Source organism: Lissotriton vulgaris, chromosome 1_1 (genome assembly GCF_964263255.1).
Source record: "Lissotriton vulgaris chromosome 1_1, aLisVul1.2, whole genome shotgun sequence".
In the NCBI taxonomy this organism is placed as follows: domain Eukaryota; kingdom Metazoa; phylum Chordata; class Amphibia; order Caudata; family Salamandridae; genus Lissotriton; species Lissotriton vulgaris.
The window spans coordinates 230,266,452-230,391,001 of record NC_141685.1 but is presented as its reverse complement, the minus strand read 5'-3'; the positions used below and the strand labels follow the sequence as shown (position 1 = coordinate 230,391,001).

Below are 124,550 nucleotides of genomic sequence, written 5' to 3'. Positions count from 1 at the left end.
CCACCACGGGTCACTACTAACCAAAAGCAGTCATTCTCCTTGTAAATCGTGCCAATCGAGTGGAACAGCAGCCTAGGATTCACGACTGCTTCATCTCATTTTCCAACAGATTGTAGACGTAAATTGGTTTTGATGGTACGCCTGTGCATGCTGAAATATTCAGATCATATTCTGAATTTCAGTTAACACATCAGTAAGCATTTTGGCCATCAGTGAATTCAACCTTTTTTCTCAATCGGAATAGGCAAGGATAATGACAGATATATTTTACAATGTTAGAAAGTACATCATTTTATTTAATTGTGTGAATAAAAGGAATTGCCTCCCCGTCGGGGAATTGAACCCCGGTCTCTGGCGTGACAGGCGGGGATACTGACCACTATACTAACGAGGACTTATTGGCTTCAGTTAAACAGTGCTCACCTCCCTGGGGTTAAGGCATGCCCTCGATCAATTCTCAGTATTGTAATAGGCAGAATTGCTGCTTTTGGTTAGGACAAGTAATCTTTTTTCCTAAATTATTACAATACAGAAATTCCTAGCCAAAAACAATCAGTTTTATGAAGAAATTATATTCATTGAAATAAATATCTATCGATCTTTCTATCTAGCTATCTTTCTATTCATCAATATATATATTTATATATATATATATATTCACTGAAAAAACCATAGGTTTCACATCAGTTATAGTTAGCTGGAAATTTTACTGATATAAAACCATTGAAATTCCCACGTTATAGTTAGATGGACTCACTATAACTTGCGCGTGCAATGCACTGCTGATGACATCACATATTACATCACTCATGACATGGTCAGTGACATCACTCATGACATCACTGATGACACCATCCAGTGAATGTGTGTCTTTCTGAAAAATAAATATATTTTATATATGTATATGTAAAAGTTGATGGAAGAATAAATGTTTACTTAAGTGTCTAAATGGATGGTTTTTAAAAATTGATTGGTTAACTGGCTTAATAAGACATCATCAGCAGTGCATTGCACGCGCAAGTTATAGTGAGTCCATCTAACTATAACGTGGGAATTTCAATGGTTTTATATCAGTAAAATTTCCAGCTAACTATAACTGATGTGAAACCTATGGTTTTTTCAGTGAATTTAATAGGTTTTTTAAATGCTAATTCCTAACTATAACTGGTGTGAAACCTATGGTTTTTTCAGTGAATTTCATAGGTTTTTTAAATGCTAATTCCTAACTATAACTGGTGTGAAACCTATGGTTTTTTCAGTGAATTTCATAGTTTTTTTAAATGCTAATTCCTTTGTATATCGAGTTTCTAACATTTTTTTTTTTTTACAATTTGCTGTTTTTTTTTAAGTATTCATTTTTTTTATATAATTTTTTTCTTTTGCGCTCTGGGTGCGCGCTCCGGGAAGCTTTCAGCTAAGCTCTCCGGTAAGCTTTTCCGAGAGCTCATCTGAAAGCGCACCCAGAGCGCAACTGTCGTTCGTGAAAAAAAATATGAATGAAAAGTTAATAATAATGCAAAACATTTCGTACCATACAAATAAAATTTGTTTTTTTTAATAAGGAAAATGATTATGCATTTCTATAAAAGATTGATGACGTCACTTTGGCGCGCAACGTAAGTGCCCTCGGAAGCGCCTACGTGCGCGGCGCATAAACGCACGCAAAAGCGCCTACGATCGCGCCACGTTTGCGCCCCGGAAGCGCCTACGATCGCGCTGCGTAAACGCACCGGAAGTGCTCCGGAGCGCGCAGCGTAAACGCGTCGGGTCATGTGACCCTAAAATAACACTTTTCATTGGTTGCTAACAGTTTTTTTTTACAATGAATGAAATCCCCACCCATTTCCTTCACTTCTTCTTTCACTTTTGTGACTGAAAGACCTGCCTTTTTTGCTGCTCCATATTCCTGGATTCATCATGGCTGCCAGACCATCCAGCAGTGAAGATGACTCCAATGATTTCATTGATGAAGAGCCTCCTCAGCCGAAGGTCAAAGAACATTTCATCTGGAAATTTTTTAAGTTTCCAGCAGACCAGAAGAAGGTGAATGCACCAAAAGTAGAGTGCAGGATCTGCAAACAGGTCCTGTCACGGGGTAACCCCCAAAAAAAATACTCTTTTGGCAACTTCACCATGATTCGCCATGTGGAGAGGAGGCACCCCCAGAATTTTGCCCGGGAAAGTGTCAGGGCTCTGGCACAAGAGGTTCCCAGAGATGGGGCCTCTACATCAACAGGAGGAGCAACTTCTTCTGGAAGAGAACAATCACAGGGGCAGGTAGCAAACATTCAACCTGCATTTAACCATGGGGTCGTCAGATGCAGATACTGCAATCAACTCCTCACCTATGGGGAGCAAAGTGTCCTGCTCATGGTTCGGGCATTGGAGAACCATCACTGCCCTTCCCACCCCTAATTTTTTTCTTTTCTTTTTGCTCCTGTTGAGCAGTTTCTATTCCCTGTTTTTGTTCCTGTTCAGTTAAAAGAAGAAAACCAAAAGTTCTTTTCAGAACTACCTCCAATTCTCATCAAAGAGCTATAATCTTAAAAAATGAAGAGTAAGTGAAATATAGTGCATTGATAATTGAAAGGAGAATGAGTAAGAAAGAACAGAAAGGTATGAGAGGTGAAAGGAAGTGAAGTAGGAGGAATGAAAGAAGGTGAGTGTTAGAAAAGAAAGTTATGACACAGTGAATAAACTGGAGGCCTCATTTCTGAAAAGTGACGCATCGCTACGTGAAAACAGCGATGCGTCACTTTTCTGGACGCACTCCTTATGACATTCCAGATATGTCATATTTAATATATGACTAATCAATTCGCAAGGAGTTACAGATATGTCAGTATTTCTGACATATCTGTAAACACAAAAGTAACGCATTGCAGGAGTGCGTCACAAAAGTGACGCAACTCCAGTAATGTGTCCTTTCACATGGAAAAAGCACCATGTGAAAGGTTTGCTGTGAAGCAGGCGCAAGATTTTGGCGCAACAGCATCCTAAAAGTGACGCACTGCGTCATTATTACCAAGCTTTTTGCAAGGAACACCCCCTCTGCATGCATTATACCTGACACTATTTTTTAAAAAGTGACGCATCTAGGTACATGGGTCACTTTTTAAAACTCTGCGCCATATTGTATCTGCATCAGGTATAATGTATGCAGAGGGGGCAATCCCTCGCAAAAAGCTTGGTAATAACGACGTACTGAAATCTATGAGATTTCTCTGCGTCACTTTTAGGATGCTGTTGCGTCAAAATCTTGCGCCGGCCTCGCATCACTTTTATGTTTACAGATATGTCAGAAATACTGACGTATCTGTAACTCCTTGCAACATGATTCGTCATACATTAAATATGACACATCTGGAATGTCATAAGGACTGTGGACAGAAAAGTGACGCATCACACCAGCAGTGTAATAAAATGTGCCTCGTTGCACTATGTTTAAAGGATGCAACAGCATCCTAAAAGTGACGCAGTGAAATCTCAAACATTTCACTGCGTCGCTATTACAAAGCTTTTTGCGGGGGAACACCCCCTCTGCATGCATTATACCTCACGCAGATATAATGTGGCGCTTGATTTTAAAAAGTGACCCATCTACCTAGATACATCACTTTTTAAATATAACGCAACGAGGCACATTTTTTTACACCACTGGTGCGATGCGTCACTTTTCTGTGCGCACTCCTTATGACATTCCAAGTAACGCATTGCTGGAGTGCGTCACAAAAGTGACGCAACTCCAGTAATGTGTCCTTTCAAATGGGGAAAGCAGCATGTGAAAGGTCTTGCCTCAGTCTAACACCTGCTGTAAAGCAGGCACAAGATTTTGACGCAACAGCATCCGAAAACTGACGCAGAGAAATCTCAAAGATTTCACTGCGTCGCTATTACAAAGCTTTTTGCGGGAAAACACCGCCTCTGCATGCATTATACCTGACGCTATTTTTAAAAAGTGACGCATCTAGGTACATGGGTCACTTTTTAAAACTCTGCGCCACATTATTTCTGCGTCAGGTATAATGTATGCAAAGGGGGCATTCCCCCGCAAAAAGCTTGGTAATAACGACGTACTGAAATCTATAAGATTTCTCTGCGTCACTTTTAGGATGCTGTTGCGTCAAAATCTTGCACCTGCCTCGCATCACTTTTATGTTTACAGATATGTCAGAAATACTGACGTATCTGTAACTCCTTGCAACATGATTCGTCATACATTAAATATGACACATCTAGAATGTCATAAGGAGTGCGCACAGAAAAGTGACGCATAACACCAGCAGTGTAATAAAATGTACCTCGTTGCACTATATTTAAAAAGTGACGCATCTTGATAGATGCGTCACTTTTTAAATATTGCATAACAATGCGCATTTTTTTACACCGCTGGTGCGTCACAAAAATTGACGCACAGGAGGCGCAAAACTAACAGCGCAAGGCCTTCATAAATATGGTCCTGGATTTTCCCCGTGCTTCGCCGGTGCGCGTACCATGCGCTTCCCCCACGCAAAACGAAAAAAATTTTTTAATGCCCTGCAGGACCCTATTTTAGTCCCTACATCAAACCTAGGGGGTCAGAGGGGGTCTACTCTTCCCCCTTATGGTCATTTGCCCCTTTTTTTTTCAAACCCCTTGTGTCTCGATTTTACCGAGACACAAGATGGCGGCCGCTCCAGACTGTTTAGAATGTTTACAGACACCCAAGAGCCAATCAGCTTTCTGCGCGCAAGTCGCGTGTCGCGCCGGGAGCGCACTCAAGTGCGCGCACCGGAGAGCGCCTATAGATATATATATTTTTTTGAACCTTAATTACTCAAAATCCACTGGAGCACATATCTTGAGACATAGCAAAGGCACATCGGGCTACCAGTCCCTACAATTTTGCCAAGTTTGGTGTAAATCCATTCAGCCGTTCGGGCTAAAAGTGAAATTGACCGCCCTATGGAAATTAACATGGGGAAAATGCGTTTTGGGACCCCCCTTTTATCTCGGCCCCCGCATGACGTATCCCCCCCAAACTTTCAGGGAAGGACCGGAGCTCCGCGAGGCCATTTTCAGGAAATTTTCAGGCAGATTCGTCAACCGGTGCCAAAGTTATTCCAAATAGAATTTTGAGATTTAACATTGAAAAAAATCCTAACTATAACTACCTACTGGCGACCGCCAGTAGGTAATATATATAATCAGCTCACTTTACCATTTGCAGCTTATAACTATTAGCCACCAGGGGTCACTACTAACCAAAAGTAGTCATTCTACTTGTAAATCGTGCCAATCGAGTGGAACAGCAGCCTAGGATTCACCACTGCTTCATCTCATTTTCCAACAGATTGTAGACGTAAATTGGTTGTGATGGTACGCCTGTGCATGCTGAAATATTCAGAGCATATTCTGAATTTCAGTTAACACATCAGTAAGCATTTTGGCCATCAGTGAATTCAACCTTTTTTCTCAATCGGAATAGGCAAGGATAATGACAGATATATTTTACAATGTTAGAAAGTACATCATTTTATTTAATTGTGTGAATAAAAGGAATCGCCTCCCCGTCGGGGAATTGAACCCCGGTCTCTGGCGTGACAGGCGGGGATACTGACCACTATACTAACGAGGACTTATTGGCTTCAGTTAAACAGTGCTCACCTCCCTGGGGTTAAGGCATGCTCTCGATCAATTCTCAGTATTGTAATAGGCAGAATTGCTGCTTTTGGTTAGGACAAGTAATCTTTTTTCCTAAATTATTACAATACAGAAATTCCTAGCCAAAAACAATCAGTTTTATGAAGAAATTATATTCATTGAAATAAATATCTATCGATCTTTCTATCTAGCTATCTTTCTATTCATCAATATATATATATTTATATATATATATATATATATATAATCAGCTCACTTTACCATTTACAGCTTAAAACTATTAGCCACCACGGGTCACTACTAACCAAAAGCAGTCATTCTCCTTGTAAATCGTGCCAATCGAGTGGAACAGCAGCCTAGGATTCACCACTGCTTCATCTCATTTTCCAACAGATTGTAGACGTAAATTGGTTTTGATGGTACGCCTGTGCATGCTGAAATATTCAGAGCATATTCTGAATTTCAGTTAACACATCAGTAAGCATTTTGGCCATCAGTGAATTCAACCTTTTTTCTCAATCGGAATAGGCAAGGATAATGACAGATATATTTTACAATGTTAGAAAGTACATCATTTTATTTAATTGTGTGAATAAAAGGAATCGCCTCCCCGTCGGGGAATTGAACCCCGGTCTCCCGCGTGACAGGCGGGGATACTGACCACTATACTAACGAGGACTTATTGGCTTCAGTTAAACAGTGCTCACCTCCCTGGGGTTAAGGCATGCCCTCGATCAATTCTCAGTATTGTACTAGGCAGAATTGCTGCTTTTGGTTAGGACAAGTAATCTTTTTTCCTAAATTATTACAATACAGAAATTCCTAGCCAAAAACAATCAGTTTTATGAAGAAATTATATTCATTGAAATAAATATCTATCGATCTTTCAATCTAGCTATCTTTCTATTCATCAATATATATATTTATATATATATATATATATAATCAGCTCACTTTACCATTTGCAGCTTATAACTATTAGCCACCAGGGGTCACTACTAACCAAAAGCAGTCATTCTACTTGTAAATCGTGCCAATCGAGTGGAACAGCAGCCTAGGATTCACCACTGCTTCATCTCATTTTCCAACAGATTGTAGACGTAAATTGGTTGTGATGGTACGCCTGTGCATGCTGAAATATTCAGAGCATATTCTGAATTTCAGTTAACACATCAGTTAGCATTTTGGCCATCAGTGAATTCAACCTTTTTTCTCAATCGGAATAGGCAAGGATAATGACAGATATATTTTACAATGTTAGAAAGTACATCATTTTATTTAATTGTGTGAATAAAAGGAATCGCCTCCCCGTCGGGGAATTGAACCCCGGTCTCTGGCGTGACAGGCGGGGATACTGACCACTATACTAACGAGGACTTATTGGCTTCAGTTAAACAGTGCTCACCTCCCTGGGGTTAAGGCATGCCCTCGATCAATTCTCAGTATTGTAATAGGCAGAATTGCTGCTTTTGGTTAGGACAAGTAATCTTTTTTCCTAAATTATTACAATACAGAAATTCCTAGCCAAAAACAATCAGTTTTATGAAGAAATTATATTCATTGAAATAAATATCTATCGATCTTTCTATCTAGCTATCTTTCTATTCATCAATATATATATTTATATATATATATATATATATAATCAGCTCACTTTACCATTTGCAGCTTATAACTATTAGCCACCAGGGGTCACTACTAACCAAAAGCAGTCATTCTACTTGTAAATCGTGCCAATCGAGTGGAACAGCAGCCTAGGATTCACCACTGCTTCATCTCATTTTCCAACAGATTGTAGACGTAAATTGGTTTTGATGGTACGCCTGTGCATGCTGAAATATTCAGAGCATATTCTGAATTTCAGTTAACACATCAGTAAGCATTTTGGCCATCAGTGAATTCAACCTTTTTTCTCAATCGTAATAGGCAAGGATAATGACAGATATATTTTACAATGTTAGAAAGTACATCATTTTATTTAATTGTGTGAATAAAAGGAATCGCCTCCCCGTCGGGGAATTGAACCCCGGTCTCCCGCGTGACAGGCGGGGATACTGACCACTATACTAACGAGGACTTATTGGCTTCAGTTAAACAGTGCTCACCTCCCTGGGGTTAAGGCATGCCCTCGATCAATTCTCAGTATTGTACTAGGCAGAATTGCTGCTTTTGGTTAGGACAAGTAATCTTTTTTCCTAAATTATTACAATACAGAAATTCCTAGCCAAAAACAATCAGTTTTATGAAGAAATTATATTCATTGAAATAAATATCTATCGATCTTTCAATCTAGCTATCTTTCTATTCATCAATATATATATTTATATATATATATATATATAATCAGCTCACTTTACCATTTGCAGCTTATAACTATTAGCCACCAGGGGTCACTACTAACCAAAAGCAGTCATTCTACTTGTAAATCGTGCCAATCGAGTGGAACAGCAGCCTAGGATTCACCACTGCTTCATCTCATTTTCCAACAGATTGTAGACGTAAATTGGTTGTGATGGTACGCCTGTGCATGCTGAAATATTCAGAGCATATTCTGAATTTCAGTTAACACATCAGTTAGCATCTTGGCCATCAGTGAATTCAACCTTTTTTCTCAATCGGAATAGGCAAGGATAATGACAGATATATTTTACAATGTTAGAAAGTACATCATTTTATTTAATTGTGTGAATAAAAGGAATCGCCTCCCCGTCGGGGAATTGAACCCCAGTCTCTGGCGTGACAGGCGGGGATACTGACCACTATACTAACGAGGACTTATTGGCTTCAGTTAAACAGTGCTCACCTCCCTGGGGTTAAGGCATGCCCTCGATCAATTCTCAGTATTGTAATAGGCAGAATTGCTGCTTTTGGTTAGGACAAGTAATCTTTTTTCCTAAATTATTACAATACAGAAATTCCTAGCCAAAAACAATCAGTTTTATGAAGAAATTATATTCATTGAAATAAATATCTATCGATCTTTCTATCTAGCTATCTTTCTATTCATCAATATATATATTTATATATATATATATATATAATCAGCTCACTTTACCATTTGCAGCTTATAACTATTAGCCACCAGGGGTCACTACTAACCAAAAGCAGTCATTATACTTGTAAATCGTGCCAATCGAGTGGAACAGCAGCCTAGGATTCACCACTGCTTCATCTCATTTTCCAACAGATTGTAGACGTAAATTGGTTTTGATGGTACGCCTGTGCATGCTGAAATATTCAGATCATATTCTGAATTTCAGTTAACACATCAGTAAGCATTTTGGCCATCAGTGAATTCAACCTTTTTTCTCAATCGGAATAGGCAAGGATAATGACAGATGTATTTTACAATGTTAGAAAGTACATCATTTTATTTAATTGTGTGAATAAAAGGAATCGCCTCCCCGTCGGGGAATTGAACCCCGGTCTCTGGCGTGACAGGCGGGGATACTGACCACTATACTAACGAGGACTTATTGGCTTCAGTTAAACAGTGCTCACCTTCCTGGGGTTAAGGCATGCCCTCGATCAATTCTCAGTATTGTAATAGGCAGAATTGCTGCTTTTGGTTAGGACAAGTAATCTTTTTTCCTAAATTATTACAATACAGAAATTCCTAGCCAAAAACAATCAGTTTTATGAAGAAATTATATTCATTGAAATAAATATCTATCGATCTTTCTATCTAGCTATCTTTCTATTCATCAATATATATATTTATATATATATATATATATATATAATCAGCTCACTTTACCATTTGCAGCTTATAACTATTAGCCACCAGGGGTCACTACTAACCAAAAGCAGTCATTCTACTTGTAAATCGTGCCAATCGAGTGGAACAGCAGCCTAGGATTCACCACTGCTTCATCTCATTTTCCAACAGATTGTAGACGTAAATTGGTTTTGATGGTACGCCTGTGCATGCTGAAATATTCAGAGCATATTCTGAATTTCAGTTAACACATCAGTAAGCATTTTGGCCATCAGTGACTTCAACCTTTTTTCTCAATCGGAATAGGCAAGGATAATGACAGATATATTTTACAATGTTAGAAAGTACATCATTTTATTTAATTGTGTGAATAAAAGGAATCGCCTCCCCGTCGGGGAATTGAACCCCGGTCTCTGGCGTGACAGGTGGGGATACTGACCACTATACTAACGAGGACTTATTGGCTTCAGTTAAACAGGGCTCACCTTCCTGGGGTTAAGGCATGCCCTCGATCAATTCTCAGTATTGTAATAGGCAGAATTGCTGCTTTTGGTTAGGACAAGTACATTTTTTTCCTAAATTATTACAATACAGAAATTCCTAGCCAAAAACAATCAGTTTTATGAAGAAATTATATTCATTGAAATAAATATCTATCGATCTTTCTATCTAGCTATCTTTCTATTCATCAATATATATATTTATATATATATATATGTATATATAATCAGCTCACTTTACCATTTACAGCTTAAAACTATTAGCCACCACGGGTCACTACTAACCAAAAGCAGTCATTCTCCTTGTAAATCGTGCCAATCGAGTGGAACAGCAGACTAGGATTCACGACTGCTTCATCTCATTTTCCAACAGATTGTAGACGTAAATTGGTTTTGATGGTACGCCTGTGCATGCTGAAATATTCAGATCATATTCTGAATTTCAGTTAACACATCAGTAAGCATTTTGGCCATCAGTGAATTCAACCTTTTTTCTTAATCGGAATAGGCAAGGATAATGACAGATATATTTTACAATGTTAGAAAGTACATCATTTTATTTAATTGTGTGAATAAAAGTAATCGCCTCCCCGTCGGGGAATTGAACCCCGGTCTCTGGCGTGACAGGCGGGGATACTGACCACTATACTAACGAGGACTTATTGGCTTCAGTTAAACAGTGCTCACCTCCCTGGGGTTAAGGCATGCCCTCGATCAATTCTCAGTATTGTAATAGGCACAATTGCTGCTTTTGGTTAGGACAAGTAATCTTTTTTCCTAAATTATTACAATACAGAAATTCCTAGCCAAAAACAATCAGTTTTATGAAGAAATTATTTCATTGAAATAAATATCTATCGATCTGTCTATCTAGCTATCTTTCTATTCATCAATATATATATATATATATATATATATATATATATATATAAACAGCTCACTTTACCATTTGCAGCTTATAACTTTTAGCCACCACGGGTCACTACTAACCAAAAGCACTCATTCTCCTTGTAAATCGTGCCAATCGAGTGGAACAGCAGCCTAGGATTCACGACTGCTTCATCTCATTTTCCAACAGATTGTAGACGTAAATTGGTTTTGATGGTACGCCTGTGCATGCTGAAATATTCAGATCATATTCTGAATTTCAGTTAACACATCAGTAAGCATTTTGGCCATCAGTGAATTCAACCTTTTTTCTCAATCGGAATAGGCAAGGATAATGACAGATATATTTTACAATGTTAGAAAGTACATCATTTTATTTAATTGTGTGAATAAAAGGAATCGCCTCCCCGTCGGGGAATTGAACCCCGGTCTCTGGCGTGACAGGCGGGGATATTGACCACTATACTAACGAGGACTTATTGGCTTAAGTTAAACAGTGCTCACCTCCCTGGGGTTAAGGCATGCCCTCGATCAATTCTCAGTATTGTAATAGGCAGAATTGCTGCTTTTGGTTAGGACAAGTAATCTTTTTTCCTAAATTATTACAATACAGAAATTCCTAGCCAAAAACAATCAGTTTTAGGAAGAAATTATATTCATTGAAATAAATATCTATCGATCTTTCTATCTAGCTATCTTTCTATTCATCAGTATATATATTTATATATATATATATATATATATATATATATATATATATATATATAATCAGCTCACTTTACCATTTACAGCTTAAAACTATTAGCCACCACGGGTCACTACTAACCAAAAGCAGTCATTCTCCTTGTAAATCGTGCCAATCGAGTGGAACAGCAGCCTAGGATTCACGACTGCTTCATCTCATTTTCCAACAGATTGTAGACGTAAATTGGTTTTGATGGTACGCCTGTGCATGCTGAAATATTCAGATCATATTCTGAATTTCAGTTAACACATCAGTAAGCATTTTGGCCATCAGTGAATTCAACCTTTTTTCTCAATCGGAATAGGCAAGGATAATGACAGATATATTTTACAATGTTAGAAAGTACATCATTTTATTTAATTGTGTGAATAAAAGGAATCGCCTCCCCGTCGGGGAATTGAACCCCGGTCTCCCGCGTGACAGGCGGGGATACTGACCACTATACTAACGAGGACTTATTGGCTTCAGTTAAACAGTGCTCACCTCCCTGGGGTTAAGGCATGCCCTCGATCAATTCTCAGTATTGTAATAGGCAGAATTGCTGCTTTTGGTTAGGACAAGTAAACTTTTTTCCTAAATTATTACAATACAGAAATTCCTAGCCAAAAACAATTAGTTTTATGAAGAAATTATTTCATTGAAATAAATATCTATCGATCTGTCTATCTAGCTATCTTTCTATTCATCAATATATATATTTATATATATATATATATAATCAGCTCACTTTACCATTTGCAGCTTATAACTATTAGCCACCAGGGGTCACTACTAACCAAAAGCAGTCATTCTACTTGTAAATCGTGCCAATTGAGTGGAACAGCAGCCTAGGATTCACCACTGCTTCATCTCATTTTCCAACAGATTGTAGACGTAAATTGGTTTTGATGGTACGCCTGTGCATGCTGAAATATTCAGAGCATATTCTGAATTTCAGTTAACACATCAGTAAGCATTTTGGCCATCAGTGAATTCAACCTTTTTTCTCAATCGGAATAGGCAAGGATAATGACAGATATATTTTACAATGTTAGAAAGTACATCATTTTATTTAATTGTGTGAATAAAAGGAATCGCCTCCCCGTCGGGGAATTGAACCCCGGTCTCTGGCGTGACAGGCGGGGATACTGACCACTATACTAACGAGGACTTATTGGCTTCAGTTAAACAGTGCTCACCTCCCTGGGGTTAAGGCATGCCCTCGATCAATTCTCAGTATTGTAATAGGCAGAATTGCTGCTTTTGGTTAGGACAAGTAATCTTTTTTCCTAAATTATTACAATACAGAAATTCCTAGCCAAAAACAATCAGTTTTATGAAGAAATTATATTCATTGAAATAAATATCTATCGATCTTTCTATCTAGCTATCTTTCTATTCATCAATATATATATTTATATATATATATATATATATATAATCAGCTCACTTTACCATTTGCAGCTTATAACTATTAGCCACCAGGGGTCACTACTAACCAAAAGCAGTCATTCTACTTGTAAATCGTGCCAATCGAGTGGAACAGCGGCCTAGGATTCACCACTGCTTCATCTCATTTTCCAACAGATTGTAGACGTAAATTGGTTTTGATGGTACGCCTGTGCATGCTGAAATATTCAGAGCATATTCTGAATTTCAGTTAACACATCAGTAAGCATTTTGGCCATCAGTGAATTCAACCTTTTTTCTCAATCGTAATAGGCAAGGATAATGACAGATATATTTTACAATGTTAGAAAGTACATCATTTTATTTAATTGTGTGAATAAAAGGAATCGCCTCCCCGTCGGGGAATTGAACCCCGGTCTCCCGCGTGACAGGCGGGGATACTGACCACTATACTAACGAGGACTTATTGGCTTCAGTTAAACAGTGCTCACCTCCCTGGGGTTAAGGCATGCCCTCGATCAATTCTCAGTATTGTACTAGGCAGAATTGCTGCTTTTGGTTAGGACAAGTAATCTTTTTTCCTAAATTATTACAATACAGAAATTCCTAGCCAAAAACAATCAGTTTTATGAAGAAATTATATTCATTGAAATAAATATCTATCGATCTTTCAATCTAGCTATCTTTCTATTCATCAATATATATATTTATATATATATATATATATAATCAGCTCACTTTACCATTTGCAGCTTATAACTATTAGCCACCAGGGGTCACTACTAACCAAAAGCAGTCATTCTACTTGTAAATCGTGCCAATCGAGTGGAACAGCAGCCTAGGATTCACCACTGCTTCATCTCATTTTCCAACAGATTGTAGACGTAAATTGGTTGTGATGGTACGCCTGTGCATGCTGAAATATTCAGAGCATATTCTGAATTTCAGTTAACACATCAGTTAGCATCTTGGCCATCAGTGAATTCAACCTTTTTTCTCAATCGGAATAGGCAAGGATAATGACAGATATATTTTACAATGTTAGAAAGTACATCATTTTATTTAATTGTGTGAATAAAAGGAATCGCCTCCCCGTCGGGGAATTGAACCCCAGTCTCTGGCGTGACAGGCGGGGATACTGACCACTATACTAACGAGGACTTATTGGCTTCAGTTAAACAGTGCTCACCTCCCTGGGGTTAAGGCATGCCCTCGATCAATTCTCAGTATTGTAATAGGCAGAATTGCTGCTTTTGGTTAGGACAAGTAATCTTTTTTCCTAAATTATTACAATACAGAAATTCCTAGCCAAAAACAATCAGTTTTATGAAGAAATTATATTCATTGAAATAAATATCTATCGATCTTTCTATCTAGCTATCTTTCTATTCATCAATATATATATTTATATATATATATATATATAATCAGCTCACTTTACCATTTGCAGCTTATAACTATTAGCCACCAGGGGTCACTACTAACCAAAAGCAGTCATTATACTTGTAAATCGTGCCAATCGAGTGGAACAGCAGCCTAGGATTCACCACTGCTTCATCTCATTTTCCAACAGATTGTAGACGTAAATTGGTTTTGATGGTACGCCTGTGCATGCTGAAATATTCAGATCATATTCTGAATTTCAGTTAACACATCAGTAAGCATTTTGGCCATCAGTGAATTCAACCTTTTTTCTCAATCGGAATAGGCAAGGATAATGACAGATGTATTTTACAATGTTAGAAAGTACATCATTTTATTTAATTGTGTGAATAAAAGGAATCGCCTCCCCGTCGGGGAATTGAACCCCGGTCTCTGGCGTGACAGGCGGGGATACTGACCACTATACTAACGAGGACTTATTGGCTTCAGTTAAACAGTGCTCACCTTCCTGGGGTTAAGGCATGCCCTCGATCAATTCTCAGTATTGTAATAGGCAGAATTGCTGCTTTTGGTTAGGACAAGTAATCTTTTTTCCTAAATTATTACAATACAGAAATTCCTAGCCAAAAACAATCAGTTTTATGAAGAAATTATATTCATTGAAATAAATATCTATCGATCTTTCTATCTAGCTATCTTTCTATTCATCAATATATATATTTATATATATATATATATATATATAATCAGCTCACTTTACCATTTGCAGCTTATAACTATTAGCCACCAGGGGTCACTACTAACCAAAAGCAGTCATTCTACTTGTAAATCGTGCCAATCGAGTGGAACAGCAGCCTAGGATTCACCACTGCTTCATCTCATTTTCCAACAGATTGTAGACGTAAATTGGTTTTGATGGTACGCCTGTGCATGCTGAAATATTCAGAGCATATTCTGAATTTCAGTTAACACATCAGTAAGCATTTTGGCCATCAGTGACTTCAACCTTTTTTCTCAATCGGAATAGGCAAGGATAATGACAGATATATTTTACAATGTTAGAAAGTACATCATTTTATTTAATTGTGTGAATAAAAGGAATCGCCTCCCCGTCGGGGAATTGAACCCCGGTCTCTGGCGTGACAGGTGGGGATACTGACCACTATACTAACGAGGACTTATTGGCTTCAGTTAAACAGGGCTCACCTTCCTGGGGTTAAGGCATGCCCTCGATCAATTCTCAGTATTGTAATAGGCAGAATTGCTGCTTTTGGTTAGGACAAGTACATTTTTTTCCTAAATTATTACAATACAGAAATTCCTAGCCAAAAACAATCAGTTTTATGAAGAAATTATATTCATTGAAATAAATATCTATCGATCTTTCTATCTAGCTATCTTTCTATTCATCAATATATATATTTATATATATATATATGTATATATAATCAGCTCACTTTACCATTTACAGCTTAAAACTATTAGCCACCACGGGTCACTACTAACCAAAAGCAGTCATTCTCCTTGTAAATCGTGCCAATCGAGTGGAACAGCAGACTAGGATTCACGACTGCTTCATCTCATTTTCCAACAGATTGTAGACGTAAATTGGTTTTGATGGTACGCCTGTGCATGCTGAAATATTCAGATCATATTCTGAATTTCAGTTAACACATCAGTAAGCATTTTGGCCATCAGTGAATTCAACCTTTTTTCTTAATCGGAATAGGCAAGGATAATGACAGATATATTTTACAATGTTAGAAAGTACATCATTTTATTTAATTGTGTGAATAAAAGTAATCGCCTCCCCGTCGGGGAATTGAACCCCGGTCTCTGGCGTGACAGGCGGGGATACTGACCACTATACTAACGAGGACTTATTGGCTTCAGTTAAACAGTGCTCACCTCCCTGGGGTTAAGGCATGCCCTCGATCAATTCTCAGTATTGTAATAGGCACAATTGCTGCTTTTGGTTAGGACAAGTAATCTTTTTTCCTAAATTATTACAATACAGAAATTCCTAGCCAAAAACAATCAGTTTTATGAAGAAATTATTTCATTGAAATAAATATCTATCGATCTGTCTATCTAGCTATCTTTCTATTCATCAATATATATATATATATATATATATATATATATATATATAAACAGCTCACTTTACCATTTGCAGCTTATAACTTTTAGCCACCACGGGTCACTACTAACCAAAAGCACTCATTCTCCTTGTAAATCGTGCCAATCGAGTGGAACAGCAGCCTAGGATTCACGACTGCTTCATCTCATTTTCCAACAGATTGTAGACGTAAATTGGTTTTGATGGTACGCCTGTGCATGCTGAAATATTCAGATCATATTCTGAATTTCAGTTAACACATCAGTAAGCATTTTGGCCATCAGTGAATTCAACCTTTTTTCTCAATCGGAATAGGCAAGGATAATGACAGATATATTTTACAATGTTAGAAAGTACATCATTTTATTTAATTGTGTGAATAAAAGGAATCGCCTCCCCGTCGGGGAATTGAACCCCGGTCTCTGGCGTGACAGGCGGGGATATTGACCACTATACTAACGAGGACTTATTGGCTTAAGTTAAACAGTGCTCACCTCCCTGGGGTTAAGGCATGCCCTCGATCAATTCTCAGTATTGTAATAGGCAGAATTGCTGCTTTTGGTTAGGACAAGTAATCTTTTTTCCTAAATTATTACAATACAGAAATTCCTAGCCAAAAACAATCAGTTTTAGGAAGAAATTATATTCATTGAAATAAATATCTATCGATCTTTCTATCTAGCTATCTTTCTATTCATCAGTATATATATTTATATATATATATATATATATATATATATATATATATATATATATAATCAGCTCACTTTACCATTTACAGCTTAAAACTATTAGCCACCACGGGTCACTACTAACCAAAAGCAGTCATTCTCCTTGTAAATCGTGCCAATCGAGTGGAACAGCAGCCTAGGATTCACGACTGCTTCATCTCATTTTCCAACAGATTGTAGACGTAAATTGGTTTTGATGGTACGCCTGTGCATGCTGAAATATTCAGATCATATTCTGAATTTCAGTTAACACATCAGTAAGCATTTTGGCCATCAGTGAATTCAACCTTTTTTCTCAATCGGAATAGGCAAGGATAATGACAGATATATTTTACAATGTTAGAAAGTACATCATTTTATTTAATTGTGTGAATAAAAGGAATCGCCTCCCCGTCGGGGAATTGAACCCCGGTCTCCCGCGTGACAGGCGGGGATACTGACCACTATACTAACGAGGACTTATTGGCTTCAGTTAAACAGTGCTCACCTCCCTGGGGTTAAGGCATGCCCTCGATCAATTCTCAGTATTGTAATAGGCAGAATTGCTGCTTTTGGTTAGGACAAGTAAACTTTTTTCCTAAATTATTACAATACAGAAATTCCTAGCCAAAAACAATTAGTTTTATGAAGAAATTATTTCATTGAAATAAATATCTATCGATCTGTCTATCTAGCTATCTTTCTATTCATCAATATATATATTTATATATATATATATATAATCAGCTCACTTTACCATTTGCAGCTTATAACTATTAGCCACCAGGGGTCACTACTAACCAAAAGCAGTCATTCTACTTGTAAATCGTGCCAATTGAGTGGAACAGCAGCCTAGGATTCACCACTGCTTCATCTCATTTTCCAACAGATTGTAGACGTAAATTGGTTTTGATGGTACGCCTGTGCATGCTGAAATATTCAGAGCATATTCTGAATTTCAGTTAACACATCAGTAAGCATTTTGGCCATCAGTGAATTCAACCTTTTTTCTCAATCGGAATAGGCAAGGATAATGACAGATATATTTTACAATGTTAGAAAGTACATCATTTTATTTAATTGTGTGAATAAAAGGAATCGCCTCCCCGTCGGGGAATTGAACCCCGGTCTCTGGCGTGACAGGCGGGGATACTGACCACTATACTAACGAGGACTTATTGGCTTCAGTTAAACAGTGCTCACCTCCCTGGGGTTAAGGCATGCCCTCGATCAATTCTCAGTATTGTAATAGGCAGAATTGCTGCTTTTGGTTAGGACAAGTAATCTTTTTTCCTAAATTATTACAATACAGAAATTCCTAGCCAAAAACAATCAGTTTTATGAAGAAATTATATTCATTGAAATAAATATCTATCGATCTTTCTATCTAGCTATCTTTCTATTCATCAATATATATATTTATATATATATATATATATATATATATAATCAGCTCACTTTACCATTTGCAGCTTATAACTATTAGCCACCAGGGGTCACTACTAACCAAAAGCAGTCATTCTACTTGTAAATCGTGCCAATCGAGTGGAACAGCAGCCTAGGATTCACCACTGCTTCATCTCATTTTCCAACAGATTGTAGACGTAAATTGGTTTTGATGGTACGCCTGTGCATGCTGAAATATTCAGATCATATTCTGAATTTCAGTTAACACATCAGTAAGCATTTTGGCCATCAGTGAATTCAACCTTTTTTCTCAATCGGAATAGGCAAGGATAATGACAGATATATTTTACAATGTTAGAAAGTACATCATTTTATTTAATTGTGTGAATAAAAGGAATCGCCTCCCCGTCGGGGAATTGAACCCCGGTCTCTGGCGTGACAGGCGGGGATACTGACCACTATACTAACGAGGACTTATTGGCTTCAGTTAAACAGTGCTCACCTCCCTGGGGTTAAGGCATGCCCTCAATCAATTCTCAGTATTGTAATAGGCAGAATTGCTGCTTTTGGTTAGGACAAGTAATCTTTTTTCCTAAATTATTACAATACAGAAATTCCTAGCCAAAAACAATCAGTTTTATGAAGAAATTATATTCATTGAAATAAATATCTATCGATCTTTCTATCTAGCTATCTTTCTATTCATCAATATATATATTATATATATATATATATATATATATATATATATATATATATATATATATATATATAATCAGCTCACTTTACCATTTACAGCTTAAAACTATTAGCCACCACGGGTCACTACTAACCAAAAGCAGTCATTCTCCTTGTAAATCGTGCCAATCGAGTGGAACAGCAGCCTAGGATTCACGACTGCTTCATCTCATTTTCCAACAGATTGTAGACGTAAATTGGTTTTGATGGTACGCCTGTGCATGCTGAAATATTCAGATCATATTCTGAATTTCAGTTAACACATCAGTAAGCATTTTGGCCATCAGTGAATTCAACCTTTTTTCTCAATCTGAATAGGCAAGGATAATGACAGATATATTTTACAATGTTAGAAAGTACATCATTTTATTTAATTGTGTGAATAAAAGGAATCGCCTCCCCGTCGGGGAATTGAACCCCGGTCTCTGGCGTGACAGGCGGGGATACTGACCACTATACTAACGAGGACTTATTGGCTTCACTTAAACAGTGCTCACCTCCCTGGGGTTAAGGCATGCCCTCGATCAATTCTCAGTATTGTAATAGGCAGAATTGCTGCTTTTGGTTAGGACAAGTAATCTTTTTTCCTAAATTATTACAATACAGAAATTCCTAGCCAAAAACAATCAGTTTTAGGAAGAAATTATATTCATTGAAATAAATATCTATCGATCTTTCTATCTAGCTATCTTTCTATTCATCAGTATATATATATATATATATATATATATATATATATATATATATAATCAGCTCACTTTACCATTTACAGCTTAAAACTATTAGCCACCACGGGTCACTACTAACCAAAAGCAGTCATTCTCCTTGTAAATCGTGCCAATCGAGTGGAACAGCAGCCTAGGATTCACGACTGCTTCATCTCATTTTCCAACAGATTGTAGACGTAAATTGGTTTTGATGGTACGCCTGTGCATGCTGAAATATTCAGATCATATTCTGAATTTCAGTTAACACATCAGTAAGCATTTTGGCCATCAGTGAATTCAACCTTTTTTCTCAATCGGAATAGGCAAGGATAATGACAGATATATTTTACAATGTTAGAAAGTACATCATTTTATTTAATTGTGTGAATAAAAGGAATCGCCTCCCCGTCGGGGAATTGAACCCCGGTCTCTGGCGTGACAGGCGGGGATACTGACCACTATACTAACGAGGACTTATTGGCTTCAGTTAAACAGTGCTCACCTCCCTGGGGTTAAGGCATGCCCTCGATCAATTCTCAGTATTGTAATAGGCAGAATTGCTGCTTTTGGTTAGGACAAGTAATCTTTTTTCCTAAATTATTACAATACAGAAATTCCTAGCCAAAAACAATCAGTTTTATGAAGAAATTATATTCATTGAAATAAATATCTATCGATCTTTCTATCTAGCTATCTTTCTATTCATCAATATATATATTTATATATATATATATATTCACTGAAAAAACCATAGGTTTCACATCAGTTATAGTTAGCTGGAAATTTTACTGATATAAAACCATTGAAATTCCCACGTTATAGTTAGATGGACTCACTATAACTTGCGCGTGCAATGCACTGCTGATGACATCACATATTACATCACTCATGACATGGTCAGTGACATCACTCATGACATCACTGATGACACCATCCAGTGAATGTGTGTCTTTCTGAAAAATAAATATATTTTATATATGTATATGTAAAAGTTGATGGAAGAATAAATGTTTACTTAAGTGTCTAAATGGATGGTTTTTAAAAATTGATTGGTTAACTGGCTTAATAAGACATCATCAGCAGTGCATTGCACGCGCAAGTTATAGTGAGTCCATCTAACTATAACGTGGGAATTTCAATGGTTTTATATCAGTAAAATTTCCAGCTAACTATAACTGATGTGAAACCTATGGTTTTTTCAGTGAATTTAATAGGTTTTTTAAATGCTAATTCCTAACTATAACTGGTGTGAAACCTATGGTTTTTTCAGTGAATTTCATAGGTTTTTTAAATGCTAATTCCTAACTATAACTGGTGTGAAACCTATGGTTTTTTCAGTGAATTTCATAGTTTTTTTAAATGCTAATTCCTTTGTATATCGAGTTTCTAACATTTTTTTTTTTTTACAATTTGCTGTTTTTTTTTAAGTATTCATTTTTTTTATATAATTTTTTTCTTTTGCGCTCTGGGTGCGCGCTCCGGGAAGCTTTCAGCTAAGCTCTCCGGTAAGCTTTTCCGAGAGCTCATCTGAAAGCGCACCCAGAGCGCAACTGTCGTTCGTGAAAAAAAATATGAATGAAAAGTTAATAATAATGCAAAACATTTCGTACCATACAAATAAAATTTGTTTTTTTTAATAAGGAAAATGATTATGCATTTCTATAAAAGATTGATGACGTCACTTTGGCGCGCAACGTAAGTGCCCTCGGAAGCGCCTACGTGCGCGGCGCATAAACGCACGCAAAAGCGCCTACGATCGCGCCACGTTTGCGCCCCGGAAGCGCCTACGATCGCGCTGCGTAAACGCACCGGAAGTGCTCCGGAGCGCGCAGCGTAAACGCGTCGGGTCATGTGACCCTAAAATAACACTTTTCATTGGTTGCTAACAGTTTTTTTTTACAATGAATGAAATCCCCACCCATTTCCTTCACTTCTTCTTTCACTTTTGTGACTGAAAGACCTGCCTTTTTTGCTGCTCCATATTCCTGGATTCATCATGGCTGCCAGACCATCCAGCAGTGAAGATGACTCCAATGATTTCATTGATGAAGAGCCTCCTCAGCCGAAGGTCAAAGAACATTTCATCTGGAAATTTTTTAAGTTTCCAGCAGACCAGAAGAAGGTGAATGCACCAAAAGTAGAGTGCAGGATCTGCAAACAGGTCCTGTCACGGGGTAACCCCCAAAAAAAATACTCTTTTGGCAACTTCACCATGATTCGCCATGTGGAGAGGAGGCACCCCCAGAATTTTGCCCGGGAAAGTGTCAGGGCTCTGGCACAAGAGGTTCCCAGAGATGGGGCCTCTACATCAACAGGAGGAGCAACTTCTTCTGGAAGAGAACAATCACAGGGGCAGGTAGCAAACATTCAACCTGCATTTAACCATGGGGTCGTCAGATGCAGATACTGCAATCAACTCCTCACCTATGGGGAGCAAAGTGTCCTGCTCATGGTTCGGGCATTGGAGAACCATCACTGCCCTTCCCACCCCTAATTTTTTTCTTTTCTTTTTGCTCCTGTTGAGCAGTTTCTATTCCCTGTTTTTGTTCCTGTTCAGTTAAAAGAAGAAAACCAAAAGTTCTTTTCAGAACTACCTCCAATTCTCATCAAAGAGCTATAATCTTAAAAAATGAATAGTAAGTGAAATATAGTGCATTGATAATTGAAAGGAGAATGAGTAAGAAAGAACAGAAAGGTATGAGAGGTGAAAGGAAGTGAAGTAGGAGGAATGAAAGAAGGTGAGTGTTAGAAAAGAAAGTTATGACACAGTGAATAAACTGGAGGCCTCATTTCTGAAAAGTGACGCATCGCTACGTGAAAACAGCGATGCGTCACTTTTCTGGACGCACTCCTTATGACATTCCAGATATGTCATATTTAATATATGACTAATCAATTCGCAAGGAGTTACAGATATGTCAGTATTTCTGACATATCTGTAAACACAAAAGTAACGCATTGCAGGAGTGCGTCACAAAAGTGACGCAACTCCAGTAATGTGTCCTTTCACATGGAAAAAGCACCATGTGAAAGGTTTGCTGTGAAGCAGGCGCAAGATTTTGGCGCAACAGCATCCTAAAAGTGACGCACTGCGTCATTATTACCAAGCTTTTTGCAAGGAACACCCCCTCTGCATGCATTATACCTGACACTATTTTTTAAAAAGTGACGCATCTAGGTACATGGGTCACTTTTTAAAACTCTGCGCCATATTGTATCTGCATCAGGTATAATGTATGCAGAGGGGGCAATCCCTCGCAAAAAGCTTGGTAATAACGACGTACTGAAATCTATGAGATTTCTCTGCGTCACTTTTAGGATGCTGTTGCGTCAAAATCTTGCGCCGGCCTCGCATCACTTTTATGTTTACAGATATGTCAGAAATACTGACGTATCTGTAACTCCTTGCAACATGATTCGTCATACATTAAATATGACACATCTGGAATGTCATAAGGACTGTGGACAGAAAAGTGACGCATCACACCAGCAGTGTAATAAAATGTGCCTCGTTGCACTATGTTTAAAGGATGCAACAGCATCCTAAAAGTGACGCAGTGAAATCTCAAACATTTCACTGCGTCGCTATTACAAAGCTTTTTGCGGGGGAACACCCCCTCTGCATGCATTATACCTCACGCAGATATAATGTGGCGCTTGATTTTAAAAAGTGACCCATCTACCTAGATACATCACTTTTTAAATATAACGCAACGAGGCACATTTTTTTACACCACTGGTGCGATGCGTCACTTTTCTGTGCGCACTCCTTATGACATTCCAAGTAACGCATTGCTGGAGTGCGTCACAAAAGTGACGCAACTCCAGTAATGTGTCCTTTCAAATGGGGAAAGCAGCATGTGAAAGGTCTTGCCTCAGTCTAACACCTGCTGTAAAGCAGGCACAAGATTTTGACGCAACAGCATCCGAAAACTGACGCAGAGAAATCTCAAAGATTTCACTGCGTCGCTATTACAAAGCTTTTTGCGGGAAAACACCGCCTCTGCATGCATTATACCTGACGCTATTTTTAAAAAGTGACGCATCTAGGTACATGGGTCACTTTTTAAAACTCTGCGCCACATTATTTCTGCGTCAGGTATAATGTATGCAAAGGGGGCATTCCCCCGCAAAAAGCTTGGTAATAACGACGTACTGAAATCTATAAGATTTCTCTGCGTCACTTTTAGGATGCTGTTGCGTCAAAATCTTGCACCTGCCTCGCATCACTTTTATGTTTACAGATATGTCAGAAATACTGACGTATCTGTAACTCCTTGCAACATGATTCGTCATACATTAAATATGACACATCTAGAATGTCATAAGGAGTGCGCACAGAAAAGTGACGCATAACACCAGCAGTGTAATAAAATGTACCTCGTTGCACTATATTTAAAAAGTGACGCATCTTGATAGATGCGTCACTTTTTAAATATTGCATAACAATGCGCATTTTTTTACACCGCTGGTGCGTCACAAAAATTGACGCACAGGAGGCGCAAAACTAACAGCGCAAGGCCTTCATAAATATGGTCCTGGATTTTCCCCGTGCTTCGCCGGTGCGCGTACCATGCGCTTCCCCCACGCAAAACGAAAAAAATTTTTTAATGCCCTGCAGGACCCTATTTTAGTCCCTACATCAAACCTAGGGGGTCAGAGGGGGTCTACTCTTCCCCCTTATGGTCATTTGCCCCTTTTTTTTTCAAACCCCTTGTGTCTCGATTTTACCGAGACACAAGATGGCGGCCGCTCCAGACTGTTTAGAATGTTTACAGACACCCAAGAGCCAATCAGCTTTCTGCGCGCAAGTCGCGTGTCGCGCCGGGAGCGCACTCAAGTGCGCGCACCGGAGAGCGCCTATAGATATATATATTTTTTTGAACCTTAATTACTCAAAATCCACTGGAGCACATATCTTGAGACATAGCAAAGGCACATCGGGCTACCAGTCCCTACAATTTTGCCAAGTTTGGTGTAAATCCATTCAGCCGTTCGGGCTAAAAGTGAAATTGACCGCCCTATGGAAATTAACATGGGGAAAATGCGTTTTGGGACCCCCCTTTTATCTCGGCCCCCGCATGACGTATCCCCCCCAAACTTTCAGGGAAGGACCGGAGCTCCGCGAGGCCATTTTCAGGAAATTTTCAGGCAGATTCGTCAACCGGTGCCAAAGTTATTCCAAATAGAATTTTGAGATTTAACATTGAAAAAAATCCTAACTATAACTACCTACTGGCGACCGCCAGTAGGTAATATATATAATCAGCTCACTTTACCATTTGCAGCTTATAACTATTAGCCACCAGGGGTCACTACTAACCAAAAGCAGTCATTCTACTTGTAAATCGTGCCAATCGAGTGGAACAGCAGCCTAGGATTCACCACTGCTTCATCTCATTTTCCAACAGATTGTAGACGTAAATTGGTTGTGATGGTACGCCTGTGCATGCTGAAATATTCAGAGCATATTCTGAATTTCAGTTAACACATCAGTAAGCATTTTGGCCATCAGTGAATTCAACCTTTTTTCTCAATCGGAATAGGCAAGGATAATGACAGATATATTTTACAATGTTAGAAAGTACATCATTTTATTTAATTGTGTGAATAAAAGGAATCGCCTCCCCGTCGGGGAATTGAACCCCGGTCTCTGGCGTGACAGGCGGGGATACTGACCACTATACTAACGAGGACTTATTGGCTTCAGTTAAACAGTGCTCACCTCCCTGGGGTTAAGGCATGCTCTCGATCAATTCTCAGTATTGTAATAGGCAGAATTGCTGCTTTTGGTTAGGACAAGTAATCTTTTTTCCTAAATTATTACAATACAGAAATTCCTAGCCAAAAACAATCAGTTTTATGAAGAAATTATATTCATTGAAATAAATATCTATCGATCTTTCTATCTAGCTATCTTTCTATTCATCAATATATATATTTATATATATATATATATATATATATATATATATATATATATATATATAATCAGCTCACTTTACCATTTACAGCTTAAAACTATTAGCCACCACGGGTCACTACTAACCAAAAGCAGTCATTCTCCTTGTAAATCGTGCCAATCGAGTGGAACAGCAGCCTAGGATTCACGACTGCTTCATCTCATTTTCCAACAGATTGTAGACGTAAATTGGTTTTGATGGTACGCCTGTGCATGCTGAAATATTCAGATCATATTCTGAATTTCAGTTAACACATCAGTAAGCATTTTGGCCATCAGTGAATTCAACCTTTTTTCTCAATCGGAATAGGCAAGGATAATGACAGATATATTTTACAATGTTAGAAAGTACATCATTTTATTTAATTGTGTGAATAAAAGGAATCGCCTCCCCGTCGGGGAATTGAACCCCGGTCTCTGGCGTGACAGGCGGGGATACTGACCACTATACTAACGAGGACTTATTGGCTTCAGTTAAACAGTGCTCACCTCCCTGGGGTTAAGGCATGCCCTCGATCAATTCTCAGTATTGTAATAGGCAGAATTGCTGCTTTTGGTTAGGACAAGTAATCTTTTTTCCTAAATTATTACAATACAGAAATTCCTAGCCAAAAACAATCAGTTTTATGAAGAAATTATATTCATTGAAATAAATATCTATCGATCTTTCTATCTAGCTATCTTTCTATTCATCAATATATATATTTATATATATATATATATATATAATCAGCTCACTTTACCATTTGCAGCTTATAACTATTAGCCACCAGGGGTCACTACTAACCAAAAGCAGTCATTCTACTTGTAAATCGTGCCAATCGAGTGGAACAGCAGCCTAGGATTCACCACTGCTTCATCTCATTTTCCAACAGATTGTAGACGTAAATTGGTTTTGATGGTACGCCTGTGCATGCTGAAATATTCAGAGCATATTCTGAATTTCAGTTAACACATCAGTAAGCATTTTGGCCATCAGTGAATTCAACCTTTTTTCTCAATCGGAATAGGCAAGGATAATGACAGATATATTTTACAATGTTAGAAAGTACATCATTTTATTTAATTGTGTGAATAAAAGGAATCGCCTCCCCGTCGGGGAATTGAACCCCGGTCTCTGGCGTGACAGGCGGGGATACTGACCACTATACTAACGAGGACTTATTGGCTTCAGTTAAACAGTGCTCACCTCCCTGGGGTTAAGGCATGCTCTCGATCAATTCTCAGTATTGTAATAGGCAGAATTGCTGCTTTTGGTTAGGACAAGTAATCTTTTTTCCTAAATTATTACAATACAGAAATTCCTAGCCAAAAACAATCAGTTTTATGAAGAAATTATATTCATTGAAATAAATATCTATCGATCTTTCTATCTAGCTATCTTTCTATTCATCAATATATATATATTTATATATATATATATATATATATAATCAGCTCACTTTACCATTTACAGCTTAAAACTATTAGCCACCACGGGTCACTACTAACCAAAAGCAGTCATTCTCCTTGTAAATCGTGCCAATCGAGTGGAACAGCAGCCTAGGATTCACCACTGCTTCATCTCATTTTCCAACAGATTGTAGACGTAAATTGGTTTTGATGGTACGCCTGTGCATGCTGAAATATTCAGAGCATATTCTGAATTTCAGTTAACACATCAGTAAGCATTTTGGCCATCAGTGAATTCAACCTTTTTTCTCAATCGGAATAGGCAAGGATAATGACAGATATATTTTACAATGTTAGAAAGTACATCATTTTATTTAATTGTGTGAATAAAAGGAATCGCCTCCCCGTCGGGGAATTGAACCCCGGTCTCCCGCGTGACAGGCGGGGATACTGACCACTATACTAACGAGGACTTATTGGCTTCAGTTAAACAGTGCTCACCTCCCTGGGGTTAAGGCATGCCCTCGATCAATTCTCAGTATTGTACTAGGCAGAATTGCTGCTTTTGGTTAGGACAAGTAATCTTTTTTCCTAAATTATTACAATACAGAAATTCCTAGCCAAAAACAATCAGTTTTATGAAGAAATTATATTCATTGAAATAAATATCTATCGATCTTTCAATCTAGCTATCTTTCTATTCATCAATATATATATTTATATATATATATATATATAATCAGCTCACTTTACCATTTGCAGCTTATAACTATTAGCCACCAGGGGTCACTACTAACCAAAAGCAGTCATTCTACTTGTAAATCGTGCCAATCGAGTGGAACAGCAGCCTAGGATTCACCACTGCTTCATCTCATTTTCCAACAGATTGTAGACGTAAATTGGTTGTGATGGTACGCCTGTGCATGCTGAAATATTCAGAGCATATTCTGAATTTCAGTTAACACATCAGTTAGCATTTTGGCCATCAGTGAATTCAACCTTTTTTCTCAATCGGAATAGGCAAGGATAATGACAGATATATTTTACAATGTTAGAAAGTACATCATTTTATTTAATTGTGTGAATAAAAGGAATCGCCTCCCCGTCGGGGAATTGAACCCCGGTCTCTGGCGTGACAGGCGGGGATACTGACCACTATACTAACGAGGACTTATTGGCTTCAGTTAAACAGTGCTCACCTCCCTGGGGTTAAGGCATGCCCTCGATCAATTCTCAGTATTGTAATAGGCAGAATTGCTGCTTTTGGTTAGGACAAGTAATCTTTTTTCCTAAATTATTACAATACAGAAATTCCTAGCCAAAAACAATCAGTTTTATGAAGAAATTATATTCATTGAAATAAATATCTATCGATCTTTCTATCTAGCTATCTTTCTATTCATCAATATATATATTTATATATATATATATATATATAATCAGCTCACTTTACCATTTGCAGCTTATAACTATTAGCCACCAGGGGTCACTACTAACCAAAAGCAGTCATTCTACTTGTAAATCGTGCCAATCGAGTGGAACAGCAGCCTAGGATTCACCACTGCTTCATCTCATTTTCCAACAGATTGTAGACGTAAATTGGTTTTGATGGTACGCCTGTGCATGCTGAAATATTCAGAGCATATTCTGAATTTCAGTTAACACATCAGTAAGCATTTTGGCCATCAGTGAATTCAACCGTTTTTCTCAATCGTAATAGGCAAGGATAATGACAGATATATTTTACAATGTTAGAAAGTACATCATTTTATTTAATTGTGTGAATAAAAGGAATCGCCTCCCCGTCGGGGAATTGAACCCCGGTCTCCCGCGTGACAGGCGGGGATACTGACCACTATACTAACGAGGACTTATTGGCTTCAGTTAAACAGTGCTCACCTCCCTGGGGTTAAGGCATGCCCTCGATCAATTCTCAGTATTGTACTAGGCAGAATTGCTGCTTTTGGTTAGGACAAGTAATCTTTTTTCCTAAATTATTACAATACAGAAATTCCTAGCCAAAAACAATCAGTTTTATGAAGAAATTATATTCATTGAAATAAATATCTATCGATCTTTCAATCTAGCTATCTTTCTATTCATCAATATATATATTTATATATATATATATATATAATCAGCTCACTTTACCATTTGCAGCTTATAACTATTAGCCACCAGGGGTCACTACTAACCAAAAGCAGTCATTCTACTTGTAAATCGTGCCAATCGAGTGGAACAGCAGCCTAGGATTCACCACTGCTTCATCTCATTTTCCAACAGATTGTAGACGTAAATTGGTTGTGATGGTACGCCTGTGCATGCTGAAATATTCAGAGCATATTCTGAATTTCAGTTAACACATCAGTTAGCATCTTGGCCATCAGTGAATTCAACCTTTTTTCTCAATCGGAATAGGCAAGGATAATGACAGATATATTTTACAATGTTAGAAAGTACATCATTTTATTTAATTGTGTGAATAAAAGGAATCGCCTCCCCGTCGGGGAATTGAACCCCAGTCTCTGGCGTGACAGGCGGGGATACTGACCACTATACTAACGAGGACTTATTGGCTTCAGTTAAACAGTGCTCACCTCCCTGGGGTTAAGGCATGCCCTCGATCAATTCTCAGTATTGTAATAGGCAGAATTGCTGCTTTTGGTTAGGACAAGTAATCTTTTTTCCTAAATTATTACAATACAGAAATTCCTAGCCAAAAACAATCAGTTTTATGAAGAAATTATATTCATTGAAATAAATATCTATCGATCTTTCTATCTAGCTATCTTTCTATTCATCAATATATATATTTATATATATATATATATATAATCAGCTCACTTTACCATTTGCAGCTTATAACTATTAGCCACCAGGGGTCACTACTAACCAAAAGCAGTCATTATACTTGTAAATCGTGCCAATCGAGTGGAACAGCAGCCTAGGATTCACCACTGCTTCATCTCATTTTCCAACAGATTGTAGACGTAAATTGGTTTTGATGGTACGCCTGTGCATGCTGAAATATTCAGATCATATTCTGAATTTCAGTTAACACATCAGTAAGCATTTTGGCCATCAGTGAATTCAACCTTTTTTCTCAATCGGAATAGGCAAGGATAATGACAGATGTATTTTACAATGTTAGAAAGTACATCATTTTATTTAATTGTGTGAATAAAAGGAATCGCCTCCCCGTCGGGGAATTGAACCCCGGTCTCTGGCGTGACAGGCGGGGATACTGACCACTATACTAACGAGGACTTATTGGCTTCAGTTAAACAGTGCTCACCTTCCTGGGGTTAAGGCATGCCCTCGATCAATTCTCAGTATTGTAATAGGCAGAATTGCTGCTTTTGGTTAGGACAAGTAATCTTTTTTCCTAAATTATTACAATACAGAAATTCCTAGCCAAAAACAATCAGTTTTATGAAGAAATTATATTCATTGAAATAAATATCTATCGATCTTTCTATCTAGCTATCTTTCTATTCATCAATATATATATTTATATATATATATATATATATATAATCAGCTCACTTTACCATTTGCAGCTTATAACTATTAGCCACCAGGGGTCACTACTAACCAAAAGCAGTCATTCTACTTGTAAATCGTGCCAATCGAGTGGAACAGCAGCCTAGGATTCACCACTGCTTCATCTCATTTTCCAACAGATTGTAGACGTAAATTGGTTTTGATGGTACGCCTGTGCATGCTGAAATATTCAGAGCATATTCTGAATTTCAGTTAACACATCAGTAAGCATTTTGGCCATCAGTGACTTCAACCTTTTTTCTCAATCGGAATAGGCAAGGATAATGACAGATATATTTTACAATGTTAGAAAGTACATCATTTTATTTAATTGTGTGAATAAAAGGAATCGCCTCCCCGTCGGGGAATTGAACCCCGGTCTCTGGCGTGACAGGTGGGGATACTGACCACTATACTAACGAGGACTTATTGGCTTCAGTTAAACAGGGCTCACCTTCCTGGGGTTAAGGCATGCCCTCGATCAATTCTCAGTATTGTAATAGGCAGAATTGCTGCTTTTGGTTAGGACAAGTACATTTTTTTCCTAAATTATTACAATACAGAAATTCCTAGCCAAAAACAATCAGTTTTATGAAGAAATTATATTCATTGAAATAAATATCTATCGATCTTTCTATCTAGCTATCTTTCTATTCATCAATATATATATTTATATATATATATATGTATATATAATCAGCTCACTTTACCATTTACAGCTTAAAACTATTAGCCACCACGGGTCACTACTAACCAAAAGCAGTCATTCTCCTTGTAAATCGTGCCAATCGAGTGGAACAGCAGACTAGGATTCACGACTGCTTCATCTCATTTTCCAACAGATTGTAGACGTAAATTGGTTTTGATGGTACGCCTGTGCATGCTGAAATATTCAGATCATATTCTGAATTTCAGTTAACACATCAGTAAGCATTTTGGCCATCAGTGAATTCAACCTTTTTTCTTAATCGGAATAGGCAAGGATAATGACAGATATATTTTACAATGTTAGAAAGTACATCATTTTATTTAATTGTGTGAATAAAAGTAATCGCCTCCCCGTCGGGGAATTGAACCCCGGTCTCTGGCGTGACAGGCGGGGATACTGACCACTATACTAACGAGGACTTATTGGCTTCAGTTAAACAGTGCTCACCTCCCTGGGGTTAAGGCATGCCCTCGATCAATTCTCAGTATTGTAATAGGCACAATTGCTGCTTTTGGTTAGGACAAGTAATCTTTTTTCCTAAATTATTACAATACAGAAATTCCTAGCCAAAAACAATCAGTTTTATGAAGAAATTATTTCATTGAAATAAATATCTATCGATCTGTCTATCTAGCTATCTTTCTATTCATCAATATATATATATATATATATATATATATATATATATATAAACAGCTCACTTTACCATTTGCAGCTTATAACTTTTAGCCACCACGGGTCACTACTAACCAAAAGCACTCATTCTCCTTGTAAATCGTGCCAATCGAGTGGAACAGCAGCCTAGGATTCACGACTGCTTCATCTCATTTTCCAACAGATTGTAGACGTAAATTGGTTTTGATGGTACGCCTGTGCATGCTGAAATATTCAGATCATATTCTGAATTTCAGTTAACACATCAGTAAGCATTTTGGCCATCAGTGAATTCAACCTTTTTTCTCAATCGGAATAGGCAAGGATAATGACAGATATATTTTACAATGTTAGAAAGTACATCATTTTATTTAATTGTGTGAATAAAAGGAATCGCCTCCCCGTCGGGGAATTGAACCCCGGTCTCTGGCGTGACAGGCGGGGATATTGACCACTATACTAACGAGGACTTATTGGCTTAAGTTAAACAGTGCTCACCTCCCTGGGGTTAAGGCATGCCCTCGATCAATTCTCAGTATTGTAATAGGCAGAATTGCTGCTTTTGGTTAGGACAAGTAATCTTTTTTCCTAAATTATTACAATACAGAAATTCCTAGCCAAAAACAATCAGTTTTAGGAAGAAATTATATTCATTGAAATAAATATCTATCGATCTTTCTATCTAGCTATCTTTCTATTCATCAGTATATATATTTATATATATATATATATATATATATATATATATATATATATATATAATCAGCTCACTTTACCATTTACAGCTTAAAACTATTAGCCACCACGGGTCACTACTAACCAAAAGCAGTCATTCTCCTTGTAAATCGTGCCAATCGAGTGGAACAGCAGCCTAGGATTCACGACTGCTTCATCTCATTTTCCAACAGATTGTAGACGTAAATTGGTTTTGATGGTACGCCTGTGCATGCTGAAATATTCAGATCATATTCTGAATTTCAGTTAACACATCAGTAAGCATTTTGGCCATCAGTGAATTCAACCTTTTTTCTCAATCGGAATAGGCAAGGATAATGACAGATATATTTTACAATGTTAGAAAGTACATCATTTTATTTAATTGTGTGAATAAAAGGAATCGCCTCCCCGTCGGGGAATTGAACCCCGGTCTCCCGCGTGACAGGCGGGGATACTGACCACTATACTAACGAGGACTTATTGGCTTCAGTTAAACAGTGCTCACCTCCCTGGGGTTAAGGCATGCCCTCGATCAATTCTCAGTATTGTAATAGGCAGAATTGCTGCTTTTGGTTAGGACAAGTAAACTTTTTTCCTAAATTATTACAATACAGAAATTCCTAGCCAAAAACAATTAGTTTTATGAAGAAATTATTTCATTGAAATAAATATCTATCGATCTGTCTATCTAGCTATCTTTCTATTCATCAATATATATATTTATATATATATATATATAATCAGCTCACTTTACCATTTGCAGCTTATAACTATTAGCCACCAGGGGTCACTACTAACCAAAAGCAGTCATTCTACTTGTAAATCGTGCCAATTGAGTGGAACAGCAGCCTAGGATTCACCACTGCTTCATCTCATTTTCCAACAGATTGTAGACGTAAATTGGTTTTGATGGTACGCCTGTGCATGCTGAAATATTCAGAGCATATTCTGAATTTCAGTTAACACATCAGTAAGCATTTTGGCCATCAGTGAATTCAACCTTTTTTCTCAATCGGAATAGGCAAGGATAATGACAGATATATTTTACAATGTTAGAAAGTACATCATTTTATTTAATTGTGTGAATAAAAGGAATCGCCTCCCCGTCGGGGAATTGAACCCCGGTCTCTGGCGTGACAGGCGGGGATACTGACCACTATACTAACGAGGACTTATTGGCTTCAGTTAAACAGTGCTCACCTCCCTGGGGTTAAGGCATGCCCTCGATCAATTCTCAGTATTGTAATAGGCAGAATTGCTGCTTTTGGTTAGGACAAGTAATCTTTTTTCCTAAATTATTACAATACAGAAATTCCTAGCCAAAAACAATCAGTTTTATGAAGAAATTATATTCATTGAAATAAATATCTATCGATCTTTCTATCTAGCTATCTTTCTATTCATCAATATATATATTTATATATATATATATATATATATATATAATCAGCTCACTTTACCATTTGCAGCTTATAACTATTAGCCACCAGGGGTCACTACTAACCAAAAGCAGTCATTCTACTTGTAAATCGTGCCAATCGAGTGGAACAGCAGCCTAGGATTCACCACTGCTTCATCTCATTTTCCAACAGATTGTAGACGTAAATTGGTTTTGATGGTACGCCTGTGCATGCTGAAATATTCAGATCATATTCTGAATTTCAGTTAACACATCAGTAAGCATTTTGGCCATCAGTGAATTCAACCTTTTTTCTCAATCGGAATAGGCAAGGATAATGACAGATATATTTTACAATGTTAGAAAGTACATCATTTTATTTAATTGTGTGAATAAAAGGAATCGCCTCCCCGTCGGGGAATTGAACCCCGGTCTCTGGCGTGACAGGCGGGGATACTGACCACTATACTAACGAGGACTTATTGGCTTCAGTTAAACAGTGCTCACCTCCCTGGGGTTAAGGCATGCCCTCAATCAATTCTCAGTATTGTAATAGGCAGAATTGCTGCTTTTGGTTAGGACAAGTAATCTTTTTTCCTAAATTATTACAATACAGAAATTCCTAGCCAAAAACAATCAGTTTTATGAAGAAATTATATTCATTGAAATAAATATCTATCGATCTTTCTATCTAGCTATCTTTCTATTCATCAATATATATATTATATATATATATATATATATATATATATATATATATATATATATATATATATATATATATAATCAGCTCACTTTACCATTTACAGCTTAAAACTATTAGCCACCACGGGTCACTACTAACCAAAAGCAGTCATTCTCCTTGTAAATCGTGCCAATCGAGTGGAACAGCAGCCTAGGATTCACGACTGCTTCATCTCATTTTCCAACAGATTGTAGACGTAAATTGGTTTTGATGGTACGCCTGTGCATGCTGAAATATTCAGATCATATTCTGAATTTCAGTTAACACATCAGTAAGCATTTTGGCCATCAGTGAATTCAACCTTTTTTCTCAATCTGAATAGGCAAGGATAATGACAGATATATTTTACAATGTTAGAAAGTACATCATTTTATTTAATTGTGTGAATAAAAGGAATCGCCTCCCCGTCGGGGAATTGAACCCCGGTCTCTGGCGTGACAGGCGGGGATACTGACCACTATACTAACGAGGACTTATTGGCTTCACTTAAACAGTGCTCACCTCCCTGGGGTTAAGGCATGCCCTCGATCAATTCTCAGTATTGTAATAGGCAGAATTGCTGCTTTTGGTTAGGACAAGTAATCTTTTTTCCTAAATTATTACAATACAGAAATTCCTAGCCAAAAACAATCAGTTTTAGGAAGAAATTATATTCATTGAAATAAATATCTATCGATCTTTCTATCTAGCTATCTTTCTATTCATCAGTATATATATATATATATATATATATATATATATATATATATATAATCAGCTCACTTTACCATTTACAGCTTAAAACTATTAGCCACCACGGGTCACTACTAACCAAAAGCAGTCATTCTCCTTGTAAATCGTGCCAATCGAGTGGAACAGCAGCCTAGGATTCACGACTGCTTCATCTCATTTTCCAACAGATTGTAGACGTAAATTGGTTTTGATGGTACGCCTGTGCATGCTGAAATATTCAGATCATATTCTGAATTTCAGTTAACACATCAGTAAGCATTTTGGCCATCAGTGAATTCAACCTTTTTTCTCAATCGGAATAGGCAAGGATAATGACAGATATATTTTACAATGTTAGAAAGTACATCATTTTATTTAATTGTGTGAATAAAAGGAATCGCCTCCCCGTCGGGGAATTGAACCCCGGTCTCTGGCGTGACAGGCGGGGATACTGACCACTATACTAACGAGGACTTATTGGCTTCAGTTAAACAGTGCTCACCTCCCTGGGGTTAAGGCATGCCCTCGATCAATTCTCAGTATTGTAATAGGCAGAATTGCTGCTTTTGGTTAGGACAAGTAATCTTTTTTCCTAAATTATTACAATACAGAAATTCCTAGCCAAAAACAATCAGTTTTATGAAGAAATTATATTCATTGAAATAAATATCTATCGATCTTTCTATCTAGCTATCTTTCTATTCATCAATATATATATTTATATATATATATATATTCACTGAAAAAACCATAGGTTTCACATCAGTTATAGTTAGCTGGAAATTTTACTGATATAAAACCATTGAAATTCCCACGTTATAGTTAGATGGACTCACTATAACTTGCGCGTGCAATGCACTGCTGATGACATCACATATTACATCACTCATGACATGGTCAGTGACATCACTCATGACATCACTGATGACACCATCCAGTGAATGTGTGTCTTTCTGAAAAATAAATATATTTTATATATGTATATGTAAAAGTTGATGGAAGAATAAATGTTTACTTAAGTGTCTAAATGGATGGTTTTTAAAAATTGATTGGTTAACTGGCTTAATAAGACATCATCAGCAGTGCATTGCACGCGCAAGTTATAGTGAGTCCATCTAACTATAACGTGGGAATTTCAATGGTTTTATATCAGTAAAATTTCCAGCTAACTATAACTGATGTGAAACCTATGGTTTTTTCAGTGAATTTAATAGGTTTTTTAAATGCTAATTCCTAACTATAACTGGTGTGAAACCTATGGTTTTTTCAGTGAATTTCATAGGTTTTTTAAATGCTAATTCCTAACTATAACTGGTGTGAAACCTATGGTTTTTTCAGTGAATTTCATAGTTTTTTTAAATGCTAATTCCTTTGTATATCGAGTTTCTAACATTTTTTTTTTTTTACAATTTGCTGTTTTTTTTTAAGTATTCATTTTTTTTATATAATTTTTTTCTTTTGCGCTCTGGGTGCGCGCTCCGGGAAGCTTTCAGCTAAGCTCTCCGGTAAGCTTTTCCGAGAGCTCATCTGAAAGCGCACCCAGAGCGCAACTGTCGTTCGTGAAAAAAAATATGAATGAAAAGTTAATAATAATGCAAAACATTTCGTACCATACAAATAAAATTTGTTTTTTTTAATAAGGAAAATGATTATGCATTTCTATAAAAGATTGATGACGTCACTTTGGCGCGCAACGTAAGTGCCCTCGGAAGCGCCTACGTGCGCGGCGCATAAACGCACGCAAAAGCGCCTACGATCGCGCCACGTTTGCGCCCCGGAAGCGCCTACGATCGCGCTGCGTAAACGCACCGGAAGTGCTCCGGAGCGCGCAGCGTAAACGCGTCGGGTCATGTGACCCTAAAATAACACTTTTCATTGGTTGCTAACAGTTTTTTTTTACAATGAATGAAATCCCCACCCATTTCCTTCACTTCTTCTTTCACTTTTGTGACTGAAAGACCTGCCTTTTTTGCTGCTCCATATTCCTGGATTCATCATGGCTGCCAGACCATCCAGCAGTGAAGATGACTCCAATGATTTCATTGATGAAGAGCCTCCTCAGCCGAAGGTCAAAGAACATTTCATCTGGAAATTTTTTAAGTTTCCAGCAGACCAGAAGAAGGTGAATGCACCAAAAGTAGAGTGCAGGATCTGCAAACAGGTCCTGTCACGGGGTAACCCCCAAAAAAAATACTCTTTTGGCAACTTCACCATGATTCGCCATGTGGAGAGGAGGCACCCCCAGAATTTTGCCCGGGAAAGTGTCAGGGCTCTGGCACAAGAGGTTCCCAGAGATGGGGCCTCTACATCAACAGGAGGAGCAACTTCTTCTGGAAGAGAACAATCACAGGGGCAGGTAGCAAACATTCAACCTGCATTTAACCATGGGGTCGTCAGATGCAGATACTGCAATCAACTCCTCACCTATGGGGAGCAAAGTGTCCTGCTCATGGTTCGGGCATTGGAGAACCATCACTGCCCTTCCCACCCCTAATTTTTTTCTTTTCTTTTTGCTCCTGTTGAGCAGTTTCTATTCCCTGTTTTTGTTCCTGTTCAGTTAAAAGAAGAAAACCAAAAGTTCTTTTCAGAACTACCTCCAATTCTCATCAAAGAGCTATAATCTTAAAAAATGAAGAGTAAGTGAAATATAGTGCATTGATAATTGAAAGGAGAATGAGTAAGAAAGAACAGAAAGGTATGAGAGGTGAAAGGAAGTGAAGTAGGAGGAATGAAAGAAGGTGAGTGTTAGAAAAGAAAGTTATGACACAGTGAATAAACTGGAGGCCTCATTTCTGAAAAGTGACGCATCGCTACGTGAAAACAGCGATGCGTCACTTTTCTGGACGCACTCCTTATGACATTCCAGATATGTCATATTTAATATATGACTAATCAATTCGCAAGGAGTTACAGATATGTCAGTATTTCTGACATATCTGTAAACACAAAAGTAACGCATTGCAGGAGTGCGTCACAAAAGTGACGCAACTCCAGTAATGTGTCCTTTCACATGGAAAAAGCACCATGTGAAAGGTTTGCTGTGAAGCAGGCGCAAGATTTTGGCGCAACAGCATCCTAAAAGTGACGCACTGCGTCATTATTACCAAGCTTTTTGCAAGGAACACCCCCTCTGCATGCATTATACCTGACACTATTTTTTAAAAAGTGACGCATCTAGGTACATGGGTCACTTTTTAAAACTCTGCGCCATATTGTATCTGCATCAGGTATAATGTATGCAGAGGGGGCAATCCCTCGCAAAAAGCTTGGTAATAACGACGTACTGAAATCTATGAGATTTCTCTGCGTCACTTTTAGGATGCTGTTGCGTCAAAATCTTGCGCCGGCCTCGCATCACTTTTATGTTTACAGATATGTCAGAAATACTGACGTATCTGTAACTCCTTGCAACATGATTCGTCATACATTAAATATGACACATCTGGAATGTCATAAGGACTGTGGACAGAAAAGTGACGCATCACACCAGCAGTGTAATAAAATGTGCCTCGTTGCACTATGTTTAAAGGATGCAACAGCATCCTAAAAGTGACGCAGTGAAATCTCAAACATTTCACTGCGTCGCTATTACAAAGCTTTTTGCGGGGGAACACCCCCTCTGCATGCATTATACCTCACGCAGATATAATGTGGCGCTTGATTTTAAAAAGTGACCCATCTACCTAGATACATCACTTTTTAAATATAACGCAACGAGGCACATTTTTTTACACCACTGGTGCGATGCGTCACTTTTCTGTGCGCACTCCTTATGACATTCCAAGTAACGCATTGCTGGAGTGCGTCACAAAAGTGACGCAACTCCAGTAATGTGTCCTTTCAAATGGGGAAAGCAGCATGTGAAAGGTCTTGCCTCAGTCTAACACCTGCTGTAAAGCAGGCACAAGATTTTGACGCAACAGCATCCGAAAACTGACGCAGAGAAATCTCAAAGATTTCACTGCGTCGCTATTACAAAGCTTTTTGCGGGAAAACACCGCCTCTGCATGCATTATACCTGACGCTATTTTTAAAAAGTGACGCATCTAGGTACATGGGTCACTTTTTAAAACTCTGCGCCACATTATTTCTGCGTCAGGTATAATGTATGCAAAGGGGGCATTCCCCCGCAAAAAGCTTGGTAATAACGACGTACTGAAATCTATAAGATTTCTCTGCGTCACTTTTAGGATGCTGTTGCGTCAAAATCTTGCACCTGCCTCGCATCACTTTTATGTTTACAGATATGTCAGAAATACTGACGTATCTGTAACTCCTTGCAACATGATTCGTCATACATTAAATATGACACATCTAGAATGTCATAAGGAGTGCGCACAGAAAAGTGACGCATAACACCAGCAGTGTAATAAAATGTACCTCGTTGCACTATATTTAAAAAGTGACGCATCTTGATAGATGCGTCACTTTTTAAATATTGCATAACAATGCGCATTTTTTTACACCGCTGGTGCGTCACAAAAATTGACGCACAGGAGGCGCAAAACTAACAGCGCAAGGCCTTCATAAATATGGTCCTGGATTTTCCCCGTGCTTCGCCGGTGCGCGTACCATGCGCTTCCCCCACGCAAAACGAAAAAAATTTTTTAATGCCCTGCAGGACCCTATTTTAGTCCCTACATCAAACCTAGGGGGTCAGAGGGGGTCTACTCTTCCCCCTTATGGTCATTTGCCCCTTTTTTTTTCAAACCCCTTGTGTCTCGATTTTACCGAGACACAAGATGGCGGCCGCTCCAGACTGTTTAGAATGTTTACAGACACCCAAGAGCCAATCAGCTTTCTGCGCGCAAGTCGCGTGTCGCGCCGGGAGCGCACTCAAGTGCGCGCACCGGAGAGCGCCTATAGATATATATATTTTTTTGAACCTTAATTACTCAAAATCCACTGGAGCACATATCTTGAGACATAGCAAAGGCACATCGGGCTACCAGTCCCTACAATTTTGCCAAGTTTGGTGTAAATCCATTCAGCCGTTCGGGCTAAAAGTGAAATTGACCGCCCTATGGAAATTAACATGGGGAAAATGCGTTTTGGGACCCCCCTTTTATCTCGGCCCCCGCATGACGTATCCCCCCCAAACTTTCAGGGAAGGACCGGAGCTCCGCGAGGCCATGTTCAGGAAATTTTCAGGCAGATTCGTCAACCGGTGCCAAAGTTATTCCAAATAGAATTTTGAGATTTAACATTGAAAAAAATCCTAACTATAACTACCTACTGGCGACCGCCAGTAGGTAATATATATAATCAGCTCACTTTACCATTTGCAGCTTATAACTATTAGCCACCAGGGGTCACTACTAACCAAAAGCAGTCATTCTACTTGTAAATCGTGCCAATCGAGTGGAACAGCAGCCTAGGATTCACCACTGCTTCATCTCATTTTCCAACAGATTGTAGACGTAAATTGGTTGTGATGGTACGCCTGTGCATGCTGAAATATTCAGAGCATATTCTGAATTTCAGTTAACACATCAGTAAGCATTTTGGCCATCAGTGAATTCAACCTTTTTTCTCAATCGGAATAGGCAAGGATAATGACAGATATATTTTACAATGTTAGAAAGTACATCATTTTATTTAATTGTGTGAATAAAAGGAATCGCCTCCCCGTCGGGGAATTGAACCCCGGTCTCTGGCGTGACAGGCGGGGATACTGACCACTATACTAACGAGGACTTATTGGCTTCAGTTAAACAGTGCTCACCTCCCTGGGGTTAAGGCATGCTCTCGATCAATTCTCAGTATTGTAATAGGCAGAATTGCTGCTTTTGGTTAGGACAAGTAATCTTTTTTCCTAAATTATTACAATACAGAAATTCCTAGCCAAAAACAATCAGTTTTATGAAGAAATTATATTCATTGAAATAAATATCTATCGATCTTTCTATCTAGCTATCTTTCTATTCATCAATATATATATTTATATATATATATATATATATATATATATATATATATATATATATATAATCAGCTCACTTTACCATTTACAGCTTAAAACTATTAGCCACCACGGGTCACTACTAACCAAAAGCAGTCATTCTCCTTGTAAATCGTGCCAATCGAGTGGAACAGCAGCCTAGGATTCACGACTGCTTCATCTCATTTTCCAACAGATTGTAGACGTAAATTGGTTTTGATGGTACGCCTGTGCATGCTGAAATATTCAGATCATATTCTGAATTTCAGTTAACACATCAGTAAGCATTTTGGCCATCAGTGAATTCAACCTTTTTTCTCAATCGGAATAGGCAAGGATAATGACAGATATATTTTACAATGTTAGAAAGTACATCATTTTATTTAATTGTGTGAATAAAAGGAATCGCCTCCCCGTCGGGGAATTGAACCCCGGTCTCTGGCGTGACAGGCGGGGATACTGACCACTATACTAACGAGGACTTATTGGCTTCAGTTAAACAGTGCTCACCTCCCTGGGGTTAAGGCATGCCCTCGATCAATTCTCAGTATTGTAATAGGCAGAATTGCTGCTTTTGGTTAGGACAAGTAATCTTTTTTCCTAAATTATTACAATACAGAAATTCCTAGCCAAAAACAATCAGTTTTATGAAGAAATTATATTCATTGAAATAAATATCTATCGATCTTTCTATCTAGCTATCTTTCTATTCATCAATATATATATTTATATATATATATATATATATAATCAGCTCACTTTACCATTTGCAGCTTATAACTATTAGCCACCAGGGGTCACTACTAACCAAAAGCAGTCATTCTACTTGTAAATCGTGCCAATCGAGTGGAACAGCAGCCTAGGATTCACCACTGCTTCATCTCATTTTCCAACAGATTGTAGACGTAAATTGGTTTTGATGGTACGCCTGTGCATGCTGAAATATTCAGAGCATATTCTGAATTTCAGTTAACACATCAGTAAGCATTTTGGCCATCAGTGAATTCAACCTTTTTTCTCAATCGGAATAGGCAAGGATAATGACAGATATATTTTACAATGTTAGAAAGTACATCATTTTATTTAATTGTGTGAATAAAAGGAATCGCCTCCCCGTCGGGGAATTGAACCCCGGTCTCTGGCGTGACAGGCGGGGATACTGACCACTATACTAACGAGGACTTATTGGCTTCAGTTAAACAGTGCTCACCTCCCTGGGGTTAAGGCATGCTCTCGATCAATTCTCAGTATTGTAATAGGCAGAATTGCTGCTTTTGGTTAGGACAAGTAATCTTTTTTCCTAAATTATTACAATACAGAAATTCCTAGCCAAAAACAATCAGTTTTATGAAGAAATTATATTCATTGAAATAAATATCTATCGATCTTTCTATCTAGCTATCTTTCTATTCATCAATATATATATATTTATATATATATATATATATATATAATCAGCTCACTTTACCATTTACAGCTTAAAACTATTAGCCACCACGGGTCACTACTAACCAAAAGCAGTCATTCTCCTTGTAAATCGTGCCAATCGAGTGGAACAGCAGCCTAGGATTCACCACTGCTTCATCTCATTTTCCAACAGATTGTAGACGTAAATTGGTTTTGATGGTACGCCTGTGCATGCTGAAATATTCAGAGCATATTCTGAATTTCAGTTAACACATCAGTAAGCATTTTGGCCATCAGTGAATTCAACCTTTTTTCTCAATCGGAATAGGCAAGGATAATGACAGATATATTTTACAATGTTAGAAAGTACATCATTTTATTTAATTGTGTGAATAAAAGGAATCGCCTCCCCGTCGGGGAATTGAACCCCGGTCTCCCGCGTGACAGGCGGGGATACTGACCACTATACTAACGAGGACTTATTGGCTTCAGTTAAACAGTGCTCACCTCCCTGGGGTTAAGGCATGCCCTCGATCAATTCTCAGTATTGTACTAGGCAGAATTGCTGCTTTTGGTTAGGACAAGTAATCTTTTTTCCTAAATTATTACAATACAGAAATTCCTAGCCAAAAACAATCAGTTTTATGAAGAAATTATATTCATTGAAATAAATATCTATCGATCTTTCAATCTAGCTATCTTTCTATTCATCAATATATATATTTATATATATATATATATATAATCAGCTCACTTTACCATTTGCAGCTTATAACTATTAGCCACCAGGGGTCACTACTAACCAAAAGCAGTCATTCTACTTGTAAATCGTGCCAATCGAGTGGAACAGCAGCCTAGGATTCACCACTGCTTCATCTCATTTTCCAACAGATTGTAGACGTAAATTGGTTGTGATGGTACGCCTGTGCATGCTGAAATATTCAGAGCATATTCTGAATTTCAGTTAACACATCAGTTAGCATTTTGGCCATCAGTGAATTCAACCTTTTTTCTCAATCGGAATAGGCAAGGATAATGACAGATATATTTTACAATGTTAGAAAGTACATCATTTTATTTAATTGTGTGAATAAAAGGAATCGCCTCCCCGTCGGGGAATTGAACCCCGGTCTCTGGCGTGACAGGCGGGGATACTGACCACTATACTAACGAGGACTTATTGGCTTCAGTTAAACAGTGCTCACCTCCCTGGGGTTAAGGCATGCCCTCGATCAATTCTCAGTATTGTAATAGGCAGAATTGCTGCTTTTGGTTAGGACAAGTAATCTTTTTTCCTAAATTATTACAATACAGAAATTCCTAGCCAAAAACAATCAGTTTTATGAAGAAATTATATTCATTGAAATAAATATCTATCGATCTTTCTATCTAGCTATCTTTCTATTCATCAATATATATATTTATATATATATATATATATATAATCAGCTCACTTTACCATTTGCAGCTTATAACTATTAGCCACCAGGGGTCACTACTAACCAAAAGCAGTCATTCTACTTGTAAATCGTGCCAATCGAGTGGAACAGCAGCCTAGGATTCACCACTGCTTCATCTCATTTTCCAACAGATTGTAGACGTAAATTGGTTTTGATGGTACGCCTGTGCATGCTGAAATATTCAGAGCATATTCTGAATTTCAGTTAACACATCAGTAAGCATTTTGGCCATCAGTGAATTCAACCTTTTTTCTCAATCGTAATAGGCAAGGATAATGACAGATATATTTTACAATGTTAGAAAGTACATCATTTTATTTAATTGTGTGAATAAAAGGAATCGCCTCCCCGTCGGGGAATTGAACCCCGGTCTCCCGCGTGACAGGCGGGGATACTGACCACTATACTAACGAGGACTTATTGGCTTCAGTTAAACAGTGCTCACCTCCCTGGGGTTAAGGCATGCCCTCGATCAATTCTCAGTATTGTACTAGGCAGAATTGCTGCTTTTGGTTAGGACAAGTAATCTTTTTTCCTAAATTATTACAATACAGAAATTCCTAGCCAAAAACAATCAGTTTTATGAAGAAATTATATTCATTGAAATAAATATCTATCGATCTTTCAATCTAGCTATCTTTCTATTCATCAATATATATATTTATATATATATATATATATAATCAGCTCACTTTACCATTTGCAGCTTATAACTATTAGCCACCAGGGGTCACTACTAACCAAAAGCAGTCATTCTACTTGTAAATCGTGCCAATCGAGTGGAACAGCAGCCTAGGATTCACCACTGCTTCATCTCATTTTCCAACAGATTGTAGACGTAAATTGGTTGTGATGGTACGCCTGTGCATGCTGAAATATTCAGAGCATATTCTGAATTTCAGTTAACACATCAGTTAGCATCTTGGCCATCAGTGAATTCAACCTTTTTTCTCAATCGGAATAGGCAAGGATAATGACAGATATATTTTACAATGTTAGAAAGTACATCATTTTATTTAATTGTGTGAATAAAAGGAATCGCCTCCCCGTCGGGGAATTGAACCCCAGTCTCTGGCGTGACAGGCGGGGATACTGACCACTATACTAACGAGGACTTATTGGCTTCAGTTAAACAGTGCTCACCTCCCTGGGGTTAAGGCATGCCCTCGATCAATTCTCAGTATTGTAATAGGCAGAATTGCTGCTTTTGGTTAGGACAAGTAATCTTTTTTCCTAAATTATTACAATACAGAAATTCCTAGCCAAAAACAATCAGTTTTATGAAGAAATTATATTCATTGAAATAAATATCTATCGATCTTTCTATCTAGCTATCTTTCTATTCATCAATATATATATTTATATATATATATATATTCACTGAAAAAACCATAGGTTTCACATCAGTTATAGTTAGCTGGAAATTTTACTGATATAAAACCATTGAAATTCCCACGTTATAGTTAGATGGACTCACTATAACTTGCGCGTGCAATGCACTGCTGATGACATCACATATTACATCACTCATGACATGGTCAGTGACATCACTCATGACATCACTGATGACACCATCCAGTGAATGTGTGTCTTTCTGAAAAATAAATATATTTTATATATGTATATGTAAAAGTTGATGGAAGAATAAATGTTTACTTAAGTGTCTAAATGGATGGTTTTTAAAAATTGATTGGTTAACTGGCTTAATAAGACATCATCAGCAGTGCATTGCACGCGCAAGTTATAGTGAGTCCATCTAACTATAACGTGGGAATTTCAATGGTTTTATATCAGTAAAATTTCCAGCTAACTATAACTGATGTGAAACCTATGGTTTTTTCAGTGAATTTAATAGGTTTTTTAAATGCTAATTCCTAACTATAACTGGTGTGAAACCTATGGTTTTTTCAGTGAATTTCATAGGTTTTTTAAATGCTAATTCCTAACTATAACTGGTGTGAAACCTATGGTTTTTTCAGTGAATTTCATAGTTTTTTTAAATGCTAATTCCTTTGTATATCGAGTTTCTAACATTTTTTTTTTTTTACAATTTGCTGTTTTTTTTTAAGTATTCATTTTTTTTATATAATTTTTTTCTTTTGCGCTCTGGGTGCGCGCTCCGGGAAGCTTTCAGCTAAGCTCTCCGGTAAGCTTTTCCGAGAGCTCATCTGAAAGCGCACCCAGAGCGCAACTGTCGTTCGTGAAAAAAAATATGAATGAAAAGTTAATAATAATGCAAAACATTTCGTACCATACAAATAAAATTTGTTTTTTTTAATAAGGAAAATGATTATGCATTTCTATAAAAGATTGATGACGTCACTTTGGCGCGCAACGTAAGTGCCCTCGGAAGCGCCTACGTGCGCGGCGCATAAACGCACGCAAAAGCGCCTACGATCGCGCCACGTTTGCGCCCCGGAAGCGCCTACGATCGCGCTGCGTAAACGCACCGGAAGTGCTCCGGAGCGCGCAGCGTAAACGCGTCGGGTCATGTGACCCTAAAATAACACTTTTCATTGGTTGCTAACAGTTTTTTTTTACAATGAATGAAATCCCCACCCATTTCCTTCACTTCTTCTTTCACTTTTGTGACTGAAAGACCTGCCTTTTTTGCTGCTCCATATTCCTGGATTCATCATGGCTGCCAGACCATCCAGCAGTGAAGATGACTCCAATGATTTCATTGATGAAGAGCCTCCTCAGCCGAAGGTCAAAGAACATTTCATCTGGAAATTTTTTAAGTTTCCAGCAGACCAGAAGAAGGTGAATGCACCAAAAGTAGAGTGCAGGATCTGCAAACAGGTCCTGTCACGGGGTAACCCCCAAAAAAAATACTCTTTTGGCAACTTCACCATGATTCGCCATGTGGAGAGGAGGCACCCCCAGAATTTTGCCCGGGAAAGTGTCAGGGCTCTGGCACAAGAGGTTCCCAGAGATGGGGCCTCTACATCAACAGGAGGAGCAACTTCTTCTGGAAGAGAACAATCACAGGGGCAGGTAGCAAACATTCAACCTGCATTTAACCATGGGGTCGTCAGATGCAGATACTGCAATCAACTCCTCACCTATGGGGAGCAAAGTGTCCTGCTCATGGTTCGGGCATTGGAGAACCATCACTGCCCTTCCCACCCCTAATTTTTTTCTTTTCTTTTTGCTCCTGTTGAGCAGTTTCTATTCCTTGTTTTTGTTCCTGTTCAGTTAAAAGAAGAAAACCAAAAGTTCTTTTCAGAACTACCTCCAATTCTCATCAAAGAGCTATAATCTTAAAAAATGAAGAGTAAGTGAAATATAGTGCATTGATAATTGAAAGGAGAATGAGTAAGAAAGAACAGAAAGGTATGAGAGGTGAAAGGAAGTGAAGTAGGAGGAATGAAAGAAGGTGAGTGTTAGAAAAGAAAGTTATGACACAGTGAATAAACTGGAGGCCTCATTTCTGAAAAGTGACGCATCGCTACGTGAAAACAGCGATGCGTCACTTTTCTGGACGCACTCCTTATGACATTCCAGATATGTCATATTTAATATATGACTAATCAATTCGCAAGGAGTTACAGATATGTCAGTATTTCTGACATATCTGTAAACACAAAAGTAACGCATTGCAGGAGTGCGTCACAAAAGTGACGCAACTCCAGTAATGTGTCCTTTCACATGGAAAAAGCACCATGTGAAAGGTTTGCTGTGAAGCAGGCGCAAGATTTTGGCGCAACAGCATCCTAAAAGTGACGCACTGCGTCATTATTACCAAGCTTTTTGCAAGGAACACCCCCTCTGCATGCATTATACCTGACACTATTTTTTAAAAAGTGACGCATCTAGGTACATGGGTCACTTTTTAAAACTCTGCGCCATATTGTATCTGCATCAGGTATAATGTATGCAGAGGGGGCAATCCCTCGCAAAAAGCTTGGTAATAACGACGTACTGAAATCTATGAGATTTCTCTGCGTCACTTTTAGGATGCTGTTGCGTCAAAATCTTGCGCCGGCCTCGCATCACTTTTATGTTTACAGATATGTCAGAAATACTGACGTATCTGTAACTCCTTGCAACATGATTCGTCATACATTAAATATGACACATCTGGAATGTCATAAGGACTGTGGACAGAAAAGTGACGCATCACACCAGCAGTGTAATAAAATGTGCCTCGTTGCACTATATTTAAAGGATGCAACAGCATCCTAAAAGTGACGCAGTGAAATCTCAAACATTTCACTGCGTCGCTATTACAAAGCTTTTTGCGGGGGAACACCCCCTCTGCATGCATTATACCTCACGCAGATATAATGTGGCGCTTGATTTTAAAAAGTGACCCATCTACCTAGATACATCACTTTTTAAATATAACGCAACGAGGCACATTTTTTTACACCACTGGTGCGATGCGTCACTTTTCTGTGCGCACTCCTTATGACATTCCAAGTAACGCATTGCTGGAGTGCGTCACAAAAGTGACGCAACTCCAGTAATGTGTCCTTTCAAATGGGGAAAGCAGCATGTGAAAGGTCTTGCCTCAGTCTAACACCTGCTGTAAAGCAGGCACAAGATTTTGACGCAACAGCATCCGAAAACTGACGCAGAGAAATCTCAAAGATTTCACTGCGTCGCTATTACAAAGCTTTTTGCGGGAAAACACCGCCTCTGCATGCATTATACCTGACGCTATTTTTAAAAAGTGACGCATCTAGGTACATGGGTCACTTTTTAAAACTCTGCGCCACATTATTTCTGCGTCAGGTATAATGTATGCAAAGGGGGCATTCCCCCGCAAAAAGCTTGGTAATAACGACGTACTGAAATCTATAAGATTTCTCTGCGTCACTTTTAGGATGCTGTTGCGTCAAAATCTTGCACCTGCCTCGCATCACTTTTATGTTTACAGATATGTCAGAAATACTGACGTATCTGTAACTCCTTGCAACATGATTCGTCATACATTAAATATGACACATCTAGAATGTCATAAGGAGTGCGCACAGAAAAGTGACGCATAACACCAGCAGTGTAATAAAATGTACCTCGTTGCACTATATTTAAAAAGTGACGCATCTTGATAGATGCGTCACTTTTTAAATATTGCATAACAATGCGCATTTTTTTACACCGCTGGTGCGTCACAAAAATTGACGCACAGGAGGCGCAAAACTAACAGCGCAAGGCCTTCATAAATATGGTCCTGGATTTTCCCCGTGCTTCGCCGGTGCGCGTACCATGCGCTTCCCCCACGCAAAACGAAAAAAAATTTTTAATGCCCTGCAGGACCCTATTTTAGTCCCTACATCAAACCTAGGGGGTCAGAGGGGGTCTACTCTTCCCCCTTATGGTCATTTGCCCCTTTTTTTTTCAAACCCCTTGTGTCTCGATTTTACCGAGACACAAGATGGCGGCCGCTCCAGACTGTTTAGAATGTTTACAGACACCCAAGAGCCAATCAGCTTTCTGCGCGCAAGTCGCGTGTCGCGCCGGGAGCGCACTCAAGTGCGCGCACCGGAGAGCGCCTATAGATATATATATTTTTTTGAACCTTAATTACTCAAAATCCACTGGAGCACATATCTTGAGACATAGCAAAGGCACATCGGGCTACCAGTCCCTACAATTTTGCCAAGTTTGGTGTAAATCCATTCAGCCGTTCGGGCTAAAAGTGAAATTGACCGCCCTATGGAAATTAACATGGGGAAAATGCGTTTTGGGACCCCCCTTTTATCTCGGCCCCCGCATGACGTATCCCCCCCAAACTTTCAGGGAAGGACCGGAGCTCCGCGAGGCCATTTTCAGGAAATTTTCAGGCAGATTCGTCAACCGGTGCCAAAGTTATTCCAAATAGAATTTTGAGATTTAACATTGAAAAAAATCCTAACTATAACTACCTACTGGCGACCGCCAGTAGGTAATATATATAATCAGCTCACTTTACCATTTGCAGCTTATAACTATTAGCCACCAGGGGTCACTACTAACCAAAAGCAGTCATTCTACTTGTAAATCGTGCCAATCGAGTGGAACAGCAGCCTAGGATTCACCACTGCTTCATCTCATTTTCCAACAGATTGTAGACGTAAATTGGTTGTGATGGTACGCCTGTGCATGCTGAAATATTCAGAGCATATTCTGAATTTCAGTTAACACATCAGTAAGCATTTTGGCCATCAGTGAATTCAACCTTTTTTCTCAATCGGAATAGGCAAGGATAATGACAGATATATTTTACAATGTTAGAAAGTACATCATTTTATTTAATTGTGTGAATAAAAGGAATCGCCTCCCCGTCGGGGAATTGAACCCCGGTCTCTGGCGTGACAGGCGGGGATACTGACCACTATACTAACGAGGACTTATTGGCTTCAGTTAAACAGTGCTCACCTCCCTGGGGTTAAGGCATGCTCTCGATCAATTCTCAGTATTGTAATAGGCAGAATTGCTGCTTTTGGTTAGGACAAGTAATCTTTTTTCCTAAATTATTACAATACAGAAATTCCTAGCCAAAAACAATCAGTTTTATGAAGAAATTATATTCATTGAAATAAATATCTATCGATCTTTCTATCTAGCTATCTTTCTATTCATCAATATATATATTATATATATATATATATATATATATATATATATATATATATATATATAATCAGCTCACTTTACCATTTACAGCTTAAAACTATTAGCCACCACGGGTCACTACTAACCAAAAGCAGTCATTCTCCTTGTAAATCGTGCCAATCGAGTGGAACAGCAGCCTAGGATTCACGACTGCTTCATCTCATTTTCCAACAGATTGTAGACGTAAATTGGTTTTGATGGTACGCCTGTGCATGCTGAAATATTCAGATCATATTCTGAATTTCAGTTAACACATCAGTAAGCATTTTGGCCATCAGTGAATTCAACCTTTTTTCTCAATCGGAATAGGCAAGGATAATGACAGATATATTTTACAATGTTAGAAAGTACATCATTTTATTTAATTGTGTGAATAAAAGGAATCGCCTCCCCGTCGGGGAATTGAACCCCGGTCTCTGGCGTGACAGGCGGGGATACTGACCACTATACTAACGAGGACTTATTGGCTTCAGTTAAACAGTGCTCACCTCCCTGGGGTTAAGGCATGCCCTCGATCAATTCTCAGTATTGTAATAGGCAGAATTGCTGCTTTTGGTTAGGACAAGTAATCTTTTTTCCTAAATTATTACAATACAGAAATTCCTAGCCAAAAACAATCAGTTTTATGAAGAAATTATATTCATTGAAATAAATATCTATCGATCTTTCTATCTAGCTATCTTTCTATTCATCAATATATATATTTATATATATATATATATATATAATCAGCTCACTTTACCATTTGCAGCTTATAACTATTAGCCACCAGGGGTCACTACTAACCAAAAGCAGTCATTCTACTTGTAAATCGTGCCAATCGAGTGGAACAGCAGCCTAGGATTCACGACTGCTTCATCTCATTTTCCAACAGATTGTAGACGTAAATTGGTTTTGATGGTACGCCTGTGCATGCTGAAATATTCAGATCATATTCTGAATTTCAGTTAACACATCAGTTAGCATTTTGGCCATCAGTGAATTCAACCTTTTTTCTCAATCGGAATAGGCAAGGATAATGACAGATATATTTTACAATGTTAGAAAGTACATCATTTTATTTAATTGTGTGAATAAAAGGAATCGCCTCCCCGTCGGGGAATTGAACCCCGGTCTCTGGCGTGACAGGCGGGGATACTGACCACTATACTAACGAGGACTTATTGGCTTCAGTTAAACAGTGCTCACCTCCCTGGGGTTAAGGCATGCCCTCGATCAATTCTCAGTATTGTAATAGGCAGAATTGCTGCTTTTGGTTAGGACAAGTAATCTTTTTTCCTAAATTATTACAATACAGAAATTCCTAGCCAAAAACAATCAGTTTTATGAAGAAATTATATTCATTGAAATAAATATCTATCGATCTTTCTATCTAGCTATCTTTCTATTCATCAATATATATATTTATATATATATATATATATATATATATAATCAGCTCACTTTACCATTTACAGCTTAAAACTATTAGCCACCACGGGTCACTACTAACCAAAAGCAGTCATTCTCCTTGTAAATCGTGCCAATCGAGTGGAACAGCAGCCTAGGATTCACGACTGCTTCATCTCATTTTCCAACAGATTGTAGACGTAAATTGGTTTTGATGGTACGCCTGTGCATGCTGAAATATTCAGATCATATTCTGAATTTCAGTTAACACATCAGTAAGCATTTTGGCCATCAGTGAATTCAACCTTTTTTCTCAATCGGAATAGGCAAGGATAATGACAGATATATTTTACAATGTTAGAAAGTACATCATTTTATTTAATTGTGTGAATAAAAGGAATCGCCTCCCCGTCGGGGAATTGAACCCCGGTCTCTGGCGTGACAGGCGGGGATACTGACCACTATACTAACGAGGACTTATTGGCTTCAGTTAAACAGTGCTCACCTCCCTGGGGTTAAGGCATGCCCTCGATCAATTCTCAGTATTGTAATAGGCAGAATTGCTGCTTTTGGTTAGGACAAGTAATCTTTTTTCCTAAATTATTACAATACAGAAATTCCTAGCCAAAAACAATCAGTTTTATGAAGAAATTATATTCATTGAAATAAATATCTATCGATCTTTCTATCTATCTATCTTTCTATTCATCAATATATAGATCAATTCTCAGTATTGTAATAGGCAGAATTGCTGCTTTTGGTTAGGACAAGTAATCTTTTTTCCTAAATTATTACAATACAGAAATTCCTAGCCAAAAACAATCAGTTTTATGAAGAAATTATATTCATTGAAATAAATATCTATCGATCTTTCTATCTAGCTATCTTTCTATTCATCAATATATAGATCAATTCTCAGTATTGTAATAGGCAGAATTGCTGCTTTTGGTTAGGACAAGTAATCTTTTTTCCTAAATTATTACAATACAGAAATTCCTAGCCAAAAACAATCAGTTTTATGAAGAAATTATATTCATTGAAATAAATATCTATCGATCTTTCTATCTAGCTATCTTTCTATTCATCAATATATATATATTTATATATATATATATATATATATAATCAGCTCACTTTACCATTTACAGCTTAAAACTATTAGCCACCACGGGTCACTACTAACCAAAAGCAGTCATTCTCCTTGTAAATCGTGCCAATCGAGTGGAACAGCAGCCTAGGATTCACCACTGCTTCATCTCATTTTCCAACAGATTGTAGACGTAAATTGGTTTTGATGGTACGCCTGTGCATGCTGAAATATTCAGAGCATATTCTGAATTTCAGTTAACACATCAGTAAGCATTTTGGCCATCAGTGAATTCAACCTTTTTTCTCAATCGGAATAGGCAAGGATAATGACAGATATATTTTACAATGTTAGAAAGTACATCATTTTATTTAATTGTGTGAATAAAAGGAATCGCCTCCCCGTCGGGGAATTGAACCCCGGTCTCCCGCGTGACAGGCGGGGATACTGACCACTATACTAACGAGGACTTATTGGCTTCAGTTAAACAGTGCTCACCTCCCTGGGGTTAAGGCATGCCCTCGATCAATTCTCAGTATTGTACTAGGCAGAATTGCTGCTTTTGGTTAGGACAAGTAATCTTTTTTCCTAAATTATTACAATACAGAAATTCCTAGCCAAAAACAATCAGTTTTATGAAGAAATTATATTCATTGAAATAAATATCTATCGATCTTTCAATCTAGCTATCTTTCTATTCATCAATATATATATTTATATATATATATATATATAATCAGCTCACTTTACCATTTGCAGCTTATAACTATTAGCCACCAGGGGTCACTACTAACCAAAAGCAGTCATTCTACTTGTAAATCGTGCCAATCGAGTGGAACAGCAGCCTAGGATTCACCACTGCTTCATCTCATTTTCCAACAGATTGTAGACGTAAATTGGTTGTGATGGTACGCCTGTGCATGCTGAAATATTCAGAGCATATTCTGAATTTCAGTTAACACATCAGTTAGCATTTTGGCCATCAGTGAATTCAACCTTTTTTCTCAATCGGAATAGGCAAGGATAATGACAGATATATTTTACAATGTTAGAAAGTACATCATTTTATTTAATTGTGTGAATAAAAGGAATCGCCTCCCCGTCGGGGAATTGAACCCCGGTCTCTGGCGTGACAGGCGGGGATACTGACCACTATACTAACGAGGACTTATTGGCTTCAGTTAAACAGTGCTCACCTCCCTGGGGTTAAGGCATGCCCTCGATCAATTCTCAGTATTGTAATAGGCAGAATTGCTGCTTTTGGTTAGGACAAGTAATCTTTTTTCCTAAATTATTACAATACAGAAATTCCTAGCCAAAAACAATCAGTTTTATGAAGAAATTATATTCATTGAAATAAATATCTATCGATCTTTCTATCTAGCTATCTTTCTATTCATCAATATATATATTTATATATATATATATATATATATATATAATCAGCTCACTTTACCATTTACAGCTTAAAACTATTAGCCACCACGGGTCACTACTAACCAAAAGCAGTCATTCTCCTTGTAAATCGTGCCAATCGAGTGGAACAGCAGCCTAGGATTCACGACTGCTTCATCTCATTTTCCAACAGATTGTAGACGTAAATTGGTTTTGATGGTACGCCTGTGCATGCTGAAATATTCAGATCATATTCTGAATTTCAGTTAACACATCAGTAAGCATTTTGGCCATCAGTGAATTCAACCTTTTTTCTCAATCGGAATAGGCAAGGATAATGACAGATATATTTTACAATGTTAGAAAGTACATCATTTTATTTAATTGTGTGAATAAAAGGAATCGCCTCCCCGTCGGGGAATTGAACCCCGGTCTCTGGCGTGACAGGCGGGGATACTGACCACTATACTAACGAGGACTTATTGGCTTCAGTTAAACAGTGCTCACCTCCCTGGGGTTAAGGCATGCCCTCGATCAATTCTCAGTATTGTAATAGGCAGAATTGCTGCTTTTGGTTAGGACAAGTAATCTTTTTTCCTAAATTATTACAATACAGAAATTCCTAGCCAAAAACAATCAGTTTTATGAAGAAATTATATTCATTGAAATAAATATCTATCGATCTTTCTATCTATCTATCTTTCTATTCATCAATATATAGATCAATTCTCAGTATTGTAATAGGCAGAATTGCTGCTTTTGGTTAGGACAAGTAATCTTTTTTCCTAAATTATTACAATACAGAAATTCCTAGCCAAAAACAATCAGTTTTATGAAGAAATTATATTCATTGAAATAAATATCTATCGATCTTTCTATCTAGCTATCTTTCTATTCATCAATATATAGATCAATTCTCAGTATTGTAATAGGCAGAATTGCTGCTTTTGGTTAGGACAAGTAATCTTTTTTCCTAAATTATTACAATACAGAAATTCCTAGCCAAAAACAATCAGTTTTATGAAGAAATTATATTCATTGAAATAAATATCTATCGATCTTTCTATCTAGCTATCTTTCTATTCATCAATATATATATATTTATATATATATATATATATATATAATCAGCTCACTTTACCATTTACAGCTTAAAACTATTAGCCACCACGGGTCACTACTAACCAAAAGCAGTCATTCTCCTTGTAAATCGTGCCAATCGAGTGGAACAGCAGCCTAGGATTCACCACTGCTTCATCTCATTTTCCAACAGATTGTAGACGTAAATTGGTTTTGATGGTACGCCTGTGCATGCTGAAATATTCAGAGCATATTCTGAATTTCAGTTAACACATCAGTAAGCATTTTGGCCATCAGTGAATTCAACCTTTTTTCTCAATCGGAATAGGCAAGGATAATGACAGATATATTTTACAATGTTAGAAAGTACATCATTTTATTTAATTGTGTGAATAAAAGGAATCGCCTCCCCGTCGGGGAATTGAACCCCGGTCTCCCGCGTGACAGGCGGGGATACTGACCACTATACTAACGAGGACTTATTGGCTTCAGTTAAACAGTGCTCACCTCCCTGGGGTTAAGGCATGCCCTCGATCAATTCTCAGTATTGTACTAGGCAGAATTGCTGCTTTTGGTTAGGACAAGTAATCTTTTTTCCTAAATTATTACAATACAGAAATTCCTAGCCAAAAACAATCAGTTTTATGAAGAAATTATATTCATTGAAATAAATATCTATCGATCTTTCAATCTAGCTATCTTTCTATTCATCAATATATATATTTATATATATATATATATATAATCAGCTCACTTTACCATTTGCAGCTTATAACTATTAGCCACCAGGGGTCACTACTAACCAAAAGCAGTCATTCTACTTGTAAATCGTGCCAATCGAGTGGAACAGCAGCCTAGGATTCACCACTGCTTCATCTCATTTTCCAACAGATTGTAGACGTAAATTGGTTGTGATGGTACGCCTGTGCATGCTGAAATATTCAGAGCATATTCTGAATTTCAGTTAACACATCAGTTAGCATTTTGGCCATCAGTGAATTCAACCTTTTTTCTCAATCGGAATAGGCAAGGATAATGACAGATATATTTTACAATGTTAGAAAGTACATCATTTTATTTAATTGTGTGAATAAAAGGAATCGCCTCCCCGTCGGGGAATTGAACCCCGGTCTCTGGCGTGACAGGCGGGGATACTGACCACTATACTAACGAGGACTTATTGGCTTCAGTTAAACAGTGCTCACCTCCCTGGGGTTAAGGCATGCCCTCGATCAATTCTCAGTATTGTAATAGGCAGAATTGCTGCTTTTGGTTAGGACAAGTAATCTTTTTTCCTAAATTATTACAATACAGAAATTCCTAGCCAAAAACAATCAGTTTTATGAAGAAATTATATTCATTGAAATAAATATCTATCGATCTTTCAATCTAGCTATCTTTCTATTCATCAATATATATATTTATATATATATATATATATATATATATATATATATAATCAGCTCACTTTACCATTTGCAGCTTATAACTATTAGCCACCAGGGGTCACTACTAACCAAAAGCAGTCATTCTACTTGTAAATCGTGCCAATCGAGTGGAACAGCAGCCTAGGATTCACGACTGCTTCATCTCATTTTCCAACAGATTGTAGACGTAAATTGGTTTTGATGGTACGCCTGTGCATGCTGAAATATTCAGATCATATTCTGAATTTCAGTTAACACATCAGTAAGCATTTTGGCCATCAGTGAATTCAACCTTTTTTCTCAATCGGAATAGGCAAGGATAATGACAGATATATTTTACAATGTTAGAAAGTACATCATTTTATTTAATTGTGTGAATAAAAGGAATCGCCTCCCCGTCGGGGAATTGAACCCCGGTCTCTGGCGTGACAGGCGGGGATACTGACCACTATACTAACGAGGACTTATTGGCTTCAGTTAAACAGTGCTCACCTCCCTGGGGTTAAGGCATGCCCTCGATCAATTCTCAGTATTGTAATAGGCAGAATTGCTGCTTTTGGTTAGGACAAGTAATCTTTTTTCCTAAATTATTACAATACAGAAATTCCTAGCCAAAAACAATCAGTTTTATGAAGAAATTATATTCATTGAAATAAATATCTATCGATCTTTCTATCTAGCTATCTTTCTATTCATCAATATATATATTTATATATATATATATATTCACTGAAAAAACCATAGGTTTCACATCAGTTATAGTTAGCTGGAAATTTTACTGATATAAAACCATTGAAATTCCCACGTTATAGTTAGATGGACTCACTATAACTTGCGCGTGCAATGCACTGCTGATGACATCACATATTACATCACTCATGACATGGTCAGTGACATCACTCATGACATCACTGATGACACCATCCAGTGAATGTGTGTCTTTCTGAAAAATAAATATATTTTATATATGTATATGTAAAAGTTGATGGAAGAATAAATGTTTACTTAAGTGTCTAAATGGATGGTTTTTAAAAATTGATTGGTTAACTGGCTTAATAAGACATCATCAGCAGTGCATTGCACGCGCAAGTTATAGTGAGTCCATCTAACTATAACGTGGGAATTTCAATGGTTTTATATCAGTAAAATTTCCAGCTAACTATAACTGATGTGAAACCTATGGTTTTTTCAGTGAATTTAATAGGTTTTTTAAATGCTAATTCCTAACTATAACTGGTGTGAAACCTATGGTTTTTTCAGTGAATTTCATAGGTTTTTTAAATGCTAATTCCTAACTATAACTGGTGTGAAACCTTTGGTTTTTTCAGTGAATTTCATAGTTTTTTTAAATGCTAATTCCTTTGTATATCGAGTTTCTAACATTTTTTTTTTTTTACAATTTGCTGTTTTTTTTTAAGTATTCATTTTTTTTATATAATTTTTTTCTTTTGCGCTCTGGGTGCGCGCTCCGGGAAGCTTTCAGCTAAGCTCTCCGGTAAGCTTTTCCGAGAGCTCATCTGAAAGCGCACCCAGAGCGCAACTGTCGTTCGTGAAAAAAAATATGAATGAAAAGTTAATAATAATGCAAAACATTTCGTACCATACAAATAAAATTTGTTTTTTTTAATAAGGAAAATGATTATGCATTTCTATAAAAGATTGATGACGTCACTTTGGCGCGCAACGTAAGTGCCCTCGGAAGCGCCTACGTGCGCGGCGCATAAACGCACGCAAAAGCGCCTACGATCGCGCCACGTTTGCGCCCCGGAAGCGCCTACGATCGCGCTGCGTAAACGCACCGGAAGTGCTCCGGAGCGCGCAGCGTAAACGCGTCGGGTCATGTGACCCTAAAATAACACTTTTCATTGGTTGCTAACAGTTTTTTTTTACAATGAATGAAATCCCCACCCATTTCCTTCACTTCTTCTTTCACTTTTGTGACTGAAAGACCTGCCTTTTTTGCTGCTCCATATTCCTGGATTCATCATGGCTGCCAGACCATCCAGCAGTGAAGATGACTCCAATGATTTCATTGATGAAGAGCCTCCTCAGCCGAAGGTCAAAGAACATTTCATCTGGAAATTTTTTAAGTTTCCAGCAGACCAGAAGAAGGTGAATGCACCAAAAGTAGAGTGCAGGATCTGCAAACAGGTCCTGTCACGGGGTAACCCCCCAAAAAAATACTCTTTTGGCAACTTCACCATGATTCGCCATGTGGAGAGGAGGCACCCCCAGAATTTTGCCCGGGAAAGTGTCAGGGCTCTGGCACAAGAGGTTCCCAGAGATGGGGCCTCTACATCGACAGGAGGAGCAACTTCTTCTGGAAGAGAACAATCACAGGGGCAGGTAGCAAACATTCAACCTGCATTTAACCATGGGGTCGTCAGATGCAGATACTGCAATCAACTCCTCACCTATGGGGAGCAAAGTGTCCTGCTCATGGTTCGGGCATTGGAGAACCATCACTGCCCTTCCCACCCCTAATTTTTTTCTTTTCTTTTTGCTCCTGTTGAGCAGTTTCTATTCCCTGTTTTTGTTCCTGTTCAGTTAAAAGAAGAAAACCAAAAGTTCTTTTCAGAACTACCTCCAATTCTCATCAAAGAGCTATAATCTTAAAAAATGAAGAGTAAGTGAAATATAGTGCATTGATAATTGAAAGGAGAATGAGTAAGAAAGAACAGAAAGGTATGAGAGGTGAAAGGAAGTGAAGTAGGAGGAATGAAAGAAGGTGAGTGTTAGAAAAGAAAGTTATGACACAGTGAATAAACTGGAGGCCTCATTTCTGAAAAGTGACGCATCGCTACGTGAAAACAGCGATGCGTCACTTTTCTGGACGCACTCCTTATGACATTCCAGATATGTCATATTTAATATATGACTAATCAATTCGCAAGGAGTTACAGATATGTCAGTATTTCTGACATATCTGTAAACACAAAAGTAACGCATTGCAGGAGTGCGTCACAAAAGTGACGCAACTCCAGTAATGTGTCCTTTCACATGGAAAAAGCACCATGTGAAAGGTTTGCTGTGAAGCAGGCGCAAGATTTTGGCGCAACAGCATCCTAAAAGTGACGCACTGCGTCATTATTACCAAGCTTTTTGCAAGGAACACCCCCTCTGCATGCATTATACCTGACACTATTTTTTAAAAAGTGACGCATCTAGGTACATGGGTCACTTTTTAAAACTCTGCGCCATATTGTATCTGCATCAGGTATAATGTATGCAGAGGGGGCAATCCCTCGCAAAAAGCTTGGTAATAACGACGTACTGAAATCTATGAGATTTCTCTGCGTCACTTTTAGGATGCTGTTGCGTCAAAATCTTGCGCCGGCCTCGCATCACTTTTATGTTTACAGATATGTCAGAAATACTGACGTATCTGTAACTCCTTGCAACATGATTCGTCATACATTAAATATGACACATCTGGAATGTCATAAGGACTGTGGACAGAAAAGTGACGCATCACACCAGCAGTGTAATAAAATGTGCCTCGTTGCACTATATTTAAAGGATGCAACAGCATCCTAAAAGTGACGCAGTGAAATCTCAAACATTTCACTGCGTCGCTATTACAAAGCTTTTTGCGGGGGAACACCCCCTCTGCATGCATTATACCTCACGCAGATATAATGTGGCGCTTGATTTTAAAAAGTGACCCATCTACCTAGATACATCACTTTTTAAATATAACGCAACGAGGCACATTTTTTTACACCACTGGTGCGATGCGTCACTTTTCTGTGCGCACTCCTTATGACATTCCAAGTAACGCATTGCTGGAGTGCGTCACAAAAGTGACGCAACTCCAGTAATGTGTCCTTTCAAATGGGGAAAGCAGCATGTGAAAGGTCTTGCCTCAGTCTAACACCTGCTGTAAAGCAGGCACAAGATTTTGACGCAACAGCATCCGAAAACTGACGCAGAGAAATCTCAAAGATTTCACTGCGTCGCTATTACAAAGCTTTTTGCGGGAAAACACCGCCTCTGCATGCATTATACCTGACGCTATTTTTAAAAAGTGACGCATCTAGGTACATGGGTCACTTTTTAAAACTCTGCGCCACATTATTTCTGCGTCAGGTATAATGTATGCAAAGGGGGCATTCCCCCGCAAAAAGCTTGGTAATAACGACGTACTGAAATCTATAAGATTTCTCTGCGTCACTTTTAGGATGCTGTTGCGTCAAAATCTTGCACCTGCCTCGCATCACTTTTATGTTTACAGATATGTCAGAAATACTGACGTATCTGTAACTCCTTGCAACATGATTCGTCATACATTAAATATGACACATCTAGAATGTCATAAGGAGTGCGCACAGAAAAGTGACGCATAACACCAGCAGTGTAATAAAATGTACCTCGTTGCACTATATTTAAAAAGTGACGCATCTTGATAGATGCGTCACTTTTTAAATATTGCATAACAATGCGCATTTTTTTACACCGCTGGTGCGTCACAAAAATTGACGCACAGGAGGCGCAAAACTAACAGCGCAAGGCCTTCATAAATATGGTCCTGGATTTTCCCCGTGCTTCGCCGGTGCGCGTACCATGCGCTTCCCCCACGCAAAACGAAAAAATTTTTTTAATGCCCTGCAGGACCCTATTTTAGTCCCTACATCAAACCTAGGGGGTCAGAGGGGGTCTACTCTTCCCCCTTATGGTCATTTGCCCCTTTTTTTTTCAAACCCCTTGTGTCTCGATTTTACCGAGACACAAGATGGCGGCCGCTCCAGACTGTTTAGAATGTTTACAGACACCCAAGAGCCAATCAGCTTTCTGCGCGCAAGTCGCGTGTCGCGCCGGGAGCGCACTCAAGTGCGCGCACCGGAGAGCGCCTATAGATATATATATTTTTTTGAACCTTAATTACTCAAAATCCACTGGAGCACATATCTTGAGACATAGCAAAGGCACATCGGGCTACCAGTCCCTACAATTTTGCCAAGTTTGGTGTAAATCCATTCAGCCGTTCGGGCTAAAAGTGAAATTGACCGCCCTATGGAAATTAACATGGGGAAAATGCGTTTTGGGACCCCCCTTTTATCTCGGCCCCCGCATGACGTATCCCCCCCAAACTTTCAGGGAAGGACCGGAGCTCCGCGAGGCCATTTTCAGGAAATTTTCAGGCAGATTCGTCAACCGGTGCCAAAGTTATTCCAAATAGAATTTTGAGATTTAACATTGAAAAAAATCCTAACTATAACTACCTACTGGCGACCGCCAGTAGGTAATATATATAATCAGCTCACTTTACCATTTGCAGCTTATAACTATTAGCCACCAGGGGTCACTACTAACCAAAAGCAGTCATTCTACTTGTAAATCGTGCCAATCGAGTGGAACAGCAGCCTAGGATTCACCACTGCTTCATCTCATTTTCCAACAGATTGTAGACGTAAATTGGTTGGGATGGTACGCCTGTGCATGCTGAAATATTCAGAGCATATTCTGAATTTCAGTTAACACATCAGTAAGCATTTTGGCCATCAGTGAATTCAACCTTTTTTCTCAATCGGAATAGGCAAGGATAATGACAGATATATTTTACAATGTTAGAAAGTACATCATTTTATTTAATTGTGTGAATAAAAGGAATCGCCTCCCCGTCGGGGAATTGAACCCCGGTCTCTGGCGTGACAGGCGGGGATACTGACCACTATACTAACGAGGACTTATTGGCTTCAGTTAAACAGTGCTCACCTCCCTGGGGTTAAGGCATGCTCTCGATCAATTCTCAGTATTGTAATAGGCAGAATTGCTGCTTTTGGTTAGGACAAGTAATCTTTTTTCCTAAATTATTACAATACAGAAATTCCTAGCCAAAAACAATCAGTTTTATGAAGAAATTATATTCATTGAAATAAATATCTATCGATCTTTCTATCTAGCTATCTTTCTATTCATCAATATATATATTATATATATATATATATATATATATATATATATATATATATAATCAGCTCACTTTACCATTTACAGCTTAAAACTATTAGCCACCACGGGTCACTACTAACCAAAAGCAGTCATTCTCCTTGTAAATCGTGCCAATCGAGTGGAACAGCAGCCTAGGATTCACGACTGCTTCATCTCATTTTCCAACAGATTGTAGACGTAAATTGGTTTTGATGGTACGCCTGTGCATGCTGAAATATTCAGATCATATTCTGAATTTCAGTTAACACATCAGTAAGCATTTTGGCCATCAGTGAATTCAACCTTTTTTCTCAATCGGAATAGGCAAGGATAATGACAGATATATTTTACAATGTTAGAAAGTACATCATTTTATTTAATTGTGTGAATAAAAGGAATCGCCTCCCCGTCGGGGAATTGAACCCCGGTCTCTGGCGTGACAGGCGGGGATACTGACCACTATACTAACGAGGACTTATTGGCTTCAGTTAAACAGTGCTCACCTCCCTGGGGTTAAGGCATGCCCTCGATCAATTCTCAGTATTGTAATAGGCAGAATTGCTGCTTTTGGTTAGGACAAGTAATCTTTTTTCCTAAATTATTACAATACAGAAATTCCTAGCCAAAAACAATCAGTTTTATGAAGAAATTATATTCATTGAAATAAATATCTATCGATCTTTCTATCTAGCTATCTTTCTATTCATCAATATATATATTTATATATATATATATATATATAATCAGCTCACTTTACCATTTGCAGCTTATAACTATTAGCCACCAGGGGTCACTACTAACCAAAAGCAGTCATTCTACTTGTAAATCGTGCCAATCGAGTGGAACAGCAGCCTAGGATTCACCACTGCTTCATCTCATTTTCCAACAGATTGTAGACGTAAATTGGTTTTGATGGTACGCCTGTGCATGCTGAAATATTCAGAGCATATTCTGAATTTCAGTTAACACATCAGTAAGCATTTTGGCCATCAGTGAATTCAACCTTTTTTCTAAATCGGAATAGGCAAGGATAATGACAGATATATTTTACAATGTTAGAAAGTACATCATTTTATTTAATTGTGTGAATAAAAGGAATCGCCTCCCCGTCGGGGAATTGAACCCCGGTCTCTGGCATGACAGGCGGGGATACTGACCACTATACTAACGAGGACTTATTGGCTTCAGTTAAACAGTGCTCACCTCCCTGGGGTTAAGGCATGCTCTCGATCAATTCTCAGTATTGTAATAGGCAGAATTGCTGCTTTTGGTTAGGACAAGTAATCTTTTTTCCTAAATTATTACAATACAGAAATTCCTAGCCAAAAACAATCAGTTTTATGAAGAAATTATATTCATTGAAATAAATATCTATCGATCTTTCTATCTAGCTATCTTTCTATTCATCAATATATATATATTTATATATATATATATATATATATAATCAGCTCACTTTACCATTTACAGCTTAAAACTATTAGCCACCACGGGTCACTACTAACCAAAAGCAGTCATTCTCCTTGTAAATCGTGCCAATCGAGTGGAACAGCAGCCTAGGATTCACCACTGCTTCATCTCATTTTCCAACAGATTGTAGACGTAAATTGGTTTTGATGGTACGCCTGTGCATGCTGAAATATTCAGAGCATATTCTGAATTTCAGTTAACACATCAGTAAGCATTTTGGCCATCAGTGAATTCAACCTTTTTTCTCAATCGGAATAGGCAAGGATAATGACAGATATATTTTACAATGTTAGAAAGTACATCATTTTATTTAATTGTGTGAATAAAAGGAATCGCCTCCCCGTCGGGGAATTGAACCCCGGTCTCCCGCGTGACAGGCGGGGATACTGAGCACTATACTAACGAGGACTTATTGGCTTCAGTTAAACAGTGCTCATCTCCCTGGGGTTAAGGCATGCCCTCGATCAATTCTCAGTATTGTAATAGGCAGAATTGCTGCTTTTGGTTAGGACAAGTAATCTTTTTTCCTAAATTATTACAATACAGAAATTCCTAGCCAAAAACAATTAGTTTTATGAAGAAATTATTTCATTGAAATAAATATCTATCGATCTGTCTATCTAGCTATCTTTCTATTCATCAATATATATATTTATATACATATATATATATAATCAGCTCACTTTACCATTTGCAGCTTATAACTATTAGCCACCAGGGATCACTACTAACCAAAAGCAGTCATTCTACTTGTAAATCGTGCCAATCGAGTGGAACAGCGGCCTAGGATTCACCACTGCTTCATCTCATTTTCCAACAGATTGTAGACGTAAATTGGTTTTGATGGTACGCCTGTGCATGCTGAAATATTCAGAGCATATTCTGAATTTCAGTTAACACATCAGTAAGCATTTTGGCCATCAGTGAATTCAACCTTTTTTCTCAATCGGAATAGGCAAGGATAATGACAGATATATTTTACAATGTTAGAAAGTACATCATTTTATTTAATTGTGTGAATAAAAGGAATCGCCTCCCCGTCGGGGAATTGAACCCCGGTCTCTGGCGTGACAGGCGGGGATACTGACCACTATACTAACGAGGACTTATTGGCTTCAGTTAAACAGTGCTCACCTCCCTGGGGTTAAGGCATGCCCTCGATCAATTCTCAGTATTGTAATAGGCAGAATTGCTGCTTTTGGTTAGGACAAGTAATCTTTTTTCCTAAATTATTACAATACAGAAATTCCTAGCCAAAAACAATCAGTTTTATGAAGAAATTATATTCATTGAAATAAATATCTATCGATCTTTCTATCTAGCTATCTTTCTATTCATCAATATATATATTTATATATATATATATATATATAATCAGCTCACTTTACCATTTGCAGCTTATAACTATTAGCCACCAGGGGTCACTACTAACCAAAAGCAGTCATTCTACTTGTAAATCGTGCCAATCGAGTGGAACAGCAGCCTAGGATTCACCACTGCTTCATCTCATTTTCCAACAGATTGTAGACGTAAATTGGTTTTGATGGTACGCCTGTGCATGCTGAAATATTCAGAGCATATTCTGAATTTCAGTTAACACATCAGTAAGCATTTTGGCCATCAGTGAATTCAACCTTTTTTCTCAATCGGAATAGGCAAGGATAATGACAGATATATTTTACAATGTTAGAAAGTACATCATTTTATTTAATTGTGTGAATAAAAGGAATCGCCTCCCCGTCGGGGAATTGAACCCCGGTCTCCCGCGTGACAGGCGGGGATACTGACCACTATACTAACGAGGACTTATTGGCTTCAGTTAAACAGTGCTCACCTCCCTGGGGTTAAGGCATGCCCTCGATCAATTCTCAGTATTGTACTAGGCAGAATTGCTGCTTTTGGTTAGGACAAGTAATCTTTTTTCCTAAATTATTACAATACAGAAATTCCTAGCCAAAAACAATCAGTTTTATGAAGAAATTATATTCATTGAAATAAATATCTATCGATCTTTCAATCTAGCTATCTTTCTATTCATCAATATATATATTTATATATATATATATATATAATCAGCTCACTTTACCATTTGCAGCTTATAACTATTAGCCACCAGGGGTCACTACTAACCAAAAGCAGTCATTCTACTTGTAAATCGTGCCAATCGAGTGGAACAGCAGCCTAGGATTCACCACTGCTTCATCTCATTTTCCAACAGATTGTAGACGTAAATTGGTTGTGATGGTACGCCTGTGCATGCTGAAATATTCAGAGCATATTCTGAATTTCAGTTAACACATCAGTTAGCATTTTGGCCATCAGTGAATTCAACCTTTTTTCTCAATCGGAATAGGCAAGGATAATGACAGATATATTTTACAATGTTAGAAAGTACATCATTTTATTTAATTGTGTGAATAAAACGAATCGCCTCCCCGTCGGGGAATTGAACCCCGGTCTCTGGCGTGACAGGCGGGGATACTGACCACTATACTAACGAGGACTTATTGGCTTCAGTTAAACAGTGCTCACCTCCCTGGGGTTAAGGCATGCCCTCGATCAATTCTCAGTATTGTAATAGGCAGAATTGCTGCTTTTGGTTAGGACAAGTAATCTTTTTTCCTAAATTATTACAATACAGAAATTCCTAGCCAAAAACAATCAGTTTTATGAAGAAATTATATACATTGAAATAAATATCTATCGATCTTTCAATCTAGCTATCTTTCTATTCATCAATATATATATTTATATATATATATATATATATATATATATATATATATATATAATCAGCTCACTTTACCATTTGCAGCTTATAACTATTAGCCACCAGGGGTCACTACTAACCAAAAGCAGTCATTCTACTTGTAAATCGTGCCAATCGAGTGGAACAGCAGCCTAGGATTCACGACTGCTTCATCTCATTTTCCAACAGATTGTAGACGTAAATTGGTTTTGATGGTACGCCTGTGCATGCTGAAATATTCAGATCATATTCTGAATTTCAGTTAACACATCAGTAAGCATTTTGGCCATCAGTGAATTCAACCTTTTTTCTCAATCGGAATAGGCAAGGATAATGACAGATATATTTTACAATGTTAGAAAGTACATCATTTTATTTAATTGTGTGAATAAAAGGAATCGCCTCCCCGTCGGGGAATTGAACCCCGGTCTCTGGCGTGACAGGCGGGGATACTGACCACTATACTAACGAGGACTTATTGGCTTCAGTTAAACAGTGCTCACCTCCCTGGGGTTAAGGCATGCCCTCGATCAATTCTCAGTATTGTAATAGGCAGAATTGCTGCTTTTGGTTAGGACAAGTAATCTTTTTTCCTAAATTATTACAATACAGAAATTCCTAGCCAAAAACAATCAGTTTTATGAAGAAATTATATTCATTGAAATAAATATCTATCGATCTTTCTATCTAGCTATCTTTCTATTCATCAATATATATATTTATATATATATATATATATATATATATATATATATATATATATATATATGTAATCAGCTCACTTTACCATTTACATCTTAAAACTATTAGCCACCACGGGTCACTACTAACCAAAAGCAGTCATTCTCCTTGTAAATCGTGCCAATCGAGTGGAACAGCAGCCTAGGATTCACGACTGCTTCATCTCATTTTCCAACAGATTGTAGACGTAAATTGGTTTTGATGGTACGCCTGTGCATGCTGAAATATTCAGATCATATTCTGAATTTCAGTTAACACATCAGTAAGCATTTTGGCCATCAGTGAATTCAACCTTTTTTCTCAATCGGAATAGGCAAGGATAATGACAGATATATTTTACAATGTTAGAAAGTACATCATTTTATTTAATTGTGTGAATAAAAGGAATCGCCTCCCCGTCGGGGAATTGAACCCCGGTCTCTGGCGTGACAGGCGGGGATACCGACCACTATACTAACGAGGACTTATTGGCTTCAGTTAAACAGTGCTCACCTCCCTGGGGTTAAGGCATGCCCTCGATCAATTCTCAGTATTGTAATAGGCAGAATTGCTGCTTTTGGTTAGGACAAGTAATCTTTTTTCCTAAATTATTACAATACAGAAATTCCTAGCCAAAAACAATCAGTTTTATGAAGAAATTATATTCATTGAAATAAATATCTATCGATCTTTCTATCTAGCTATCTTCCTATTCATCAATATATATATTTATATATATATATATATATATATAATCAGCTCACTTTACCATTTGCAGCTTATAACTATTAGCCACCAGGGGTCACTACTAACCAAAAGCAGTCATTCTACTTGTAAATCGTGCCAATCGAGTGGAACAGCAGCCTAGGATTCACCACTGCTTCATCTCATTTTCCAACAGATTGTAGACGTAAATTGGTTTTGATGGTACGCCTGTGCATGCTGAAATATTCAGAGCATATTCTGAATTTCAGTTAACACATCAGTAAGCATTTTGGCCATCAGTGAATTCAACCTTTTTTCTCAATCGGAATAGGCAAGGATAATGACAGATATATTTTACAATGTTAGAAAGTACATCATTTTATTTAATTGTGTGAATAAAAGGAATCGCCTCCCCGTCGGGGAATTGAACCCCGGTCTCCCGCGTGACAGGCGGGGATACTGACCACTATACTAACGAGGACTTATTGGCTTCAGTTAAACAGTGCTCACCTCCCTGGGGTTAAGGCATGCTCTCGATCAATTCTCAGTATTGTAATAGGCAGAATTGCTGCTTTTGGTTAGGACAAGTAATCTTTTTTCCTAAATTATTACAATACAGAAATTCCTAGCCAAAAACAATCAGTTTTATGAAGAAATTATATTCATTGAAATAAATATCTATCGATCTTTCTATCTAGCTATCTTTCTATTCATCAATATATATATATATATATATATATATATATATATGTAATCAGCTCACTTTACCATTTACATCTTAAAACTATTAGCCACCACGGGTCACTACTAACCAAAAGCAGTCATTCTCCTTGTAAATCGTGCCAATCGAGTGGAACAGCAGCCTAGGATTCACGACTGCTTCATCTCATTTTCCAACAGATTGTAGACGTAAATTGGTTGTGATGGTACGCCTGTGCATGCTGAAATATTCAGAGCATATTCTGAATTTCAGTTAACACATCAGTTAGCATTTTGGCCATCAGTGAATTCAACCTTTTTTCTCAATCGGAATAGGCAAGGATAATGACAGATATATTTTACAATGTTAGAAAGTACATCATTTTATTTAATTGTGTGAATAAAATGAATCGCCTCCCCGTCGGGGAATTGAACCCCGGTCTCTGGCGTGACAGGCGGGGATACTGACCACTATACTAACGAGGACTTATTGGCTTCAGTTAAACAGTGCTCACCTCCCTGGGGTTAAGGCATGCCCTCGATCAATTCTCAGTATTGTAATAGGCAGAATTGCTGCTTTTGGTTAGGACAAGTAATCTTTTTTCCTAAATTATTACAATACAGAAATTCCTAGCCAAAAACAATCAGTTTTATGAAGAAATTATATTCATTGAAATAAATATCTATCGATCTTTCAATCTAGCTATCTTTCTATTCATCAATATATATATTTATATATATATATATATATATATATATATATATATATATATATAATCAGCTCACTTTACCATTTGCAGCTTATAACTATTAGCCACCAGGGGTCACTACTAACCAAAAGCAGTCATTCTACTTGTAAATCGTGCCAATCGAGTGGAACAGCAGCCTAGGATTCACGACTGCTTCATCTCATTTTCCAACAGATTGTAGACGTAAATTGGTTTTGATGGTACGCCTGTGCATGCTGAAATATTCAGATCATATTCTGAATTTCAGTTAACACATCAGTAAGCATTTTGGCCATCAGTGAATTCAACCTTTTTTCTCAATCGGAATAGGCAAGGATAATGACAGATATATTTTACAATGTTAGAAAGTACATCATTTTATTTAATTGTGTGAATAAAAGGAATCGCCTCCCCGTCGGGGAATTGAACCCCGGTCTCTGGCGTGACAGGCGGGGATACTGACCACTATACTAACGAGGACTTATTGGCTTCAGTTAAACAGTGCTCACCTCCCTGGGGTTAAGGCATGCCCTCGATCAATTCTCAGTATTGTAATAGGCAGAATTGCTGCTTTTGGTTAGGACAAGTAATCTTTTTTCCTAAATTATTACAATACAGAAATTCCTAGCCAAAAACAATCAGTTTTATGAAGAAATTATATTCATTGAAATAAATATCTATCGATCTTTCTATCTAGCTATCTTTCTATTCATCAATATATATATTTATATATATATATATATATATATATATATATATATATATATATGTAATCAGCTCACTTTACCATTTACATCTTAAAACTATTAGCCACCACGGGTCACTACTAACCAAAAGCAGTCATTCTCCTTGTAAATCGTGCCAATCGAGTGGAACAGCAGCCTAGGATTCACGACTGCTTCATCTCATTTTCCAACAGATTGTAGACGTAAATTGGTTTTGATGGTACGCCTGTGCATGCTGAAATATTCAGATCATATTCTGAATTTCAGTTAACACATCAGTAAGCATTTTGGCCATCAGTGAATTCAACCTTTTTTCTCAATCGGAATAGGCAAGGATAATGACAGATATATTTTACAATGTTAGAAAGTACATCATTTTATTTAATTGTGTGAATAAAAGGAATCGCCTCCCCGTCGGGGAATTGAACCCCGGTCTCTGGCGTGACAGGCGGGGATACTGACCACTATACTAACGAGGACTTATTGGCTTCAGTTAAACAGTGCTCACCTCCCTGGGGTTAAGGCATGCCCTCGATCAATTCTCAGTATTGTAATAGGCAGAATTGCTGCTTTTGGTTAGGACAAGTAATCTTTTTTCCTAAATTATTACAATACAGAAATTCCTAGCCAAAAACAATCAGTTTTATGAAGAAATTATATTCATTGAAATAAATATCTATCGATCTTTCTATCTAGCTATCTTCCTATTCATCAATATATATATTTATATATATATATATATATATATAATCAGCTCACTTTACCATTTGCAGCTTATAACTATTAGCCACCAGGGGTCACTACTAACCAAAAGCAGTCATTCTACTTGTAAATCGTGCCAATCGAGTGGAACAGCAGCCTAGGATTCACCACTGCTTCATCTCATTTTCCAACAGATTGTAGACGTAAATTGGTTTTGATGGTACGCCTGTGCATGCTGAAATATTCAGAGCATATTCTGAATTTCAGTTAACACATCAGTAAGCATTTTGGCCATCAGTGAATTCAACCTTTTTTCTCAATCGGAATAGGCAAGGATAATGACAGATATATTTTACAATGTTAGAAAGTACATCATTTTATTTAATTGTGTGAATAAAAGGAATCGCCTCCCCGTCGGGGAATTGAACCCCGGTCTCCCGCGTGACAGGCGGGGATACTGACCACTATACTAACGAGGACTTATTGGCTTCAGTTAAACAGTGCTCACCTCCCTGGGGTTAAGGCATGCTCTCGATCAATTCTCAGTATTGTAATAGGCAGAATTGCTGCTTTTGGTTAGGACAAGTAATCTTTTTTCCTAAATTATTACAATACAGAAATTCCTAGCCAAAAACAATCAGTTTTATGAAGAAATTATATTCATTGAAATAAATATCTATCGATCTTTCTATCTAGCTATCTTTCTATTCATCAATATATATATATTTATATATATATATATATATATATAATCAGCTCACTTTACCATTTACAGCTTAAAACTATTAGCCACCACGGGTCACTACTAACCAAAAGCAGTCATTCTCCTTGTAAATCGTGCCAATCGAGTGGAACAGCAGCCTAGGATTCACCACTGCTTCATCTCATTTTCCAACAGATTGTAGACGTAAATTGGTTTTGATGGTACGCCTGTGCATGCTGAAATATTCAGAGCATATTCTGAATTTCAGTTAACACATCAGTAAGCATTTTGGCCATCAGTGAATTCAACCTTTTTTCTCAATCGGAATAGGCAAGGATAATGACAGATATATTTTACAATGTTAGAAAGTACATCATTTTATTTAATTGTGTGAATAAAAGGAATCGCCTCCCCGTCGGGGAATTGAACCCCGGTCTCCCGCGTGACAGGCGGGGATACTGAGCACTATACTAACGAGGACTTATTGGCTTCAGTTAAACAGTGCTCATCTCCCTGGGGTTAAGGCATGCCCTCGATCAATTCTCAGTATTGTAATAGGCAGAATTGCTGCTTTTGGTTAGGACAAGTAATCTTTTTTCCTAAATTATTACAATACAGAAATTCCTAGCCAAAAACAATTAGTTTTATGAAGAAATTATTTCATTGAAATAAATATCTATCGATCTGTCTATCTAGCTATCTTTCTATTCATCAATATATATATTTATATACATATATATATATAATCAGCTCACTTTACCATTTGCAGCTTATAACTATTAGCCACCAGGGATCACTACTAACCAAAAGCAGTCATTCTACTTGTAAATCGTGCCAATCGAGTGGAACAGCGGCCTAGGATTCACCACTGCTTCATCTCATTTTCCAACAGATTGTAGACGTAAATTGGTTTTGATGGTACGCCTGTGCATGCTGAAATATTCAGAGCATATTCTGAATTTCAGTTAACACATCAGTAAGCATTTTGGCCATCAGTGAATTCAACCTTTTTTCTCAATCGGAATAGGCAAGGATAATGACAGATATATTTTACAATGTTAGAAAGTACATCATTTTATTTAATTGTGTGAATAAAAGGAATCGCCTCCCCGTCGGGGAATTGAACCCCGGTCTCTGGCGTGACAGGCGGGGATACTGACCACTATACTAACGAGGACTTATTGGCTTCAGTTAAACAGTGCTCACCTCCCTGGGGTTAAGGCATGCCCTCGATCAATTCTCAGTATTGTAATAGGCAGAATTGCTGCTTTTGGTTAGGACAAGTAATCTTTTTTCCTAAATTATTACAATACAGAAATTCCTAGCCAAAAACAATCAGTTTTATGAAGAAATTATATTCATTGAAATAAATATCTATCGATCTTTCTATCTAGCTATCTTTCTATTCATCAATATATATATTTATATATATATATATATATATAATCAGCTCACTTTACCATTTGCAGCTTATAACTATTAGCCACCAGGGGTCACTACTAACCAAAAGCAGTCATTCTACTTGTAAATCGTGCCAATCGAGTGGAACAGCAGCCTAGGATTCACCACTGCTTCATCTCATTTTCCAACAGATTGTAGACGTAAATTGGTTTTGATGGTACGCCTGTGCATGCTGAAATATTCAGAGCATATTCTGAATTTCAGTTAACACATCAGTAAGCATTTTGGCCATCAGTGAATTCAACCTTTTTTCTCAATCGGAATAGGCAAGGATAATGACAGATATATTTTACAATGTTAGAAAGTACATCATTTTATTTAATTGTGTGAATAAAAGGAATCGCCTCCCCGTCGGGGAATTGAACCCCGGTCTCCCGCGTGACAGGCGGGGATACTGACCACTATACTAACGAGGACTTATTGGCTTCAGTTAAACAGTGCTCACCTCCCTGGGGTTAAGGCATGCCCTCGATCAATTCTCAGTATTGTACTAGGCAGAATTGCTGCTTTTGGTTAGGACAAGTAATCTTTTTTCCTAAATTATTACAATACAGAAATTCCTAGCCAAAAACAATCAGTTTTATGAAGAAATTATATTCATTGAAATAAATATCTATCGATCTTTCAATCTAGCTATCTTTCTATTCATCAATATATATATTTATATATATATATATATATAATCAGCTCACTTTACCATTTGCAGCTTATAACTATTAGCCACCAGGGGTCACTACTAACCAAAAGCAGTCATTCTACTTGTAAATCGTGCCAATCGAGTGGAACAGCAGCCTAGGATTCACCACTGCTTCATCTCATTTTCCAACAGATTGTAGACGTAAATTGGTTGTGATGGTACGCCTGTGCATGCTGAAATATTCAGAGCATATTCTGAATTTCAGTTAACACATCAGTTAGCATTTTGGCCATCAGTGAATTCAACCTTTTTTCTCAATCGGAATAGGCAAGGATAATGACAGATATATTTTACAATGTTAGAAAGTACATCATTTTATTTAATTGTGTGAATAAAAGGAATCGCCTCCCCGTCGGGGAATTGAACCCCGGTCTCTGGCGTGACAGGCGGGGATACTGACCACTATACTAACGAGGACTTATTGGCTTCAGTTAAACAGTGCTCACCTCCCTGGGGTTAAGGCATGCCCTCGATCAATTCTCAGTATTGTAATAGGCAGAATTGCTGCTTTTGGTTAGGACAAGTAATCTTTTTTCCTAAATTATTACAATACAGAAATTCCTAGCCAAAAACAATCAGTTTTATGAAGAAATTATATTCATTGAAATAAATATCTATCGATCTTTCTATCTAGCTATCTTTCTATTCATCAATATATATATTATATATATATATATATATATATATATATATATATATATATATATGTAATCAGCTCACTTTACCATTTACATCTTAAAACTATTAGCCACCACGGGTCACTACTAACCAAAAGCAGTCATTCTCCTTGTAAATCGTGCCAATCGAGTGGAACAGCAGCCTAGGATTCACGACTGCTTCATCTCATTTTCCAACAGATTGTAGACGTAAATTGGTTTTGATGGTACGCCTGTGCATGCTGAAATATTCAGATCATATTCTGAATTTCAGTTAACACATCAGTAAGCATTTTGGCCATCAGTGAATTCAACCTTTTTTCTCAATCGGAATAGGCAAGGATAATGACAGATATATTTTACAATGTTAGAAAGTACATCATTTTATTTAATTGTGTGAATAAAAGGAATCGCCTCCCCGTCGGGGAATTGAACCCCGGTCTCTGGCGTGACAGGCGGGGATACTGACCACTATACTAACGAGGACTTATTGGCTTCAGTTAAACAGTGCTCACCTCCCTGGGGTTAAGGCATGCCCTCGATCAATTCTCAGTATTGTAATAGGCAGAATTGCTGCTTTTGGTTAGGACAAGTAATCTTTTTTCCTAAATTATTACAATACAGAAATTCCTAGCCAAAAACAATCAGTTTTATGAAGAAATTATATTCATTGAAATAAATATCTATCGATCTTTCTATCTAGCTATCTTCCTATTCATCAATATATATATTTATATATATATATATATATATAATCAGCTCACTTTACCATTTGCAGCTTATAACTATTAGCCACCAGGGGTCACTACTAACCAAAAGCAGTCATTCTACTTGTAAATCGTGCCAATCGAGTGGAACAGCAGCCTAGGATTCACCACTGCTTCATCTCATTTTCCAACAGATTGTAGACGTAAATTGGTTTTGATGGTACGCCTGTGCATGCTGAAATATTCAGAGCATATTCTGAATTTCAGTTAACACATCAGTAAGCATTTTGGCCATCAGTGAATTCAACCTTTTTTCTCAATCGGAATAGGCAAGGATAATGACAGATATATTTTACAATGTTAGAAAGTACATCATTTTATTTAATTGTGTGAATAAAAGGAATCGCCTCCCCGTCGGGGAATTGAACCCCGGTCTCCCGCGTGACAGGCGGGGATACTGACCACTATACTAACGAGGACTTATTGGCTTCAGTTAAACAGTGCTCACCTCCCTGGGGTTAAGGCATGCCCTCGATCAATTCTCAGTATTGTAATAGGCAGAATTGCTGCTTTTGGTTAGGACAAGTAATCTTTTTTCCTAAATTATTACAATACAGAAATTCCTAGCCAAAAACAATCAGTTTTATGAAGAAATTATATTCATTGAAATAAATATCTATCGATCTTTCTATCTAGCTATCTTTCTATTCATCAATATATATATTTATATATATATATATATATATATATATAATCAGCTCACTTTACCATTTGCAGCTTATAACTATTAGCCACCAGGGGTCACTACTAACCAAAAGCAGTCATTCTACTTGTAAATCGTGCCAATCGAGTGGAACAGCAGCCTAGGATTCACCACTGCTTCATCTCATTTTCCAACAGATTGTAGACGTAAATTGGTTTTGATGGTACGCCTGTGCATGCTGAAATATTCAGAGCATATTCTGAATTTCAGTTAACACATCAGTAAGCATTTTGGCCATCAGTGAATTCAACCTTTTTTCTCAATCGGAATAGGCAAGGATAATGACAGATATATTTTACAATGTTAGAAAGTACATCATTTTATTTAATTGTGTGAATAAAAGGAATCGCCTCCCCGTCGGGGAATTGAACCCCGGTCTCCCGCGTGACAGGCGGGGATACTGACCACTATACTAACGAGGACTTATTGGCTTCAGTTAAACAGTGCTCACCTCCCTGGGGTTAAGGCAAACCCTCGATCAATTCTCAGTATTGTAATAGGCAGAATTGCTGCTTTTGGTTAGGACAAGTAATCTTTTTTCCTAAATTATTACAATACAGAAATTCCTAGCCAAAAACAATCAGTTTTATGAAGAAATTATTTCATTGAAATAAATATCTATCGATCTGTCTATCTAGCTATCTTTCTATTCATCAATATATATATATATATATATATATATATAATCAGCTCACTTTACCATTTGCAGCTTATAACTATTAGCCACCACGGGTCACTACTAACCAAAAGCACTCATTCTCCTTGTAAATCGTGCCAATCAAGTGGAACAGCAGCCTAGGATTCACGACTGCTTCATCTCATTTTCCAACAGATTGTAGACGTAAATTGGTTTTGATGGTACGCCTGTGCATGCTGAAATATTCAGATCATATTCTGAATTTCAGTTAACACATCAGTAAGCATTTTGGCCATCAGTGAATTCAACCTTTTTTCTCAATCGGAATAGGCAAGGATAATGACAGATATATTTTACAATGTTAGAAAGTACATCATTTTATTTAATTGTGTGAATAAAAGGAATCGCCTCCCCATCCGGGAATTGAACCCCGGTCTCTGGCGTGACAGGCGGGGATACTGACCACTATACTAACGAGGACTTATTGGCTTCAGTTAAACAGTGCTCACCTCCCTGGGGTTAAGGCATGCCCTCGATCAATTCTCAGTATTGTAATAGGCAGAATTGCTGCTTTTGGTTAGGACAAGTAATCTTTTTTCCTAAATTATTACAATACAGAAATTCCTAGCCAAAAACAATCAGTTTTATGAAGAAATTATTTCATTGAAATAAATATCTATCGATCTGTCTATCTAGCTATCTTTCTATTCATCAATATATATATATATATATATAATCAGCTCACTTTACCATTTGCAGCTTATAACTATTAGCCACCACGGGTCACTACTAACCAAAAGCACTCATTCTCCTTGTAAATCGTGCCAATCGAGTGGAACAGCAGCCTAGGATTCACCACTGCTTCATCTCATTTTCCAACAGATTGTAGACGTAAATTGGTTTTGATGGTACGCCTGTGCATGCTGAAATATTCAGATCATATTCTGAATTTCAGTTAACACATCAGTAAGCATTTTGGCCATCAGTGAATTCAACCTTTTTTCTCAATCGGAATAGGCAAGGATAATGACAGATATATTTTACAATGTTAGAAAGTACATCATTTTATTTAATTGTGTGAATAAAAGGAATCGCCTCCCCGTCGGGGAATTGAACCCCGGTCTCTGGCGTGACAGGCGGGGATACTGACCACTATACTAACGAGGACTTATTGGCTTCAGTTAAACAGTGCTCACCTCCCTGGGGTTAAGGCATGCCCTCGATCAATTCTCAGTATTGTAATAGGCAGAATTGCTGCTTTTGGTTAGGACAAGTAATCTTTTTTCCTAAATTATTACAATACAGAAATTCCTAGCCAAAATCAATTAGTTTTATGAAGAAATTATTTCATTGAAATAAATATCTATCGATCTGTCTATCTAGCTATCTTTCTATTCATCAATATATATATTTATATATATATATATATATATAATATATATATATATATAATCAGCTCACTTTACCATTTGCAGCTTATAACTATTAGCCACCACGGGTCACTACTAACCAAAAGCACTCATTCTCCTTGTAAATCGTGCCAATCGAGTGGAACAGCAGCCTAGGATTCACGACTGCTTCATCTCATTTTCCAACAGATTGTAGACGTAAATTGGTTTTGATGGTACGCCTGTGCATGCTGAAATATTCAGATCATATTCTGAATTTCAGTTAACACATCAGTAAGCATTTTGGCCATCAGTGAATTCAACCTTTTTTCTCAATCGGAATAGGCAAGGATAATGACAGATATATTTTACAATGTTAGAAAGTACATCATTTTATTTAATTGTGTGAATAAAAGGAATCGCCTCCCCATCGGGGAATTGAACCCCGGTCTCCCGCGTGACAGGCGGGGATACTGACCACTATACTAACGAGGACTTATTGGCTTCAGTTAAACAGTGCTCACCTCCCTGGGGTTAAGGCATGCCCTCGATCAATTCTCAGTATTGTAATAGGCAGAATTGCTGCTTTTGGTTAGGACAAGTAATCTTTTTTCCTAAATTATTACAATACAGAAATTCCTAGCCAAAAACAATTAGTTTTATGAAGAAATTATTTCATTGAAATAAATATCTATCGATCTGTCTATCTAGCTATCTTTCTATTCATCAATATATATATTTATATATATATATATATATATATAATCAGCTCACTTTACCATTTGCAGCTTATAACTATTAGCCACCAGGGGTCACTACTAACCAAAAGCAGTCATTCTACTTGTAAATCGTGCCAATCGAGTGGAACAGCAGCCTAGGATTCACCACTGCTTCATCTCATTTTCCAACAGATTGTAGACGTAAATTGGTTTTGATGGTACGCCTGTGCATGCTGAAATATTCAGATCATATTCTGAATTTCAGTTAACACATCAGTAAGCATTTTGGCCATCAGTGAATTCAACCTTTTTTCTCAATCGGAATAGGCAAGGATAATGACAGATATATTTTACAATGTTAGAAAGTACATCATTTTATTTAATTGTGTGTGAGAAGTTGGCCTGGTATATAATGCTCACTAATTCTAGTGATCACTTTGTACCATGCCAAGCAACCCTTATGATGATGGTTGTAATTCAACCTTGTAGACCAGTTATCCTAGTGGTAACGTGGACAAAGCAGTCTTAGGCTAAACTCTGAAAGGCATGTGAAGCCAGCTGTTATACCATACACAACCCCCTTGAATACCAAATGAAAGGGACACCACACAGATATATATTGAAAATATATATTGATTTATTAACTATAAAATCCCCTGGACTCTTTATGAGCACAGAAGCACAAGCGTTAAATCACAAGACAGTTTAAAATATACAAAAGTTGCACAATATGGATGAGCCCTAGGGGCCACCTAAACCATATACTAAATAAGTGGTATAAGGGATACCAGGAGGAAAGTGAAGAGGCCTAGGGCCTTGGGAATCGCTGGAGCTATTCGAGACTGGAGTTAACTAAGTCGGGAAAGGCCCACGTGACTCGGGTGCAGTGTTCAAAGTGCACGCACTTCTCAATACAAAGTCTATGGTGCGTAAAAAGCACAAAGTTAGAAAGTTAGGAACCTTCCGAGTGACCTACGGAGCTGAAACTTAAAACACAGGCCCTTGGGATGTGTACCAGTGCAGGAGCACCGGCGGAGCTGAGTTACCTCACCCACAGGAAGCGGGTGCACAGGGTCGAAGATGTGTCGGGTTTCGTCACGCTGGTCGATGGTGCTTGGAGCTGAAGATGCTGCAGGCGGCTCGATGAGAAGAGTTCCGGTGGATCCAAGGGTGGATCTGAAGATGTGAAGACCTGAAAGCAGAGGGGACAGTGTTCAAAGTCACTAGCCAGTGACTGCCGTGGAACCAGAGTGGAACCAGGTGATGTCGGGTGCAAACAGGCGTTGTCGGGTAGCTTCTTTCTGCAGCCACGTGGATACCCGGGGTCGAGGACGTCCAGGAGTCGGTCACGAGCTGTCCCACGTAGGCCTCTCGCTGTTGGCGGTGTCGGCGACCTGATCGGAGCAAACAGGCCTTGGCAAATGCAAGCCACGCAGGAGTTGAAAGATGCTGTTCACTCGGACCAGCAAGGTCAGAGCGGGTGCTCCTTTTCACAGGAGCTTGGGTAGGTCTGGAGCAACCAGACCTGCTGTTTAAATCTTCGGGTTCGTCGCCAAGATGGCCGCTGGCCGCGTGGCTAGTGGCCGGGATGGCGCGTCGAGTGGCACAGTGCAAAAGGGCCCCACGCAGATCGTGGAGATGCTGGGGGGCTGATCTTCGGTGCAAGGGCTGCTCGGTGGTGGGGGTTCTCAATCCCCAAAGCACAACGTCGAGGATGCCTCAGAAGCTGCGCAGTCAGCTTTTCGGGTGTCTTTCAAGAGGTCCGGTCCCACGTCACTCGGTGCCTCCACGGGTCCCTTCTTTGCAGGGACTGTGGATCGGGCTCTGAGAGGTCTGGGAATCTGGTTCTTGTCGGGCTCTGGGCTCGGGCTCCGGCGGGAGGCGGCGGCAAAGCAGACGTCGAGTTGCTGGTTGGTACCTGTGTTCACAGGGTGGTCACTCCTTGGCCACAAGGGAGATTCTTCTTCAGTCTTCTGTGCAGCAGAATGTCGAAGTCCAGTCTTCTTCTTAGTTTAAGTCGATTTCGGGATGATCTGCTGTGCAATGGCACTGCTCCCCCTCTTATTCCAATCTAGGGGGTGGATCACCTACTAGGTCCCTCCTCTGGGAGGAACCAGGAAGGGGGGCGGTTACACCCCCTTTCCTTTGTCCAGCTCCGCGCCAGGACTGGGGCTGGAAGGCCCCAGAACCGGTTTGGGCTGGCCTATGCACGGGGACACCTTGTGTGCCCCGGGCATGTCTGATTCTTTTCAGCCCTGTCCTACCTAATACACAAAATCCTGTCTGGGGTGGTGCTCGCACCTCCCAAGGCAGGAAACCCTTTGTCCAGGCCACCATCTGCCGAGTTTCGGTCAGCAGCAGGAGGCCAGACTTGTGTCTGTGGTGGCAGCGTCCATTTTGTGGAGCTGAGGCTCTGTTTAACTTTAACCGGGGTTAAGGCTACACACATGTCGTGTCCCTCTAGAAGGGTGGAATGCTATCCCCGTCGCCAGAACTGGCGAGGGGATAGTATTCCAATTCGTATGACACCTTACTCGACATGTTTTGATAAAGCCAAACCAAAGATAGCATTTAACCGCGAGGATTATAATGCACTTAAGAGTATATGGTATGGCAATATCCCGGAACAGCTTAGGGAGTGGTTCCCGACAGCTGCAGACAGGCTCAGCTCATGCTAGAGCACCATCTCACATATTTCCAAGCACTCTGCCTCCAGGATTGATGAGGCCTTCCATAGGAGTGGCTGATAGGAACATATGTGTCCAGTTTAGGGTTAGGCACAGGCATACTGTACCTAAGTAAGAGGTGATTACACCAACTTACCCCAGCTGAGTGATCAGCCAGTTGTGTCAAATATGGAGGCCAGGCCAGGGGTGGCACAATACACGCTGCAGCCCCTGGTAGGCCTTGGCTACACCTATGCCCTGGGTACCTATGGTACACTGTTACAGGGGCCTATAAGGTGAACCAATTCCAATTGTGTTATGCACCTAAGGTACATGGAGTCCATTTTAAGGAGAGAGCAATCAGCCTGGGGCCCTGAATAGCAGGATCCCAGGCCAACTAAGTCAAAAACCAGCTAAACACCAGGCAAAAAGTTTGGGGGTAACCATAGTCAGATATCCACCTTCCTACATAACCCCCCCCCAAACGAAAGGAGATAAGGCTATCCTTGACCAGGTAAGCCTATATTGCCTAAGTGGCCATATAAGGAAGTACCAACTCTGGCTTGGTAACCCCCTGTCTCATGGTCCACTAAGCAATCCCTCACCCTAAGGGTATCTGAGGGTCTCCACCATAGTGAATCTCTACCTGTGGTGTGTCTTTGCAAAGTCAAAGGCTGGTGTTGAGATGGAGTACTGAAGTGAGTTTCCTCTGTAGGGCTCAGCTTCCTCCAATCACTCTCCACCATGTGTGCCTTTCTTTCTCTGACTGAGTTGCACTGTGCTCTCAGGGTCAACCTCTGGCTACCTAAAGCTGGAGGCTGAGTCCCTCTGTTTGGCTTACTGGAGGGACAGTTCAGGTTTGGGCCCTTAGGGTCCCAGGTTTGGCTGTGCCCAACAATATCCATCTGGGGGAGGTCCCTAACTACTTTTAAGGGGGATCCCTCAGGAGTTTTTAAAGTTTTCACCTCACTAGGGCTACTAGTTTCGGTGCCCCTAATCTGTTGATGGGGGTGCTTTATTTGACAGGGGGCCCTTTGGGTCTCACTGTCCTTCTTGTCCTCTGCAGCCCTGGGCTGAGTAAGGCAAGGTAGAGAGGGGCAGGTTACCTGCTCCAGACTGGGTCCCTCCTGAGAAGGGTCCACTGCCATCAGAGGCTCTGTCAGGCCAGGCCTAACAACCTCTGGGTCAGTTCCTTCATCAGGGGTAAGATCAGTTCCCTGAGGAGGCTGATCCTTTCCTAAAGTCTGGTGGGAGGGAGATTTCTCTTCCTCCTCAATGCTCTCTGTTTGGGTGGAGTGATCCATCATTTCAGGCTTCACTACCCAGGTATCAGTTTGAGTTTGGGCTGTGGCCATCACAGCCCCACCAACCTTTTCAGGAGGAGACTCAGTTTGGGTATGGGCTGTTACTAGTACAGCCCTGCTACTCTTTTCAGGAGGGAAGTTATCTAAAGATGGGGCTGAGGTTTGCTCAGCCCTCCCAACCTTTTCAGGAAGGACATCTTGAATTGGGGCTGTAGCCATTACAGCCCCACTAACCTTTCCATGGAGATTTACCATTCTAGAATGGGTTTGCTGTTCAACCTCAGCCCAGGCTGAGATTTCCAAATCATTACCCAGTAGGCAATCTACAGGCAAGTTTGCTGACACTGCCACTCTCTTTGGGCCAGTGACACCTCCCCAGCTAAGATTGACTACTGCCATGGGATGATTGGATTCTATACCATCAATGTTTGTCACCTGATATTTGGCATCAGGTAAAAGTTGCCTTGAGGGGACTAGACATTCAGCCACCATGGTGACGCTAGCCCCTGTGTCTCTGAAGGCCTCAACTTTCAAGCCATTGATGAGGGGCTCCTGTCTATACTTGCTCAAAGTGTTTGGGCAAGCAGTGAAATTGGCAAACCCCATGCCAGTCTCATAGACAAGAGTATCTGAGTTAGGGGACCTGGATAGGCCAGAGTCCACCTGTCCTCCAAAAGTAAACCCACCCAAATTCTTGGGGGTGCTCCCACCACCTGGGGGACCACTGCTAACAGTGACAGGAGGTGTTGGAGCCTTACCTGGAGGTATATTCTCCTTATTGCCATTCTTGGGACAACAGCTATCTGTTTTGTAATGCCCCACCTGTTTACAGGTATGACAATAAGGCTTTTTCTGGGATGTAGAAGTGTCTTGGGACCCACCCCCATTCTTGGAGTTTTGGGGCCCTGGGGAAGTCTTTTCCTTACTTTTATCCCCACCCTTCTCTTGAGGCTTGGTAGTCTCTTTCTTTTGGTCACCACCCTGGTTCTTAGGCCTGATCCTGGTTCTGACCCATTTGTCTGCCCTCCTACCCAATTCTTGTGGGGAGGTCAGATCAGAGTCAACCAGGTGCTGATGTAGAAGCTGATTTTGACAATTACTTAAGATTTGCTCTCTCATAATTAAATTATACAATCCTGTATAGTCAGTAACCTTACTTCCCAGCAACCAGCCCTCCAGAGCCTTAGTGGCACACTCAACAAATTCAGACCAGTCCTGAGTCTGTGTCTTCTGGGTATCTCTGAACATTAACCTGTACTGTTCAGTGGTTAAGCCTAACCCATCAATCAGAGCACTCTTCAGGACCATGTAGTTTCTAGAATCCTCATCACTAACTGTGAGGAGTCTGTCTCTGCCTCTACCTTCAAAGGAGAGCCACAAGATTGCTGCCCACTGCTCCTGAGGGATCTGCTGTACTCTGCAGGCTCTCTCCATTGCAGTGATCCATTTATGGATATCATCCCCAGCTTTGTAGGGGGGCACAATCTTACTCAGGTTTCTTGTATCAAAGGACCTGTCTTTATCCTTGTGGATATTGCTGCCACCAGTGGGTTCTATTACCCCACTCTCTCTAGGCTGTCTTGCTCTAGCAAGTTTCTCCTTAGCCAGGGCAACCTCTAACTCTTGCCTCTGGATCCTAAGCTCAGCCTCTCTCATCTTGGCCTCATGTTCCCTTCTCTGAGGGCTAGTCATCTCCTTTCTGGAGTGACCATGAGAGCCTCTAGAGACATGGGAGGTGTTGGATTCACCTGAGTGATGCCTTCTCCTCCTATGGCCCTGGTTAAGTCCACCTGGGGGTCTGAATGGGTTGTTACCTGATTCATTCCCAAGTTGACTTAAGTTAGCCTGGTTCAGTCTACTGACCAGCACCTGACTATCTCTGTCATCATCTGACTCACTGCTTTCCACCTCCTCCCCCTCTTCTTCTTCCTCTTCATCTACCTGAGGAGCTCCAGTGGTGGAGGCATCCTCATCTACTAGGATGATAGGGGCAGGGGTGTCTACAGTATCATCCTCTGAAGGATGGCCTCCTTCAGCATCCCCTGTGGGGTTTGCTTTAGAGGTCTTTAGAGCCTCAGACTGATCCAAGAGCTCTCTTAGGTGGTCTGTAGTAGGGGAAGGCCCTGTCTTCAGACCCCTTAAGACACAAAGCTGTCTTAATTCCTTAAAGGGAAAAATAGCAAATTTGGATGGTGCCCTTGGAGGGTCACTCTCAACAGGAGTAAGTCCACTGGACCCCTCTGCTCCAGACATTGCTCTAGTGTGGGTGGATGTGTTGCAATCTACCTACACTGGTGTTTACCTACTAAACCTATCTAGTAGTTGTAGCTAGGGTGTGCTACTCCCTTTGCTCTACAACAACTAAGTTCAGTAGAACTTAAGTATACTAGTCTTGTTTTATATGTACCTAGCAGGTACCTGTATGATCTTTCAAATGATAATCTCAAAGATTGTAATGGTAAAACAACAGCAAGCTCAGATCCCAATCCGCTGCTCACCAATGTGAGAAGTTGGCCTGGTATATAATGCTCACTAATTCTAGTGATCACTTTGTACCATGCCAAGCAACCCTTATGATGATGGTTGTAATTCAACCTTGTAGACCAGTTATCCTAGTGGTAACGTGGACAAAGCAGTCTTAGGCTAAACTCTGAAAGGCATGTGAAGCCAGCTGTTATACCATACACAACCCCCTTGAATACCAAATGAAAGGGACACCACACAGATATATATTGAAAATATATATTGATTTATTAACTATAAAATCCCCTGGACTCTTTATGAGCACAGAAGCACAAGCGTTAAATCACAAGACAGTTTAAAATATACAAAAGTTGCACAATATGGATGAGCCCTAGGGGCCACCTAAACCATATACTAAATAAGTGGTATAAGGGATACCAGGAGGAAAGTGAAGAGGCCTAGGGCCTTGGGAATCGCTGGAGCTATTCGAGACTGGAGTTAACTAAGTCGGGAAAGGCCCACGGGACTCGGGTGCAGTGTTCAAAGTGCACGCACTTCTCAATACAAAGTCTATGGTGCGTAAAAAGCACAAAGTTAGAAAGTTAGGAACCTTCCGAGTGACCTACGGAGCTGAAACTTAAAACACAGGCCCTTGGGATGTGTACCAGTGCAGGAGCACCGGCGGAGCTGAGTTACCTCACCCACAGGAAGCGGGTGCACAGGGTCGAAGATGTGTCGGGTTTCGTCACGCTGGTCGATGGTGCTTGGAGCTGAAGATGCTGCAGGCGGCTCGATGAGAAGAGTTCCGGTGGATCCAAGGGTGGATCTGAAGATGTGAAGACCTGAAAGCAGAGGGGACAGTGTTCAAAGTCACTAGCCAGTGACTGCCGTGGAACCAGAGTGGAACCAGGTGATGTCGGGTGCAAACAGGCGTTGTCGGGTAGCTTCTTTCTGCAGCCACGTGGATACCCGGGGTCGAGGACGTCCAGGAGTCGGTCACGAGCTGTCCCACGTAGGCCTCTCGCTGTTGGCGGTGTCGGCGACCTGATCGGAGCAAACAGGCCTTGGCAAATGCAAGCCACGCAGGAGTTGAAAGATGCTGTTCACTCGGACCAGCAAGGTCAGAGCGGGTGCTCCTTTTCACAGGAGCTTGGGTAGGTCTGGAGCAACCAGACCTGCTGTTTAAATCTTCGGGTTCGTCGCCAAGATGGCCGCTGGCCGCGTGGCTAGTGGCCGGGATGGCGCGTCGAGTGGCACAGTGCAAAAGGGCCCCACGCAGATCGTGGAGATGCTGGGGGGCTGATCTTCGGTGCAAGGGCTGCTCGGTGGTGGGGGTTCTCAATCCCCAAAGCACAACGTCGAGGATGCCTCAGAAGCTGCGCAGTCAGCTTTTCGGGTGTCTTTCAAGAGGTCCGGTCCCACGTCACTCGGTGCCTCCACGGGTCCCTTCTTTGCAGGGACTGTGGATCGGGCTCTGAGAGGTCTGGGAATCTGGTTCTTGTCGGGCTCTGGGCTCGGGCTCCGGCGGGAGGCGGCGGCAAAGCAGACGTCGAGTTGCTGGTTGGTACCTGTGTTCACAGGGTGGTCACTCCTTGGCCACAAGGGAGATTCTTCTTCAGTCTTCTGTGCAGCAGAATGTCGAAGTCCAGTCTTCTTCTTAGTTTAAGTCGATTTCGGGATGATCTGCTGTGCAATGGCACTGCTCCCCCTCTTATTCCAATCTAGGGGGTGGATCACCTACTAGGTCCCTCCTCTGGGAGGAACCAGGAAGGGGGGCGGTTACACCCCCTTTCCTTTGTCCAGCTCCGCGCCAGGACTGGGGCTGGAAGGCCCCAGAACCGGTTTGGGCTGGCCTATGCACGGGGACACCTTGTGTGCCCCGGGCATGTCTGATTCTTTTCAGCCCTGTCCTACCTAATACACAAAATCCTGTCTGGGGTGGTGCTCGCACCTCCCAAGGCAGGAAACCCTTTGTCCAGGCCACCATCTGCCGAGTTTCGGTCAGCAGCAGGAGGCCAGACTTGTGTCTGTGGTGGCAGCGTCCATTTTGTGGAGCTGAGGCTCTGTTTAACTTTAACCGGGGTTAAGGCTACACACATGTCGTGTCCCTCTAGAAGGGTGGAATGCTATCCCCGTCGCCAGAACTGGCGAGGGGATAGTATTCCAATTCGTATGACACCTTACTCGACATGTTTTGATAAAGCCAAACCAAAGATAGCATTTAACCGCGAGGATTATAATGCACTTAAGAGTATATGGTATGGCAATATCCCGGAACAGCTTAGGGAGTGGTTCCCGACAGCTGCAGACAGGCTCAGCTCATGCTAGAGCACCATCTCACATATTTCCAAGCACTCTGCCTCCAGGATTGATGAGGCCTTCCATAGGAGTGGCTGATAGGAACATATGTGTCCAGTTTAGGGTTAGGCACAGGCATACTGTACCTAAGTAAGAGGTGATTACACCAACTTACCCCAGCTGAGTGATCAGCCAGTTGTGTCAAATATGGAGGCCAGGCCAGGGGTGGCACAATACACGCTGCAGCCCCTGGTAGGCCTTGGCTACACCTATGCCCTGGGTACCTATGGTACACTGTTACAGGGGCCTATAAGGTGAACCAATTCCAATTGTGTTATGCACCTAAGGTACATGGAGTCCATTTTAAGGAGAGAGCAATCAGCCTGGGGCCCTGAATAGCAGGATCCCAGGCCAACTAAGTCAAAAACCAGCTAAACACCAGGCAAAAAGTTTGGGGGTAACCATAGTCAGATATCCACCTTCCTACATTGTGTGAATAAAAGGAATCGCCTCCCCGTCGGGGAATTGAACCCCGGTCTCTGGCATGACAGGCGGGGATACTGACCACTATACTAACGAGGACTTATTGGCTTCAGTTAAACAGTGCTCACCTCCCTGGGGTTAAGGCATGCCCTCGATCAATTCTCAGTATTGTAATAGGCAGAATTGCTGCTTTTGGTTAGGACAAGTAATCTTTTTTCCTAAATTATTACAATACAGAAATTCCTAGCCAAAAACAATCAGTTTTATGAAGAAATTATTTCATTGAAATAAATATCTATCGATCTGTCTATCTAGCTATCTTTCTATTCATCAATATATATATATATATATATATATATAATCAGCTCACTTTACCATTTGCAGCTTATAACTATTAGCCACCACGGGTCACTACTAACCAAAAGCACTCATTCTCCTTGTAAATCGTGCCAATCGAGTGGAACAGCAGCCTAGGATTCACGACTGCTTCATCTCATTTTCCAACAGATTGTAGACGTAAATTGGTTTTGATGGTACGCCTGTGCATGCTGAAATATTCAGATCATATTCTGAATTTCAGTTAACATATCAGTAAGCATTTTGGCCATCAGTGAATTCAACCTTTTTTCTCAATCGGAATAGGCAAGGATAATGACAGATATATTTTACAATGTTAGAAAGTACATCATTTTATTTAATTGTGTGAATAAAAGGAATCGCCTCCCCGTCGGGGAATTGAACCCCGGTCTCTGGCGTGACAGGCGGGGATATTGACCACTATACTAACGAGGACTTATTGGCTTAAGTTAAACAGTGCTCACCTCCCTGGGGTTAAGGCATGCCCTCGATCAATTCTCAGTATTGTAATAGGCAGAATTGCTGCTTTTGGTTAGGACAAGTAATCTTTTTTCCTAAATTATTACAATACAGAAATTCCTAGCCAAAAACAATCAGTTTTAGGAAGAAATTATATTCATTGAAATAAATATCTATCGATCTTTCTATCTAGCTATCTTTCTATTCATCAATATATATATTTATATATATATATATATATATAATCAGCTCACTTTACCATTTGCAGCTTATAACTATTAGCCACCAGGGGTCACTACTAACCAAAAGCAGTCATTCTACTTGTAAATCGTGCCAATCGAGTGGAACAGCAGCCTAGGATTCACCACTGCTTCATCTCATTTTCCAACAGATTGTAGACGTAAATTGGTTGTGATGGTACGCCTGTGCATGCTGAAATATTCAGAGCATATTCTGAATTTCAGTTAACACATCAGTAAGCATTTTGGCCATCAGTGAATTCAACCTTTTTTCTCAATCGGAATAGGCAAGGATAATGACAGATATATTTTACAATGTTAGAAAGTACATCATTTTATTTAATTGTGTGAATAAAAGGAATCGCCTCCCCGTCGGGGAATTGAACCCCGGTCTCTGGCGTGACAGGCGGGGATACTGACCACTATACTAACGAGGACTTATTGGCTTCAGTTAAACAGTGCTCACCTCCCTGGGGTTAAGGCATGCCCTCGATCAATTCTCAGTATTGTAATAGGCAGAATTGCTGCTTTTGGTTAGGACAAGTAATCTTTTTTCCTAAATTATTACAATACAGAAATTCCTAGCCAAAAACAATCAGTTTTATGAAGAAATTATATTCATTGAAATAAATATCTATCGATCTTTCTATCTAGCTATCTTTCTATTCATCAATATATATATTTATATATATATATATATATATATATATATATATATATATATATATATATATATATATATATATATAATCAGCTCACTTTACCATTTACAGCTTAAAACTATTAGCCACCACGGGTCACTACTAACCAAAAGCAGTCATTCTCCTTGTAAATCGTGCCAATCGAGTGGAACAGCAGCCTAGGATTCACGACTGCTTCATCTCATTTTCCAACAGATTGTAGACGTAAATTGGTTTTGATGGTACGCCTGTGCATGCTGAAATATTCAGATCATATTCTGAATTTCAGTTAACACATCAGTAAGCATTTTGGCCATCAGTGAATTCAACCTTTTTTCTCAATCGGAATAGGCAAGGATAATGACAGATATATTTTACAATGTTAGAAAGTACATCATTTTATTTAATTGTGTGAATAAAAGGAATCGCCTCCCCATCGGGGAATTGAACCCCGGTCTCCCGCGTGACAGGCGGGGATACTGACCACTATACTAACGAGGACTTATTGGCTTCAGTTAAACAGTGCTCACCTCCCTGGGGTTAAGGCATGCCCTCGATCAATTCTCAGTATTGTAATAGGCAGAATTGCTGCTTTTGGTTAGGACAAGTAATCTTTTTTCCTAAATTATTACAATACAGAAATTCCTAGCCAAAAACAATTAGTTTTATGAAGAAATTATTTCATTGAAATAAATATCTATCGATCTGTCTATCTAGCTATCTTTCTATTCATCAATATATATATTTATATATATATATATATATATATATATATATATATATATATATATATATATGTAATCAGCTCACTTTACCATTTACATCTTAAAACTATTAGCCACCACGGGTCACTACTAACCAAAAGCAGTCATTCTCCTTGTAAATCGTGCCAATCGAGTGGAACAGCAGCCTAGGATTCACGACTGCTTCATCTCATTTTCCAACAGATTGTAGACGTAAATTGGTTTTGATGGTACGCCTGTGCATGCTGAAATATTCAGATCATATTCTGAATTTCAGTTAACACATCAGTAAGCATTTTGGCCATCAGTGAATTCAACCTTTTTTCTCAATCGGAATAGGCAAGGATAATGACAGATATATTTTACAATGTTAGAAAGTACATCATTTTATTTAATTGTGTGAATAAAAGGAATCGCCTCCCCGTCGGGGAATTGAACCCCGGTCTCTGGCGTGACAGGCGGGGATACTGACCACTATACTAACGAGGACTTATTGGCTTCAGTTAAACAGTGCTCACCTCCCTGGGGTTAAGGCATGCCCTCGATCAATTCTCAGTATTGTAATAGGCAGAATTGCTGCTTTTGGTTAGGACAAGTAATCTTTTTTCCTAAATTATTACAATACAGAAATTCCTAGCCAAAAACAATCAGTTTTATGAAGAAATTATATTCATTGAAATAAATATCTATCGATCTTTCTATCTAGCTATCTTCCTATTCATCAATATATATATTTATATATATATATATATATATATAATCAGCTCACTTTACCATTTGCAGCTTATAACTATTAGCCACCAGGGGTCACTACTAACCAAAAGCAGTCATTCTACTTGTAAATCGTGCCAATCGAGTGGAACAGCAGCCTAGGATTCACCACTGCTTCATCTCATTTTCCAACAGATTGTAGACGTAAATTGGTTTTGATGGTACGCCTGTGCATGCTGAAATATTCAGAGCATATTCTGAATTTCAGTTAACACATCAGTAAGCATTTTGGCCATCAGTGAATTCAACCTTTTTTCTCAATCGGAATAGGCAAGGATAATGACAGATATATTTTACAATGTTAGAAAGTACATCATTTTATTTAATTGTGTGAATAAAAGGAATCGCCTCCCCGTCGGGGAATTGAACCCCGGTCTCCCGCGTGACAGGCGGGGATACTGACCACTATACTAACGAGGACTTATTGGCTTCAGTTAAACAGTGCTCACCTCCCTGGGGTTAAGGCATGCCCTCGATCAATTCTCAGTATTGTAATAGGCAGAATTGCTGCTTTTGGTTAGGACAAGTAATCTTTTTTCCTAAATTATTACAATACAGAAATTCCTAGCCAAAAACAATCAGTTTTATGAAGAAATTATATTCATTGAAATAAATATCTATCGATCTTTCTATCTAGCTATCTTTCTATTCATCAATATATATATTTATATATATATATATATATATATATATAATCAGCTCACTTTACCATTTGCAGCTTATAACTATTAGCCACCAGGGGTCACTACTAACCAAAAGCAGTCATTCTACTTGTAAATCGTGCCAATCGAGTGGAACAGCAGCCTAGGATTCACCACTGCTTCATCTCATTTTCCAACAGATTGTAGACGTAAATTGGTTTTGATGGTACGCCTGTGCATGCTGAAATATTCAGAGCATATTCTGAATTTCAGTTAACACATCAGTAAGCATTTTGGCCATCAGTGAATTCAACCTTTTTTCTCAATCGGAATAGGCAAGGATAATGACAGATATATTTTACAATGTTAGAAAGTACATCATTTTATTTAATTGTGTGAATAAAAGGAATCGCCTCCCCGTCGGGGAATTGAACCCCGGTCTCCCGCGTGACAGGCGGGGATACTGACCACTATACTAACGAGGACTTATTGGCTTCAGTTAAACAGTGCTCACCTCCCTGGGGTTAAGGCAAACCCTCGATCAATTCTCAGTATTGTAATAGGCAGAATTGCTGCTTTTGGTTAGGACAAGTAATCTTTTTTCCTAAATTATTACAATACAGAAATTCCTAGCCAAAAACAATCAGTTTTATGAAGAAATTATTTCATTGAAATAAATATCTATCGATCTGTCTATCTAGCTATCTTTCTATTCATCAATATATATATATATATATATATATATATAATCAGCTCACTTTACCATTTGCAGCTTATAACTATTAGCCACCACGGGTCACTACTAACCAAAAGCACTCATTCTCCTTGTAAATCGTGCCAATCAAGTGGAACAGCAGCCTAGGATTCACGACTGCTTCATCTCATTTTCCAACAGATTGTAGACGTAAATTGGTTTTGATGGTACGCCTGTGCATGCTGAAATATTCAGATCATATTCTGAATTTCAGTTAACACATCAGTAAGCATTTTGGCCATCAGTGAATTCAACCTTTTTTCTCAATCGGAATAGGCAAGGATAATGACAGATATATTTTACAATGTTAGAAAGTACATCATTTTATTTAATTGTGTGAATAAAAGGAATCGCCTCCCCATCCGGGAATTGAACCCCGGTCTCTGGCGTGACAGGCGGGGATACTGACCACTATACTAACGAGGACTTATTGGCTTCAGTTAAACAGTGCTCACCTCCCTGGGGTTAAGGCATGCCCTCGATCAATTCTCAGTATTGTAATAGGCAGAATTGCTGCTTTTGGTTAGGACAAGTAATCTTTTTTCCTAAATTATTACAATACAGAAATTCCTAGCCAAAAACAATCAGTTTTATGAAGAAATTATTTCATTGAAATAAATATCTATCGATCTGTCTATCTAGCTATCTTTCTATTCATCAATATATATATATATATATATAATCAGCTCACTTTACCATTTGCAGCTTATAACTATTAGCCACCACGGGTCACTACTAACCAAAAGCACTCATTCTCCTTGTAAATCGTGCCAATCGAGTGGAACAGCAGCCTAGGATTCACGACTGCTTCATCTCATTTTCCAACAGATTGTAGACGTAAATTGGTTTTGATGGTACGCCTGTGCATGCTGAAATATTCAGATCATATTCTGAATTTCAGTTAACACATCAGTAAGCATTTTGGCCATCAGTGAATTCAACCTTTTTTCTCAATCGGAATAGGCAAGGATAATGACAGATATATTTTACAATGTTAGAAAGTACATCATTTTATTTAATTGTGTGAATAAAAGGAATCGCCTCCCCATCGGGGAATTGAACCCCGGTCTCCCGCGTGACAGGCGGGGATACTGACCACTATACTAACGAGGACTTATTGGCTTCAGTTAAACAGTGCTCACCTCCCTGGGGTTAAGGCATGCCCTCGATCAATTCTCAGTATTGTAATAGGCAGAATTGCTGCTTTTGGTTAGGACAAGTAATCTTTTTTCCTAAATTATTACAATACAGAAATTCCTAGCCAAAAACAATTAGTTTTATGAAGAAATTATTTCATTGAAATAAATATCTATCGATCTGTCTATCTAGCTATCTTTCTATTCATCAATATATATATTTATATATATATATATATATATATAATCAGCTCACTTTACCATTTGCAGCTTATAACTATTAGCCACCAGGGGTCACTACTAACCAAAAGCAGTCATTCTACTTGTAAATCGTGCCAATCGAGTGGAACAGCAGCCTAGGATTCACCACTGCTTCATCTCATTTTCCAACAGATTGTAGACGTAAATTGGTTTTGATGGTACGCCTGTGCATGCTGAAATATTCAGATCATATTCTGAATTTCAGTTAACACATCAGTAAGCATTTTGGCCATCAGTGAATTCAACCTTTTTTCTCAATCGGAATAGGCAAGGATAATGACAGATATATTTTACAATGTTAGAAAGTACATCATTTTATTTAATTGTGTGAATAAAAGGAATCGCCTCCCCGTCGGGGAATTGAACCCCGGTCTCTGGCATGACAGGCGGGGATACTGACCACTATACTAACGAGGACTTATTGGCTTCAGTTAAACAGTGCTCACCTCCCTGGGGTTAAGGCATGCCCTCGATCAATTCTCAGTATTGTAATAGGCAGAATTGCTGCTTTTGGTTAGGACAAGTAATCTTTTTTCCTAAATTATTACAATACAGAAATTCCTAGCCAAAAACAATCAGTTTTATGAAGAAATTATTTCATTGAAATAAATATCTATCGATCTGTCTATCTAGCTATCTTTCTATTCATCAATATATATATATATATATATATATATAATCAGCTCACTTTACCATTTGCAGCTTATAACTATTAGCCACCACGGGTCACTACTAACCAAAAGCACTCATTCTCCTTGTAAATCGTGCCAATCGAGTGGAACAGCAGCCTAGGATTCACGACTGCTTCATCTCATTTTCCAACAGATTGTAGACGTAAATTGGTTTTGATGGTACGCCTGTGCATGCTGAAATATTCAGATCATATTCTGAATTTCAGTTAACATATCAGTAAGCATTTTGGCCATCAGTGAATTCAACCTTTTTTCTCAATCGGAATAGGCAAGGATAATGACAGATATATTTTACAATGTTAGAAAGTACATCATTTTATTTAATTGTGTGAATAAAAGGAATCGCCTCCCCGTCGGGGAATTGAACCCCGGTCTCTGGCGTGACAGGCGGGGATATTGACCACTATACTAACGAGGACTTATTGGCTTAAGTTAAACAGTGCTCACCTCCCTGGGGTTAAGGCATGCCCTCGATCAATTCTCAGTATTGTAATAGGCAGAATTGCTGCTTTTGGTTAGGACAAGTAATCTTTTTTCCTAAATTATTACAATACAGAAATTCCTAGCCAAAAACAATCAGTTTTAGGAAGAAATTATATTCATTGAAATAAATATCTATCGATCTTTCTATCTAGCTATCTTTCTATTCATCAATATATATATTTATATATATATATATATATATAATCAGCTCACTTTACCATTTGCAGCTTATAACTATTAGCCACCAGGGGTCACTACTAACCAAAAGCAGTCATTCTACTTGTAAATCGTGCCAATCGAGTGGAACAGCAGCCTAGGATTCACCACTGCTTCATCTCATTTTCCAACAGATTGTAGACGTAAATTGGTTGTGATGGTACGCCTGTGCATGCTGAAATATTCAGAGCATATTCTGAATTTCAGTTAACACATCAGTAAGCATTTTGGCCATCAGTGAATTCAACCTTTTTTCTCAATCGGAATAGGCAAGGATAATGACAGATATATTTTACAATGTTAGAAAGTACATCATTTTATTTAATTGTGTGAATAAAAGGAATCGCCTCCCCGTCGGGGAATTGAACCCCGGTCTCTGGCGTGACAGGCGGGGATACTGACCACTATACTAACGAGGACTTATTGGCTTCAGTTAAACAGTGCTCACCTCCCTGGGGTTAAGGCATGCCCTCGATCAATTCTCAGTATTGTAATAGGCAGAATTGCTGCTTTTGGTTAGGACAAGTAATCTTTTTTCCTAAATTATTACAATACAGAAATTCCTAGCCAAAAACAATCAGTTTTATGAAGAAATTATATTCATTGAAATAAATATCTATCGATCTTTCTATCTAGCTATCTTTCTATTCATCAATATATATATTTATATATATATATATATATATATATATATATATATATATATATATATATATATATATATATAATCAGCTCACTTTACCATTTACAGCTTAAAACTATTAGCCACCACGGGTCACTACTAACCAAAAGCAGTCATTCTCCTTGTAAATCGTGCCAATCGAGTGGAACAGCAGCCTAGGATTCACGACTGCTTCATCTCATTTTCCAACAGATTGTAGACGTAAATTGGTTTTGATGGTACGCCTGTGCATGCTGAAATATTCAGATCATATTCTGAATTTCAGTTAACACATCAGTAAGCATTTTGGCCATCAGTGAATTCAACCTTTTTTCTCAATCGGAATAGGCAAGGATAATGACAGATATATTTTACAATGTTAGAAAGTACATCATTTTATTTAATTGTGTGAATAAAAGGAATCGCCTCCCCATCGGGGAATTGAACCCCGGTCTCCCGCGTGACAGGCGGGGATACTGACCACTATACTAACGAGGACTTATTGGCTTCAGTTAAACAGTGCTCACCTCCCTGGGGTTAAGGCATGCCCTCGATCAATTCTCAGTATTGTAATAGGCAGAATTGCTGCTTTTGGTTAGGACAAGTAATCTTTTTTCCTAAATTATTACAATACAGAAATTCCTAGCCAAAAACAATTAGTTTTATGAAGAAATTATTTCATTGAAATAAATATCTATCGATCTGTCTATCTAGCTATCTTTCTATTCATCAATATATATATTTATATATATATATATATATATATATATATATATATATATATATATATATATATGTAATCAGCTCACTTTACCATTTACATCTTAAAACTATTAGCCACCACGGGTCACTACTAACCAAAAGCAGTCATTCTCCTTGTAAATCGTGCCAATCGAGTGGAACAGCAGCCTAGGATTCACGACTGCTTCATCTCATTTTCCAACAGATTGTAGACGTAAATTGGTTTTGATGGTACGCCTGTGCATGCTGAAATATTCAGATCATATTCTGAATTTCAGTTAACACATCAGTAAGCATTTTGGCCATCAGTGAATTCAACCTTTTTTCTCAATCGGAATAGGCAAGGATAATGACAGATATATTTTACAATGTTAGAAAGTACATCATTTTATTTAATTGTGTGAATAAAAGGAATCGCCTCCCCGTCGGGGAATTGAACCCCGGTCTCTGGCGTGACAGGCGGGGATACTGACCACTATACTAACGAGGACTTATTGGCTTCAGTTAAACAGTGCTCACCTCCCTGGGGTTAAGGCATGCCCTCGATCAATTCTCAGTATTGTAATAGGCAGAATTGCTGCTTTTGGTTAGGACAAGTAATCTTTTTTCCTAAATTATTACAATACAGAAATTCCTAGCCAAAAACAATCAGTTTTATGAAGAAATTATATTCATTGAAATAAATATCTATCGATCTTTCTATCTAGCTATCTTCCTATTCATCAATATATATATTTATATATATATATATATATATATAATCAGCTCACTTTACCATTTGCAGCTTATAACTATTAGCCACCAGGGGTCACTACTAACCAAAAGCAGTCATTCTACTTGTAAATCGTGCCAATCGAGTGGAACAGCAGCCTAGGATTCACCACTGCTTCATCTCATTTTCCAACAGATTGTAGACGTAAATTGGTTTTGATGGTACGCCTGTGCATGCTGAAATATTCAGAGCATATTCTGAATTTCAGTTAACACATCAGTAAGCATTTTGGCCATCAGTGAATTCAACCTTTTTTCTCAATCGGAATAGGCAAGGATAATGACAGATATATTTTACAATGTTAGAAAGTACATCATTTTATTTAATTGTGTGAATAAAAGGAATCGCCTCCCCGTCGGGGAATTGAACCCCGGTCTCCCGCGTGACAGGCGGGGATACTGACCACTATACTAACGAGGACTTATTGGCTTCAGTTAAACAGTGCTCACCTCCCTGGGGTTAAGGCATGCCCTCGATCAATTCTCAGTATTGTAATAGGCAGAATTGCTGCTTTTGGTTAGGACAAGTAATCTTTTTTCCTAAATTATTACAATACAGAAATTCCTAGCCAAAAACAATCAGTTTTATGAAGAAATTATATTCATTGAAATAAATATCTATCGATCTTTCTATCTAGCTATCTTTCTATTCATCAATATATATATTTATATATATATATATATATATATATATAATCAGCTCACTTTACCATTTGCAGCTTATAACTATTAGCCACCAGGGGTCACTACTAACCAAAAGCAGTCATTCTACTTGTAAATCGTGCCAATCGAGTGGAACAGCAGCCTAGGATTCACCACTGCTTCATCTCATTTTCCAACAGATTGTAGACGTAAATTGGTTTTGATGGTACGCCTGTGCATGCTGAAATATTCAGAGCATATTCTGAATTTCAGTTAACACATCAGTAAGCATTTTGGCCATCAGTGAATTCAACCTTTTTTCTCAATCGGAATAGGCAAGGATAATGACAGATATATTTTACAATGTTAGAAAGTACATCATTTTATTTAATTGTGTGAATAAAAGGAATCGCCTCCCCGTCGGGGAATTGAACCCCGGTCTCCCGCGTGACAGGCGGGGATACTGACCACTATACTAACGAGGACTTATTGGCTTCAGTTAAACAGTGCTCACCTCCCTGGGGTTAAGGCAAACCCTCGATCAATTCTCAGTATTGTAATAGGCAGAATTGCTGCTTTTGGTTAGGACAAGTAATCTTTTTTCCTAAATTATTACAATACAGAAATTCCTAGCCAAAAACAATCAGTTTTATGAAGAAATTATTTCATTGAAATAAATATCTATCGATCTGTCTATCTAGCTATCTTTCTATTCATCAATATATATATATATATATATATATATATAATCAGCTCACTTTACCATTTGCAGCTTATAACTATTAGCCACCACGGGTCACTACTAACCAAAAGCACTCATTCTCCTTGTAAATCGTGCCAATCAAGTGGAACAGCAGCCTAGGATTCACGACTGCTTCATCTCATTTTCCAACAGATTGTAGACATAAATTGGTTTTGATGGTACGCCTGTGCATGCTGAAATATTCAGATCATATTCTGAATTTCAGTTAACACATCAGTAAGCATTTTGGCCATCAGTGAATTCAACCTTTTTTCTCAATCGGAATAGGCAAGGATAATGACAGATATATTTTACAATGTTAGAAAGTACATCATTTTATTTAATTGTGTGAATAAAAGGAATCGCCTCCCCATCCGGGAATTGAACCCCGGTCTCTGGCGTGACAGGCGGGGATACTGACCACTATACTAACGAGGACTTATTGGCTTCAGTTAAACAGTGCTCACCTCCCTGGGGTTAAGGCATGCCCTCGATCAATTCTCAGTATTGTAATAGGCAGAATTGCTGCTTTTGGTTAGGACAAGTAATCTTTTTTCCTAAATTATTACAATACAGAAATTCCTAGCCAAAAACAATCAGTTTTATGAAGAAATTATTTCATTGAAATAAATATCTATCGATCTGTCTATCTAGCTATCTTTCTATTCATCAATATATATATATATATATATAATCAGCTCACTTTACCATTTGCAGCTTATAACTATTAGCCACCACGGGTCACTACTAACCAAAAGCACTCATTCTCCTTGTAAATCGTGCCAATCGAGTGGAACAGCAGCCTAGGATTCACGACTGCTTCATCTCATTTTCCAACAGATTGTAGACGTAAATTGGTTTTGATGGTACGCCTGTGCATGCTGAAATATTCAGATCATATTCTGAATTTCAGTTAACACATCAGTAAGCATTTTGGCCATCAGTGAATTCAACCTTTTTTCTCAATCGGAATAGGCAAGGATAATGACAGATATATTTTACAATGTTAGAAAGTACATCATTTTATTTAATTGTGTGAATAAAAGGAATCGCCTCCCCATCGGGGAATTGAACCCCGGTCTCCCGCGTGACAGGCGGGGATACTGACCACTATACTAACGAGGACTTATTGGCTTCAGTTAAACAGTGCTCACCTCCCTGGGGTTAAGGCATGCCCTCGATCAATTCTCAGTATTGTAATAGGCAGAATTGCTGCTTTTGGTTAGGACAAGTAATCTTTTTTCCTAAATTATTACAATACAGAAATTCCTAGCCAAAAACAATTAGTTTTATGAAGAAATTATTTCATTGAAATAAATATCTATCGATCTGTCTATCTAGCTATCTTTCTATTCATCAATATATATATTTATATATATATATATATATATATATAATCAGCTCACTTTACCATTTGCAGCTTATAACTATTAGCCACCAGGGGTCACTACTAACCAAAAGCAGTCATTCTACTTGTAAATCGTGCCAATCGAGTGGAACAGCAGCCTAGGATTCACCACTGCTTCATCTCATTTTCCAACAGATTGTAGACGTAAATTGGTTTTGATGGTACGCCTGTGCATGCTGAAATATTCAGATCATATTCTGAATTTCAGTTAACACATCAGTAAGCATTTTGGCCATCAGTGAATTCAACCTTTTTTCTCAATCGGAATAGGCAAGGATAATGACAGATATATTTTACAATGTTAGAAAGTACATCATTTTATTTAATTGTGTGAATAAAAGGAATCGCCTCCCCGTCGGGGAATTGAACCCCGGTCTCTGGCGTGACAGGCGGGGATACTGACCACTATACTAACGAGGACTTATTGGCTTCAGTTAAACAGTGCTCACCTCCCTGGGGTTAAGGCATGCCCTCGATCAATTCTCAGTATTGTAATAGGCAGAATTGCTGCTTTTGGTTAGGACAAGTAATCTTTTTTCCTAAATTATTACAATACAGAAATTCCTAGCCAAAATCAATTAGTTTTATGAAGAAATTATTTCATTGAAATAAATATCTATCGATCTGTCTATCTAGCTATCTTTCTATTCATCAATATATATATTTATATATATATATATATATATAATATATATATATATATAATCAGCTCACTTTACCATTTGCAGCTTATAACTATTAGCCACCACGGGTCACTACTAACCAAAAGCACTCATTCTCCTTGTAAATCGTGCCAATCGAGTGGAACAGCAGCCTAGGATTCACGACTGCTTCATCTCATTTTCCAACAGATTGTAGACGTAAATTGGTTTTGATGGTACGCCTGTGCATGCTGAAATATTCAGATCATATTCTGAATTTCAGTTAACACATCAGTAAGCATTTTGGCCATCAGTGAATTCAACCTTTTTTCTCAATCGGAATAGGCAAGGATAATGACAGATATATTTTACAATGTTAGAAAGTACATCATTTTATTTAATTGTGTGAATAAAAGGAATCGCCTCCCCATCGGGGAATTGAACCCCGGTCTCCCGCGTGACAGGCGGGGATACTGACCACTATACTAACGAGGACTTATTGGCTTCAGTTAAACAGTGCTCACCTCCCTGGGGTTAAGGCATGCCCTCGATCAATTCTCAGTATTGTAATAGGCAGAATTGCTGCTTTTGGTTAGGACAAGTAATCTTTTTTCCTAAATTATTACAATACAGAAATTCCTAGCCAAAAACAATTAGTTTTATGAAGAAATTATTTCATTGAAATAAATATCTATCGATCTGTCTATCTAGCTATCTTTCTATTCATCAATATATATATTTATATATATATATATATATATAATCAGCTCACTTTACCATTTGCAGCTTATAACTATTAGCCACCAGGGGTCACTACTAACCAAAAGCAGTCATTCTACTTGTAAATCGTGCCAATCGAGTGGAACAGCAGCCTAGGATTCACCACTGCTTCATCTCATTTTCCAACAGATTGTAGACGTAAATTGGTTTTGATGGTACGCCTGTGCATGCTGAAATATTCAGATCATATTCTGAATTTCAGTTAACACATCAGTAAGCATTTTGGCCATCAGTGAATTCAACCTTTTTTCTCAATCGGAATAGGCAAGGATAATGACAGATATATTTTACAATGTTAGAAAGTACATCATTTTATTTAATTGTGTGAATAAAAGGAATCGCCTCCCCGTCGGGGAATTGAACCCCGGTCTCTGGCATGACAGGCGGGGATACTGACCACTATACTAACGAGGACTTATTGGCTTCAGTTAAACAGTGCTCACCTCCCTGGGGTTAAGGCATGCCCTCGATCAATTCTCAGTATTGTAATAGGCAGAATTGCTGCTTTTGGTTAGGACAAGTAATCTTTTTTCCTAAATTATTACAATACAGAAATTCCTAGCCAAAAACAATCAGTTTTATGAAGAAATTATTTCATTGAAATAAATATCTATCGATCTGTCTATCTAGCTATCTTTCTATTCATCAATATATATATATATATATATATATATAATCAGCTCACTTTACCATTTGCAGCTTATAACTATTAGCCACCACGGGTCACTACTAACCAAAAGCACTCATTCTCCTTGTAAATCGTGCCAATCGAGTGGAACAGCAGCCTAGGATTCACGACTGCTTCATCTCATTTTCCAACAGATTGTAGACGTAAATTGGTTTTGATGGTACGCCTGTGCATGCTGAAATATTCAGATCATATTCTGAATTTCAGTTAACATATCAGTAAGCATTTTGGCCATCAGTGAATTCAACCTTTTTTCTCAATCGGAATAGGCAAGGATAATGACAGATATATTTTACAATGTTAGAAAGTACATCATTTTATTTAATTGTGTGAATAAAAGGAATCGCCTCCCCGTCGGGGAATTGAACCCCGGTCTCTGGCGTGACAGGCGGGGATACTGACCACTATACTAACGAGGACTTATTGGCTTCAGTTAAACAGTGCTCACCTCCCTGGGGTTAAGGCATGCCCTCGATCAATTCTCAGTATTGTAATAGGCAGAATTGCTGCTTTTGGTTAGGACAAGTAATCTTTTTTCCTAAATTATTACAATACAGAAATTCCTAGCCAAAAACAATCAGTTTTATGAAGAAATTATATTCATTGAAATAAATATCTATCGATCTTTCTATCTAGCTATCTTTCTATTCATCAATATATATATTTATATATATATATATATATATATATATATATATATATATATATATATATATATATATAATCAGCTCACTTTACCATTTACAGCTTAAAACTATTAGCCACCACGGGTCACTACTAACCAAAAGCAGTCATTCTCCTTGTAAATCGTGCCAATCGAGTGGAACAGCAGCCTAGGATTCACGACTGCTTCATCTCATTTTCCAACAGATTGTAGACGTAAATTGGTTTTGATGGTACGCCTGTGCATGCTGAAATATTCAGATCATATTCTGAATTTCAGTTAACACATCAGTAAGCATTTTGGCCATCAGTGAATTCAACCTTTTTTCTCAATCGGAATAGGCAAGGATAATGACAGATATATTTTACAATGTTAGAAAGTACATCATTTTATTTAATTGTGTGAATAAAAGGAATCGCCTCCCCATCGGGGAATTGAACCCCGGTCTCCCGCGTGACAGGCGGGGATACTGACCACTATACTAACGAGGACTTATTGGCTTCAGTTAAACAGTGCTCACCTCCCTGGGGTTAAGGCATGCCCTCGATCAATTCTCAGTATTGTAATAGGCAGAATTGCTGCTTTTGGTTAGGACAAGTAATCTTTTTTCCTAAATTATTACAATACAGAAATTCCTAGCCAAAAACAATTAGTTTTATGAAGAAATTATTTCATTGAAATAAATATCTATCGATCTGTCTATCTAGCTATCTTTCTATTCATCAATATATATATTTATATATATATATATATATATATATATATATATATATATATATATATATATGTAATCAGCTCACTTTACCATTTACATCTTAAAACTATTAGCCACCACGGGTCACTACTAACCAAAAGCAGTCATTCTCCTTGTAAATCGTGCCAATCGAGTGGAACAGCAGCCTAGGATTCACGACTGCTTCATCTCATTTTCCAACAGATTGTAGACGTAAATTGGTTTTGATGGTACGCCTGGGCATGCTGAAATATTCAGATCATATTCTGAATTTCAGTTAACACATCAGTAAGCATTTTGGCCATCAGTGAATTCAACCTTTTTTCTCAATCGGAATAGGCAAGGATAATGACAGATATATTTTACAATGTTAGAAAGTACATCATTTTATTTAATTGTGTGAATAAAAGGAATCGCCTCCCCGTCGGGGAATTGAACCCCGGTCTCTGGCGTGACAGGCGGGGATACTGACCACTATACTAACGAGGACTTATTGGCTTCAGTTAAACAGTGCTCACCTCCCTGGGGTTAAGGCATGCCCTCGATCAATTCTCAGTATTGTAATAGGCAGAATTGCTGCTTTTGGTTAGGACAAGTAATCTTTTTTCCTAAATTATTACAATACAGAAATTCCTAGCCAAAAACAATCAGTTTTATGAAGAAATTATATTCATTGAAATAAATATCTATCGATCTTTCTATCTAGCTATCTTCCTATTCATCAATATATATATTTATATATATATATATATATATATAATCAGCTCACTTTACCATTTGCAGCTTATAACTATTAGCCACCAGGGGTCACTACTAACCAAAAGCAGTCATTCTACTTGTAAATCGTGCCAATCGAGTGGAACAGCAGCCTAGGATTCACCACTGCTTCATCTCATTTTCCAACAGATTGTAGACGTAAATTGGTTTTGATGGTACGCCTGTGCATGCTGAAATATTCAGAGCATATTCTGAATTTCAGTTAACACATCAGTAAGCATTTTGGCCATCAGTGAATTCAACCTTTTTTCTCAATCGGAATAGGCAAGGATAATGACAGATATATTTTACAATGTTAGAAAGTACATCATTTTATTTAATTGTGTGAATAAAAGGAATCGCCTCCCCGTCGGGGAATTGAACCCCGGTCTCCCGCGTGACAGGCGGGGATACTGACCACTATACTAACGAGGACTTATTGGCTTCAGTTAAACAGTGCTCACCTCCCTGGGGTTAAGGCATGCCCTCGATCAATTCTCAGTATTGTAATAGGCAGAATTGCTGCTTTTGGTTAGGACAAGTAATCTTTTTTCCTAAATTATTACAATACAGAAATTCCTAGCCAAAAACAATCAGTTTTATGAAGAAATTATATTCATTGAAATAAATATCTATCGATCTTTCTATCTAGCTATCTTTCTATTCATCAATATATATATTTATATATATATATATATATATATATATAATCAGCTCACTTTACCATTTGCAGCTTATAACTATTAGCCACCAGGGGTCACTACTAACCAAAAGCAGTCATTCTACTTGTAAATCGTGCCAATCGAGTGGAACAGCAGCCTAGGATTCACCACTGCTTCATCTCATTTTCCAACAGATTGTAGACGTAAATTGGTTTTGATGGTACGCCTGTGCATGCTGAAATATTCAGAGCATATTCTGAATTTCAGTTAACACATCAGTAAGCATTTTGGCCATCAGTGAATTCAACCTTTTTTCTCAATCGGAATAGGCAAGGATAATGACAGATATATTTTACAATGTTAGAAAGTACATCATTTTATTTAATTGTGTGAATAAAAGGAATCGCCTCCCCGTCGGGGAATTGAACCCCGGTCTCCCGCGTGACAGGCGGGGATACTGACCACTATACTAACGAGGACTTATTGGCTTCAGTTAAACAGTGCTCACCTCCCTGGGGTTAAGGCAAACCCTCGATCAATTCTCAGTATTGTAATAGGCAGAATTGCTGCTTTTGGTTAGGACAAGTAATCTTTTTTCCTAAATTATTACAATACAGAAATTCCTAGCCAAAAACAATCAGTTTTATGAAGAAATTATTTCATTGAAATAAATATCTATCGATCTGTCTATCTAGCTATCTTTCTATTCATCAATATATATATATATATATATATATATATAATCAGCTCACTTTACCATTTGCAGCTTATAACTATTAGCCACCACGGGTCACTACTAACCAAAAGCACTCATTCTCCTTGTAAATCGTGCCAATCAAGTGGAACAGCAGCCTAGGATTCACGACTGCTTCATCTCATTTTCCAACAGATTGTAGACGTAAATTGGTTTTGATGGTACGCCTGTGCATGCTGAAATATTCAGATCATATTCTGAATTTCAGTTAACACATCAGTAAGCATTTTGGCCATCAGTGAATTCAACCTTTTTTCTCAATCGGAATAGGCAAGGATAATGACAGATATATTTTACAATGTTAGAAAGTACATCATTTTATTTAATTGTGTGAATAAAAGGAATCGCCTCCCCATCCGGGAATTGAACCCCGGTCTCTGGCGTGACAGGCGGGGATACTGACCACTATACTAACGAGGACTTATTGGCTTCAGTTAAACAGTGCTCACCTCCCTGGGGTTAAGGCATGCCCTCGATCAATTCTCAGTATTGTAATAGGCAGAATTGCTGCTTTTGGTTAGGACAAGTAATCTTTTTTCCTAAATTATTACAATACAGAAATTCCTAGCCAAAAACAATCAGTTTTATGAAGAAATTATTTCATTGAAATAAATATCTATCGATCTGTCTATCTAGCTATCTTTCTATTCATCAATATATATATATATATATATAATCAGCTCACTTTACCATTTGCAGCTTATAACTATTAGCCACCACGGGTCACTACTAACCAAAAGCACTCATTCTCCTTGTAAATCGTGCCAATCGAGTGGAACAGCAGCCTAGGATTCACGACTGCTTCATCTCATTTTCCAACAGATTGTAGACGTAAATTGGTTTTGATGGTACGCCTGTGCATGCTGAAATATTCAGATCATATTCTGAATTTCAGTTAACACATCAGTAAGCATTTTGGCCATCAGTGAATTCAACCTTTTTTCTCAATCGGAATAGGCAAGGATAATGACAGATATATTTTACAATGTTAGAAAGTACATCATTTTATTTAATTGTGTGAATAAAAGGAATCGCCTCCCCATCGGGGAATTGAACCCCGGTCTCCCGCGTGACAGGCGGGGATACTGACCACTATACTAACGAGGACTTATTGGCTTCAGTTAAACAGTGCTCACCTCCCTGGGGTTAAGGCATGCCCTCGATCAATTCTCAGTATTGTAATAGGCAGAATTGCTGCTTTTGGTTAGGACAAGTAATCTTTTTTCCTAAATTATTACAATACAGAAATTCCTAGCCAAAAACAATTAGTTTTATGAAGAAATTATTTCATTGAAATAAATATCTATCGATCTGTCTATCTAGCTATCTTTCTATTCATCAATATATATATTTATATATATATATATATATATATAATCAGCTCACTTTACCATTTGCAGCTTATAACTATTAGCCACCAGGGGTCACTACTAACCAAAAGCAGTCATTCTACTTGTAAATCGTGCCAATCGAGTGGAACAGCAGCCTAGGATTCACCACTGCTTCATCTCATTTTCCAACAGATTGTAGACGTAAATTGGTTTTGATGGTACGCCTGTGCATGCTGAAATATTCAGATCATATTCTGAATTTCAGTTAACACATCAGTAAGCATTTTGGCCATCAGTGAATTCAACCTTTTTTCTCAATCGGAATAGGCAAGGATAATGACAGATATATTTTACAATGTTAGAAAGTACATCATTTTATTTAATTGTGTGAATAAAAGGAATCGCCTCCCCGTCGGGGAATTGAACCCCGGTCTCTGGCGTGACAGGCGGGGATACTGACCACTATACTAACGAGGACTTATTGGCTTCAGTTAAACAGTGCTCACCTCCCTGGGGTTAAGGCATGCCCTCGATCAATTCTCAGTATTGTAATAGGCAGAATTGCTGCTTTTGGTTAGGACAAGTAATCTTTTTTCCTAAATTATTACAATACAGAAATTCCTAGCCAAAATCAATTAGTTTTATGAAGAAATTATTTCATTGAAATAAATATCTATCGATCTGTCTATCTAGCTATCTTTCTATTCATCAATATATATATTTATATATATATATATATATATAATATATATATATATATAATCAGCTCACTTTACCATTTGCAGCTTATAACTATTAGCCACCACGGGTCACTACTAACCAAAAGCACTCATTCTCCTTGTAAATCGTGCCAATCGAGTGGAACAGCAGCCTAGGATTCACGACTGCTTCATCTCATTTTCCAACAGATTGTAGACGTAAATTGGTTTTGATGGTACGCCTGTGCATGCTGAAATATTCAGATCATATTCTGAATTTCAGTTAACACATCAGTAAGCATTTTGGCCATCAGTGAATTCAACCTTTTTTCTCAATCGGAATAGGCAAGGATAATGACAGATATATTTTACAATGTTAGAAAGTACATCATTTTATTTAATTGTGTGAATAAAAGGAATCGCCTCCCCATCGGGGAATTGAACCCCGGTCTCCCGCGTGACAGGCGGGGATACTGACCACTATACTAACGAGGACTTATTGGCTTCAGTTAAACAGTGCTCACCTCCCTGGGGTTAAGGCATGCCCTCGATCAATTCTCAGTATTGTAATAGGCAGAATTGCTGCTTTTGGTTAGGACAAGTAATCTTTTTTCCTAAATTATTACAATACAGAAATTCCTAGCCAAAAACAATTAGTTTTATGAAGAAATTATTTCATTGAAATAAATATCTATCGATCTGTCTATCTAGCTATCTTTCTATTCATCAATATATATATTTATATATATATATATATATATATAATCAGCTCACTTTACCATTTGCAGCTTATAACTATTAGCCACCAGGGGTCACTACTAACCAAAAGCAGTCATTCTACTTGTAAATCGTGCCAATCGAGTGGAACAGCAGCCTAGGATTCACCACTGCTTCATCTCATTTTCCAACAGATTGTAGACGTAAATTGGTTTTGATGGTACGCCTGTGCATGCTGAAATATTCAGATCATATTCTGAATTTCAGTTAACACATCAGTAAGCATTTTGGCCATCAGTGAATTCAACCTTTTTTCTCAATCGGAATAGGCAAGGATAATGACAGATATATTTTACAATGTTAGAAAGTACATCATTTTATTTAATTGTGTGAATAAAAGGAATCGCCTCCCCGTCGGGGAATTGAACCCCGGTCTCTGGCATGACAGGCGGGGATACTGACCACTATACTAACGAGGACTTATTGGCTTCAGTTAAACAGTGCTCACCTCCCTGGGGTTAAGGCATGCCCTCGATCAATTCTCAGTATTGTAATAGGCAGAATTGCTGCTTTTGGTTAGGACAAGTAATCTTTTTTCCTAAATTATTACAATACAGAAATTCCTAGCCAAAAACAATCAGTTTTATGAAGAAATTATTTCATTGAAATAAATATCTATCGATCTGTCTATCTAGCTATCTTTCTATTCATCAATATATATATATATATATATATATATAATCAGCTCACTTTACCATTTGCAGCTTATAACTATTAGCCACCACGGGTCACTACTAACCAAAAGCACTCATTCTCCTTGTAAATCGTGCCAATCGAGTGGAACAGCAGCCTAGGATTCATGACTGCTTCATCTCATTTTCCAACAGATTGTAGACGTAAATTGGTTTTGATGGTACGCCTGTGCATGCTGAAATATTCAGATCATATTCTGAATTTCAGTTAACATATCAGTAAGCATTTTGGCCATCAGTGAATTCAACCTTTTTTCTCAATCGGAATAGGCAAGGATAATGACAGATATATTTTACAATGTTAGAAAGTACATCATTTTATTTAATTGTGTGAATAAAAGGAATCGCCTCCCCGTCGGGGAATTGAACCCCGGTCTCTGGCGTGACAGGCGGGGATATTGACCACTATACTAACGAGGACTTATTGGCTTAAGTTAAACAGTGCTCACCTCCCTGGGGTTAAGGCATGCCCTCGATCAATTCTCAGTATTGTAATAGGCAGAATTGCTGCTTTTGGTTAGGACAAGTAATCTTTTTTCCTAAATTATTACAATACAGAAATTCCTAGCCAAAAACAATCAGTTTTAGGAAGAAATTATATTCATTGAAATAAATATCTATCGATCTTTCTATCTAGCTATCTTTCTATTCATCAATATATATATTTATATATATATATATATATATAATCAGCTCACTTTACCATTTGCAGCTTATAACTATTAGCCACCAGGGGTCACTACTAACCAAAAGCAGTCATTCTACTTGTAAATCGTGCCAATCGAGTGGAACAGCAGCCTAGGATTCACCACTGCTTCATCTCATTTTCCAACAGATTGTAGACGTAAATTGGTTGTGATGGTACGCCTGTGCATGCTGAAATATTCAGAGCATATTCTGAATTTCAGTTAACACATCAGTAAGCATTTTGGCCATCAGTGAATTCAACCTTTTTTCTCAATCGGAATAGGCAAGGATAATGACAGATATATTTTACAATGTTAGAAAGTACATCATTTTATTTAATTGTGTGAATAAAAGGAATCGCCTCCCCGTCGGGGAATTGAACCCCGGTCTCTGGCGTGACAGGCGGGGATACTGACCACTATACTAACGAGGACTTATTGGCTTCAGTTAAACAGTGCTCACCTCCCTGGGGTTAAGGCATGCCCTCGATCAATTCTCAGTATTGTAATAGGCAGAATTGCTGCTTTTGGTTAGGACAAGTAATCTTTTTTCCTAAATTATTACAATACAGAAATTCCTAGCCAAAAACAATCAGTTTTATGAAGAAATTATATTCATTGAAATAAATATCTATCGATCTTTCTATCTAGCTATCTTTCTATTCATCAATATATATATTTATATATATATATATATATATATATATATATATATATATATATATATATATATATATATATAATCAGCTCACTTTACCATTTACAGCTTAAAACTATTAGCCACCACGGGTCACTACTAACCAAAAGCAGTCATTCTCCTTGTAAATCGTGCCAATCGAGTGGAACAGCAGCCTAGGATTCACGACTGCTTCATCTCATTTTCCAACAGATTGTAGACGTAAATTGGTTTTGATGGTACGCCTGTGCATGCTGAAATATTCAGATCATATTCTGAATTTCAGTTAACACATCAGTAAGCATTTTGGCCATCAGTGAATTCAACCTTTTTTCTCAATCGGAATAGGCAAGGATAATGACAGATATATTTTACAATGTTAGAAAGTACATCATTTTATTTAATTGTGTGAATAAAAGGAATCGCCTCCCCATCGGGGAATTGAACCCCGGTCTCCCGCGTGACAGGCGGGGATACTGACCACTATACTAACGAGGACTTATTGGCTTCAGTTAAACAGTGCTCACCTCCCTGGGGTTAAGGCATGCCCTCGATCAATTCTCAGTATTGTAATAGGCAGAATTGCTGCTTTTGGTTAGGACAAGTAATCTTTTTTCCTAAATTATTACAATACAGAAATTCCTAGCCAAAAACAATTAGTTTTATGAAGAAATTATTTCATTGAAATAAATATCTATCGATCTGTCTATCTAGCTATCTTTCTATTCATCAATATATATATTTATATATATATATATATATATATAATCAGCTCACTTTACCATTTGCAGCTTATAACTATTAGCCACCAGGGGTCACTACTAACCAAAAGCAGTCATTCTACTTGTAAATCGTGCCAATCGAGTGGAACAGCAGCCTAGGATTCACCACTGCTTCATCTCATTTTCCAACAGATTGTAGACGTAAATTGGTTTTGATGGTACGCCTGTGCATGCTGAAATATTCAGATCATATTCTGAATTTCAGTTAACACATCAGTAAGCATTTTGGCCATCAGTGAATTCAACCTTTTTTCTCAATCGGAATAGGCAAGGATAATGACAGATATATTTTACAATGTTAGAAAGTACATCATTTTATTTAATTGTGTGAATAAAAGGAATCGCCTCCCCGTCGGGGAATTGAACCCCGGTCTCTGGCGTGACAGGCGGGGATACTGACCACTATACTAACGAGGACTTATTGGCTTCAGTTAAACAGTGCTCACCTCCCTGGGGTTAAGGCATGCCCTCGATCAATTCTCAGTATTGTAATAGGCAGAATTGCTGCTTTTGGTTAGGACAAGTAATCTTTTTTCCTAAATTATTACAATACAGAAATTCCTAGCCAAAATCAATTAGTTTTATGAAGAAATTATTTCATTGAAATAAATATCTATCGATCTGTCTATCTAGCTATCTTTCTATTCATCAATATATATATTTATATATATATATATATATATATAATCAGCTCACTTTACCATTTGCAGCTTATAACTATTAGCCACCAGGGGTCACTACTAACCAAAAGCAGTCATTCTACTTGTAAATCGTGCCAATCGAGTGGAACAGCAGCCTAGGATTCACCACTGCTTCATCTCATTTTCCAACAGATTGTAGACGTAAATTGGTTTTGATGGTACGCCTGTGCATGCTGAAATATTCAGAGCATATTCTGAATTTCAGTTAACACATCAGTAAGCATTTTGGCCATCAGTGAATTCAACCTTTTTTCTCAATCGGAATAGGCAAGGATAATGACAGATATATTTTACAATGTTAGAAAGTACATCATTTTATTTAATTGTGTGAATAAAAGGAATCGCCTCCCCGTCGGGGAATTGAACCCCGGTCTCCCGCGTGACATGCGGGGATACTGACCACTATACTAACGAGGACTTATTGGCTTCAGTTAAACAGTGCTCACCTCCCTGGGGTTAAGGCATGCCCTCGATCAATTCTCAGTATTGTAATAGGCAGAATTGCTGCTTTTGGTTAGGACAAGTAATCTTTTTTCCTAAATTATTACAATACAGAAATTCCTAGCCAAAAACAATCAGTTTTATGAAGAAATTATTTCATTGAAATAAATATCTATCGATCTGTCTATCTAGCTATCTTTCTATTCATCAATATATATATATATATATATATATATATAATCAGCTCACTTTACCATTTGCAGCTTATAACTATTAGCCACCACGGGTCACTACTAACCAAAAGCACTCATTCTCCTTGTAAATCGTGCCAATCGAGTGGAACAGCAGCCTAGGATTCACGACTGCTTCATCTCATTTTCCAACAGATTGTAGACGTAAATTGGTTTTGATGGTACGCCTGTGCATGCTGAAATATTCAGATCATATTCTGAATTTCAGTTAACACATCAGTAAGCATTTTGGCCATCAGTGAATTCAACCTTTTTTCTCAATCGGAATAGGCAAGGATAATGACAGATATATTTTACAATGTTAGAAAGTACATCATTTTATTTAATTGTGTGAATAAAAGGAATCGCCTCCCCGTCGGGGAATTGAACCCCGGTCTCTGGCGTGACAGGCGGGGATATTGACCACTATACTAACGAGGACTTATTGGCTTAAGTTAAACAGTGCTCACCTCCCTGGGGTTAAGGCATGCCCTCGATCAATTCTCAGTATTGTAATAGGCAGAATTGCTGCTTTTGGTTAGGACAAGTAATCTTTTTTCCTAAATTATTACAATACAGAAATTCCTAGCCAAAAACAATCAGTTTTAGGAAGAAATTATATTCATTGAAATAAATATCTATCGATCTTTCTATCTAGCTATCTTTCTATTCATCAATATATATATTTATATATATATATATATATATATAATCAGCTCACTTTACCATTTGCAGCTTATAACTATTAGCCACCAGGGGTCACTACTAACCAAAAGCAGTCATTCTACTTGTAAATCGTGCCAATCGAGTGGAACAGCAGCCTAGGATTCACCACTGCTTCATCTCATTTTCCAACAGATTGTAGACGTAAATTGGTTGTGATGGTACGCCTGTGCATGCTGAAATATTCAGAGCATATTCTGAATTTCAGTTAACACATCAGTAAGCATTTTGGCCATCAGTGAATTCAACCTTTTTTCTCAATCGGAATAGGCAAGGATAATGACAGATATATTTTACAATGTTAGAAAGTACATCATTTTATTTAATTGTGTGAATAAAAGGAATCGCCTCCCCGTCGGGGAATTGAACCCCGGTCTCTGGCGTGACAGGCGGGGATACTGACCACTATACTAACGAGGACTTATTGGCTTCAGTTAAACAGTGCTCACCTCCCTGGGGTTAAGGCATGCCCTCGATCAATTCTCAGTATTGTAATAGGCAGAATTGCTGCTTTTGGTTAGGACAAGTAATCTTTTTTCCTAAATTATTACAATACAGAAATTCCTAGCCAAAAACAATCAGTTTTATGAAGAAATTATATTCATTGAAATAAATATCTATCGATCTTTCTATCTAGCTATCTTTCTATTCATCAATATATATATTTATATATATATATATATATATATATATATATATATATATATATATATATATATATATATATAATCAGCTCACTTTACCATTTACAGCTTAAAACTATTAGCCACCACGGGTCACTACTAACCAAAAGCAGTCATTCTCCTTGTAAATCGTGCCAATCGAGTGGAACAGCAGCCTAGGATTCACGACTGCTTCATCTCATTTTCCAACAGATTGTAGACGTAAATTGGTTTTGATGGTACGCCTGTGCATGCTGAAATATTCAGATCATATTCTGAATTTCAGTTAACACATCAGTAAGCATTTTGGCCATCAGTGAATTCAACCTTTTTTCTCAATCGGAATAGGCAAGGATAATGACAGATATATTTTACAATGTTAGAAAGTACATCATTTTATTTAATTGTGTGAATAAAAGGAATCGCCTCCCCGTCGGGGAATTGAACCCCGGTCTCTGGCGTGACAGGCGGGGATACTGACCACTATACTAACGAGGACTTATTGGCTTCAGTTAAACAGTGCTCACCTCCCTGGGGTTAAGGCATGCCCTCGATCAATTCTCAGTATTGTAATAGGCAGAATTGCTGCTTTTGGTAAGGACAAGTAATCTTTTTTCCTAAATTATTACAATACAGAAATTCCTAGCCAAAAACAATTAGTTTTATGAAGAAATTAATTCATTGAAATAAATATCGATCGATCTGTCTATCTAGCTATCTTTCTATTCATCAATATATATATTTATATATATATATATATATATATAATCAGCTCACTTTACCATTTGCAGCTTATAACTATTAGCCACCAGGGGTCACTACTAACCAAAAGCAGTCATTCTACTTGTAAATCGTGCCAATCGAGTGGAACAGCAGCCTAGGATTCACCACTGCTTCATCTCATTTTCCAACAGATTGTAGACGTAAATTGGTTGTGATGGTACGCCTGTGCATGCTGAAATATTCAGAGCATATTCTGAATTTCAGTTAACACATCAGTAAGCATTTTGGCCATCAGTGAATTCAACCTTTTTTCTCAATCGGAATAGGCAAGGATAATGACAGATATATTTTACAATGTTAGAAAGTACATCATTTTATTTAATTGTGTGAATAAAAGGAATCGCCTCCCCGTCGGGGATTTGAACCCCGGTCTCTGGCGTGACAGGCGGGGATACTGACCACTATACTAACGAGGACTTATTGGCTTCAGTTAAACAGTGCTCACCTCCCTGGGGTTAAGGCATGCCCTCGATCAATTCTCAGTATTGTAATAGGCAGAATTGCTGCTTTTGGTTAGGACAAGTAATCTTTTTTCCTAAATTATTACAATACAGAAATTCCTAGCCAAAAACAATCAGTTTTATGAAGAAATTATATTCATTGAAATAAATATCTATCGATCTTTCTATCTAGCTATCTTTCTATTCATCAATATATATATTTATATATATATATATATATATATATATATATATATATATATATATATATATAATCAGCTCACTTTACCATTTACAGCTTAAAACTATTAGCCACCACGGGTCACTACTAACCAAAAGCAGTCATTCTCCTTGTAAATCGTGCCAATCGAGTGGAACAGCAGCCTAGGATTCACGACTGCTTCATCTCATTTTCCAACAGATTGTAGACGTAAATTGGTTTTGATGGTACGCCTGTGCATGCTGAAATATTCAGATCATATTCTGAATTTCAGTTAACACATCAGTAAGCATTTTGGCCATCAGTGAATTCAACCTTTTTTCTCAATCGGAATAGGCAAGGATAATGACAGATATATTTTACAATGTTAGAAAGTACATCATTTTATTTAATTGTGTGAATAAAAGGAATCGCCTCCCCGTCGGGGAATTGAACCCCGGTCTCTGGCGTGACAGGCGGGGATATTGACCACTATACTAACGAGGACTTATTGGCTTAAGTTAAACAGTGCTCACCTCCCTGGGGTTAAGGCATGCCCTCGATCAATTCTCAGTATTGTAATAGGCAGAATTGCTGCTTTTGGTTAGGACAAGTAATCTTTTTTCCTAAATTATTACAATACAGAAATTCCTAGCCAAAAACAATCAGTTTTAGGAAGAAATTATATTCATTGAAATAAATATCTATCGATCTTTCTATCTAGCTATCTTTCTATTCATCAATATATATATTTATATATATATATATATATAATCAGCTCACTTTACCATTTGCAGCTTATAACTATTAGCCACCAGGGGTCACTACTAACCAAAAGCAGTCATTCTACTTGTAAATCGTGCCAATCGAGTGGAACAGCAGCCTAGGATTCACCACTGCTTCATCTCATTTTCCAACAGATTGTAGACGTAAATTGGTTGTGATGGTACGCCTGTGCATGCTGAAATATTCAGAGCATATTCTGAATTTCAGTTAACACATCAGTAAGCATTTTGGCCATCAGTGAATTCAACCTTTTTTCTCAATCGGAATAGGCAAGGATAATGACAGATATATTTTACAATGTTAGAAAGTACATCATTTTATTTAATTGTGTGAATAAAAGGAATCGCCTCCCCGTCGGGGAATTGAACCCCGGTCTCTGGCGTGACAGGCGGGGATACTGACCACTATACTAACGAGGACTTATTGGCTTCAGTTAAACAGTGCTCACCTCCCTGGGGTTAAGGCATGCCCTCGATCAATTCTCAGTATTTTAATAGGCAGAATTGCTGCTTTTGGTTAGGACAAGTAATCTTTTTTCCCAAATTATTACAATACAGAAATTCCTAGCCAAAAACAATCAGTTTTATGAAGAAATTATATTCATTGAAATAAATATCTATCGATCTTTCTATCTAGCTATCTTTCTATTCATCAATATATATATATATATATATATATATATATATATATATATATATATATATATATATATATATATATATATATATATATATAATCAGCTCACTTTACCATTTACAGCTTAAAACTATTAGCCACCACGGGTCACTACTAACCAAAAGCAGTCATTCTCCTTGTAAATCGTGCCAATCGAGTGGAACAGCAGCCTAGGATTCACGACTGCTTCATCTCATTTTCCAACAGATTGTAGACGTAAATTGGTTTTGATGGTACGCCTGTGCATGCTGAAATATTCAGATCATATTCTGAATTTCAGTTAACACATCAGTAAGCATTTTGGCCATCAGTGAATTCAACCTTTTTTCTCAATCGGAATAGGCAAGGATAATGACAGATATATTTTACAATGTTAGAAAGTACATCATTTTATTTAATTGTGTGAATAAAAGGAATCGCCTCCCCGTCGGGGAATTGAACCCCGGTCTCTGGCGTGACAGGCGGGGATACTGACCACTATACTAACGAGGACTTATTGGCTTCAGTTAAACAGTGCTCACCTCCCTGGGGTTAAGGCATGCCCTCGATCAATTCTCAGTATTGTAATAGGCAGAATTGCTGCTTTTGGTAAGGACAAGTAATCTTTTTTCCTAAATTATTACAATACAGAAATTCCTAGCCAAAAACAATTAGTTTTATGAAGAAATTAATTCATTGAAATAAATATCGATCGATCTGTCTATCTAGCTATCTTTCTATTCATCAATATATATATTTATATATATATATATATATATAATCAGCTCACTTTACCATTTGCAGCTTATAACTAAATGCCACCAGGGGTCACTACTAACCAAAAGCAGTCATTCTACTTGTAAATCGTGCCAATCGAGTGGAACAGCAGCCTAGGATTCACCACTGCTTCATCTCATTTTCCAACAGATTGTAGACGTAAATTGGTTTTGATGGTACGCCTGTGCATGCTGAAATATTCGGATCATATTCTGAATTTCAGTTAACACATCAGTAAGCATTTTGGCCATCAGTGAATTCAACCTTTTTTCTCAATCGGAATAGGCAAGGATAATGACAGATATATTTTACAATGTTAGAAAGTACATCATTTTATTTAATTGTGTGAATAAAAGGAATCGCCTCCCCGTCGGGGAATTGAACCCCGGTCTCTGGCGTGACAGGCAGGGATACTGACCACTATACTAACGAGGACTTATTGGCTTCAGTTAAACAGTGCTCACCTCCCTGGGGTTAAGGCATGCCCTTGATCAATTCTCAGTATTGTAATAGGCAGAATTGCTGCTTTTGGTTAGGACAAGTAATCTTTTTTCCTAAATTATTACAATACAGAAATTCCTAGCCAAAAACAATCAGTTTTATGAAGAAATTATATTCATTGAAATAAATATCTATCGATCTTTCTATCTAGCTATCTTTCTATTCATCAATATATATATTTATATATATATATATATATATATATATATATATATATATATATATATATAATCAGCTCACTTTACCATTTACAGCTTAAAACTATTAGCCACCACGGGTCACTACTAACCAAAAGCAGTCATTCTCCTTGTAAATCGTGCCAATCGAGTGGAACAGCAGCCTAGGATTCACGACTGCTTCATCTCATTTTCCAACAGATTGTAGACGTAAATTGGTTTTGATGGTACGCCTGTGCATGCTGAAATATTCAGATCATATTCTGAATTTCAGTTAACACATCAGTAAGCATTTTGGCCATCAGTGAATTCAACCTTTTTTCTCAATCGGAATAGGCAAGGATAATGACAGATATATTTTACAATGTTAGAAAGTACATCATTTTATTTAATTGTGTGAATAAAAGGAATCGCCTCCCCGTCGGGGAATTGAACCCCGGTCTCCCGCGTGACAGGCGGGGATACTGACCACTATACTAACGAGGACTTATTGGCTTCAGTTAAACAGTGCTCACCTCCCTGGGGTTAAGGCATGCCCTCGATCAATTCTCAGTATTGTAATAGGCAGAATTGCTGCTTTTGGTTAGGACAAGTAATCTTTTTTCCTAAATTATTACAATACAGAAATTCCTAGCCAAAAACAATCAGTTTTATGAAGAAATTATTTCATTGAAATAAATATCTATCGATCTGTCTATCTAGCTATCTTTCTATTCATCAATATATATATATATATATATATATATATAATCAGCTCACTTTACCATTTGCAGCTTATAACTATTAGCCACCACGGGTCACTACTAACCAAAAGCAGTCATTCTCCTTGTAAATCGTGCCAATCGAGTGGAACAGCAGCCTAGGATTCACGACTGCTTCATCTCATTTTCCAACAGATTGTAGACGTAAATTGGTTTTGATGGTACGCCTGTGCATGCTGAAATATTCAGATCATATTCTGAATTTCAGTTAACACATCAGTAAGCATTTTGGCCATCAGTGAATTCAACCTTTTTTCTCAATCGGAATAGGCAAGGATAATGACAGATATATTTTACAATGTTAGAAAGTACATCATTTTATTTAATTGTGTGAATAAAAGGAATCGCCTCCCCGTCGGGGAATTGAACCCCGGTCCCCCGCGTGACAGGCGGGGATACTGACCACTATACTAACGAGGACTTATTGGCTTCAGTTAAACAGTGCTCACCTCCCTGGGGTTAAGGCATGCCCTCGATCAATTCTCAGTATTGTAATAGGCAGAATTGCTGCTTTTGGTTAGGACAAGTAATCTTTTTTCCTAAATTATTACAATACAGAAATTCCTAGCCAAAAACAATTAGTTTTATGAAGAAATTATTTCATTGAAATAAATATCTATCGATCTGTCTATCTAGCTATCTTTCTATTCATCAATATATATATTTATATATATATATATATATATAATCAGCTCACTTTACCATTTGCAGCTTATAACTATTAGCCACCAGGGGTCACTACTAACCAAAAGCAGTCATTCTACTTGTAAATCGTGCCAATCGAGTGGAACAGCAGCCTAGGATTCACCACTGCTTCATCTCATTTTCCAACAGATTGTAGACGTAAATTGGTTTTGATGGTACGCCTGTGCATGCTGAAATATTCAGAGCATATTCTGAATTTCAGTTAACACATCAGTAAGCATTTTGGCCATCAGTGAATTCAACCTTTTTTCTCAATCGGAATAGGCAAGGATAATGACAGATATATTTTACAATGTTAGAAAGTACATCATTTTATTTAATTGTGTGAATAAAAGGAATCGCCTCCCCGTTGGGGAATTGAACCCCGGTCTCCCGCGTGACAGGCGGGGATACTGACCACTATACTAAAGAGGACTTATTGGCTTCAGTTAAACAGTGCTCACCTCCCTGGGGTTAAGGCATGCCCTCGATCAATTCTCAGTATTGTAATAGGCAGAATTGCTGCTTTTGGTTAGGACAAGTAATCTTTTTTCCTAAATTATTACAATACAGAAATTCCTAGCCAAAAACAATCAGTTTTATGAAGAAATTATTTCATTGAAATAAATATCTATCGATCTGTCTATCTAGCTATCTTTCTATTCATCAATATATATATATATATATATATATATAATCAGCTCACTTTACCATTTGCAGCTTATAACTATTAGCCACCACGGGTCACTACTAACCAAAAGCACTCATTCTCCTTGTAAATCGTGCCAATCGAGTGGAACAGCAGCCTAGGATTCACAACTGCTTCATCTCATTTTCCAACAGATTGTAGACGTAAATTGGTTTTGATGGTACGCCTGTGCATGCTGAAATATTCAGATCATATTCTGAATTTCAGTTAACACATCAGTAAGCATTTTGGCCATCAGTGAATTCAACCTTTTTTCTCAATCGGAATAGGCAAGGATAATGACAGATATATTTTACAATGTTAGAAAGTACATCATTTTATTTAATTGTGTGAATAAAAGGAATCGCCTCCCCGTCGGGGAATTGAACCCCGGTCTCTGGCGTGACAGGCGGGGATATTGACCACTATACTAACGAGGACTTATTGGCTTAAGTTAAACAGTGCTCACCTCCCTGGGGTTAAGGCATGCCCTCGATCAATTTTCAGTATTGTAATAGGCAGAATTGCTGCTTTTGGTTAGGACAAGTAATCTTTTTTCCTAAATTATTACAATACAGAAATTCCTAGCCAAAAACAATCAGTTTTATGAAGAAATTATATTCATTGAAATAAATATCTATCGATCTTTCTATCTAGCTATCTTTCTATTCATCAATATATATATTTATATATATATATATATATAATCAGCTCACTTTACCATTTGCAGCTTATAACTATTAGCCACCAGGGGTCACTACTAACCAAAAGCAGTCATTCTACTTGTAAATTGTGCCAATCGAGTGGAACAGCAGCCTAGGATTCACCACTGCTTCATCTCATTTTCCAACAGATTGTAGACGTAAATTGGTTTTGATGGTACGCCTGTGCATGCTGAAATATTCAGAGCATATTCTGAATTTCAGTTAACACATCAGTAAGCATTTTGGCCATCAGTGAATTCAACCTTTTTTCTCAATCGGAATAGGCAAGGATAATGACAGATATATTTTACAATGTTAGAAAGTACATCATTTTATTTAATTGTGTGAATAAAAGGAATCGCCTCCCCGTCGGGGAATTGAACCCCGGTCTCCCGCGTGACAGGCGGGGATACTGACCACTATACTAACGAGGACTTATTGGCTTCAGTTAAACAGTGCTCACCTCCCTGGGGTTAAGGCATGCCCTCGATCAATTCTCAGTATTGTAATAGGCAGAATTGCTGCTTTTGGTTAGGACAAGTAATCTTTTTTCCTAAATTATTACAATACAGAAATTCCTAGCCAAAAACAATTAGTTTTATGAAGAAATTATTTCATTGAAATAAATATCTATCGATCTGTCTATCTAGCTATCTTTCTATTCATCAATATATATATATATATATATATATATATATATAATCAGCTCACTTTACCATTTGCAGCTTATAACTATTAGCCACCACGGGTCACTACTAACCAAAAGCACTCATTCTCCTTGTAAATCGTGCCAATCGAGTGGAACAGCAGCCTAGGATTCACAACTGCTTCATCTCATTTTCCAACAGATTGTAGACGTAAATTGGTTTTGATGGTACGCCTGTGCATGCTGAAATATTCAGATCATATTCTGAATTTCAGTTAACACATCAGTAAGCATTTTGGCCATCAGTGAATTCAACCTTTTTTCTCAATCGGAATAGGCAAGGATAATGACAGATATATTTTACAGTGTTAGAAAGTACATCCTTTTATTTAATTGTGTGAATAAAAGGAATCGCCTCCCCGTCGGGGAATTGAACCCCGGTCTCTGGCGTGACAGGCGGGGATATTGACCACTATACTAACGAGGACTTATTGGCTTAAGTTAAACAGTGCTCACCTCCCTGGGGTTAAGGCATGCCCTCGATCAATTCTCAGTATTGTAATAGGCAGAATTGCTGCTTTTGGTTAGGACAAGTAATCTTTTTTCCTAAATTATTACAATACAGAAATTCCTAGCCAAAAACAATCAGTTTTATGAAGAAATTATTTCATTGAAATAAATATCTATCGATCTGTCTATCTAGCTATCTTTCTATTCATCAATATATATATATATATATATATATATATATAATCAGCTCACTTTACCATTTGCAGCTTATAACTATTAGCCACCACGGGTCACTACTAACCAAAAGCACTCATTCTCCTTGTAAATCGTGCCAATCGAGTGGAACAGCAGCCTAGGATTCACAACTGCTTCATCTCATTTTCCAACAGATTGTAGACGTAAATTGGTTTTGATGGTACGCCTGTGCATGCTGAAATATTCAGATCATATTCTGAATTTCAGTTAACACATCAGTAAGCATTTTGGCCATCAGTGAATTCAACCTTTTTTCTCAATCGGAATAGGCAAGGATAATGACAGATATATTTTACAATGTTAGAAAGTACATCATTTTATTTAATTGTGTGAATAAAAGGAATCGCCTCCCCGTCGGGGAATTGAACCCCGGTCTCTGGCGTGACAGGCGGGGATATTGACCACTATACTAACGAGGACTTATTGGCTTAAGTTAAACAGTGCTCACCTCCCTGGGGTTAAGGCATGCCCTCGATCAATTCTCAGTATTGTAATAGGCAGAATTGCTGCTTTTGGTTAGGACAAGTAATCTTTTTTCCTAAATTATTACAATACAGAAATTCCTAGCCA

General features: G+C 38.1%; 26 non-coding genes across 26 annotated transcripts; all 26 read right to left on the bottom strand.

Moving 5' to 3' along the window:
* Positions 1–6,249: 6,249 nt before the first annotated feature.
* On the bottom strand, positions 6,250–6,321 carry TRNAD-GUC (transfer RNA aspartic acid (anticodon GUC)). Its single transcript has one exon. It is a non-coding gene; the product is annotated as a tRNA-Asp (tRNA).
* Positions 6,322–7,647: 1,326 nt separating this feature from the next.
* TRNAD-GUC (transfer RNA aspartic acid (anticodon GUC)) lies at positions 7,648–7,719 on the bottom strand. Its single transcript has one exon. It is a non-coding gene; the product is annotated as a tRNA-Asp (tRNA).
* A 4,157-nt stretch (positions 7,720–11,876) lies between these two features.
* On the bottom strand, positions 11,877–11,948 carry TRNAD-GUC (transfer RNA aspartic acid (anticodon GUC)). The gene has a single exon. It is a non-coding gene; the product is annotated as a tRNA-Asp (tRNA).
* A 1,325-nt stretch (positions 11,949–13,273) lies between these two features.
* Positions 13,274–13,345, bottom strand: TRNAD-GUC (transfer RNA aspartic acid (anticodon GUC)). Its single transcript has one exon. It is a non-coding gene; the product is annotated as a tRNA-Asp (tRNA).
* Positions 13,346–17,502: 4,157 nt separating this feature from the next.
* On the bottom strand, positions 17,503–17,574 carry TRNAD-GUC (transfer RNA aspartic acid (anticodon GUC)). Its single transcript has one exon. It is a non-coding gene; the product is annotated as a tRNA-Asp (tRNA).
* A 10,127-nt stretch (positions 17,575–27,701) lies between these two features.
* On the bottom strand, positions 27,702–27,773 carry TRNAD-GUC (transfer RNA aspartic acid (anticodon GUC)). Its single transcript has one exon. It is a non-coding gene; the product is annotated as a tRNA-Asp (tRNA).
* A 1,326-nt stretch (positions 27,774–29,099) lies between these two features.
* Positions 29,100–29,171, bottom strand: TRNAD-GUC (transfer RNA aspartic acid (anticodon GUC)). Its single transcript has one exon. It is a non-coding gene; the product is annotated as a tRNA-Asp (tRNA).
* Positions 29,172–33,328: 4,157 nt separating this feature from the next.
* On the bottom strand, positions 33,329–33,400 carry TRNAD-GUC (transfer RNA aspartic acid (anticodon GUC)). The gene has a single exon. It is a non-coding gene; the product is annotated as a tRNA-Asp (tRNA).
* A 10,133-nt stretch (positions 33,401–43,533) lies between these two features.
* Positions 43,534–43,605, bottom strand: TRNAD-GUC (transfer RNA aspartic acid (anticodon GUC)). The gene has a single exon. It is a non-coding gene; the product is annotated as a tRNA-Asp (tRNA).
* A 1,326-nt stretch (positions 43,606–44,931) lies between these two features.
* On the bottom strand, positions 44,932–45,003 carry TRNAD-GUC (transfer RNA aspartic acid (anticodon GUC)). Its single transcript has one exon. It is a non-coding gene; the product is annotated as a tRNA-Asp (tRNA).
* A 9,060-nt stretch (positions 45,004–54,063) lies between these two features.
* TRNAD-GUC (transfer RNA aspartic acid (anticodon GUC)) lies at positions 54,064–54,135 on the bottom strand. The gene has a single exon. It is a non-coding gene; the product is annotated as a tRNA-Asp (tRNA).
* A 2,412-nt stretch (positions 54,136–56,547) lies between these two features.
* On the bottom strand, positions 56,548–56,619 carry TRNAD-GUC (transfer RNA aspartic acid (anticodon GUC)). Its single transcript has one exon. It is a non-coding gene; the product is annotated as a tRNA-Asp (tRNA).
* Positions 56,620–66,702: 10,083 nt separating this feature from the next.
* On the bottom strand, positions 66,703–66,774 carry TRNAD-GUC (transfer RNA aspartic acid (anticodon GUC)). The gene has a single exon. It is a non-coding gene; the product is annotated as a tRNA-Asp (tRNA).
* Positions 66,775–69,552: 2,778 nt separating this feature from the next.
* On the bottom strand, positions 69,553–69,624 carry TRNAD-GUC (transfer RNA aspartic acid (anticodon GUC)). The gene has a single exon. It is a non-coding gene; the product is annotated as a tRNA-Asp (tRNA).
* Positions 69,625–72,404: 2,780 nt separating this feature from the next.
* TRNAD-GUC (transfer RNA aspartic acid (anticodon GUC)) lies at positions 72,405–72,476 on the bottom strand. Its single transcript has one exon. It is a non-coding gene; the product is annotated as a tRNA-Asp (tRNA).
* A 2,029-nt stretch (positions 72,477–74,505) lies between these two features.
* On the bottom strand, positions 74,506–74,577 carry TRNAD-GUC (transfer RNA aspartic acid (anticodon GUC)). The gene has a single exon. It is a non-coding gene; the product is annotated as a tRNA-Asp (tRNA).
* Positions 74,578–76,628: 2,051 nt separating this feature from the next.
* TRNAD-GUC (transfer RNA aspartic acid (anticodon GUC)) lies at positions 76,629–76,700 on the bottom strand. The gene has a single exon. It is a non-coding gene; the product is annotated as a tRNA-Asp (tRNA).
* Positions 76,701–77,334: 634 nt separating this feature from the next.
* Positions 77,335–77,406, bottom strand: TRNAD-GUC (transfer RNA aspartic acid (anticodon GUC)). The gene has a single exon. It is a non-coding gene; the product is annotated as a tRNA-Asp (tRNA).
* Positions 77,407–92,539: 15,133 nt separating this feature from the next.
* Positions 92,540–92,611, bottom strand: TRNAD-GUC (transfer RNA aspartic acid (anticodon GUC)). The gene has a single exon. It is a non-coding gene; the product is annotated as a tRNA-Asp (tRNA).
* A 634-nt stretch (positions 92,612–93,245) lies between these two features.
* TRNAD-GUC (transfer RNA aspartic acid (anticodon GUC)) lies at positions 93,246–93,317 on the bottom strand. Its single transcript has one exon. It is a non-coding gene; the product is annotated as a tRNA-Asp (tRNA).
* A 5,579-nt stretch (positions 93,318–98,896) lies between these two features.
* On the bottom strand, positions 98,897–98,968 carry TRNAD-GUC (transfer RNA aspartic acid (anticodon GUC)). The gene has a single exon. It is a non-coding gene; the product is annotated as a tRNA-Asp (tRNA).
* Positions 98,969–99,602: 634 nt separating this feature from the next.
* Positions 99,603–99,674, bottom strand: TRNAD-GUC (transfer RNA aspartic acid (anticodon GUC)). The gene has a single exon. It is a non-coding gene; the product is annotated as a tRNA-Asp (tRNA).
* Positions 99,675–105,964: 6,290 nt separating this feature from the next.
* On the bottom strand, positions 105,965–106,036 carry TRNAD-GUC (transfer RNA aspartic acid (anticodon GUC)). The gene has a single exon. It is a non-coding gene; the product is annotated as a tRNA-Asp (tRNA).
* Positions 106,037–106,670: 634 nt separating this feature from the next.
* TRNAD-GUC (transfer RNA aspartic acid (anticodon GUC)) lies at positions 106,671–106,742 on the bottom strand. Its single transcript has one exon. It is a non-coding gene; the product is annotated as a tRNA-Asp (tRNA).
* Positions 106,743–120,146: 13,404 nt separating this feature from the next.
* Positions 120,147–120,218, bottom strand: TRNAD-GUC (transfer RNA aspartic acid (anticodon GUC)). Its single transcript has one exon. It is a non-coding gene; the product is annotated as a tRNA-Asp (tRNA).
* Positions 120,219–122,931: 2,713 nt separating this feature from the next.
* TRNAD-GUC (transfer RNA aspartic acid (anticodon GUC)) lies at positions 122,932–123,003 on the bottom strand. Its single transcript has one exon. It is a non-coding gene; the product is annotated as a tRNA-Asp (tRNA).
* Between the last annotated feature and the right edge of the window lie 1,547 nt (positions 123,004–124,550).